At 36.5% G+C, this 144,179-nt stretch overlaps 2 protein-coding genes and 2 pseudogenes across 2 annotated transcripts; 1 reads left to right on the top strand and 3 right to left on the bottom strand.

Moving 5' to 3' along the window:
* Nucleotides 1-48,039: 48,039 nt before the first annotated feature.
* Nucleotides 48,040-48,809, bottom strand: LOC149226967 (vacuolar protein sorting-associated protein 55 homolog). The gene is made up of 4 exons (XM_089375393.1): nucleotides 48,693-48,809; nucleotides 48,540-48,579; nucleotides 48,330-48,414; nucleotides 48,040-48,232 (listed from the first exon to the last, which is right to left on the bottom strand). The coding sequence occupies exons 1-4, from the start codon at nucleotides 48,789-48,791 to the stop codon at nucleotides 48,040-48,042; spliced, it is 417 nt and encodes a 138-aa protein (XP_089231519.1). The 5' UTR covers nucleotides 48,792-48,809.
* A 17,251-nt stretch (nucleotides 48,810-66,060) lies between these two features.
* Nucleotides 66,061-67,211, bottom strand: LOC149226966 (putative pre-mRNA-splicing factor ATP-dependent RNA helicase DEAH5 pseudogene; annotated as a pseudogene).
* A 511-nt stretch (nucleotides 67,212-67,722) lies between these two features.
* On the top strand, nucleotides 67,723-121,145 carry LOC149226965 (serine hydroxymethyltransferase 3, chloroplastic-like; annotated as a pseudogene).
* An 8,400-nt stretch (nucleotides 121,146-129,545) lies between these two features.
* Nucleotides 129,546-136,144, bottom strand: LOC149226964 (putative inositol transporter 2). The gene is made up of 8 exons (XM_089377647.1): nucleotides 135,990-136,144; nucleotides 135,757-135,889; nucleotides 134,863-134,933; nucleotides 134,436-134,771; nucleotides 133,738-133,845; nucleotides 133,455-133,649; nucleotides 131,776-132,174; nucleotides 129,546-130,569 (listed from the first exon to the last, which is right to left on the bottom strand). Exons 2-8 carry the CDS (start codon nucleotides 135,887-135,889, stop codon nucleotides 130,039-130,041), a joined length of 1,773 nt encoding a protein of 590 aa, XP_089233773.1. The 5' UTR covers nucleotides 135,990-136,144; the 3' UTR covers nucleotides 129,546-130,038.
* Nucleotides 136,145-144,179: the final 8,035 nt, after the last annotated feature.

The raw sequence follows: 144,179 nt of genomic DNA, 5'->3' as shown, positions 1-144,179 counted from the left end.
CAAACACCTTAAACGATGATTCGATAAGGCTTCGCCTCTTTCAGAGGACGTTAACGGGTCCAACGGAAAAATGGTATATTGAATTACCTAGAGCCTCATTCGACAATTTCAGCTCCCTAGCCACGACTTTCTTAACCCATTTTCAATTACCGATAAGGTATGAAACGGGAACGGAAATCTTAACCAACTTCAAGCAGACAACGGCCACTCATATATCTGATCATATACATGAGTGGCGTCGTCGTCACAGGATGGTGAAAACGTACGTTCCCGATCAGCTGTTAGCTGAATGGTTTATAAAGTCGTTACTTCCTGCTATAACAGAAGATGTGGCCAAGGGGGGAGTCGTAACAGAGGAGCAAGTTATTGCTCGTGCACAATATCTAGACTTAGTCTATACTCGGTCTGGCAAGCTCTACGACAAAATACCTGACGCCCCTAGACCAGAATTCTCAATTCCTCCTCCTCCTAAATCAAATAGTGACTCTCATGTCGGCGATGGCGTGATTGGCACAGAAAACGCGAAATCAACAAAGGCTTCGTCTAAGAAAGCCCATAAGAATTCGGATCAAAATGCAAAAGAGGAAATTCTTGCTTCGGAAGTAAATGTCGTATCAGCAGATAAGGGCAAAGAAACCAATCAAAGAGGAAGCAAGAAGAAGCAAAACAAAGGGAAGAAGAAGAAACAGGGTGAGTCATCCCCTAAAAAAACTTCTTCAAACCCTCCTAGGAAAGGGAAACCAAAAAGTCCATGTCAAATATGTGATGAGGATCATTGGACAAGCAATTGTCCATACAAAGCTGAGCTAAAAAGGTTCTTCAAAAGTTCGCAAACCTCAGCTGTGTTAACTGATCCGTTTCCCAATCCAGGTCAAAATCTAGTTGATAGTGGAAATGCTTCCCCGTCGCAAGTGCTCATGTTGTCGGTTTCAAAACAGCAGAATGATGCTTTGATTTCGACAAGGAACAAAGATTACGGGAATCCGCAACTGTCGAACGAAAAAGGTAAAGATCAACCAAGTAGTTCGACAACAACTTCGACAGAAGTTGTACCGCCCATCATTCCTGAATTAACAATAAAACCGCCAAAGGGAGTAGTACACAAGTCGACATTTAATCCTCGCGCCAGAGCGGCGCAGCATTATAACATAGTGGAAGATTTGGCCCAATCGCCATCCGCTATGTTGACTCTTGAAGTACTACAAAATTGCCCATCCCAAAGGCAGGCTTTGTTATCGGCTATTGGTGGGGTTGATCCTAAGGATTCCAATCTTGTATCCTTCGACCACAAAGGATACGATCCTCAGTTACCAGCTCAACTAGCTTTCCTTATTCAAGTGAAAGCCCTCAACAAAATTGTTCACCGAACAATCATTTATGAGGGGGCATCTACATGTATTATGTCGATGAGTTGCTGGAAAACTTTAGGGTCTCCGACCTTGTCGCGATCTTCGACGACATTGAAAGCATTCGACGGAAGGACCTATACCCCGTGCGGTATCCTAAATAACTTGAAGGTTGAACTGGGGGGAAAAACAGTAGAAATAGATGTTGAAGTCATCGATGGGAATCTTGACTACAACATCCTACTAGGAAGACCGTGGATCTATGCCATGGCAGCTGTTGTGTCGACTTATTTTAGGAAGATCGCATTCCCTTTTCAAGGAGGGATTACGATCATCGACCAACAAGACTTCCTCCCTAATGGTTCACAAGTTACAGGAAGCATTCCCATGATCCATGGAAGCAACCATTCGCTTCAAGATATCGGAGTAGGCCTACTGAAAGACCCCACATTAATGGGATTTCGCACTTCCACCTCCAATCTATATAGGAGAAGTAGCATTGATAGGAGCCTGCAACATGATATCTTCCACGAAGATCTCAGAAGACGATATCGACATGGATCATGCAATGGTTTTGCCCCCAAGCCCAATAGAAATATTGTAGCAATCAATGTTTCAGACATGGGAGGCGAACCCAAATCAACACTCATCAAGCGTTTGGGTAGATAGGTCTAGACAATATGGTACCCCATTAGATCCTTGGTCGAAAGTACATGGGACTGACGAAGGAATCCTACAATCAATGTTGATTGAGGGGGCACCATGGAATGATTGCCACCATCGTTCCCTTCTTCCAGAATATGAAGAAGATACTCAACCTGACCTTTATCACCCTTCAGTTTTTGAATTCCTATCAAATACTATAAATACGGTGGATTCCGAGCGAAACCTATCCAATATTGAAGAGACTATAGCCATAAATATCTCGACTAAAACAAATGTTGTAGAGAATATTTATGTCGGAAAAGGATGTTCTCCTTCAGAACTGGAAATATATAACGCTCTTTTTTGCGAATTCAAAGATGTCTTTGCTTGGTCATATGATGAAATGCCAGGCATTAACTCGAGTATCGTTGAACATGAAATTAAGATGTATCCTGATGTCAAACCAGTAAGACAACAGCTTCGACAGGTGCACCCCAAGAAAGCCGCTGCCATAAAAGCAGAAGTTGGAAAGCTTCTCCATGCTGGTTTCATCTACCTGGTTCCTCTAACCGATTGGGTATCGAATATTGTCCCTGTTATGAAGAAACAAGGGACAATCAGAGTGTGTGTCGATTATAGGGATGTAAACCAAGCTTGTCCGAAAGACAACTACCCTACACCCTTCATCGACCAGATAATTGATGAATGCGCCGGATGTGAAATCTTTTCATTTATGGATGGATTTTCCGGGTATAATCAAATAAAAATCCGCCCACAGGACCAGTCAAAGACTGCATTCATTTGTCCGTGGGGCACATTCGCTTATCGAAAATTACCCTTTGTTTTAAAGAATGCAGGGGCGACGTTTCAAAGGGCAATGAATTATGCCTTCCATGACATCAAGAACATCGTTCAACCATATCTCGACGACCTTCCGGCTCATTCGCGAAAGCGGACTGATCATCCGCATCATTTAAGAGCGATATTTCTACGTTGCTGACACTACAAGATAAGACTCAATCCACACAAATGTGTGTTTTGCGTCGGTTTTGGTCGTTTACTTGGCTTTGTAGTCTCTAAGGATGGGATTCGTCTCGACCCTTGCAAGGTCCAGGCAATCATTAATTTGCCTCCACCTTCAAATTTGCTTCAGATTCAGAAACTCCAAGGGAAAGCAAACTTTCTGAGGAGGTTCATTCCAAATTACGCAGAACTTGCTAAAGGTTATACTCGTCTTTTGAAAAAGGATGTACCTTTTGTCTGGGATCAGATAGCGCAAGCTTCTTTTGATGCTCTGAAAGACTCTCTAGTAAAAGCATCATTAATGTATGACCCGGACTATCAAAGAGATTTTAACCTGTATCTGGCTACAGCAGATATGACCATTGCGATGGTTTTAGTTCAAGAAGTCGATGGAATTGAACATCCTATATATTATTTAAGGAAAAACTTAAATGATACAGAAAGCAAATATTCTTACGTTGAAAAGCTAGCACTCGCTGTTGTTCAAGCGATACAAAGATTTCGACATTATGTCCTCTTTCGGAAAACTACCATTCTATCAGATTGCAACCCCATGACTTATATATTGTCGCGACAGTTGCTGTGGGGCAAATATTCAAAATGGATAGCGATCCTTCAAGAGTTTGATCTAGAATTTGTAAAATCCAAATCAAAGAAAGCTTTAGTCTTCGCAGAATTATTGTGCGATCTCCCATCATTGTCCAACGATGAAACATCCGAAGAATCAATCGTGGACAAAATTTTGTTTCTGATATCTACAAGCAATCAGTGGTATGGAGATATAATCATTTATCTCCAAACCCAAAAGTTCAGGCCTGACACCTCTCACTCAGAACAGAAACGTATACGATACTAAGAAAAAGACTACATGATCGTCGATGATACGCTTTACCGTCGTGGTATCGATACAGTTCTGAGGAGGTGCCTCACCCATGAAGAGGCCGAAAAAGCCCTGAATGAGTGTCATTCAGGCGCGTGTGGGGGGCATCAATCTGGATATGATACAGCACAGAAAATCTTACGAGCAGGATACTTATGGCCAACCATGTTCAAAGATTGCATAACCGCAGTCAGAAGTTGCCATGCTTGTCAAATTTTTGATAGCAAAACCAGAAGACCACCCGCACCTTTACAGCCAATAGTTGTTGTTGGGCCTTTCGCCAAATGGGGCATCGATTTCATGACATGTAACCCCACCTCGACCGGGGGGCATGGGTATATTATAGTCGTCGTTGACTATTTTACCAAATGGGCCGAGGCGATGCCTACATTAGATAACACTGGTGAAACAGCTGCCCTTTTCCTTTTCAATCATGTAGTCGCCAGGTTCGGCGTACCACAGGCTATAGTTACAAATCATGGGTCGCATTTTCGCAATCACATGATGGTTGAATTAGCTGCCAAGCTAGGGCTATCTCACGACAGCTCTACCCCGTATTATCCGCAAGCCAACGGACAAGTTGAAGCAATTAACAAAGTCCTGAAGTGTATGTTGCAAAGGATGATCGGAGTTCACAAAAGAAGGTAGCACCTAATCCTGTACGCAGCCTTGTGGGCTTACCGAACATCAATAAGGAATGCGACCGGGTTCACACCTTTGCAACTGGTGTATGGCCTGGAAGCAGTCTTGCCAATTCAGTGTGAAATCTCATCTCTTAAACTCGCAATTGATCTCCTCCCCGGAACTTCAGAAGAAGAGGCCCGTTTCTTGGAATTAATCCAATTGGATGAAACCTGTCATGACGCCACTTTGGCTAACGAAGCCCATAAGAAACGAGTCAAGGCGCAGTTCGACAAAAATGTCAAATCCCGTGTCTTCTCAGAAGGTGACTTGGTCTTGCTTTATGACCAAGAATCCGATAAATTGGGAGCAGGTAAATTTAATTCTTTATGGATGGGCCCCTATATTGTTAAACGAGTGTTAGCAAAAGGAGCCTACGAGTTAATGGATTATGACGGAATTCCACTGGCACAACCCCATAATGGGTTGTACCTCAAGCGTTACTATGCTTAAATAGTAACCTGTATGCTTTTGTTGTATTTTGTTTTCGCTAAAGTGTTTGTTTTGGTCGAGTAATCCACCTTTTTACATTTATTTCAGATGTCAAACCTTCTGGAGACATGTGTTGGATATGCCGACGGAGTGAGTCGTAGTTCGCAGAACCTGTCCTCCGCAACCTGGGCCATTTTTGATCCAAGCGGCGAGTTAGTAAGTTTCAGAGGTGTATGTATCGGGCATTCAACGAATAATATCGCTGAGTATAGCGCATTGATAGAACTACTCTCTGATGCCATCACCCATGGTATACGCCGACTAATCGTCAGGCTAGACTCACAACTCGTAATACTACAACTTAATGGTATATATTCCGTCCGCAACCCAGCTATTTATCGCATGTTCCTAAGGGTTAAGATTTTGGAAAGACAATTTGATTTAATTCAATACCAACATATTTCCAGAAACTTAAACACATTAACCGACTCATTAGCAAACTATGTGTTAGATAGACATTTCCGACATTTATAAAAAGAGACACATCATCAATGTTGTACATATGGATCATATAACTCAACCAAAATAAACCCCGAAAATCAAAATATATATATATATATATATAAGTTGTTTATCGTTTATACATAATGTTCTGTAACCAAGACAAAAATCGGTCGCATGACCCAAAAACTCAAAATGCTAGGGGGCACCCTAATCTAGTAATGCTCATGATAGCACGTCACGGCCTGTGCAATCATGCATAGGAGACGAGTCCATCGTCTAGGCACACCAGTAGTATGCCGCTGCAACTGCAAAGGTAACTCGTCAATCCTCACATCGGGAATGCCAAGAGTAAGGCTCTCAACCTGCTCCTGCACAGCTGTAAGGGTCTCGGCCACATCAAGGTCGCGGAGAATAACCCTCCCAGCAGTCTCCCCTGCTGGGGCAGCAACTGGCGCTCTTGGGCGAACTACTGGACGAACAGGACCAACATCTGCATGCACACATGAGTTCGAGTAAAGTCTTGATAGAATAAAGCACAGGGAAATTATAAATAAAAACAGTAAACAGTGATATGGTCGAATATTTTACCAATAGCGCCCCACTGTTCGCCATCCGGCAATACCAAGTCCGGATCACCTCGGAAATCCATACCAACATATGGATACTTGGAATAGACCATATCCTGACGCTCGAACCACCTGAAGAAGGTATCAGTGAAAGAAATCTGAGATTGACCAGCATGCCTAGACATGTGATCAACCCATCTCTGCATGTGTGGCTCGGTAGGAGAAGGCAAGTCGAGTGCGATATACTGAGGCTGCATCAGTGGTATTTTCTCCAGGGCAAAGGCAGTCAAAATAGAACCAAATCCAAAGTTCTTTAGCTTCCCGTCCTTTACCTTGTTCAACTGACTTTTCATCTGAATAAGTACTGCATCACACCAATTGAATATTTTCGGTTGGAGGCACTCCAAGGCGTGCTGCACATAGGACCTGTTGGAAACATGAAGAGATGCGCTACCGGCCATCCTACCAATATTATATGGAATGGACCTGAGAGATCTGTCAGCAATCTCATGGATAACGACCTTGCCATCTCTGCTCGGCTGAGATCCTTCCCTGCAGTACTGGCAGACATAATCTCTCACAGAGTCATTCCCTCGGGCCGAACCTGACAAAGAAATGGGAGCACCCCGCCTCGACAAGCCAGTCAAGAAGTAAATGTCTACTACGGTCAGGGGGATAGATTTGCCCCTAATCTGAAATACTTGGTTGATAGGATCCCAAGCATCAAGCATATACTACAGTAAGGAGATCTGTGCTCTCATACTAGAGATACGGAAGAACTTCAGCAGGCCACAGTTCCGCAACGCGTTCACCGTGACAGGGTCATGGAGGGCAATCATGTCCTCTTCTTCATGTTCTCGTTCTCGCCATGTAAGGGTCATTTTGCTAAAAAGTCCCTGCAAAACAAACAAGAGAAAGAGTAAGATCCTGGATTTCATGAGAAACTGGCAAAATTTTCATCAAAAACTGTGCAACAAAACTGTTTTTCTATGCCCAACGCAACTGGCTAGTGTTCCACCTGCGTTGAAGGTCAAACTGCCTTCATGCAGCTTGACATTCAACGCAGGTTTCGAGTGAACTGCCTGCGCTGATGGCAAAGCGCCCTAACAATACCCCAGGGGCTCAAGGGAACAGGAAAATAGGCACAGAATGGAAAAAAGAAACCATGAAGAGAAAGAGCTAGGGTTTAGCTCCTACCTGGTCCAGACAGCGCCAAAAATCGTCTGCAGAATCTCCCGGAATCAGCTGATGAAAATCAAGGGAGAAGAGGCACCTCCAAAGCTCCAACAAACCAAGTTCAAACAAAATGGTAAAATGAGAGGTAAAAACACTTTTTAATTGTTTTTTTCATAGTTCAAAGAAAAATATTAGGGTTTCAATCTCATTTTCAACTAGTTTGATGCAGCAATTGAGGATACAGTAAAGGGCAAAGCTAGTCATGGTAAAAAATCAAAAATTTGACCATATAAGATCGAGCAATTTTAGCACAAAGTTCATGCTCGTTAAAAAATAAACGCAAGATCCGAGCAGTTTTAACGCGGACTTCATGCTCGTTAAAAAATAAACATAAGCAATGAGCAAGTGTTTCCACCAGCATTTAAGCTCATTTTAAAATAAAAAATGAACCAACCCGGTAAATAACCACTGTGAATGTAACCTTATCAGCCATTAAAGCCTTGGTCGTGTTTGCACCGTCACCTCCACTTTTCATTTGGCCGATCGTTCACCTCCATATGATTGTTTACCCATTTTGAGGAACAGCTGCGAGAGTGATTTCACTAGCCATCCTTGTGACACTGCCGTGATTGGAAAATTACAACCTGTACCTGGAATCAGCTGCTAACCCTGTTTATCACTCGTTCCTCAAAAGACGAGTCTTCTTTAAGCTCTTTTCAACTGACTCGTAAAATATGAAAAGATTGCCGAGTCCTTGGCCTTCCAGCTCGTTAAAGGGACAGGAAGTGCTATCCCTCCTCTAGATTTTAATCTTTTTGGACCTGAGGGATTATTGCACAAAAAGATCGAGTGCTTGTTTTATTCGGCTCGTTAAAACTATCGAAAACTCATCCCTTCTGTATTGTTTTATACTTTTTCGGACCTAAGGGATTAGATGACGAAAAAGGACTTTTGGAGTTAACTTTATGTACCTTTTCAGACTCTCTAAAAATGAAAAGGACCGAGTTATCCTTGTCGTTAGACTCGTTAAAATCATTAAATAGCGACAAAATTGTCTTTAGATGAGAACGAGTTTCACTATCGCTAGGCTCGTTAAAACATAGCGATAGGCTTGCCCGAAGGGCAGGTTATAGAACAAGCATATGTTATCCTCCTCAAGCTTGAAAAAAATAAAGAGGTACTGGTCAGCAATGACTGGGGAAAATTGGGAGAAACTCAAGAAAACTTTGATGGTAGCAAGTCGCTCCTGAACATGACACTTTTCCTCTGTAACATAATCAGGTTGGGTTGTTTCATTCACCGGTCACATCACCATGGTCTCGCCATACCATCCATATTTGGGGTAATGCCACCGATCCATCGCATCAGTGTCGCCATATGTTCAAGAGAAGTCGTTCAGAAAAGTCAACCGTGTCCCATCCACTGCCATACATTATCCTTCATCCTTTCATGACCGCCACCCTGAATCATATGTCACAGATTGTTTTCACCTCCATCAAAATCATTAGCTCCGTTCCGTGTCATTGATGTGGGATTCATTAAGGCCCTCCTCTGACGGATCGCTTCTTGTCGACATCAGCTCATTATCCAAGAAGTTGGTCCAGGAACAACCCCTTCAGTACTTTGAAGCTTGCATGCCTCAATGGCAAGTTTCTCACATCCGGCGACAGGTATACATCAATGACCTTCGACTGAAAGATTTTGCGTGGTGTTCGACGCCAAGTCCTTTATTCACACCACGTGAATTGTACTGCGGTACCTTGAGGGTCATTGTCATTATTGGTGATTCCTCTCGCGCTTGTTAACGGTTTACATCATTGACCGGTAATCAAGCGATGTCTTTCCATGTTCGACTTCAGAACATTTCTCACATGGATCGACTTGTACTTAGAGTGAAGATCGAACGAGTTTGAAGACCCCAGATCTAGTTTCATCCATCCGGGCTGTGATATATATTCAGGAAAGATAAAGACATTGACATGTACATCATTGCAGCAGATAATCATCCTACTCAAAGGATGATAATTTCATCAAAATTATCAGTCTACCATCAGACGATTGTCTGTTCTATGTACAGAAAAATGAATTTATAAAGCTGAGCATGGGAATGCCCACCTCAGCTAGATCATGAAAGCAGTGTGAAAAATAATGTATTTTATTGTATCTTATTACAGGTCTCCTCCCAGCATTGGATGAACTTCGGATCCCCCTGATAAAGCATTTCACCCGATAAAGAGCCTCATACTTTAGGGGGCAACTGTTATAGACATTTTTGTGCCTTACAACATTGAGCATGAAATGTCCATAATCTAAGGGATCCAAAGTCCCTAAAAATGTTTTTCCTACCCCTAGAGGAACAAGGCTAACAAACCACAGCAATTCACAGAAGTTCTCCACCAGAAACTGCTCAAAAATAAGTCAATTCAGGATCATTTCAGTGGCTCCACTAGCTGTTTGCACTGAATGTCAAAGCCAACACTGGCTACCTGCGTTGAATGTCAAAGGCAACACTGGCTACCTGTGCTGAGCAAGATTGGACATGTGGCAAATTCATTTCTCGAGGTGTCAAAACCCAGGAAGATTCCAAAATGACACTTGCCTCAAGGAATTCGACTGGTGATGAGTAAGAGGTTCGAAATCTCCAAGTGGAAGCAAGAACCTCCAAGTGGAATCAAGAACTAACAGAGGGAGAGGACACTAGTCAGATCTCAAGCTGACTCATCCTCTCTCCAAACATCTATATATGGATCTCTCCTCCATGAGATCTAGAGGCTGAATTTTGTTATTGCAAAGAATTTTTGTTGGTTTGAGATTGGAATCATTTGTTGCTTAATGCTTTGAAGGGGGTGAAGATAGGAATTCCATTTGCTGGGAAGGAGATGTTGGATTGGAGCCCTCTGGGTTGTATCTCTTCCTGAACCATGTTATTCATCAATAAAGCTATCTTGGTTTCTCCTATATACTGATGTATTTTTGATGTATGATTGCATTAGGATGTTTAGTTTATTTCTAATCCTGAACTAGTTATGAATATGAATCCATGTCTTGTGTAGTGTTCTCTTCTTGTGATCTTGCAGAAAGCTCTTGAAGTTGGGCGAGCGAGAAGGCAAGTAGCTGGGAACTCTCCAAGAGAAGAGAAGCCTGATCGAGGGACAAACGGAAGACACCGATTAGTCCATCCATCTCTCCCTTCATTCTTAATTCATAAAGGAAGAATACTAGAATAGTTGTCTCTGTTTGTTGCTAAGGCACTGTCACACCTTAGGTGGATAGGATCGTCCTGCATAGGCATTTTTCCCCACAACAAAGAGGATCATGCAGAGGATGAGAATAAGGTGGATGGGACTCAATCTCAATCCACCCTTGCTGCTAGGCTTACAAGAAGGAAGAGATGAAGTAGGAGAGTAGAGGGAGTGGACAAAGATAGAGAGGAATACAGGTTTTTACCCCCAAGAGTGCACACCATCTAAGGAGCCTTGGGATGTTAGGGAGGCCACCAGGTCCATGAAAGAGTTTCACATGGATGACTGAGTTTCTCAGAGGATTAGAAACACCTTCAACATGGGGGGTGATGATGAGTTCCATCAATAGGTACATTTTGAAGATCAATATGCCATCCTCTAACCTTAAAACTATCCTTCTCTTACATTAATTCATATTTTTTGTTATATTATTCTTAGTAAGAGGAGTAAAGGTGTTTTTCAAAGTATGTGGCATAATGTGGTTTAATTGGAGGAAAATGAAGCATTTTTTAGGATATTACTATGCAGGGGCTTAATGGAGAGAACTATGAGAAAATTTAGGGGGTTTGTTCACCTCTTTAACTCCCTAAAATGGGCTTGGGATCACCATATCCTCTCTCCATTTCGAGTTCATTGGCAGTTGAGTGACTCCTAATCCAAGTGAAGATCAAGAGGAATAAGATCCACCATTTTAGATATCAAGGAGGGAACTACTCCTTCTTTCAACGAAGTTTCTCTATAAGCCCTATTGTATAAATAAACCAGAAGAAGATCTTATTAGGATTTGAAGTTTTTCTTCATCTAGGTGTAGGTATTGAGCTTCAAGCTTTACATTGTTATTTTCAACTTTTATGTGATGTATTAGACCTACACTTTTTGATAATGAAAAGTTGGATTTTAAGCTGCATCTAATTTAGTTTCAGAGGGTTGACACCCTTTGGTTTTTGACCAACCTAGAGGCTTTGGTCCCTCTTCTTGTACTTATGTTTCTTCTTTATTCCAAGAAATTCATAGTTTCTTGCATTGTAGTAGAGATTAATCTATAAAATCATGTGGTTACAACCTCTACATCACCTTTCTTATGGGAGAATGAGTGGATGGATTCATAAACCATAGCCCAAAAAGATTGTGTTTATGATTTCTTGTAAATATATTAGTTTTAGTTTTCGTGTTTTACATTTTTCTTTTCATATCTTAGAAGTGAGTTTAGTGATTAGATCAGTGGTATTGCATGAATAATTTGTTATATAATTCAACTCATCTTTTCCATTATAATTTATTTTCTTTTGTTAATGATAAATGGATGTATGCATGTGATTGATTGTAGGGATGGTTGATCTGTAGGGAAGGGAACCTTCACCACTTCCATCCTAAGCTCCTTCATCTTCTCCTTCCACTTCCAAACTCTGTCCCAAAACCCTATTTTATAAGTCATTCTGCCTAGTACACTGAGAGCACTCATCCTAGTGCAAGACAGGCCTCCAAGAGGTCTTGAGCTTGGCTAGGGGCTCAAACCAACCTCCTTCCATTTTCTTCAACTTCCATCCACCTCTCCATACCCTCAAGAAAATGTTTTCACCTTCAAAAACCACTCATATTCCCTCTTATAGCATTATAGGTCTGCATGTACCATTACAGGCTACATGTAGAAATCCTCAGTAGAAAACATGTAGCAACATTTTCCTTCATCAATTTTGATCCCCACTGCAACTTTGACTTAGCATAGATTCATAATGACCCCCAACTATGATTTTATGATCAGGGAAATATCCTAGGCCACTCCAACCCTTCCTTTTCTTCACTACAAAAATAGAGTAGAGTTAGTTTCTTTATCATGCAAGTAGGTTATTGATTTATGAGCAAATGTGAATTAGGTAGATGGTACATGAAATTCTGATTTGTAGTTTGATGAATTATGCAAGATAAATTAGCTCCCTTTCTGCATATAGATGAGGTAATTGATGAATTATACATGATAACATAGCTTTATTCTACAAGTAGATTAGCCTTTGTTGTTTCATGAATTGATTAGTTAGAATTTACAAGCTGAGTCAATGAAATTTCTATTTTCATAGCTAGAAGCAATTTCCAATTGTACCTTTATCAACAAGCTTTCATTCCAATTTAGTAGGAGGAAGGGTCTCTAATTACTTTTTTATCTAATGTCATAACTGAAGGTGGCATCAGTGGAATCCTATCTATTTGGCATATAGCACTATCACCCCAAAGTTTGTACGTACCCCAGGTTCATAATTTGAGTTGAGGAGCCTTTGCGAGTTGCAACATTCTTGGTGCAATACCAAGGATCACCACCCAGTGCAAGGGGCATGGAGTAGTGATTGACTTGATAAATAATTAGAAGATCAAATTTTCCTACCATACCATGGCAGGTAAACTTATGCATCATTACACTAAAGGAGAATGCTCATTGGATGCAATTTCTATTGCACAAGCTTGCAACAAGTGTGAACAGCTAAATTGGTCTAGTTTCCTGTTGAATGAGCTCTTCTATGTGTACGAATATGTTTACAATCTAACTACATATTTTATTTTTGTCTACATGGTTATCATATTAGCAATGATGAAATGGTGTGCTCCAGATGGTAGAGACTTCGCTGAAGTAGAAATTGGTGAACCCTTAACTTATGCCTTAACTCCCTGGGAAACTATTGTAGATTCATATAATAAGGAATTTAATGAACATGCATTTGACAAATGGTATAATAGGATGGTCCAGGTTACATGTGATGTTTCTAGTATGTCAATCCCTCTTCTAGAAAAATATTCTCTCAATATGTGCTTTGGTATCAGCTAAAACAACTCATATGTCCATCCCCATATTGTGAATCTGACAACCTTTTCTATGAGAAATTTTCCTTTTTAACTAAATGAAACTGCATTCCAAACATAATTAATTTCATGGCTAGGGGTTCAATCCATGCAGAAGTATGGTGAATACATATTTTCTTTTGATGAAAAATAGTCACGTGGTTTTGGGGATCACACTCCATCATCCACCAAGAAATGCTCAACAGATTTTGAACAAGAGCTTCACCATTGATGAAGAATTTTTAGGGGTGCAACTCTTCTGTATACAATATTATGTCAAATTTAGGTTCCATATTTCATTCTGCTGCCTCTGTTATTGTTATTTCCCCTATTTTTGTTGCTCTGCCCACCATTGTCGAAACCATCCCTATTTTCACTAACACATCTGGACTTCTTTATGGAATACACTATCAAAATCCTAAACTTCGGTATTCTATTATAATCGATATTACTAGAAAACGTGCTATTGTTACTCATGAAACTATCCAAATCATTTAAGAACAAAAACTCCCATCTCCCCCTCATTCTCATCAGTCTTCACCCAAAACTTCTTTAGAATAGACTATTTCTGACCACCTTAGTCCTGGTACCACTTTGGGAGATACTGTTGACATGGAGATTGAGTTTGTTTTGGTGAATCCTATAATTTTTCTTGAAACCTCCACACTAATATAGACTCAAGTGGCACTGGTTATAATGCCACTGACTTCTTCCTTCGTCATCCCTCCACTAGAACCTACTTCATTGTTCTCTACAGACCAAGTTGCTACATTTGCTAAGGATCCTGAAACATGTTGTGAAGTTCTCTCTTTAGTTTCCCAGCAACATCATATAATTCCCTTACTACCTGTTTTGGTTCTTACCAAGCTTCATATGGATATTCAGAAGGAACAAATCCAAGATAGGGAGTCCTCATCCCAAGGCCATTCAGAGAGGTCAGTTGCTAGTGGAAAAACTTTGTAAGATCACTTTTCTCCATCATATATTTTTCTTGTTGATGATCTTGAGAACTGGTCATCATCAGCATCTTTTCAATTCATCAGAGCTTCTTCCACTCCATTAGAATATCACCTCTCCATTTCCAACTCTAGATATCATGAAACCACAGCTACCTGTGATCATGTTAAAATTGGAAACTAGGGCCAAATTCCTCTTTGGACAACTCATTTGATGGAGATGATTATTTCATTGAATTCCTCTTTTCGAGAGGACCAAAATCGACCTAAATATCATTAAATTTGGATAAGAATAAATGTGTTTTTGAATTTATGCCTACACATGTGCAAATTGTCAAGGTCAGCCACATCATCATCTAGGCTCAAGAAGCCCAAGAGACATGTCACTTCATTCTCAACGGCTTGTATAAATATGAGATATGTCAAACCTCATTTGGAATTATCTCATCACACACATTCTTTTCTCTCCTCATCTAATTATTTCATAAATCTTATTGGGAATATCTTTTCCTCACACGTGTAGTAAAGAAGGACAAATTATAGGGTTGAATTACAGGACTATTATAGGGTTTGACTAGCATTGACTTGGTCCATATTGACCTCCTTTGACTGTGATTTTCATGCAATAATTTTGATTTTGGAGGCCCTCATTGATTAAGACAGGAACCAAGGATTTCTGAGCTATATGACGAGGGCTGATCGTAGAGTTGATCGCAGGCTTCAAGTGAAGAAGTTGACCAAGTTTGATTATTGTTTTCAGGACTGCTTTGGGATGAATTTGACCACCTTAGAAGGCCAAATTTGATTGGGTATGACGAAGCCGCATAGAGAATGATTTTATGTTGCATTAACCTATGTTGACTTTCTGGTTAGGGAAGCATTTGATTGCATATTTGATAGGGATATAGCATGTAAATTTTGACTTTTGTACTCCCTCTCTCTTGAGCATTTTATATAATAATAAGAAGAAATTATCAAAGGGTTTTCCCCATCTTGGGTTTTTTCCCTGGCATTTTCCAAATCTGGTGTCCCATGTATTTTCACGTGCCTAAATAGAAATGGAATAAGTTGGAATATTTTGGGAAGAAAGGAATACTCATCGGCTACAGTGAAAATTCAAAGGCATAGAGAATCTAGGTGCTTGGTCAATGAGATGTGGATCTATTATTTATCTTGTTGCCAATCAAGGATGGAGCCTACATCAAATGAATGTCAAGACTACTTTCTTTCATGGCTCACTTAAGGAGGAAGTCTACTTGGAACAACCTTAGGGGTTCGAAATACAAGATCAAAGGACACATGTATATAGTTTGAAAAAATCCTCCTATGGGTTGAAATAATCCCTTAGGGGTTGGTATGAGATAATTAAAAGTTATCTTATGAAGCTAGGATTTATGAGGATCTATGTTTATCCAAACCTATACTTCAAGGTTGAAAAGGACATGCCTCTCATTTTGGTCCTTTATGTTGATGATCTCTTTCTGACTCGTGAAGACCCTCTCATTTATCAATGCAAGAGGTTGTTAACTTATGAGTTCGAGATGAAGGACCTAGGACTGATGCACTACTTCCTAGGCTTGGAGGTCTGACACAATCCAAGCGAGATTTTTCTTTCTCAAGGAAGATGCATTGTGAAGCTACTAGAGAGATGTTATATGGTTGATTACAATTCTGTGTCTACTTTGATGGAACTCAACTTCAAGAAGCTATGTGGAAGTGTTATTGGGCCCAAATTTTTAAACCCATTCGAGTATCGACAACTTGTGGGGGCCCTAATGTTCTTGGTAAACTCTAGACTAGATATATGCTTTGCTATGAATACTATGAGTCATTTTATGGTTGAGCATCATCATATACACTGGATTACTGCTAAGAATCTCTTGAGATATCTTTGTGGCACAATCAACTATGAGATGAGATACACTACCAAGAATTTGAGGCTACATGGATATTTTGATGTTTACTAAGCTAGCAATGTGATAGATAGAAAGAGCACGATAATATGTTGCTTCTCATTTGTGTCTACTTTGATTTCATGGATGAGCAGGAAGAAGAAGTTGGTTTCTTTAACCATAGTCAAGGCTAAATATATTGTTGCTAGTATGGACTATTGTGAAGCTATCTAGTTGAGGAAGCTATTCACTGAGCTATTTAAGCACATACTAGATACCATTGTGATTTATTTCGATAACCAGAGTGGGATTTTCGTTCTAGAGAATCCTGTGTTCCATGACCACTCTAAGCACATTGATATCAGGGACCACTTTTATATCCGGGATATAGTACAATGGGGAGTAATAAGGCTCCAACAACTTAGGATTGATGAGAAGATTGCTAAAATTATCAGGAAGCACTTGGGGAAGGTAAAATTATTAGCCTTCTAAGAGAGAATTGGAGTTGTGGAAGGACCCTCTCATGAGGGTCCCTCTTGAGTTGGACACTGATATTTGGGAGCTCCTTGGGGCTCGAGGTACTTCTTGGAGCTATGAGAAACCATAGGGTGAGTGGTTCTATTGGCTTGAGGGAGCTTGGACCCAGGTTCAGAGTTAGTTGCACTAACCAGCAAAACCCAACACTATCAGCCCTTTTGGCAACAATCTTCTTAACGCAGACTGCAATCTCACCTGAGGAAATATTGGGGGATTCTAGAACTATGTTTCTATGTCCAGTAGGCTATGTGATGTAGTAGTGAGGAGTTTCTTTAATCTAGGGCCCGATCCTACCTTCGAAAAACCTTATCTTCATAATCATAGATTTAAAGTGATTTCTACTTAAATAGATCTATGAGCTTTGCCTAAGTGTTCTAACATGCACAAGTTAAGTTACAAAATTAGATCTGAGCCTTTGTGATGCACTTAATACAATATTACAGTGGGTCGAATCATAACTGAGCATAAAACACAGAAAGATATAAATATATAGAGAACATAGATTTTCTTCAAATATGCTTTATTACTTCAAATATTCACCAAATACAATTGTTCTGACCCTGCGCACATAGTTGTAGGGGCCCGCGTACTTGGCTATGGACTTACCAAGGTCTCCACACACTCAAGTGCAAGAGCCTTCTTCTTCACCAGAATACATAATTACATACTCAAAATCTCATTCATGCACTTTCTAAAAAGTTGCCTAATGACTCCTAGATGACTTCCTTTTATATATTTTACATTACCTTACCATGGTCCATGAACGATGAGAAGAAATCAAAAAATCCCATCCCTTTACAAAATAAGGAGCTTTTACCTTCCTAAAAGCCCCTTTGACTCTTAAAGTTTTCACACTCCTCTCCTCAATTGCGGAGACTTTAAAATCTTACATCAAAATTGACTCAAAACTTAGATAAAAATTAGACCTAAGGGTCCCCATCCCAATAGGCCCCCAACAGAAAGACGTGACTCATCCCAAGTCACTCCATCGGTATGTCCTCAAAGCACACTTTAAGGCTTCTAAACTTTTCCTTCAATGCTTGAAGCTCTATTGTGCACTGCGTTGCGGCCTGCCGAAACTCCTTGACCAACTTCTCAGTAGTTGGACCTGTTGTCCTCTAAGATAATTCTAGGTTAATTAATTATGCCAAAGAATCTAAAATGTTTTGTTCTTTTAAGGTTTTTTGGATGACCAATGTTATGAATAGTTAAAGACAGGTGCTTAAACCTTAACAATGTTGAATATAATGAAAGGTGTGATTCTTTGTCTCTAAATAGTAAATTGATTTATAATTTCATGGATAGAAGAGTTGTTATAACTCGCTAAATATTCAAACTGGGTATTTAGTTAATTATAATACAGAATGTAGGTAAACGATGGTTACAGCTCAAACAAAATGCATTTAATTCTATGAAGATGGTTGTGACAATTTATAAAACTAGAGGAGTTTATAATAATAGAGAGTCTTATAAACTAATCTCTAATATTAATTATAACTTCACAGGGGATTTAAGATAGACTGATATTCAGTTTAATCTTACCCATAGTTCTTCATTAAAACTTAAATACATGAAGAATAACATAATGAAACGAAAACATGAGAAAGACTCACAAGGAAACAAACTATTTAAGGCAAATCGAGAATCCTTTCATTAATTCGAAGTAAATCTCCAGTTTGATTACAACTCTGATTTGAAAATCTCACCCAAGGGTTCAACCCTTAGTAACTCGAATGAGGAGTTATTTATACAAAAACACTTGATTTTCTATAAACATATTTAACAAATTACAAAAATAGTACTAAAATATAGGATTCCAAAAATTGTTGAGTTGTTGGCACTGTCTTCAAGGAAGTTGTTGATGATCTAGCCCTACAATGTGTTGCCTCATTGTCTGTCAGTTGGAGGTGAAATTTACTCAATCATTTCACACAAGTTATCCCATCTATCCTCACTTGGTATAGAAATATTAATTAATTTTCCATAAACTTCATCCACCTCAGTATACTTTTCAAAAGTATGCTTATTGACAAAGATATGTTTAATTTCATGCTTGATCTGTAAATCAAAGTTTAAAGCCTCTACGAAAGCCTTCCCTATAAGATGACCTTTGATATCTACAAATTTGGCTTTATCAGTTCCAATTATATAAATATTTTTGCAATATTCCTCCACACTGATCAATTGGTCATTTGGTTCTTCTAGTCCTGGCAATCCTCTTTCATTAATCAAGTTGAACTTAAAATGAAATCTCTGGACAATAGTTCTCAAATTCTGGCACTTTGTCTCCAACTGAAGAATAATATTCTTCTTCTGCAAAACTTTCTTAATCTCTAAAATGGTTTATGTTCTATCTGCAATATGATTCTCTTTTAATTCAGCTCTTGTTTTTGAATTCAACACTTTAACCATATATGTGGCCTCATCTGGTTTTTGTTTAAGTGTTGCTCTGACTTCTTCAATAGTTGTATGGAATTTAGTAATAAGCTCTTCCTGTTAAAAAATAATTTGTATGGAGGGTAAAACTTTAGTTGTACCTTGACTTATATCTTCCCAAATGTTTTCCTTGGCTTGGGCCAAGGTCTGAGCCATTAGTGACTCATTTTGCAACTCTTCAATCTTCTTGGGTAGTCTATGGGTCTTCTGCATCTCTTCTACAGAAATAGTGTCATTCTTTATTTTCCGTGCCTCCAGATTTTTGAATTTATGCTGAATTTTTTCATTTTCCTGTCTCTAGAGAGACAATTCCTTTGTGACTTTATTTAGATCACCTATTGTTGATGTAGACTTTTTTGTTGCTGATGTTGATTCACTTGTTGTCCCTACAACTGTGATGGGTATATCTATGATTGGAGCTATGGCCACTTGTGTAGACTCTTCCTTTTCCTTGAGAAAACTTTATATCTGCTCCTCCATCTTATTTATTTGTATATTCTACTCAATGATTAGTTTGAGCATTTCTTCTTTATGTTGCTCACTTTCTTCTATCTCCTTGGTTTGAGGATCCTCTATAGAAGGTAATTTGAGCTTCTTCCTAAGTGTTGTAATGTCTACATTCTTTTTCTTGATGATGTCCTCTACAACTTTAACATTAGTGGGATCATACCCAATCTTTATCACTAAATATTCTAATGATTTGACCCTATTATCCTTTGCCAAGGAGGATATCTTCTCTATTTCAACTATGACTGCACATTTCAAAGAGTTGTTCTTAACTTTGATAGTGCCATGGCAGTGTTAGTCATGGTGGAGAAAAGCATCTCTCCAGACTGTCTATGCATGTCCATTTGGTTGATAGGATGTATTTTTTTTTCATCAAAAGAAAATATGGTTTTATTATAGTCTGAAGAAGTCTTTGGAAGAGGCACTTGGACTTGTAAGAATAACATTTGCATCCTTCCCTTCTCACTGTCAAATGTTGTCAACAATTTATGCTGTGAAGTATATGTCTACTTCCAGAATTGAGCATAGGCACTGGCCTTAAGAGTTTCATTCTTTTTCTTAATTTTCATAAAATTAGTGAAAATATTAGGTTCATCTTGTTCACTTACTCATGTTGATTGTGTAATCCCCAATATATTCATTGAATCTGAAGAGGAGGATGGAGTATTAAGGAAATTTTCCTCTGATCTTGTAGAAACCTATGAATCATCCAAATTAATAATGATTGGCTCTTTATGACCCTGAACATTGGTATCTTTAGGATCAGTCTTTTTTTTCTTGTGATAGATGATAAACTCTTTTTCACTCTTTGATGAAGATGATGATTCTTCTCTCAGCCTCTTTTCTTGTTTCTTTGAGAAATGGGAGTCCAGAGGGTAGAATCAGGTATAATTTTCTCTTATGCTTCCTGAAGTGTGTTCTCCTCCCACTGTTCTTGATTCATGTATTTCTCAATCTCTAGTCTGGGAGTGTGATTATAAGGTGTCATTTTGAGTTCCAACCTTAAATTAGAGATTATGTTGAATGGGTCATATGGCCAAGTAAAGCTTGGTTGGAATCCCATCTGCTTGCGAATTGAATCTTCTTCAATTCCTACTACTCTAGTATTACATATAAAAGGTCCCACTTGTGACTTGATCTTAAACTGAGACTTCCTGTTACCTGAAACAAAATGAATCTCATCCATGTTTATCATTTTCCCTATATATTCTAGAGAGAAAATTCTCATTCGAACATATTTATGCAGCTTATAAGGAGCTAGTTCCTAGACATATATCCTTATCTCTGTATAATTATGGTAAAGATACCAGTCTCCAGATTTGGCTTGGTCACTCAGGTGTAGGGCCCTTTTTATCTCCGAACTGATTCTAGGTTCAATCTGGCTATTAAGAAGCGTTGTAACTAGATGAATGAAACAATCAATAAAATATGTAAATTTAAACTTCGTTGAGTTTATTTTAACCAATTTGGTCCACTGTGATTGGTTGATTTTTTTATCATCCTGCTTATGCAAATTTATTGACAACATGTCTCCTTGTTGAAAAAGGAACATATGAACTAGTATAGAAGAGTATTTGAACACACCCCCAGTAGTCATCTTCATCATCTGTTCATGCATATTTTCAGCCAGAAATTGACTGTAAGTATACATGAATACTCGCTTGTGCTCTTTGGAGAAGATGTATATATAACCTAGAATAGGTTCATCTACCCATTGGTCCCTATGGTAACCTAACATGAAAGAAACTAGGGAGATGATTTTTTTGGCTCTCTTTGGGAACATAGAGGCTAGATAGGAGGATTCTTTTTGGGAAGCTCAGCAACTTCTGGAAGAAATTTTCTGAAAATTTGCGCTCTTTGGGGGAAAGTGAGTTTTTGATAAAAATCCATGAGGACAGTAGCAAAGAAATGGCTAAGGGAGTCATTCTCGGGAATTAACAACATTCTTTTTATGGTTTCAGGTGTACTAGAGATTACAATGTCTCCATTCTAAGCCACAACAGTTCTTTGGAGGGGATTATACCTAGCCTGACACCACATGACCAATCAGGGAATAAGTAGGTTTGAGGGAACATAGACATGGGCAACAAGGATTCCCACGTATTAATCTCATCCTCTAAATCCTGGTAAGTTTTTTTTAGCTAGTGGTGTAATTTGAGAAAATCAAATTCACACTCTATATCAGTGATTTTGAAGAACTGATATGCTAAGAGGATATGGTCAAGGTCTAGGGTATTGGAAGTCTTAGGATTTTCCTAAGTTAGGGTTTTGCTGCCAGAGGGTTGGCCTTTTCCCTTTGGTGCCATATTCTGATAAAATAGAGAGGAAGAGTAATAGGATATTGATAGGATAGATACTTAAACAAAAAGCAATCTTTGTAGACACTAGTGAACCCGGTATCTACTTGAAAAAGTAAGTGCATTCAATAACAAAGTTTAACTAGAGCCAAGCTTTAAAATCTATAATTTCAAATAGTGGTGATGAAGTTAGGGGAATCATGTGAAAGGAATGGAGGTTTTATTTATAACAGCAAATGAATTACTGTTAGGATTAAACTGCTACCAAACGAGATTTTGGAGCACTAATATAAAACGAGAGCCCGATAACGGGCAAGAATGTAACGGGGATGTAGCAATGGGTATGGGCAAGTGGGAGAATATGATTAGCGGAGGGAATGCATGGGAAGTGGTGTGATAACCGTTGGTGGGATGACGTGTTGATGTGAGCAGGATGAGTGGATTTCGCAGGGGGGGGTAGTGGTAAGTGGTATTGAGTGGGGGGGTGCAAAGTTGTGAGGGGATGACACGTTGCAAGGGGCACGCTAAAAGGATACCACTTTTTGGACCCCCTCCGCCCTTGTCGTTAACGTGAAACAGGGGAAGGGGGTGCAAAATGACTTCCCCACCATTGATCTGAGCGGGGAAAAGGATCACCGTTGAAAACAAGCCACTCAATAGTGCTTGGCGAAAATAAAATTTTGTTGTTTTGTGACTTTGGAATAAAAAACATTTTATAACTTTATTACATATAATTAATCACCCTTCAAAACGTGATTAAATCCTAATTAAAGCAGAATTATTTTATGAATAGGTGCATTTGATCTAGTGGCCATTTTATTTTTCCTAATTCTATTCTAAACTTACTCTAGTATATTTTACATTTGGCCAAGATTTGAGTATATTTGGTCAACTTTTCTTCCTATCCTATCCTATCTAATTCATGTTCAACCAAGATTAAACAATTTGGTGAACCTATTATTTAATCTAGAGACAAAAAATTAAATGATTTGATCATGGTTAAACTGTATGATGCAAATATCATCCTTCTCTAGTGGCATTTAAATTTTCTCACTTATACAATTGTTTTTTTCTTTTCATGGGGTTTCTTTTCATCATTTTTTATTGCATTTTCATTCTTTTGCTCTATTGTTTTTACCCTCTTTTTGTAAAAAGGACTAACTTATGAAAACCAAATATGTTACAACATCAACTCCAACTAGGGACTGCTTACTCTTGCGGGATGCAGAGATCTTGCAGATCCATGTGCTTTCTCCTTGGTCTAATGGGGTCTTTGTTGAAAATAATTACACACTACATGTAAAATAAAACAATCTGTTGATGTACAAATGATAAATGTATGAAGGAATCTCAATATTGGATATAATTCTTCAAATATTTCCCATTGACACGCAATGAGGAATATTTTCCTTCCAAGTTTTGCAATATAAAAGTATTATTTCCTTTAACATCTGTAATGTTAAAAGGTCCAAACTAGAGATTATCAAACTTTCCATGTTTTCCTTTATCTCCCCTTCTGGCATCCCATCTTAATACTAAATCTCCTTCTTTAAAATCTCTTTCTCTATTCTTTCTATCAAACAAAATTTTCATTTTCTTCTGATATTTATGAAGATTATAATGAACTTCACCGTTTTTTTCATTAAGTTCTATAATCTGATTTATTCTTCTAGAAAAATCATCATGTTCTTCATTTACTTCTTGTTAAAACCTCATGACAGGAAAAGCTAGATGTGTAGGAAATATGGCTTCCTTACCATAAAAAAGTTGAAAAGGAGATTTACCTGTTGACCTCTTTGGAGAGATCATGTTTTCCCAAACTGCATATATGAGATGGCTATCTCAACTCTTTTTGTGGTCCTCTAGTTTTTTCTTAATGACTTTAACTAGACTCTTTTTTGAGGACTCTGCCAGTCCATTTTCTTGTGGATAGTAAGGAGTAGAGTGATGCAACAAAATTTGGTATTTCTAACAAAATTCAATCATCTTGACATTGTTGCATTCTATGTAACTATCTATTTGGGGCATCCAAACCTAAACAGTATATTCTCTTCAATAAATTTAATAACTATAGTGTCAGTTGCATTTCTAACTGGAATTTCCTCTACCCATTTGGTAAAGTAATCTGTGGTAGTCAATATCCATCTATGCTGGCTACTTGATGGTGGATGAATTTCCCCAATGAAATCCAATCCCCATTGTAGGAAAGGTGCTTGAACTAGTACTAGAACTAGAGGAAGTGTTTCTAATCTCTGCTTTCCAGCAAACATTTGGCATTGGGTATAGCTTCTAACCTTTTCTCCTACTTGTGAAAACAATGTGGGCCAATAAAATCTTGCTCTTAAAATCTTATATGTTGTATCCCTCCAAGCATAGTGTCCTCCACAAATACCTGCATGAAATTGATCAATGATTCCTTTTGTCTCACTTTTTGTCAAGCAAAGTAAAAGGATTTTGAGTGATTCCTTCCAATATAGATTTGCGTTGATAATATAGTATTTTATGGCCTTCAACTTCAATGTTTTACATTGATTCTTTTTAAATTCAGATGGACACTCAAAATCTCTAAGAAAATACACAATATTAGTGTACCATTCAGATAACAAAAATTTCTCATCAATATGAATCAAAGTTGATTGGATTGAAGATGAAGGTTCTTGTGGATTCTTCTCTGCTGAAATATGAGAAGGTTCTTGTGGATTCTTCTCTGCTGGAATATAAGAAGGTTCTTATGGATTCTTCTCTGCTAGAATTTCAAAAATAGAATTAATTCCCAATACTTTACAATTCGACTCAGCTAAGAGTTTAACCAAGCCTTGACCTTTTACTAAATTTGTGGTTTTGATAATAAGATCAAATTCCAAGATCTTGGCAATCCATCTCCCTCTTCTTCCATTAGTATCAGGTTGTGTTAACACAATTTTAAGAGCACTATTGGGGACATAGGCAATGATGGAAGAGTGAAGGACATAGACTCTAAAATCTTTCAGTGCTTCAACTAAGGAATAGGCATGTTTTTCAATGATATCATATTTAAGTTCAACATCCCTCATGAATTTACTGAAAAAGGTAATAGGTTGGTCATCCCCATCCCCATTCTTTTGCAAAAGAAAAATAGCTAAGGTAGTTTTAGAGACAAAGGAAAAGATGCTAAATGGTTCATAATAGTTTGGACTAACCAGTATGGGGGCTTCTGAAATGGCTTTTTTAATCTAGTCAAAAGAATATCTTGCTGGAATTTTCCATTTAACTTCATGATATTTCCTCAGCATATCAGTGATATCCTTAACTATTTCAGCATAATTAGATATAAATCTTCTTAAAATTTTGATTTTACCAAGAAAAGCCTGAATTTCCCTCTTATTCCTTGGTAATGAAAGTGCTTGGATAGCTTAAACTCTTTTAGATCAATGATTCCTCCTTCCTTAGAAATAATATGGCCAAGCAATTTTCCTTCTTTGAGTGCAAACATGAACCTTTTGGGATTAAGAGAAATCCCAAACTTTCTACACCTATCAAAAGCTTTCCTCAAGTGCTTTAAATGTTTTTTATCAAAATAAGAAAAACAGTCAAATCATCAAGATAAATGAAAACAAATTTGTTTGTCTTCCCACAAATGCTAAATCCATAGCTCTTTAAAAGGTAGCTCCAACATTGTTTAATCCGAAAGGCATACTTGCATACATAAATGTACCCCAAGAAATTGTGAATGTTGTCTTTTCTCTATCTTCTAGGCTCACCATGATCTAATTGTATCCATAAAAACCATCTAACATAGAATTTCTATTAGAACCTGAAACTTTTTGAAGCAATTTTGGCCATCTTGGGTAATGGATAATTATCATTCAAAGATGATTTGTTCAAGTTCCTGAAATCTACACATGGTTTAATTTCACCATTTTTCTTTCTTACTAGAACTAGTTTAGCTGCCCGATCAGAATATCTGAATGGAACTATGATCTTGTCATCAAGTATCTTTTTAAGCTCTTTTTCAATGGTAGGAAGAAGGACAGGATTAATTCTCCTTAAATATTGCTTAAAAGGTTTAGCTTCTGGTTTTAAAGGGATTTTACGCTCAATGAGAGTTGTATCATATGTCTTTAAGTCACTATAAGACCAAGAAAAAGTATCTTTATAATCTCTAAGAGATCTAAATATTTATCTTTTACTTCCATTGGCAAGGATGCAAATATTTTCATATTTCTGATTTCTTCTAAAGTTTCAATATTACATTCTTCTATATCTTCCTCAGGTGAATTTGATAATGGATTTTTAGGAACATCGTTATGATCAAACACCTTTTCAAGAGGAACCAAGCCCTTAGGAATAAAATCGTTAGATAAATGAATGGTAGTATGATCAACAATTCTAGAGTTAAATTGTGAATTTTGATTTTCCTTATTGGACTCATTATAATCTAGTTGTTCTTCTTCAATTTGCAAGGATGAAAATTCATCAATTACTTGCAAAAAAGATTTTAACTGTTCATCATCATCAAATATTTGCCAATGTTTAATATTTTCATAAATTGATGGCCTATACTTAACTTCAATTTGATATTGTACAAGCATTTGATCATGAATTTTAAAAATAACTAGCTGAAACAGCTAAAGAATCTGCATGAATATTTTCATCCCTAGGAATAGCAGTAATGTTAAATGCTTGAAAGAAATTATCCACTAAATCACATACCTCATTTCTATAAAATATAAGTCTAGGATGCTTGGTTTGACAAAGATTCCTTACTTGTTTGACAATGAGTTTTTAGTCACTGAATACACTTAGATTTTGTACTTTAAGGCTTTTGGCTAATTCCAATCCTATAAGGAAGGCTTCATACTCTGCTACATTGTTTGTCACATCGAATTCAAGATTACAAGATTGAGTTATATTTTCCTTGTTTGGTGAAACTAGTACAATACCAGCTCCAACTCCTTCCTTTGAGCAAGGACCATAAAAATATAACTTCCAAATATCAGTCTTAATGGTCTTTGGTTTTTCTACAATGCTTTCAATACTAAGATGAGTATTTTGTAAGCTATTTGATGATAATTTAAAACATCCAAATTCTTGATCTACTACATAAATGGGATGGTTTCTTGCTTGATCTGATTTGCAAACAATATTCATGAATCTTACTTCTCTATATAATCTCATATGTGCACGCCCATATGCAAGAATAGTAGCATAAGACATGTCCATTTCAAGAATTCCTCCTAATTTTGCACAACAGGATCTTGATAATAAAATGCCAAATATAGGAGGGATATATGTGACTACAATGTCTAAAACCACACTCTTAATAGGGATTTGAGCTAAAGTGACCATTAGATCCTTTATAAGTCCAAGACAAGGTACTTTCTTGGAGTCAAAAGTGTATAGATCATGATAAGTTCTGGTAACCTCTAATTGAAGCTGGTCCATGATTACCTTTGGCATCAAATTATGGGAGGCTCCAGAATCTAACATGCAGTTATATAATAAGAAATCATGAACCTTTAGAGTCATATAGAAAGGTAGTACATTTTCATCAATCATATCTAAGTTGGGACCAAATAATACTAAAGGTTTTACATCATGTAAACTTATTACATATCCTTATGCATCAACACTGGATGACTAGATCCATTTAGAAACTTGATTTTTATATCCTGGATTCTTTGAAAGTTCAGATAAAGGAATGGGTATTTTGACTCTTTCTAATTCCTTTTCAACATTGAAAGTGGTTAAAGCAATTTTATCAATTGAAATTGTTTCATTTGACTAATTCAATGGTTGAATTATTGTTGTTTGAGATTCGGTAGATTTGATTTGTGGTTCATTTACAATGGGATTTTTGGGAGGTCTATTAGGCCCTCACCTAGGTCTTAATTCATATCTCCTATTCAGTTATGCAATCAGAAATTCATAAAGGATTTGATACTTCAAAAATTGTGAGTCTTCTTGATCTTGTTGAGAAGATTGATTTACAGGAACAGAGATAATAGCATTTTGTACAGATGATTGATCAAGATTATTTATATCCTCGGTAATCAAAGGGCTAGTGTCTTCAGGTTGTTGATCATCAATCATCAATGGAGGCTGAATTTGTTGATCATTATTTGGTCTTTATAAATTTGGGTTTGAGGAGTTCTCTTGAATTGAGTTTGAAGTCTAGCGGCAGTTTGTTGAATTGTTCTAGGTTGAGTTTCTATTTTTGAAATTCTATTTGAAAGGTTTCTAAGTAATGAAGTGATTTCATCTATCTTTTGATCTTACTTTTTAGTTTTTGAGGAAGAACCTTCTTCCTTGGCTTTCATTTTTCTCTCATTTTTTTCTGCCTTAGCTTTAAGTTTAGTTGACGTTGACCTATTGGCTTCAACTTCTATAGAATTTGTTTGCATGTCTTCTAGCGTATGGGATGTCTGTCCCTAAGCATAACTGCAAAATCATCTTCAAATTATTTATAAAATCTAACTTTGGCTGCCATTACTAGTGGTTTACAGTCAGGTGGCATCTTATGATAAAGTTCATTGAATCTTTTTATGAAGTCTACCACTAGCTCACCATGGTTTCTTTTCAGTTCTTCAAATTTTGTCAGATAGTGAACAAGATCCTTCTTAACCCCCCACTGATTCTTAAATATGGTAGGTAATTCATTCCAAGATCGAATAGAATCAACTCTTTTTTATCTAAACCAAATCCTAACATTCCTTTCTAGTGATTGAATAAACAGTCTCATATACATCTTCATGTTCTATGTTCATGTTATCAGCAAAATCGAAGAAGGCAGCTAAATGATCTTCAGCAGACAAACCAGTTTCTCCATTAAACCTTGGTATGTGTTTTAAATAGCCATCAGGAAAATTATTGAGTATATTAGGAAGTTGTAAAGAAGCATACCTAGCTTGAAAAATAGGTTGAAAAGAAGCCATATTTGAATATGAAGAAGAATTGGTAGAAGATGTGGTAGATGATGAGGTAGAGGATGATGAAACTGTAGGTGAAAATGCAGGCATAAAAGTAGGAGAAGCAGGAAAAGAGGGTGGAGGATATTTTAAAATTTTTAAAAGGTGTTTTGATAACTAACTTATGAACCTCTGTTTCAACTTCTTCTTTATTTCCAAACAAAAGATTTGAATATACAGAAAATCTTTCCTCTGGTTGATCAGAAGTAGATGGAAATGTATAATGAGTGGGGAGATAAAATTAGTAGGTTTTAACAAAGGTAATTGTACATCCAGTTCTTCTTCTGACTTGGGTGAATCTGAAGCTATTTCAGTAATTTTATATGATTCCAATGAATGTACTAAAATAGATGACTACAGATTAAATCTTTTGGATAGTAGTTCTAAAACCCTAGGTGTTAAGTCAGCCAAATCTAATGGAGATGGTACAGATCTAAAGGGATCAGAGGCTGAAATATCTTCAAGTTGTAAGGATACAGAAGAAGAGGTAAAAGCCTCAAGTATCCTTCTTAGAGAGGCTTCTCTTACCAGTCTCTCTAGATCCAATAATGGAGAAAAAATTTCAAAGTTAGAATGAGACCTGGTATGTCTTGAAGGAGCCAGTTTGGGTTTGTGAAGTCGCCAGGTGAAATAATTTAACCTACTATTCCCTTATTCACCTTAAAGGAAATTTTTTATCATTGTCCAAGGGAAAAATACTTCAATTTCCATTCATCGACAACGACGCCAATCTGATGTTGTCCTTTGAGATAATTCTAGGTTAATTAATTATGCTAGAGCATCTAAAATGTTTTGTTTTTTTAAGGTTTTCTGGATGACCAATGTTATAAAAAGCTAAAGATAGGTGCTTAAACCTTAACAATGTTGAATATAATGAAAGGGTTGATTCATTGTCTCTAATTAGTAAATTGATTTATAATTTCATGAATATCATAATTGAAAATTTTATAACTCACTAAATATTCAAACTAAGTATTTAGCTAATTATAAGACCAAATGCAGGTAAACGATGTTTACAGCTACAACAAAATTCATTTAATTCTATGAAGATGGGTGTGACAATTTATAAATGTAGAGGATTTTATAATAACATATAGTCTTATAAACTAATCTCTAATATTAATTATAACTTCACAGGGGATTTAAGATAGACTAATATTCAATTTAATCTTACCCATTGTTCTTCATTAAAACTTAAATACATGAAGAATAACATAATGAAATGAAAACATGAGAAAGATTCACAAGGAAACAAACTATTTGAGGCAAATCCAGAATCCTTTCATTAATTTGAAGAAAATCTCTAGTTTGACTACAATTCTTCTTTGAAAAGCGCATCCAAGGGTTCAGCCCTTAATACCTCGAATGAAGAGTTATTTATAAAAAAAAAAAAAAACTTGATTTTCTAGAAACATCTTTAACCAATTACAAAAATAGTACAAAAATATGGGAATCCAAAAAATGTTGAGATGTTGGCATTGTCTTCAAGGAAGTTGTTGATGATCCAGCCTCAGAATGTGCTGCCTCATTGTTCGTCAATTGGAGGTGAAAGTTACTCAATGATTTCACACAAGTGATACCATTTGTCTTCACTTCGTATAGAAATATTAATTAATTTTATATAAACTTCATCCACCTCGGTATACTTTTCAAAATTAGGCTTATTGAAAAAGATATGTTGAATTTCATGCTTGATCATTAAATCAAAGTTTAAAGCCTCTAAGAAATCCTTCTCTGTAATATGACCTTTGATACTTGCAAATTTGGCTTTATCGGTTGCAATCGTATAAATATTTTTTCAATATTCCTCCAAACTTATCAATCTGTCATTTGGTCCTACTAGTCCTGGCAATCCTCTTTGATTAAGCAAGTTGAACTTAAAATGAAATCTCTGGACAACAGTTCTCAAAGTTTGGCACTATGTATCCAACTTACGCATAATATTCTTCTTCTGCAAAACTTTCTTAATCTATAAAATGTTTTTTGTTTTATCTGTAATATGAATCTCTTCTAATTCGGATCTGGTTTTTAAATTCAACACTTTAATCATATATGTGGCCTCATCTAGTTTTTGTTTAACTGTTGCTCTGAGTTCTTCAAGAGTTGTCTACCATTTAGTAATAAGCTCTTCTTGTTCAAAAATAATTTGTATGGAGGGACAAACTTCTATTATAGCTCAACTTATATCTTCCCAAATGTTTTCCTTGGCTTGGACCAAGGTCTGAGCCATTAGTGACCCATTTTCCAACTCTTCAATCTTCCTGGTCAGTCTGTGGTTCTTCTACATCTCTTCTACATAAAGAGTGTCATTCTTTATTTTCTGTGCCTCCAGATGTTTGCATTTCTGCTGAAGTTTTTCATTTTTGTATCTTTGGAGAGATAATTACTATATGACTTTATTTATATCACCCATTGTTGATGTAGAATCTATTGTTGTTGATGTTGATTCACTTGTTTTCCCTACAACTATGATGGGTATAGTTGTGATTGGAGATATGGCCACTTGTGTGTACTCCTCCTTTTACTTGAGAAAACTTTCTATCTACTCCTCCATCTTCTTTATTTGTATATTCTGTTCAATGATTAGTTTGAGCATTTATTCTTTAGGTTGCTCGCTCTTCCATATCCTTGGTTTGAGGATCCTCTATAGAAGGTAATTTGAGTTGTTTCCTAAGTGTTGTAATGTCTGCATTATTTTTCTTGATGATGTCCTCTACAGCTTTAACATCAGCGGGATCATAACCAATCTTGATCACTAAATCTTCTAATGATTTGATCCTATTATCCTTTGCCAAGGACAATATATTCTCTATTTTCAACTGTGACTGCACATTTCAAAGTGTTGTTCTTAACTTTGACAGTGTCACGGTAGTGTTAGTCATGGTGGAGAAAAGTATCTCTCGAGATTGTATATGCATGTCTATTTGGTCAATAGGATGTATTTGTTTTGCATCAAAAGAAAACATGGTTTTCTTATATTCTGAAGAAGTATTTGGAAAAGGAACTTCGGCCTGTAAGAATGCCATTTGCATCCTTCCCTTTTCACTATCAAATGTTGTGAACAATCTATGGTGTGAAGTAGATGTATGCTTCCATAATTGAGCATACACAATGGCCTTAAGAGTTTCATTCTTTTGCTTAATTTCCAAAAAATTGGTGAAAATATTGGGTTCATATTTTTAACGTCCTCATGTTGACTGTGTAATCTCCAATAGATCCTTTGAACCTGAAGAGGGGGATGGAGTATTAAGAAAATTTTCCTCTAATCCTGTAGAAACCTGTGAATCATCCAAATTAATAATTATTGGCTCTTTCTAACCCTGAACAATGGTATCTTTAGGATCAGTCTTCTGTTTCTTCTGATAGATGATAAACTCTTTTGCACTCTTTGTTGAAGATGATGATTCTTCTCTCGACCTCTTTTCCTGTTTGCTTTGAGAAATGGGAGTCTGGAGGGTAGAAGTAGGTAGAATTTTATCTTCTGCTTCCTGAAGTGTGTTATCATCCCACTGTTCTTGATTCTTTTATTTCTTAATCTCTAGTCTGGGAGTGTGATTATAAGGTGTATAAGGTGTTGTTTTGAGTTCCAAACTTAAATTAGAGATTATGTTGAATGGGCCATATGTCCAAATAAAGCTTGGTTGGAATCCCATCTACTTGAGAATCGAATCTTCTTCAATTCCTACTGCTCTAGTATTACATATAAAAGGTCCCACTTGGGACTAGATCTTAAACTGAGACTTCCTGTTACCTGAAACAAAATGAATCTCATCTATGTTTATCATTTTCCTTATATATTCCAGAGAGAAAACTCTCATTCGAACATATTTAGGCAGCTTATAAGGAGCTAGCTCCTAGCCATATATCCTTATCTCCATACAATTATGGTAAATATACCAGTCTCCATATTTGGCTTGGTCACTAAGGTGCAAGACCCTTTTTATCTCCAAACTGATTCTAGGTCCACTCTAGCTATTAAGAAGAGGTGTAATTGGATGAATGAAATAGTCAATAAAATCTGTAAATTTAAACTTAGTTGAGTTTATTTTGACCAATGAGTTCCACTGTATAAATGATTGATTGATTTGTTGATCATCCTTCTTATGTAAATTCATTGGCAGCATCTCTCCTTGTTGAAAAAGGAACGTATGAACAAATGTTCTTTGGAGGGGATTATATCTAGCCTAACACCACATGACCAAATCAGGGAATAAGTGGGTTTAAGGGAACATAACATGGGCAATAGAGATTCCCACAGATTAATCTCATTCTCTGAATCCTGGTAAGTTTGTTTTAGCTAGTAGTGTAATTCGAGCAAATCGAATTCACACTCTATATTATAAATTTTGAAGAACTGACCTGCTAAGGGGATATGGTCAAGATCTAGGGTATCAGAAGTTTTAGGATTTTCCTAAGTCAGGGTTTGGCTGCCAAAGGTCTATTCTTTTCCCCTTGGTGCCATATTTTGATAAAATAGAGAGGAAGAGTAATAGGATATTGATAGGATAGATACCTAAACAAAGAGAAGTCTTTGTAGACACTGGTGAGCATAGTATATGCTTCAAATAGTAAGCGCAGTCGATAATAGAGTTTAACTAGAGCCGAGATTTAAAACCTGTAATTTCAAATAGTGGCTATGAAGTCAGGGGAATTGTGCAAATGGAATGGAGGGTTTATTTATAATAGAAAATGAATTACCATTATTATTAAACCATTATCAAATAAGATTTGTGAGAATTAATGTACAACAGGAGCCTAGTAACAAGCAGGAATGTAATGAGCATGTAGAACTCGGTATGGACAAGTGGGATAATATGAGTAGCAGAGGGAATGTGCGGGAAGTGGTGTGATAATCGTTGGCAGGATGACGCATTGACATGCACAGGATGAGAGGATTTTAAAGGGCAGGGGGTAGTGGTAAGCGGTATTGAGCAAGGGGGATGGTGGTAAGCGGTATTGAGCAGGGGCGTGTGAAGCTACAAGGGGATGGCATGTCTCAAGGGGCCCACCGAAAGGATACCACTTTTTGAAACCCACCCCCTCCCCCTTTCTGTTAACTCAAAATGGGGGAAGGGGGTGCAAAATGGCTTCCCCGTCATTGATTTGGGCGAGGAAAAGGATCACCATTGAAAACAAGACGCTCAATAGTGCTTGGTGAAAATAAAAGTTTATCGTTTTGTGACTTTGGAATAAAACAATTTTATAACTTTATTACATATAATTAATCACCCCACAAAACGTGATTAACTCCTAATTAAATCAGATTTATTTTATGAATAGGCGCATTTGATCTAGTGGCCATTATATTTTTCCTAATTCTATTCTAACGCTACTCTATTATATTTTACATTTGGCCAAGTTTTGAGTATGTTTGGTCAATTTTTCTTCCTCTCCTATCCTATCTAATTCATGTTCAATCAAGATTAAACAATTTGGTGAACTTATTCTTTAATCTAGGGACAAAAATTTAAATGATTTGATCATGGTTAAATTGTATGATTCAAACTAGAATATTAGGTTGTAGCATTTAAACAAGTTACATACAAAAACCCTAATTTATTTTCTAATGCAAATATTATCCTTTTCTAGTGGCATTTAAATTTTCTCACTTATACAATTGTTTTCTTCTTTCCATGGGGTTTTTGTTCATCATTTTTTATTACATTTTCATTCCTTTATTCTTTTCTTTACCCTCTTTTTTTATTGCTACAAGCTTGACCAGTTAGAGATTACAGAAAAAATATCATGCTTTGTGACCAAATAGGGCAACTCATACCATATGCCCTCTGCATCTTTCTTCGCATGTATGTATACATTGTGGAAATCTTCTTTGAAGTTCACAACTACGTGATATTGGGTAAATAGCACACCAACAATCGTCGTGGTTTCTGGCTAACTATAGTGCACAGATCCATCTCAAACAACACCCACCATTACTTATTCTCGACCACCCAACTTGGATCTTTCGACACCCACAGCGAAGCGTACCTTAGAGCTTTGCACAAGTCTAGGTCAACATTAGGGAACTGCGACTATTTGGTGGTTCTCCAAGCTATCAAAGAAATCAATGGCAACAACCATGCATAATGGAAGGGTTTCCCATATTCCTGGGCCTCGCGACAATCATCCAGAAACTCTTCCCAGAGGTATCATGCCCAATTAAACTACACCTCTTGGCTGCACTACACAACCAACTGAATTACTGGGGTTGGCACCTTACCTGTCCTCCACTTCCTTATAATCTTACCGGCCATAATGGGTGTGGCAAAGGCAACAGCCTTATCAGAAATCGAGCTAATAACATAGCCTCTTGACTTCTTGACGACATTAAAATCTTTCTTCTCCTAGTCTGTGATCTTCGTTTCTTGAGACTTGCCAACATAAGCACTAGCAGGGTATGGTCCTACACATGGCAGTGTAGTGATCCTCCTGATCAGCATAGCGTCAATTGGGATCCTCTCCCAAAGCCATAAGGCTCCTTCGTGCACCAAACTCAGTAACTAGCGTACACATATTATATTGATGTTGTTGCGCCCAAAGTGAGGCACAATAAACATATTTAGTAACCTGACACACTGAATCCCAGCTTCCCACATCACTGGTTCAACTCTCGTCACACTAAACTCCTCATAGTCTACCACCTTTAGGTATTTACTCATCTCAAGATGATGGAATTTCACCCTATCCACTAAATCCTAATCCTCCATGCACAGTTACGGTACCTATGCCAGCAACGCTCCTTCAAAGGGCACATCTTCAGGCAGCAAAGGTGTACAAACGGAAAATTTTACTGCATGAGGGTCCTTGGTCACATTAGCAATTGGATTTCTTGGTGGCATATATGGAGGTAACTGCAAAATTGGTTTTGCCTCGTCAACACTTAAGTCCTCAACTCCTGTGTTAATTTCTTCCTCCTTTAAGTCAACCAGCTCCATTGGTTTCTTATTTTTCTCTTTTTCCATATTTTCCTTGCTTCATTTCTCAGTAGTTGCCTTCCTAGGTGACTGCCTTATCCATGGCTTTTGTATTTTCTTCTGCTTCTTCATTGCTACTGCTTCTGCTGGTTCTACAATTGTTGTTGCCACTCCTGCAGTTGTGGGATTTGGTCTTGGCGATCTAGGAATTGTGGTGTGTGTAGGATGGGTATCAGTCATGATTTTTGTTAAATCTTATTCCATAAATTCCCAATAGACATCCTGCCAATCCTCACCATACATGCAACACTTCTCTCAACTCAAACTTAGGTGCAAAAGCTCACCAGATTCCTACAAGACGCAAAGTGTCCAAATGTAGAGCGGGATGCCATATTTATAGACAAATTCAAATTCAAATTCCTTGAATGCCTTTAGATCCTCCTCATAAATGAAAATTTGGCAACATATTTTCATAAATATGCTCCTTAAATGCACTTCCCTCTCTTCCTTCAACAAAAAAATCACGGTCAAATCAACTGTAGTTTTTCCAATGGTCACATTTTGGGTAGGTTGTGCTAGATCCTCCCTTAGTGCATAGCTACACTGTCATAGCTTTCTCCACCTGCGCCATCTCCCTAAACATTATGCACCTCTCCTTCTTTGATAGAACCATTTCTCGGCGAAGTAGTTTATAGTCCTGCACTTCCTTTCAGCTGCCCGAAGCATTAAGAATTTCCTATTATCATATAGTCATTGAATCCTTCTAGGGATGGGATCATCCCTATATATATTTAATCTTCTTAAATTAATCCTTCCAGGAAACAACTCCATATTCATCTTTGTGAGCTGAACTATGCCACCATCTAAAATATCCTAGATCACATAAGGTCCTAGCCAATGCATCTGAAACTTCCCTAGAAAATTTGTGAACTTGTTGTCATACATCATGACAAAATATCCATTCTTAAAAGTATGTTTCTTAATGTGGCGATCATGCCATGCCTTTTCCCTAGATTTCTACACCTGCTAATGAAAACTAGCCAAAAAGCGATCCTCCTTGATCGCAAGTAGCTATGCTAAACGTTCCTCCATGCAGTTGCGATCTGCCATCTCAATTACTACTGCGATCCTTAAGCTGGCCACTAGATACTCCATTGGTATCACTGCTTCTTATCCATATACCAATTTAAATGGTGTTTTCCCTGTCAATTTCTTAAAATTTGTCCTATATGCCCATAGAACCGATGGTATGTACACATCCCAGTCATTCTTATTAACATTGCAAATCTTTGTTAAAGAATTCTCCAATATTTTTTTTAAATCTTCGACAGTTCCATTCGCTTGGAGATGATATGGTGTACTCGTCTAATGGTACATTTGGAATTCTTCTATCAACACCTTAATTGTTTCGTTCAAGAAGTGCGAACCTCAATCACTCATCAGGATCTTCAGGCATCCAAACTGTGACAAAATATACTCAAATATAAACTTCGTAGTAGTTTCTGCATTGCAATCCTTCACGGGCTATGCCTTGGCCCATCTAGTCAAGTAATCTGTCATAGTGATAATATAACATGCACCTGTCTTCTTCCCTAGTGGATTAATTGGTCCAACAAAGTCAATTGCCCATTTATCAAATGCTTGCAGTGTGACTTGTGGATTTAAGGGAAATTCATCCCTTTGTGATGGTCTTCCAATCCTCTGACATACATCACACGCACTACAGTATTCCTTAGAATCTTTATGTACCATAGGCCACCATAATCCTGCTCGCAGAATCTTCTGTGTAGTTTCCTTACCTGCATAGTGTCCTCCTGTGACACCACCATGCGCTTAAGCCAGAATACTGTTTCATTCATACTCAGGTACATATTGGTGTAGAAATTCATATGATCAAATCTTATATAAGTGTCCCGCAATCACTAAAAAATTTGTAGCCTTGAGTACTAGTTCCATCTTTTGCTGCATTGAGTATCCTTCGGGAGCTATTCCAATAGACAGAAAATAAATAATGTCCACAAAATGTCCATCATCAACTATGACAACGAAGAGTTGCACATCAAGTAACCATTCATCAATATTAGTGGGTTCTTCGCCATTCTCGATCTTAGAGAGGTTATCAAGTCCAACATTCAACCTCCTCGACTTAACTATCACTTCAAAATCATACTCCTGGAAGAGAAGAAAGCATCTAGAGATCTTCCCCCCCAACACAGCCTTATTGACCAAGTATTTCAATGCAGAATAATCTGTGTACATTTTAAAGTGTGCACCTAGCAGATAATGCCTAAATTTTTGTAGTGCATATACCATGGCCAATCCTTCTCATTCTATGGTTGAATAATTTCTCTTTGCCTTATATAGTTTCCTACTTGCAAAGGAATCAAATGATCAATATCTCCTTCAACTGTTGAAATTCAACATGCACATGAAATTATTTCTTCTAATCTAGGAATACTAGGATTGGTGCAGTAATCATCTTCTCCTTAAGGACATCCAACCTCTTCTAACAGTCATCATCCCAACAAAACGTAGCGTCCTTCTTCAACAACCTCTCCATTGGCGCAGTGATTTGCGCATATGCCTTTATAAACTTCTTGTAATACCCTATATGACCCAAAGTTGCACGTAGCTATTTTACATTCCTGGGTGGATCCAAATTGATAATTACAGTGATCTTGGTAGGGTTGACCATCAATCCCTACTTGCATATGACATGTCCCAATAGTATTCCATAAGGTACATAGAAAATACATTTCTTCAAATTCAAGGAAATCTGATACTTCCCGCATGTATCCAACATTAGTCACAGACTAGAAACATGTTTCTTAACTAACCCTAATACTATTCAATCATCAAAGTAAACCTTCAAAAACTTGTGAATAAATTCTTTAAATGTTGTGAATACCACCCTTGAAAATATTGCCGGAGCATTTTTCAGTCTGAAAGGCATAATTGTATAGTGGAATGAATCCCACTCTGTAGTGAAGGTAGTCTTTGTCCCATCCTCCACGCAAACTTAATTTGGTCATATCCCAAAAATCCATCTTTGAAGGAATAAGCCTCATGTCTACCAATGTTTTCTAGAACTTCATCTGTAAAACGCGTAGGAAAGGGGTCATGTACGCATGCATCATTTAACTTCCAAATATCTACGCAGATCCTTATTCACCCTTTGTTTTCTTTTCCTTGAACACCATTGGACTGACCCATTCTGATTCTTCTACTGGCTCAATTATACCTACTACGAGCATCTTATCCAGCTCGTCTCCTCCCTTTTCCTTCTACTTGGGGTTCAATCGATATGGGAATTTCTTAACAACTTCACATCTAGCTTTAAATTTATCTTCATCACACCCAAATAACCTACTATACCCTTCAATTCAGAGAAATTTGTTGGAAATAAGTCCGGATATTCATGCAATAATTCAGCAACCTTGCCTACCATTTCTTCATCCCAATAGTCACAAATATGCGCGAACTCTAGTTCTGCTTCTGAGCCAATATTTAGTTGTTTTGTCTTTACTAGCTGTGATATATGAGGGATTTCTACATCAAGTCCTGCAACATCACGTAGTCCCTCTAACTCAGGAATATTAATATTTCATGGATCCTCATTGCCTTCTTCCGTAGTAACATTGTAGCATTCCAAAGCATGTTGTAGTTGCGCACTCCAGTCATGATGCATCTAAGTTATAGGTTCTATTAGCATTTAGAAGATCGTTGACTTAATCGCCTGAAGCAACCCATCAATTCATTTGAACCTGTCTTCAAAGGTGAATGTCAGCAAGAAACTCTCCTTCATTTCATCCCAATCAGCAGTTCTGTGTCGCAGCTCAATCTCCAAATGCTAGTTCATCAGTATAACGTCTAAGGTATGAATAAAGATATGTACCCACTCCGGTTAAGGTACCTCACTCTAAGCCTTAGTCCATCAAGCTAGATGTTTGCACAAATCATTCTTACCTGTTTACTTTGCACTGAGTCATTTTGTTGCAGAGCCAAATCTTAATCTCATTAATCTACGATATTCCTTCCAATCAGCAATATTATCCTTGAGGGTTCCCCACAATCTTGCATGCGTAGCTCTTAAAGCCAAATATAGATCCTAGAACCTATGTCCCTCTGGTACGTCTCTTTCAAAATGGTCAATAAAAATATTAACACCATCTAGCCCATTGTAATAAGGCAGTTTACAGACTTCAGTTGATATACAGCGCATAGACTTTGTAAGTCTATTGCATCGTAATGTAGAGACCTCATGTAATCGATTATGCCAATTTTATAATTCTTCATCTGAGTCTAATTGGCATGAACTATCCTTCTCCCAAATGATCCATCCATCCCTAGTGCGATTAATATAGTCTTCATCTCATGCAGTGAGCTTATATATGTGATCAATTTCTTTGTCATCATAGTCATCGCGGGCTATCTCTGTGTATCACGCACCTTCAGTTGAATCCAATGGAACAACCACTCTAAGGCCATTCTTTTCAAAAACCATGCTTCGCTTCTTCACATTAATAATAGCATTCATGTCAAAAGCCAAATCAATCCTAAGCAATGCTAGGTATGGATTAATGTCATTTACTATTTCAATAACCTCAAAATCTGCGAGCACGCAAGATCGTTCAATATCTATAGCCACTCCATGTAGGCAACTCAACGGAATTATCTTTTGTTGGTTTTCCATGCGCAGCTAGATTGGCGACCACTACAACTTAGGTTTCCCCATACGTTCCCAAGTCTATTTTGGTAGTACATTAGCATCAAATCCTAAGTCTAGAATTATCTGGTCCATGTCAAAATCACCAATTTGTGCTATCAACTGCATCTCCCTACCAATCCTTTTCTTGCTTCGGTTCACCTTATTTACTATGTGTTGTTCTAGTAACAACTTGTCCTTGCTAACACAGTTATCTATCAGTTCTTGTAGTCCTTCAACTACCTTCTAATCCCTCAGCAACTTCATGCATGTCTTCAGAAATGACTTCAGCACTGTGGGATCAGAATCCTCCATCGTAGTACTTTCTTCAGATTTCTCTTTTTGTGGGACTATTGGTATCTAAGTTTTAGAAATAGAAACACCTAGATCCATAAAACATTTTCTTGCCTCCAGAAACATCTCATTTTTTCTTTGTAAGTCAAATCCAACATTCTTCTTGCCAACCTTGTGAACCCATGTATCCAATACCGGCTCCTTGTCTTCTACCTTGTCTTCACCAGTGGCTATACCACTTTGCATGGCTATATTGACACTAGGATTTTCTTCGCACAGCTCGGATCTCATTATCCGAATGTTTTGTTTTGCTTGTTGGTTCTTCTTTTCCTGCATCTTTGCTATTAATACAGGAAAATCTTCTATAACATGATCAAATTTCTTACAGTATTGACAAGAAGGATGAGTTGGATTTTGAAAGTCACATGCAAAATGGCCTGGTTCTCCATAGTTGTAGCAGATTATCAATGCCCAACCTCTTCCAGTGCCTCCTCCTCCTCGTCTTCCCTATCCTTGGAATCCTCTACGAGTCGCAAGTGAGACGGTCATTCTACACGCAGTTTTTAGCATGCATCCTATGCATTGGGGTTCTTTATATCATTAAGTCATAGCTTTGGTAATCTCTTTCATCGTGGCCAACCGATTTACAAAACTTGCAAAATATTTGCTTTGGTGATTTTACAAACTTTTGCAACAGATAACAATTGTGTGTCGTATGCATTCTTGACACTTGGCAGATACTATACCAGACACTTGAACAAGCACTTGATGTAGCAGGAGATTTTGCTTTGACCAAGTTAGGACCTCCCACAGCTATATAGTCCTAGTACACATGGCACTGATCCTTATAGTGGCCTATAGCCTTGCACATCGTGCACCAAACTTTAGGGCGTAGTCCTGACTGGACCTCCTTTCCATTCTTCAGATCCCGCAATTCCATGTGAAGACTTGCTAACTGCGAATGGATCTATTGGACTTCTCTATTTGTATCTTGGATCAGTGAAGCTTGTAGCTTCATCGTGATCTATAATGCTTTGGCCTGATATCCAATATTTTGTTGAGACAATGGCAGTCTTAGGTGTGGAAATAGTGAAGCGATGTACCATTCCTTATGTTGTTCATCTAAAATTTAAAGATTAGATTGTCTCAATAAGCACTTCAACCTCTGATCTATATTCCATATAGACTCATTAGCTATCTACTTGATCTCCTTTATTTCAGTAACACATTGGGCTTCTGATTTCAGCTTTCTAAAGTTTGCGTTCAGTGTAATCTTTGTCTCAGCTAACGTAGCATTCAGATTGGTTGTACTATATTTGATATACCATGTAAGTGCTTTATCCTGGAGCACTATAACCAGTTGATATTTCTTCATGTGACTATCATTGATATGCTTCTCCTTCCACATAGCTTCTACTACAAACCAAAACTAATCAGGATCCTCTGATCCCTAACCCTTGAATACAAGCATTTTCATTGTATTCTCTATACTGAAGAATGAAGGTGGAGGTGGAGGTGGGGGTGTAGTTGTATGAGGTGGTGATGAAGGTGGAGATGGGGTGGATGGATGCTTAATCCCAGAAGTTCACTGACCTTCTATCTAGGGCACACCTCCAGGTGTGTTATGGCTGGTCCTTTCTCCTTTACTGTCTAATTCTCCCAATAATGGATTGTATGTGCCCTCAATATATTTGTCCCAATCGGATCTAAATATTTTTTTGCTTCACATAGATCCAGTCTGACCTCTTTTAAACATCAATTCAAATGCGTAACACCATTTACACACAACAACATTTTAATCTATGTTTTTAGCGAGATTAGGTACTTTCCTCTCAGACCCTTAAAGAATTGGTGTTCAGCTTTGCGATAAGATATTGATGTATCAATTTCAAATTCAGTTATGTAACCACCCAAAATACTATCGATCCAATAGTTGAAAGCCTTTGCAACCTTATTGGATCGATACTTACTAAAAATGACTAAAATTTTCATATAAATTACCATTTGTTAGTCAATGACCAATAGTGGCTAATTTACAGTATCTTATAATGCGACCAACTTTTAGTCGTATTTAGCTTAGTCATTAATTAGTTTTCTCAATTTTATCATCTAGTAGTATATTTAGTCGTAAATTTGGTCATTAATTCAGTCATCAATTTAGTCATTAATTTCCACAATTAATGACCAAATACAGAATAAAATATACTACTACATGATCACCCAAGAAAACCAATTAATGACCAAAGAAATATGACCAAAATGTTGGTCGCGTCATAAGATACTATAAATTAGTGACTAATAGTCATATATATGCAAATTTTAGTCATCGTTTGAAACTAATTAATGACCAAATAAATATTACTAAATTGTGGTCGTGTTATAAGATACTGTAAATTAGCTACTAATAGTCATATATATCAAAAATTTAGTTGACATTTGTAATCACAAATTCATCATCTACGGTAGTCATTTATCTTTTTTTGGTAGTTTCATATTCATTATATAAATGATTGATTTAGCAGTTTATATTCATTTCATTTACTTTCATTAATAACCATTAAAAACAACTAATTTAGTTGTTGTATACTCATTTTATTTGCATTCATCATTAATCAATATAAACTACTAATTTAGTAGTTTTAGTTTTAGACTGGTTTTATGTGTTCATTATTAATGAACATAAATTAATTAGTATGATTTTGCAACTAAATCAAAAAAATGTCATAAAATGTGCATTTTCACCTAATATGAAAATGCAAAGTTACATATGTTAATTACAATACTAAATAATATCAAGTACAACTATAAATAACTACAACCACATAAATTATATTATATGAAATAACAAGTATTAGAATATGAGTTTCCAACTTAATATTCGTTGGGCTACAACTTACAACTGAAATATTGTTTCATCACTCCAAACCATTATCATTGTGTTGTCAAGGCATTACAGGTGAATTCACCAACTCTAAAGACTTCACTATCAGTATGCACAATATCGATTTTAAAGGCATCACTAGACCAGTTCTCTTCTCTCTCTTTCTGCATTTGTTGCTCCAGTGTTATTGTTCTCCTCTTTCTTCAATTCCTGCTTCTTACCATCAATACTGAGTTTCTCTTCTAAAAATGAAAGAAGATACAATGTAAAGTATAAGACATGAGAAACGATGAACACTAGAATATAAACTGAATTAGTCTATAAAATATTTATATGACATATACCTCAACATCAACAATGTCAATGTCATTTTTCCCCAAAAAAGAAAGAAACTCAAACAATTTTTCTTCAGTTGGGCAATAGTGGCCACTATGTGGCTAGATGACCTGTATAAACAAAGAAAATAAAATGTTGCCATAGAAAAGAATACATTACAAACATAGTATTCAACCTTCAGGAAAATCTTAGGCACAATCATGCCAACTAAGTTACATGCTAAAAAGCTCAAATTGTAGATAGCTTGTGAAGAACTTGAGTGTTTTGTAGTTGACTTAGTGATACAATCTTTGAAATTTATTTTGATTGGCTTTCCAGTTTTTTCAATGTAGTATTTTTCACAAAATTTATATACTTAAATATTTCGCAAGGTTTGAAATTTTTTTTAATATCCCTATTATAAATATGATAATGAGTATACCATGGATATACAAAAGGGAAATTAGTGCTAGGAGTGGGATAGTGGAAGTAAATGTTCTTTATTTCAAATAGAGCGATAAGTGAAAGTCTTTGTCAATTTGAGGGATGGATTAACTATTGGTTATGAAGGAGTTAGCGAGATGAATTTTTTTCTCTTTTAAAGCTCTAAATGACTTGAGTAATAAAGACTTTAGAATAGATTTTAGTTGGGTAGTATATATATATATATATATATATATATATATATATATATATATATTACCAAAATAATTATAGACAAAAAACACTAAAAAAAAAACCAAAACATTTTCATTATTTTGATTTATATTTTAATAGTAATAAAATATCAATAAGTTAAGTTCCCATTGTAGCTCAATTAAAAAGTACCAGACCAAATTAATTGCCTATTTCCCTAAATACAAATATATATGTAGATACAAACTTAACATTTAAAAACTACTTAACTTAATTTTAAAAAAAAATGAATTACAATTATTAAAAATTTTATATTTATAAACTGAGCATTCAATTTTTATGAATATAGAAAATACAAAAAAAAAAGAGTTTTTTTAGTGAAAATACATGCATTTATATTAGGTCACGCAACCAACAAAAATGAAAATGAATGTTGCACATGATGAAGGTAACTTCGTTAAAAATAATTGAGGAGAAACCCTCATAAGGTGGGCCCTTCAATTTGTATGTCATTCGATTTTTATGAATATAAAAAATACAAAAAATAGTTTTTTTATGAAAATACATGCATTTATATTAGGTCACGCAACCAACAAAAATGAAAATGAATGTTTCACATGATGAAGGTAACTTTGTTAAAAATAATTGAGGAGAAACCCTCATAAGGTGGGCACTTCAATTTGTATGTAAAATTCTTCGCCAATGTAGTGGAGGTGATTGTCAGCCAAGGATCGACCTCATTAAACATTTGGTCAGAATGTGTGGAGTAGACACAATTTCTCTCAAATTTATGTTTACGGTATCAATCGTGTGGTCTGCACCGTGTGCACCGATTTCATCAACTAGTTTCAAAAGTGAAATGAATCCTCACACAAATGAATTAAAAGCAAGTAAAAAGGGAGTAAAGGACAGTTACCATTAGACCACAAACTGGGAGTATATAATCAGAGGCAAGGCTGCCCTATTTTCACAGCTCATTCCAACCCCCCAAAGAGAGTCTTTATTTTTTAATTCTTTCAAAATCACTTATTTCACAGCATAAGTAACTCTTGCGGTATTTAAAACAGGCTACCTTATCTTCCTTACTTGCCATAAAACAGAACTCCATTACAGGCCTCAAGAATATATCAAACTGCACTCCCAGAGGCTCTCCATCCACTCTAAATTCGCTGAAGAACCCTTCACAAAAGAAGTTAGTTTGGTCTAAAAGACTAGGCTACAATAACCCTTCCCTTCGCTTGTCTTTCCTTGAGACTTAGGGCTACTAAGATACCATAAGTGACCTTCAATTGAGTTCATTTCTCTCTTTCCTCCAAGATCGAACCAAAGATAGCCCCAGCGCAGAAACCCTAACTTCGACCAGCACATGGGAGAGAGAGAAGTAGCCCAAGCTCTTCGAATTTCTTCAACGTGTTCCTCGTCCTTCTTCTTCGACCACTCTTAGCCCGCTTATTCGCATAGAATGAGATGTGAGTGGGTAAGGCTAATGGAGAACAATTTTTTGTTTATATATAGGCTTCTTCAAGGGTATATGTGGCTCTTCATGTAGGCCAACCTAACAACTTATAGGTCAGCCTGATCTTGGAGGTATTTTGACACTTTAAAGACAAAATATTTTTTTCTTTACAAGATACAATGTTCCCATAGGGTCTTCAATATATGACAATCGCTCTTAAACCTAGGAAAAACCCTAGAAGCACTCAATGGGTGCTTGACCTATAAAATAAAAGAACTTGAGCATGAAACCCATGCTCCAATAATAACAATTTCTCTTCATTTTTAGGCCAATAGGCCTTCTTTTGAATCAGTGCATCTCTGGTTTTCATCTACATTTCTGGTTTCCATTTGACGTTTGTGCACAATGTTTTACACCCACCCTTTCCACTTGAAATCTGTGTGCTTAGAGTTCTAGGAGGGTCTAACAGATTAGAGTGTGCGTAGAAGAAAAAATGGTTGGGCACTTATGCTTCATGTTAATGCCATGATCCTTTCAGCGGCTCAATTGTACTGTTTCCGCCATGCATGCATTCATGTGTGTAATTAGGAGCAGGCTTCTATCCATCGAAAAGGTTTAACTATCATTAAATAATGGAGTGCTCCACTCCCACTTGCATAGCATCAATTAACTTGCACCCTAGAATAACTGGAATTTTGTTTGAAGAAAAATTGCATGTATCAAGCAGAAATTAAATTCACTCCACTCCCACATGCCTAGCATCAATTAACCTGCACTTCGGAATAAATGGAATTATGTTTGAAGAAAACATTTTGGTATCAAGCATAAATTAAATTCATATAAAGCCTGCAACTATTTATTTTAAAAGCTTGCAACTATTTATTTTAAACTTGAACATAAAATTTACATTCCAAACCTCACTCAATAGAATGCAAAATACTATGGGATAACCGTTGTCCTGCGTCAAATTTTGTGATTTAGGAATTTATCTGCACCGTTGTTTGTAGCTAGCTTGTCCAATCTTTCAATATCCGAACAAAAAATAATCTTCATGAAGAATATTGTCTCACCAAGAAAGTGTTTTGATATTGGAACCTCTTATCATTTAGGAATCACCAGATAAGTTTTCATAAATAACTAGAATTATATTTGAAGAGTTTATTTTAGTATTAAGCAAAAAATAAATTCATATAAAGACTCCAACTATTTCTTTTCACTCTGAATAGAAAATTTACATTCCAATCCTTAATCGAATGCAAAATCTGATGGGATAATCATTGTCTTGCATCAAATTTTGCGACTTAGGAATTTATCTGCATGACTTGTCCAATCTCGGAATATCATAACGAAAAATAATCTTCGTGAAGAATATTATCTCGCCTGTTAAGTGTTTTGAGCTTGGTACCTCTTACAATTTAGAAATCACTAGATAAGTTTACCTAGGGCCACCAACAATGCTAGTAAACCCACTTGTCTAGGGTCACCTATAGTGTTGGAAAACGAGATTAATGCGTACTAATAGCTTCATCGCCTCATCTTTGTCAGTTCGGTAAAAATATGCATTTAGAATCCCTTATATTGTGGTGGAGTTCGAACTCAAAGAAGGTCCAGCATAAGTAACAGAAGAAATGCTAAAATCAAACAAAGGATTTCTTATTCAAACCACAAAAGTTAAGGCCCATAGATAACATTCAAGGCTAGGCTTCTAACATCAAAGGTCACTTTTCTGGAAATCTTGATTTCAACTATAACCACCAAATCAACTATGGAAATCTTCACTTCCATTAATACTTGCATAAAAAACAATGAGCAACTCTGAAAACACCACAGATGAATTACAAATAATTGTTGATGAGTGGAGCAATGTTGTTGCTGCTCTCCTTCAGAGCATTAATAATTTAACAAAGATTACACCTCACTCACATAACAAAATTTACAGTCTTCAAAAATAGTTATCGTTGTCTTCAACTCCCATATGAAAATAACAAAATGTTGTACAAACAACCACAAAAAGGGATGCAAACACCAAAAACATCGCTCCCATCCCAATCACATTAGCATGTTTTAGGATAGAAGGTATTGCAATGCTCCCAATTATAGAAGCTCCAGTCACGAATTTTGCTGCATCCACCCATCTGTTATTACAAATGTTGAAAATGATAGAAAATATCAGTTGCACACTACTTCAGAATTTGCAAAAATTCCAAATAGAGTGGATGTTGTAAAACATGCCCTCCACCTTCTGTAGAACTAATAACTGAGGAATCTCTAGGTCCAAAAAATAACAATGGTATTGGCAGCATTACATACATAATGGCTGCAAAAAAAATCCACCTTCCAATATTAGTTTCACACTAGTACAGTTCATATCTTAAATTGTGTCTTCCATGATACCAATAGGAAAAAAAATCTCTGGTCTCAAATAGACATAAGCAATAGTACTTGTTAGCATAGGCCACCAATTCTTGTATAAAGCACAAGCCTGCTTGTCACATGAGAACAAAAATAAATGAGGAAAACTTAAACAAAAAGAAATATTTGAAGAAACCATAGACAGTATGATTCAAATTATAATTCCGGAAAAAGGTTACACACCAGGAATTGCAAAATGATTTTAGCCGAAACCATAATCGCCAAAATAGAAAACCTGCATGAATGTAAGAAATGTTGCACATATGTTGGCAAATCAACCATCTAAGTCTGCCACAACATATAAGAATTTCAATGTCAAACCAATGTCTTTGCACCTACACTGATGCATAGAACATTGCCAATTGTTGTAACCATTTCAATGTCATTGTAGATGCATCACAAGAGAACAATATACATATTAAAATAAATTGTTTACAGGAAATTGATACAATATTGTAATGTTTCAACTTTTAAAGCTAGAATGCTGCAAAGCTCAATAAAAATAGGTAACAAACTTGGGAACCCTGAGAATGGTGCATCTCAGACTTAAGTATGAATCACAAATCAATTATAAAAAGCATAATATTTTAACTGGGTTCAAGACATTGCAGGGCTGAGTTCTTTGCACTTACACTGATGCATATAACATTGCCAATTGTTGTAACCATTTCAGTGTAATTGTAGATGCATCACACGATTTTTTACAGGAAGTTGATATAATATTGTAATGTTTCAACTTCCAATGTTATAAATTTTCAAAGCTCAATAGAAATAGGGAAGAAACTTGGGAACGTTGAGAATGATGTGACTCAAAGTATGAATCACAAATCAATTATAAAAAAAGCATAATATTTTAACTAGGTTCAAGGCATTACTGGGTTGAGTTCCCAATGAGTCCAGATGATAGTAAATTGGGAGCCTATGATTCCTTAATAAACATGAAACTGATTACCATGAATATGCATTAAAAATTTTAAAATTTTCAAACCAAGATAGTCTAAAAAACTCAGATTTGTAGATGGATAATTTTCAGATTTCTGAGTTTGGCTTCCATAAAGCACAACATAATGGGGAGACGTTTGAGTTAGCTATTACATTCTGCCAAGAAAATGTTTGAATTAAAAAGAGTGTTGTCTTTGACTCTTTCTAATATTCTACATGCCATATCCAACTATAATTGTATTCCATGAGGCCACGTTTCTTGCTAACATACTGTTAAAAAAAAAAATGTGCAATATGTATCTTCCCACATTTGGCATACATTTCGATAAGGGAAGTCACAACAACAACATCCAGATCAAATCCATTTCTTAGTATATAATGTAATAAATAGACTTGGTGTAAAGTTGCTAAATGGGCACATGCCGGAAGCACACTCACCAAAGTCACAGAGTCAGGTAACTCATCAGGTTTCATTTGATTCAAGAGTGTGAAGGCTTCGTGGTCATGTCCACTTTTCACATAACCAATAATCATTGTATTCCATGAGACCACATTTGTTGTGGTCATCGTCTCAAATAATTGGCTTGCAGATTCTAAGTTCTCACACTTGGCATACATGGATACAAGGGAATTTTCTACAAATATATTTGTTTCAAAATTACTTTGAATCATGTAATCATGGATCCATTTTCCTTGTTGTAGAACCTCCGGATGGGAACATGCTGAGAGGGCACTCACGATGTTGCTTGAGTTGGGTTTTATAGATTTTAATAGCATTTGATTAAAAACTTAAATTTAATATATCAATTGATTTTTTCTTGATTATCGAAACCACGTACAACTTCTTCAATTTAAAAAAATTATCGATGTCTCCTTGCACCTTTTGGGGCAATTTCTAATATAATTTACAAGAATGCATTTCATACTTATGAAGACTGAACCTAGTTACACATTTTTTCAACATTCCAATAATCAACATTTTGTGTGGCCTTTTAGAAACCAGTGAAACAATTATACATATTGAAGGCATATTTCCCAAGTGGTACTCCTGATATGTCACAAGATACTCTCACCGATGCACCATTGTAGGCAAATGAATTTGTTTGGGTACATTACATTCATCCCTCAAAATGTTGTCTAGATGGCTTGTGCATTGGAGACTTGAGGATTTTTTCTATTGCTTAAGATTTTAAATAACCTGAATTTTCACTTGTGTTCATTTAGTATTAAACTTCCACTTCACCCTCTCCCTGACTTCAATAAAGTGGCCTCTAAGGTCACTTTCAATTTGCGAGAATTGGGACTAGAGGCGATTCTTATTCCCATCCCTCCATATGGACATGCTCACGATATCTTGGCATTTTACAATTGCTTAACTTTCTTGCACTACTTTCTTTTGGAGAAAATGAGTAAATAATATTGATCACCCATAGATATTTAAACTATTTGTGCCTTGGTACATGTTTTAAAGTGCATTAATGGAATAATCATGTTGTTGGATGCTTCCAGATATTTATGATTTACGCAATTGTTACCCCTCAAAACACATGTCTTTCTAAGGCACTTTGCACAATAGTGTGATGGACATTTATAGTAGTTATATTCATCATTCCAAGTAGCTATATTTTATATACCTGTTGAGTTATTTTCCAAGAGAGTTCAATTATTGTAAGAAGGGTGTACACTTAGAGGGGGCTTAATACTCCCATTTTTTCCCTCATCAAAAGATAGAAGTAAATCTAACAGGGATAATGAAGGAGAAGTAAAATCGCTTGCCTTATTTAGATATATTTAAGGAAGGATTAGGTAGCAGTATTCTCAAGACTTTCAAGAGATATACAACCAAATACATCAAACCACAATATAGTGGGAATATAGTCCATTGGGATAAAAATAAATAAATTTCTCATTCTAGGCATAAGGTTGTTATTCTCATTGATAGCTCTCACTTTCTCCATAGTTGTTTTCATGTCTTGATGGGCTGAAAGTGTTAACAAGATCAAGTTTCAGACTTCTTCTCAATAAATACACTTATTTTTTTTCCCTTTTGTTATCGGGAAAAGTGTCTATTTAAAACTACTCTATCCCACTAAGGTGTGACAGCTACCTTAGAAACAAACAGAGAAAACTACTTTTGTATTCTTCTTTATGAACTATAAACAAAGAGGAATAGGATGAACCAACCTGTGTCTTGCGCTAGTCCTTCGATCCAATCTCTCTCCTCTTCGACAGCTTCCAGCTCCTTGCTCCCTTACTTGCCCAGCTTCACCAAGTACCTGTAAGATCACAGAAGAGGGAAACTATACAAAGACATGGATTTATATTCATAAATAACTTAGGATCAGATTTAAGTTAACCATACAAATGTAACAAGAATCAATGATACAAAAGCATGGAGAAGAAACTCAAATAGTTTTTATTGATATACAAGAAGATCCAGGAGGAGTTACAACCGATGATTCGTGACCCAGCATCAACCTCCCAGCAAAGAAGTCCCTTCTTCACCCCCAACAAAGCATAGATCACCCAATTCTTTGATATGTGTCTCAAAACCAACAAAAATTCCTTACAATGTGCAAAATTCCAGCCTCTGGATCTTTGGGATGAAGGATCCATATATAGATGTATGCAAGGAGGATGAGTCAGCTCATGATTTGATTAGTGGCTTCTCTCTGTCAGTTCTTGCTTCCACTTGGAGACTGAAAGCCTCTTACTCATCCTTGGTCGAATTCAGTGAAGCAAGTGTCATTGGAGAAGATTCTGGAAGCTTCCATTGTCTCTCCACCTCGCGAAATGACACTGCCATTTGTCATTTCCCGCTCAACGCACCCTGGTAGTGCATTTAGGTGCGTTGCAATGCACCTAGCTAGTGGACTTAGGTGCTATGCAACGCACTTAGCTAGTGGAGCAGCTGAAATGATCCTGATTTGACTTATTCTGAGCAGTTTCTGGTGGAGAACTTCTGGGAGAAGCTGTAAATTGTTGACCTTGTTCCTTTAGGGGTTGGAACAACACTTTTAGGGACTTAGGAGCCCTTGGTTTATGGACATTTCATGCTTAAAGCTGTAAGGCACAAAAATGTCTATAACAGTTGCCCCTTAAAGTATGAGGTCGTTTATCGGGTGAAATTCTTTATTAGGAGGATCTGAAGTTCTTTCAATGCTGGGAGGAGACCTGTAATAAGATACAATACAATACATTATCTTCACACTGTTTTCATGATCTAGCTGAGGCGGACATTCCCATGCTCAGCTTTATAAATTCATTTTCATGTACATAGGACAGACAATCGTCTGATGGTAGACTGATGATTCTGATAGAGCCATCATCCTTTTGGTAGGATGATTATCTGTGCTGCAATGTTGTACATTTCAATGTCTTTATTTTCCTGAACATATATCGCAGCCCAGATGGATGAAACTAGATCCGGGGTCTTCAATCTCGTCCGATCTTCACTCGAAGTACAAGTCGATCCATGTGAAAAATGTTTTGAAGTCGAACATGGAAAGACATCGCTTGATTACCAGTCAATGATGTAAACTGTTAACAAGCGCGAGAGGAATCACCGATAATGATAATGATCCTCAAGGTACTGCAGTACAATTCACGTGGTGTGAATAAAGGACTTGGTGTCGAACACCACACAAAATATTTCGGTCGAAGGTCATTGATGTATACCTGTCGCCGGAAGTGAGAAACTTTCCATTGAGGCATGCAAGCTTCAAAGTACTGAATGGGGTGTTTCTAGATCACCTTCTTGGATAATGAGCTGATGTCGACAAGAAGTGATCCGTCATAGGAGGGCCTTAATGAATACCACATCAATGACACGGAACGGAGCAAATGATTTTGATGGAGGTGAAAACGATCTGATGATATATGGTTCAGGGTGGCGGTCATGAAAGAATGGAGTATAATGTATGGTAGTGGGCGGGACACAGGTGGCCTTTCTGGATGACTTCTCTTGAACATGTCGGCGACACTTATGTGATGGATTGGTAGCATTAACCCCAAATGTGGATGGTATTCCGAGACCATGGCGATGTGACCGGTGAATGAAACAACCCAACCCGACTCGGGCACGGAGTGGAAGTGTCATGTTCAAGAGCGACTTGCTACCAATAAAGATTCTTTGAGTTTTCTTCCCAATTTTTCCCCAGTCATTGCTGACCAGTACCTCTTTATTTTTGTCAAGATTGAGGAGGATAACATATTCTTGTTCTATAATTTTCCCTTCGGGCAAACCCATCGCTATGTTTTAATGAGTCTAGCGATAGTGAAACTCGTTCTCGTCTAAAGACAAGTTTGTCGCTATTAATCTTTTTAACGAGTTTAACGACAAAGACAACTCAGTCCTTTTCATTTTTAAAGAGTCTAAAAAGGTACGTAAAGGTAACTCCAAAATTCCTTTTTCGTCATCTAATCCCTTAAGTCTGAAAAAGTATAAAAAAATACAGAAGGGATGAATTTTCGATTAGCTTTAACGAGCCAAACAAAACAAGCGCTCGATCTTTTTGTGCAATAATCCCTCAGGTCCAAAAAGATAAAAATCTAGAGGAGGGATATCACTTCCTATCGCTTTAACGAGCTGGAAGGCCAGAACTTGGAAATCTTTTCATATTTTACGAGTCAGTTGAAAAGAGCTTAAATAAGACTCGTCATTTGAGGAACGAGTGATAAAACGGGTAGCAGCTGATTCCAGGTAAGGTTTGGAATTTTCCAATCACGGCAGTGTCACAAGGATGGCTAGTGAAATCACTCTTCGCAGCTGTTCCTCAAAATGGGTATACAATCAAATGGAGGTGAATGATCAGCCAATGAAAAAGTGGAGGTGACGGTGCAAACACGACCAAGGCTTTAATGGCTGAAGTGCTACATTCACGGTGGTTATTTACGAGGGAATAGTTCATTTTTTAACGAGCTTAAACACGGGTGGAAACATTTGCTCGATGCGGGTTTATTTTTTAACGAGCTTGAACCTTGTGGTAACACTGCTCGATTAGATGGTCTTGTTTTGATTTTTTACCATAAATAGCTTTGTCCTTCCAAAGATCGTACTGTATTTTCAACTGCTTCATCAAACTAGTCAGAAATGAACAATATTTGTTTAAAAACGAGATTAAAATGCTAATATTTTACTTTGAAATACGTGAAAGTAATTAAAAAGTGTTTTTTACCTCTCATTTTACCATTTCATTTGAACTCAGTTTGTTGGAGATTTGGAGGTGCTTTTCCCCCTCAATTTTCATCAGTTGATTTCGGGAGATTCTGTGGACGATTCTCGGCGCCGTCTAGACTAGGTAGGAGCTAAACCTGAGCTCTTTCATTTCATGGTTTCCACTTTGCATTTTGAGCTTGATTCCTAGCTTTTGTGAGCCCCTAGGGTTTGAGGAACTCGTTCTGCCATCAACGCACCCCCAGTGTATCGAAACCTGCGTTGAATGCTGACCTGTGTGAAGGATATCTGGCTTTCAACGCACCTAGAACACTACTGCAGGTGCGTTGGGCGCAAAAAGGGAATTTGAAGCACAATTTTTAATGGAATTTTTGCCTGTTTCTTGCCAAAATCAGGATCTAACTCCTCTCTTGTTTGTTTTTCAGAGATCTTGGAGTAAGATGACCCTTACATGGCGAGAACATGAGCATGAAGAAGAGGACATGATTGCCCTACATGATCCAGTTACAGTGAACGCGCTGCGGAATTATGGCTTGCTGGAGTTCTTCCGCATTTCTAGCATGAGACAGCAGATCAACTTACTGCAGTATTTGCTCGATGCTTGCGATCCTACTAATCAGGTTTTCCAGATTAGGGGCAAATCTATCCCCTTGACTGCAGTAGACATCTATTTCTTGACTGGCTTGTCGAGGCGGGGTGCCCCCATCTCTTTGTCAAGTTCGGCCCGAGGAGGCGATTCTGTGAGAGATTATATCCGCCGGTATTGCAGAGAAGGATCTCAGCCGAGTAAAGACGGCAAGATCATCATCCGTGATGTCACTGACAGGTCCCTTAGGACTATTCTGTTTACTTTTGGTAGGATGGCCGGTAGTGCGTCTCTTCATGTAGCCAATCGATCCTATATGCAACATGCCTTGGAATGCCTCCAACCGAAGGTGTTCAACTGGTGCGACACAGTACTTCTTGTGATGAAAGAATAGTTGACCAAGATAAAGAACGGGAGGTTGAAGAACTTTGGGTATGGTTCTATTTTGACCGCCTTTGCCTTGGAGAAGATACCACTGATGCAGCCGCAGTACATTGCACTCGATTTACCTTCTCCTACTGAACCACGTATGTAGAGATGGGTTGACCATATGTCTAAGCATTCTGGCCAATCTCAGATTTCATTTTCTGATACCTTCTTCAGGTGGTTTGATCGTCAAGAGATGGTTTATTCCGAGTATCCATATGCTGGCATGGACTTCCGGGGTGATCCAGATTTAGTACTGTCGGATGGCGAGCAGTGGGGCGCTATTGGTAAAATCTCTAACCATATTGTTGTTTACTGTTTTTGTTTATAATGTCCTTGTGCTTTATTCTATCAAGACTCTGATCAAACTCATGTGTACATGCAGATGTTGGTCCTGTTCATCTAGTAGTTCGCCTGAGAGTACCAACTGTTGCCCCAACAGGAGAGGCCACCGGAAGGGCTATTCTTCGCGACCTCGATGTGGCCGAGACTCTCACAGCTTTGCAGGAGAAGGTTGAGGGCCTCACTCTCGGTATACCAGATGTGAGGACTGACGAGCTACCTTTGTGGTTACAGCGGCATACTACTGGTGTGCCCAAACGATGGACTCGTCTCCTACGCATGATCGCACAGGCTGTGACTTGCTATCACGAGCATCATTAGACTAGGGTGCCCCCTATCATTTTGAGCTTTTGGGTCGCTTGACCGATTTTGTCTTGGTTACAGAACATTATGTGTAAACCATAAACTGCTATATATATTTTTGATTTTCGGGGTTTAATTTTGGTTGAGCTACATGATCCACATGCAAAACATTGATGATGTGTTTCTTTTTATAAATGTTGCAAATGTCTATCTAACACATAGTTTGCTAATGAGTCGGTTAATGTGTTTAAGTTTCTGGAAATATGTTGGTATTGAATAAGATCAAATTGTCTTTCCAAAATCTTAACCCTTAGGAACATGCGATAAATAGTTGGGTTTCGGACAGAATATATACCATTGAGTTGCAGTATTACGAGCTGTGAGTCTATCCTGACAATTAGTCGGTGTATACCATGAGTGATGGCATCAGAGAGAAGTTATATCAACGCGCTATACTCAGCGATGTTATTCGTTGATCGACCAATACATACACCTCTGAAACTTACTAACTCGTCACTTGGATAAAAAATGGCCCAGGCTACGGAGGACAGGTTCCGTGAACTACGACTCGCTCTGTCGACATATCCAACACATGGCTCCAATGGGTTTGACATCTGCAATAAATGTAAAAAGTGGATTATTCGACCAAAACAAACACTTTAGCGAAAACAAAAATATAACAAAAGCATATTGGTTACTATTACGCATAGTAACGCTTGAGGTACAACCCATTACGAGGTTTCGCCAGTGGAATTCCGTCATAATCCATTAACTCGTAGGCTCCCTTTGCTAACACCCACTTAAAAATATAGGGGCCCATCCATAAAGACTTAAATTTACCAGCTCCCAATTTATCGGATTCTTGGTCGTAAAGCAAGACCAAGTCACCTTCTAAGAAGACACGGGGTTTGAAATTTTTGTCGAACTGCACCTTGACTCGTTTCTTATGGGCTTCGTTAGCCAAAGTGGTGTCACGACAGGTTTCATCTAATTGGATTAATTCCAAGAAACGAGCATCTTCTTCTGAAGTTCCGGGGAGGAGATCAATTGCGAGTTTGAGAGACGAGATTTCACACTGGACTGGTAAGACTGCTTCCAGGCCATATACCAGTTGGAAGGGTGTGAACCCGATTGCATTCCTTACCAATGTTCGGTAAGCCCACAAAGCTGAGTACAAGATTAGGTGCCATCTCCTTTTGTGAACTCCGATCATCCTTTGCAGCATGCGTTTCAGGACTTTGTTGATCGCTTCAACTTGTCTGTTGGCTTGCGGATAATATGGAGTAGAGCTGTCGTGAGACAACCCTAGTTTGGCAGCTAATTCAACCATCATGTGATTGTGGAAATGCGATCCATGATCTGTGACTATAGCCTGTGGTATGCCGAATCTGGTGACTACATGATTGAAAAAGAAGAGGGCAGTTGTTTCACCATTATTATCTAATGTAGGCATCGCCTCGGCCCATTTGGTAAAATAGTCAACCGCAACTATGATATACCCATGCCCCCCAGTCAAGGTGGGGTTACATGTCATGAAATCGATGCCCCATTTGGCGAATGGCCCAACAGCGACTATTGGCTGTAGAGGTGCAGGTGGTCTTCTGGTTTTGCTATCAAAAATTTGACAAGCATGGCAACTTCTGACTGCGGTTATGCAATCTTTAAACATTGTTGGCCAGAAGTATCCTGCTCGTAAAATTTTTTGTGTTGTAGCATATCCAAATTGATGCCCCCCACACGCGCCTGAATGACACTCATTCAGGACTTTTTCGGCCTCCTCATGGGTGAGGCACATTCTCAGAACTGTATCAATACCACGACGGTAAAGTGTATCACCGACGATCATGTAGTCTTTTGCTTGGTATCGTATACGTTTTTGTTCAGAGTGGGAGGTGTTTGGCCTAAATTTTTGGGTTTGGAGATAAATGATTATATTCCCATACCCCTCATTGCTTGTAGATATCAGAAACAAAGTTTCATCCACGATTGTTTCTTCGGATGTTTCATCGTTGGACGACGATGGGAGATCGCATAATAATTCTGCGAAAACTAGAGCTTTCTTTGACTTGGATTTTACAAATTCTAGATCAAACTCTTGAAGGATTGCTATCCATTTTGAATATTTTCCCCCCAGCAACTGTCGCGACAATATATAAGTCATGGGGTTGCAATCTGACAGAATGGTAGTTTTCCGAAAGAGGACATAGTGTCGAAATCTTTATATCGCTTGAATAGCTACAAGCGCTAGGTTTTCAACATAAGAATATTTGCTTTCTGTATCATTTAAGTTTTTACTTAAATAATATATAGGATGTTCAATTCCATCGACTTCTTGAACTAAAACCATTGCGATGGTCGTATCTGCTGCAGCCAGATACAGGTTAAAATCTCTTTGATAATCAGGGGCGTACATTAATGATGCTTTCATTAGGGAATCTTTTAAAGCATCAAAGGAAGCTTGCGCAACCTGATCCCAGGCAAAGGGTACCTCCTTTTTCAAGAGACGTGTATAACCTTTAGCAAGTTCAGCGAAATTTGGAATGAACCTCCTCTGAAAGTTTTCTTTCCCTTGGAGTTTCTGAATCTGAAGCAAATTTGAAGGTTGAGGCAAATTTATGATTGCCTGGACCTTACACGGGTCGAGACGAATCCCATCCTTGGAGACTACAAAGCCAAGTAAACGACCAGAATAGATGCAAAGTACACATTTGTGAGGATTGAGTCGTATTTTGTAGTGTCGGCAACATAGAAATATCGCTCTTAAATGCTGCGGATGATCAGTCCGCTTTCGTGAATGAGCCGGAAGGTTGTCGAGGTACGGTTGAACGATGTTTTTGATGTCATGGAAGGCATAATTCATTGCCCTCTGAAACGTCGCCCCTGCGTTCTTTAAACCAAAGGGTAATTTTCGATATGCGAATGTGCCCCACGGACAGATAAATGTAGTCTTTGACTGATCCTGTGGGCGTATATTTATTTGATTATACCCGGAGAATCCATCCATGAATGAAAAGATTTCACATCCGGCGCATTCATCAATTATCTGGTCAATGAAGGGTGTAGGGTAGTTGTCTTTTGGACAAGCTTGATTTACATCCCTATAATCGACGCACACTCTAATTGTCCCTTGTTTTTTCATAACAGGGACAATATTCGATACCCAATCGGTTAGAGGAACTGGGTAGATGAAACCAGCATGGAGAAGCTTTTCAACTTCTGCCTTAATGGCAGTGGCTTTCTTGGGGTGCACCTGCCTTAGCCGTTGTCGTACTGGTTTGACATCTGGATACATCTTAATTTCGTGTTCAACGATACTCGAGTCGATGCCTGGAATTTCACTGGTATACAGACGCGTATATGGAGTTTTGAAGAAAATCAGCAGGGACAGATGTTGGTTGCAGAAAGTCTGATATGGGTCTAACAGAGATCATCTAGCACAGGTTCAGGGGGAGCAGATAATCTTCCAATGATGCATTGTTGGCATTATCTTAAAGTTTTTGGTTCTGGTTCGCTTTTGTTGTTGGTTTCAGATGGAACAAAGGCGAAAGGAGAACAGAAGGATCTCTTGGTTGTTGATCTGAATGGTGATTATCAGATGCTGCTGATGACTTTCATAAGTCTTGGTCTAGTTCTTACGTCTCTATGTCATATATCTCTTTTGTGGTATCTCTTTCATGGTGTCAAGGTCATGTAACGGCCTATTTTGGTTTCCCCACTATGCCTGGGATGATTGATGCAATGTGTTTGGTTGTCAGATGTAAATTTTTGATGTATCCCCACTTGGTTGGGTGGATGAGTCATTTTCTTGTTTATCCTCACTTAGTTGAGAGATGGATGTATGTATGAGTCCTAAGTGATAGGAAGGTCTTTTATGATAGAGTCATGTTCTTCTTGAAGAACATCTTTTGTAGACCTTGCTTACAGTCAGGGAGAGCATGATCAGCACACTTCAGCAAGAACAGAGATTCAGCATGTACTCAGAGGGAGCATGGACAGATTGGTACACCTTGGCATATACAAAGGGGGAGACTATTCAGAGATTTCAGCAGGTACTCAGGGGGAGTATGGACAGTGGAATGATTCAGCAAAGGATGAGAATATCTTGGTCCACCCTTTGCCCTTGATGTCAAAGGGGGAGAGTGATTTGGTGTTGTTTCCATCAAGTCCAAAGGGGGAGATTGTTGGCATTATGATGCATGTGTTGTACTTGATGGCAACCCTCTCATAAAAGAATATCTCACTTATGTATAACTGGATGAATCTTCAGAAGAGATATCAGATGTGACTGATGGAGGACAGCTCAAAGGAATCAGATGATAGTTCTAAGTGTGACAAGTTAGCTTTGCCATCAAGTCCAAAGGGGGAGATTGTTGGCATTATGAGATAAGTGTTGTCCTTGATGGCAAACCACACTGTTGAGAAATCATAGTGCAGAAGGACAGCAGCAAAGAATTGATGATCAGACTATAAGAAGAAGAGAAAGTTCATACACGCAGGTTCGTTAAGCCCAAGTCGCGTGTACACGCAGGTTGGCTTCATTAAAAGCGCGTGTATGTGGAAAACTCATTTTGGTCCATGGCGGTTAGTCCTTGGAAGTTGTGCCTATGGTTTTGGACCTTGGTGTCTCGACGGACGTGTTGATCCCTAGTTTTAAAGTTGATGGTATTGGATTTCTATGGTTGTGGCCCTTGGTATTGAACAAGGCCTAAGGCTATATAAGGAGAAGGAAATCATTAGGCAATGTGTATCTGAAATGTCTTGAATATCTGATGAAGCATTAGATCCAGTATGCAGGGTTATGGGTTGATGATGCATTGCTTGATCTGAGCTAAGGAGAGATCTCACCTGTTGATGGAGAACTAGATCTAAGGAGAGATCGGGATCAAATGGTTTGAAATGAACTATCTTTATGATGCTTATTCTAGATCTACATACTGACGCATGTATTGTTCTATAAGTATTATGAGTATGATTGATGTCTGGTACAGCTGCAAGTTATGAGAAATTATTTTTAGATCTGTACGTGGGTTGGCTTTGATAAAAGCGCGTATACACGCGGGTTTGATTCATCGAAGTAGCGTATACATTGTAAATCTTAATATTTGAAGTTGCAGATGGATCTGATGGTTATTACAGAGTTCTGTGTTCTGGTGACTGTTGTTAACAGGGTTTCAGTGATTCAGAGTTTGATGATTGTTTTGAGCTTCAATGATAGTTATGGGTCCAGTATGAAAATTGGATGAAAAGTGGCCTTACAGATTATGTGTTGTGCTTCAGTGTATCCAGTCTGAAAATTGATGAAACGTGGTACCTGGAGGTGAGAAGATTGTAGGCAAGCACCTACGTACTAGTATCTAAGCTAGTACAAAAGCTAAAGGAGATCTTTGGAGCATTGTAGCAGGTAGCAGCCTGCGTACTAGTAAATGGATCGGCTAGTACAAGAGCAAAGGGGGTTGTAGCTCTCGTACTGGTATAAGACTGCACCAGTACAAATATTGTAAAAGGATTTTCTTATTAAGAAGAAGATTGAGATGACTTGCAGCAGGTGGTTTTCACCCACATTGGGTTTCCACCTTATATCTTTGTGTTCATGTGTGTGGCTCTTGTGTGATGTTCTGTTCTGTTATTCTGCACCTGTTTACTGTTAATATGCTTAATAATGATCTGATGCATTTACTGAAGATTAAGCTAACTGAATTATAAGATCTCTGGATATACGCGAGTTTCATTAGACACAGTAGCGTGTACACGCGGGTTCACTTAATTGAAGTAGCGTATATGTTTCTGAGTATGAAATTGAAAAGTTTGATTGATCTGATAATACTGATTCACCCCCCCCTCTCAGTATTATTTCCAACAGTTTGAAGAGTAAGACTCTCTGAACTGGTTGTAGATAGAACTGGTTTGGTAACACAAGTGTCTATTCTCAAACTAGGATCAGTACCACTGTCCTTCTGTGGCTGTTGAACTTCTTCTGTAGAGGTAGGGATTCCAGAAATGTTTGGAGTAACCGGAGTCTCTGATGTCGTTGGAAAACTTGTTCTAACTTTGATAGGAGATTTGGAACCGGTTAAACGAGTTCGCTTTGTCCATACTGGTTTCGATTCCGGAGACAAAGACGGTTGACTCGCAAGCCTCCGCGAATGACGGGGTTTCAATTGACTTTCTTCCATGATTGCGGATTAATCGATCAACTAAAATAAAGAGAAGGAATGTTTCCAAATTAAATGAATTTTAGACGCTTTTGACACAACTTGTTTTTTCAATTTTTAAGAGTCAAGAAAAAACAAAAGATGACTCTAGTCTCCTTCGATTTTTAATGAGCCTAAAGTGATAAGTGCTCAGATGGACCTTTTCTGTTAAGGAGTCTGAAAAGGAATGAAAGGGACTGCTCTGGAGGTCTAGGTAGAGGGAGTACCAAACCAATCGCAAAACTGCAGAATACTTTTTACGGTATGGCAGTCAATCTTCCCGAATGCTATGTTTGGTGCATTGCGATCAGTAGGGCGGCTGACACGGCTTCCTATGGATAAAGGATTTAATCCTATAGGGATCTCCCAATATATACTCGACGATACGTGAGAGCACAAGTCTGTACTGGCACTTATCGTCTCAAAGTGGAGGAATCACCCAACCATCAGTGAGGACAACAGTTACCACGCTTTACGACGCCGGAATACGTCTCTAGCCTAGACCTCTAAATGTTGTGCGTTAAGTTCCAAAGCGTTGTTAGGTTCATTGAATTTATTTTAAGTTGATCTTTCTTATGAAGTTTTCCTTTTGGGTTCACCATGAGATGTAGATGTAATTCCTAAAATGAAATCTAAAGATGATAAACAAACATATATCTCTTTTCAGCAATGAAAATCCTAGCTACTAGGGGAAAAGAAAGACACAATCTTTTCGCAAAGAGCAAAGAGCACACTGTAAATGCACTTTCCTAAATCAAGCCAAACAGACTGTCAATATGAAAATGCACATGCATGTATTTGTTTTTCACTTTCTTAGTATTGATGCCTAAAAAGAAAGTTGATGTACAAATCTGAATTTGCTTTCAAGTGACAAACACAAACAAGCTTCTTTTCGAAATCAAAAGGTAGAGATGATTACGACACTTTATGATTTTGAAACAAATACTCGTTTTGACACTAGAAAGTCATAAATTCAAACCAAAGGCAAAAGTAAAAGCATAATCGACCATCAACAACAAATAATCTTTCTCCTATGATTGAAATCGACACTTGTGACAGATCTAAATCAAAGGACGACAGTACGACTATTATACTTTTGCAATGGAAAACTGTAAACGACTCAACAAACACATAAAGACATCTACAGTTCTTTTGTACAACTGAGGCGGAATATTAGTAAGGAAAAGGGGTCTGAAACATTCATATACTGATCACAGGTTGTAAAAATCAGAGATAAAACTGGAAGAATGAAGCAAAGAACCTCAGCTGCACAGGGCTAGGCTGATCAGCGTACCTGTTACACAGAGAAATTGCATTGCAGCGCAGGTAGCCCTCTCGGGAAGTGCGTTGAAATGCAGAACCTCTTCACAGAGCCTGCGCTGGGGCAGAAACGAGAATTCTATCAGGGTTCTGGGTCACGGTTTGCAATTTAATCTTTGGTTTTTGGCCGAGTAAAAGCAATCAGTAATGCACAATCAGAGGTAGATCTAAGGGGGGTTTAAGAGCTATCACAAGGGCAATCAGTTAGTCTATGAATCAGTTGTTCAAATCATAAACAGATCCAGTGAATGGATTGAAGCAGCAGATGTCTACTTTGCATTTGTTAATGGCAAATGCAGTTCGATTGCTACTTATAAGTTTATGAAATAAACAACAAGAGAAACACAAACAAACTAATTAGACACGATCCGCAGTGGAGTCGCCATTTTGTTATCGGGAAAAGTGTCTATTTAGAACTATTCTATCCCACTAAGGTGTGACAGCTACCTTAGAAACAAACAGAGAAAACTATTTTTGTATTCTTCTTTATGAACTATAAACAAAGAGGAATAGGATGAACCAACCTGTGTCTTGCGCTAGTCCTTCGATCCAATCTCTCTCCTCTTCGACAGCTTCCAGCTCCTTGCTCCCTTACTTGCCCAGCTTCACCAAGTACCTGTAAGATCACAGAAGAGGGAAACTATACAAAGACATGGATTTATATTCATAAATAACTTAGGATCAGATTTAAGTTAACCATACAAATGTAACAAGCATCAATGATACAAAAGCATGGAGAAGAAACTCAAATAGTTTTTATTGATATACAAGAAGATCCAGGAGGAGTTACAACCGATGATTCCTGACCCAGCATCAACCTCCCAGCAAAGAAGTCCCTTCTTCACCCCCAACAAAGCATAGATCACCCAATTCTCTGATATGTGTCTCAAAACCAACAGCAATTCCTTACAATGTGCAAAATTCCAGCCTCTGGATCTCTGGGATGAGGGATCCATATATAGATGTATGCAAGGAGGATGAGTCAGCTCATGATTTGATTAGTGGCTTCTCTCTGTCAGTTCTTGCTTCCACTTGGAGACTGAAAGCCTCTTACTCATCCTTGGTCGAATTCAGTGAGGCAAGTGTCATTGGAGAAGATTCCGGAACCTTCCATTGTCTCTCCACCTCGCGAAATGACACTGTCATTTGTCATTTCCTGCTCCACGCACCCTGGTAGTGCATTTAGGTGCGTTGCAACATACCTAGCTAGTGGACTTAGGTGCTATGCAACGCACTTAGCTAGTGGAGCAGCTGAAATGATCCTGATTTGACTTATTCTGAGCAGTTTCTGGTGGAGAACTTCTGGGAGAAGCTGTAATTTGTTGACCTTGTTCCTTTATGGGTTGGAACAACACTTTTAGGGACTTAGGAGCCCTTGGTTTATGGACATTTCATGCTTAGAGCTGTAAGGCACAAAAATGTCTATAACACCTTTAGCACTTTGAGAAGATGTTTCCAGTATAATGATGTCTTTATGCCAATTGCTTGAGGACAACTTGTGTCTTTGAAGCCTAGGACTGACTTGTGTATTTTAATGATGAACAAGTATTTGTATACCTGTTTAGGGGCACCTTTTGGTTTTTTATTCGGTGGCTGGTTCAAAAAAAGAATATTTATTGGTTGATTTTGTTTCATTTTATTATCTCATATAGATTTATCAAAATGGCACCATGGATTAAATCTTTGGAGACAGAAAATTCTGATACATGCACATAGCCAGGAATCTTGCTTGGGGGCTAAATTGAAGGTGTTTACAAGGAACGAAAACTTCAAGGAATATGTGGAGATGAACATTAGGGAAAATCCAGTGATAACTTGCATGGAAAGGCACACCCAAGGTGTCACTAAAATAAATATCTCAAAACACAATCGAATCTTGGCATAAGTAAGCAGCTCAGATTTGTATGCAGGGAGGTACCCTTCCAGCATATTGTGGGAAGAAATGTGTGGATATTTTGCAAGAGTCGAAATAAAAAAAACCTAAGGAACGTATCAAAATTTCAATAGGCAATGAATAAAAGAGAACACCAAGAAGCTTGTAAACACACCTGTCCATAATGGAAGCAATTGCTTTCTGACATCCTGGGCTCTCCTTCAAGAGCGAAATTACACAAAATTTTCAAAACACCAAGTACCTGAGAAGTTTTTTTCCTTCCAAACCTCATACACGGCTAATAATGTTAAGTGGTCCCCTTCTGGTTGGAAAATTTTTTCCCTTTTTTGGTCAGCCTAAGCTTGCTTCTCTCGAGGCCTATAGAAAATGTTCTATGTCTGAAGCATTTCTATTATGGTCAAGATATCATCACTACAGCCAAGGTCAACACTGGAAAGGAGCATCTTTGACAAAGGAGGTTCCAATGGAAATTCAACCATTTTTCTCCCCAATTTGGTTAGAAGACCCTCCTCATCCAAAGCTCCTAAACTGTACAATTGTTCCATTGCAGATATGAGTGCTTGAGGAGGATGGGGATCCATAAAATCAAAGGAGAGGATGTCATTGAGTCCCACCCCTATCAAATCATGTGCAAGATACCTCTCACCCATCTCTGGCATTGGATCCTCCCGTGGTCGATTCAAATCCTTAGGAATGGAATCCATCATGGTCCTTTGTTGTTGTTCTCGAATCTCCCTTCGCTCCTTTGCAATGCGATGACTGCGTCATTGCTGCTTTCTATAGTGAACCATCGGGATTATTCACAATATTCACAAGTGAAACATCGATCGAGTAACTATTCTGCCCCTACAAGAAATCAGGATCATCCTCATTCAAATTGGTCTTGAGCTCCTCCTTAGTAGTACCCTCATCTTGGTAAATCATGCCATCACCATCTTTGTCATACATAGGAAATTCCATCACATCCAAGTCCCCGGATGCAACCAGCTGCTTTTCATCCCACTTCTCAGGAGAGCTCATTCTCTTTAGGGGCCTTCAAGAAGGCATGTTTCTCTCCCCATCCAAAATGGTGATACCTGAAAGTCCAGTCCTCTTTGTGAGAGGCTGATTGGAACTACTAGGATTGGCCCTTAGAGCATCATAATCAGTGCTTTTCTTCATTGGCAACAAGTCCTCACCAATTTTTTTATCAACATCCCTCAAGGAAAGGCTCATTTTATGTCTTGATATAGAAATAACCTTGACCCAAACCTCTTGATCTCTCTTAATGACTTCCTTTTCATTAACCACCCTCCTACTTACAATCTGTGAAATATGGACCAAAACCTCTTTCCCTCGAAAATCATTCAACTGGACATAGCACCCCATATCCATGACCCTGGAAACCCTAACCCGATAAACCCCAAATAACTTGGGCTCCTTATTGTAGTTGTTCTGCTCCTTATTGTAGTTTGGTCTAACAAAGGGCTAGCTTGAGAACCTTGGCAAAGGGAAGGTTGCGAAGGAAGCGATGTCTCCCCATGTTGAAAAAAATAAAATTTTCACCATGTTGAAGAAGGTCTTGGACCTTAAAGTTGATAAAAAGAGTCAAGAAGAAAGCATATTTGGAGATCCTGCATTGTTAACTAACATTGAACCAACACAAAGATGAGGCTTCAGCTGTGAACAAATGGCTTGAAGAGCTGGAGGCTCTTCTCAATCAAGCATAAAAAATTGTGCATCAGTGTACGGTACCAATGTGGGATGTTGTTTCTCGATATCAAACCAGCAAGAAGGTCACCGATTTGGTTACAGATATCGACAAACAGCTAACACTGTCTCCTCTGGCTCACATGGTCCAAACTCAAAAGCAAATTCGGAATATTATGGAGGGACAAACGCAGATTAATAAGAATATAGAAGCTTTGGCTGCGTCTTCAAGCAGATTTGCAACCATTTCCCAAACGACTCATGCTCCAATGGGGTTAAGGGCTAAGTTGATTGACGAACGCCTTATTGTGAGATAAGAGAAAGCTTTTACAAATCTGGAGAAAATGGTAATAGATGTTGTAGTTACTAACATTGGCCTGTTGGGCAAGGGTGGATTAGGAAAAACTATGCTTCTCAAGCAACTCTTCAATAGTGAAAAGGTGTGTAATCACTTTAGCGACGGTTTATTACTTTGGCTCACTGTTTCGCAAAATCCAACTATTAAAAGTCTGAGGAATGAGCTCTGCACACAAATAACCTTGCAAAAAAATGTGGATTTGGGTAAAAATATGGACGAAGATGATGTAAAAATATGGTTAGAAGACCAAATTATTCATGCCAAGTATGTGATTCCATTGTTGGTAGAAGAAGGGTTGCTGGCAAGGAAGGATCACGGTCAGCATAGCTACGACAAATTCACGATGGGAAAGGTTTTTGTTAAAGATAACTATTAATAAAAATGGTTGAGAAATATTTGATTAAGGTGAATGGAGGTGTGATAATTTAAAAAAGGCTTTACCAAAACTATAAAATATTTGATTGAAAACCTAAATTTAGTTGGTTGAGAACTTCCAAATTTCAAAACCAAACTAATAAATTCTTTCCTGAACACATATAGAAGGTAAAAAGTGGAGAAGACAATTGAAAATAGAGATTATGATAGTTATATCATGTAAAAAAAAATTGACAAAGAACGTGTATAAATATATTTTGATTGAAAACCTAATGTAGTTGGTTGAGAACCTCCAAATTTCAAAACCAAACTAATAATTTCTTTCTTCAACACATAAAGAAGGTAAAAAGTGGAGAATAAATTTGAAAATAGAGACTATGATAGTTACAAAATGTAAAAAAAATGCATGTTCCAATATTGTCTGTGGGATAGACGTGGGTCTTCATTGTTCAGGTCACAAAATATTTATTGAGACAGGGGAATGATTACATTGTGCGCTAATAAAATAAGTTTTTCTTATATTCTTATTTATTAGTAAATATTGAGGACTCTTTACATCCTTCTAATTGTGATCATTATTTTTAGTATTTGTGGTCCCATTTTGTTACACAATAATTGGTTTTGCAAAGCACACACAAAACATCCTCTATGCCATTTTCCAATAACTATCACAAAAACCCCAATCCCTTGAATTTTGGGTAAGTTAAATAGGTTTGTAATCTTTAATTTTGGGTAAGTTAAATAGCTTTTTAATCTTTAAAGTTTGAATAAATATGGAAGGTCAAGAAGAAATCATTTTTTGTCCTCCATTTGAAAGTGATGAAGAAGAAATTGAAGAAAATTTTCCAAATTCAATGCAAGGTCAAATTCTGGTTCTAGGCATAGATCTTGAAATATTCTTGGGAAAGGTAGATGTTGCACAACCTATGTCCATGTCCAGCCCCAATATAGTCCCTCTTTTGTTCGAGTAGACCCAAGCTTCAATTTTCATAAAGGAATTGAGTAATTTTGGTAAAGCTTTGAGAATTTATGATAACATTTTGTCACATGATGGTTTTGGTACATATTTGGGAATTTCAAATAAGAATTTGTCACATGATGGTTTTTTCCCCTCTGAAAATCAGTTTTGGTCCAAAAATTGTAAAGAATGTAAGGTGAAGCCTCCATGAGTAGACTTGAGACTTTTCAAGATTCATTATACATTAGCACAACAAACAAGTCATCCTTAGTCATGTATATTGAAACAGACTGATTATTTTAATATTTTTTAAGTGGGGGTAAAAGTTGATACATGCCATAAGGTGGAAAAAAAAAAAAAAAAAATTCCAAAATTTTGCAAATCATGTTATCAACAATTTCTCACACATGCATTATCCCATGCCTTCTTCTTCAATGATATGTCAGTCTTTGAAATTGAGTGTGATAGTGAACAATACATTAATTTCATTACAATCATGTTCCAGGGTACCAGTGAAATATAGACGAAAAATTTGTGGTAGATATTCACCTTGAGAACGAAATGGGTCTCTTTGAGGAAATCGATGAATATGTTGGCTTGGTGAATGAAGAAGAGAATGGTGATGAATAAAAATTATGTTTGATGACATTTATTGACAAGGAACAAGAAAAAGAATGCTTCCCTAATGGCATACATTTTGAAGACATGATCTACCCTATGTGTCCCTACACTTGGTCCACATAAGAGAGAGAGGATGACCTCTAGCAAAGATGAGGGAATCTAGTGTGAAGGCCCTCGAGAAGATATTAACCAAGATGATGGTGTCAAAATTGGATCTGGAAGGGCATATAAATCAAATGCATATGGACCCACAAGCCAACCCAACAACCATACTCTTTCACTTGGTGACAATTGAATGAGATCTTTGGGATATGGAAGATGGAGAGATCGATCATGTAACAACCTCAATCAATAGGCATATTGAAACAGAGGTATCCTCTTGTTTCACCAATGACACTTTCCATCTTTCAAACCTAAAAATTCCATGCCCTTGATCTATGACTTCTAATCTCTATGATCTGGGTGATAACATTATGACTAATTTGATGCATATGAAAGGATCTAATTCCATGATGAATCACTACCCTGAGAAACAAATGGCCCTTTGTTTTAGAGAAATCAAAGTGGATGATATTTTCATTAGTTTTCCTAGCCACATGTGTCTAGATGTAGAAAAAACAAAGATGAGAGAAAGGGCTTGCTCTTTTATTTTCACCGAGGGGCATATATTGGATCATTTCATCATGCATTATCACATTAATAAATAAACATCGATCAATTGGTGGCATAAGCATCCAATGGAAAATGTTGTGGAGGAATGTTGTTGACAGAGATATTTGGGATACAAAATATGGAGAGATCAATTAGGTAACAACCTCAATCAGTAGGCATATTGAAACAGATGTCTCCTCTTGTTTCACCAATGACACTTTCCAACTTTCAAACCTAGAAAATCCTTGACATTGATCTATGAATTCTAATCTATGTGATTAGGGTGATAAAATTATGACTAATTTGATGCATATGAAATAATCTAATTCCATGATGAATCACTGCCCTGTGAAACCAATGGCCCATGTTTTTAGAAAAATTAGAGTGGATGATGTTTTCTTTAGTTTTCCTTACCACGTGTGCCTAGATGCAGAAAAGAAAAGAAAAAAATTGATGAGAGAAAGGTATTTCTCTTGTATTCTTACCTAGGTGCATATATTTTATTAGGTCATCATGTAGTATCACATTAATAAAGAAACATTGATTGGCTAGTGGCATAAGCATCTAATGGAAAATGTTGTGGAGGTAAACACAACCACCCATTCTAGTGGCCCTCATGTTTATGATTAGTCACATAGAGGTGAAAATGAGGTGTTAGCTATATCTAAATCAAATACAAGTGGCTTTATACACCAAGCCCAAAATGATGTTGACAATTTAGATATTGGACAGAAACACTCATTCAAACCTGTAATTGATGACATTGTTTCTACAGACCAATCTTTCCCTAGGGAAATAGTTCAAATATGTGAAGAAAGATTTATATGGAATACAGTTCATATAAATTTGAAAAAGAATGTTGAGATAATAAATGGTCTCCTCTTTTCCAGATCTTCATGAAAACCTATGAAAAAACTTGAGGATACCTAGGGCACTATGGTATATCCTTGGTTTCAATTTTAGTCTTCAACACACTTCTTTTCTGAGTTTGGCACAACATTATATATACTTATATGACAAAATAGTTACATATCTACTTGGGTTAAATTATTAGTTTACTAGATCAATCCTCAATATAGAGTTGGAAGAAAAGCAGGGAAACCAGCTCAAGAAAAGATAGAAAAGATAGATCAACGCCTTAGAATTCAGCCTCTTCGAGGGGGAAACCTCCTTTACATTACATAAATGAACAATTCTTGGATGATTCAAATGAAAAAACCTCCTTTCTATATATAGGAGTCTAAGGAGTCACAATATAATCCAGCCGACCTAACAATAATAATATAAAGCCACAAAAATAATAATAGAGGGATTCTATGGGGCATAGTAGTAACAATATGGGGGCAATAGGGGCACAAAAATGTTAATAAGGGGTATAACTACAATAGTAATGGGGTAATCACTAGTATTATAGGGACCCAACATGCCCCTCTACTTCAAAAAAGTGTTGTCCTCAATGCTTGAGTAGTTCTGGATACTTCTGCATAAAATTCTCATCCTCCCATGTGGAATCTTCAGCAGATAAGTTCTTCCACTTGATAAGATACTCTGAAATTGAACGATTTCGTAGCTGTCGAGTTCTTTTTTCTGTGACTGCTTCTGGTTCCAATATAATTTTTCCTTCCTCATCAAGTTCTGGCAATATTGTTTGAACTGGGAGCTTGTCTCCTATAACCTTCTTTAAACATGAAACATGGAAAACTGGGTGCAATCGAGAAGCTGCAGGAAGCTCCAATTTGTATGCCATAGTACCAATCTTTTGCAACACCTTGTACGGACCATAATACTTTGGTGATAATTTATTATCCTTCTTAGCTTGCTTGAGGGACATTTGCTTATATGGTTGTAGCCGTAGGAATACCCAATCACCTACATCAAAACTTCTTTCACTGCGATGTTGATCTGCCTGTTGTTTCATTCTATTCTGTGCCAACACGAGGTTATCCTTTAAGAGTTGGAGGACTTGTTGTTGATGTTCGATGTGATGTTCCACTGCCTGAACCTTAGAATTTTCTCTTAAATATGATGTGATGGATGGTGGTTGATACCCATAAAGTGCCATAAATGGGGTCATTTTTGTTGCTGTATGGAAGGAAGTGTTATACCACCATTCAGCCAGAGGCAACCATTTGACCCATTGTGTCTGTTTATCAGATACAAAGCAACGAAGATATCCTTCCAAACATTTGTTTACTATCTCAGTTTTCCCATCAGATTGAGGATGATAAGATGAGCTATGAGCTAACTGAGTACCAAGACAAGAAAATAATTCTGTCCAAAAATTTCCAGTGAAAATGGGATCTCTGTCACTTACAATAATCTTTGGGTTTCCATGTAGCTTTTGAATTGTTTCCATAAATGCAGTAGAAACTGTACTGGCTTTAAATGGATGTGATAATGCACAAAAGTGTGCATACTTGGTAAGTCTGTCAACTACCACCATGATGACACTTTTTCCCTCAGACTTGGGTAAACCTGTGATAAAATCCATTGAAACCTCCTCCCAACGTTGGCTTGGAATGGATAAAGGTTGTAATAGACCCGGTGTCTTAATTGTTTCAACTTTATTTTGTTGGCAAACCAAACATTCCGCCACAAACTTTTGAATATCTGATTTAAGGCCATCCCAAAAAAATTCCTTCTTAAACCTGTGGTAAGTTTTTAAAAATCCTGAGTGCCCTCCTAAGGGAGAAGTGTGCAATTCCATAAGAATCTTTTGTTTTAGCTGGAAATTCTTACAGAGGTATAAGCGATCTTTGTACCATAACGAATCATTTTGCCAGCTAAATGTATCAGACGTACTGGAATCTTGTTGTAGCTTTCGAATAAGTGCCCACACTTCTTCGTCATTCTTCCATTCCTCCCTTGCTTCGTTTATCCAATCTGGTTGGATAATAGAAATGGCACACAACAATGCTTCCACATCCTCATCCTTTCTTGAGAGTGCATCTGCCACCACATTTTGCTTCCCTTTTTTGTAGATGATTTCAAAGTCATAACCCAACATCTTTGTGACCCACTTTTGTTGCTCTTCAGAGGATAATCTTTGTTCTAAAAAGTATTTAAGGCTATCATGATCCGTTTTTACCTTGAAGTGTCTTCCCATTAGGTAGGGTCGCCATTTCTTAAGTGCATGGAGTATTGCCAACATTTCCTTCTCATAAATAGCTTTGCTTAAAAACTTTCCCTTGATTGGACGACTTTCAAAAGCAATGGGTCTTTCATCTTGCATTAGAACAGCACCAATTCCATTTCCTGAAGCATCACATTCCACAATAAAGGTTTTTGTGAAGTCCGGTGTAGCTAAGACCGGTGCTTGGCACATTGCCTCTTTAAGATGTTCAAAGGCCTTTGTTGCTTCCGGAGTCCATGAAAATGCATCTTTCTTCAATAATGTTGTTAGAGGTGCTGCTATTCTCCCATAATTCTTAACAAACTTGCGATAATACCCTGTCAACCCAAGAAATCCTCGCAGATGCTTTATGGATGTGGGGATTTTCCATTCCTTAATGGCTTTAATTTTGCTAGGGTCTACCTTAACTCCTTCATGAGATACAATATGACCCAAATATTCCACCTCCTGGACTCCAAAGAAACATTTGGATCTTTTTGCATATAATTGTTTCTCCTCCAATAGTTGTAGCACCCTGTCAACATGTTCAACATGATCCTTCCAAGACTTGTTGTAGATTAGTATATCATCAAAAAATACTAACACAAATTTTCTAAGGAATGGTTTGAAAATTGAATTCATCAAACCTTGAAATGTTGAAGGTGCATTGGTAAGGCCAAAAGGCATGACCAAAAATTCATAATGACCCTCATGAGTTCTAAATGTTGTTTTCGGAATGTCTTCAATCTTCATTCTGATTTGATGATATCCTGAACGAAGATCCAACTTGGTGAAGTAAATTGATCCATGCAATTCATCCAGTAATTCATCAATGACAGGAATGGGGAACTTATCTTTAATAGTGAGCTTGTTGAGCTCCCTATAATCTGGACACATGCGCCATGATCCATCCTTCTTGTGCACCAATACTACTGGAGCAGAGAAAGAACTTTGACTCGGTTGAATTATACCAGCCTCTAGCATTTCTGCAACCATACGTTCAATTTCACTCTTTTGGACATAGGGATATCTGTACGGCCTGATGTTTGGAGGAACACTTCCTGGAATCAGATGAATAGCATGATCATGATCACGCATAGGTGGGAGACCTTTGGGGGTCTCAAATACCTTGGAATGATTGTCCAGGACTTTTTGGAGATCTGGAGAAATAGATGATTCCGATGTGGAAACATCTAGCGAACATAATTGTGCAATTACACCTCTTTGCTCCTTTTTTAGAAGCTTTGTCATACCATTAGAGCTGATTATCTTTCCTGGTTTCCCTGCAATACCCCTCAATTCAACTTCCTTTCCTTCCGCGGAAAATTTGATGAAAAGTTCTTGAAAATTAAAAGCTATTGTACCCAAGGATTGTAGCCATTGGACTCCTAGTACAACATCAGCACCTCCCATTGGAATGGAAAGCATTGGGCTAGTCAATACATATTCTCCCATGGATAGCTTGATATTATGGCACTTTCCAGAGCAATTTATTGTTCCTCCATTTGCAATCATCACTTGACACTCTGGTGCTGGATATAGGAAGCAATTCAATTCTTTTGCTACCCTACAATGAATAAAATTGTGGGTGCTTCCTGAATCAATCAACACTATTACCTTTTTCTTCTTGATTTGTCCTTCTATCTTGATGGTTTGAGGAGTGGTAATTCCCGCCAATGCATTACAAGATATGGTCGGATTTATTTGTTCTTCATCTAGGCTTTGTTCCTGGAGTATATCCTCTTCTTTTGACCTTTCTTGCTCCTTTTCTTCTTCCTCTTCACAATCTATGTAGAATAATTTCTTCTCAGCACACTTATGACCTTTAGTGTATTTGCTATCACAACTGTAACAAAGCCCTTTTGCTCTTTTTTCTTCCAATTGTTGTGGTGTCAACCTTATAGGTTGTGGAAGACTAGGGGCAACAACACTTCCGTCTTTATAGTTGTGAGTGGTATGCTTCCTGGTTGCCATAATTTTGCTTTCCATTTTTCTTGCTAACCTGAATGCCTTCTCTAATGAATCAGGTTCCCAAAGGCGAACATCATGTTGGATATTATCCTTTAAAGACCCTATGAACACATCAATCCTATGCTCCTCTGGAATATCTTTTACCCTTATGTTCAATTTTTGGAACTCCTCAATGTGCTCCATTATTGAACCCTTTTGTTTGAGACTTATCAATTGGCTAAAAAAAGTGTTGCTTTTTGTATCCTCATAATGTGCTATCAATTCTTCCGTAAAAATTGCCCAAGTGATAAATTGTTTACGAGAGCAAAGCCATTGATACCATACAAACTGATTTGGTTCCAAATATAAAGTTTCCATACGTACCTTTTGTGTGTTTTGCACATTATTGAGATCGAAGAATTGCTCCATCTGTAATATCCATGTGGCAGGATCCTTGCCATCAAACTTCCTCATATCGATTTTTGGAATATGGTGAGTCTTCGATCCAACATTAGCATCTATGGAATCATGATTAACATTTCTTTTGTTCTCATCATGAGTTTCCTTTAGTACCCTTTCACCATTAGGGACCATTTCTTGTAGCAACTTATTCATATTTATCTTCAATTCGTCCATGTCTGTCTTCAAATCTATCTTCAAATCATCCATCTTAGCTTCCACGTCAATCATCTTAGCTTCTATGCCTTTCTTTAAACAGTCCATCTTAGCTTCTACACCTTTCTTTAAACCATCCATCTTAGCTTCTACATCTTTCTTTAAACCATCCATCTTAGATTTTGTTCCTTTTTGTGCAAGGGACAATTGTTGCACTTGGTCATGTAATTTTGATATATCATGTTGCATTTCTTCCTCTTCTTCATGAGTCATGCTAGAGCTTTCAGGTTCCTTACTAGGTGTTTGCATTTTCTTTCCTCGGGGCATCAGTTACCGATAATAATGCTCTACTATGCCCTTTGAATTCCTTCAAAATAAATTTTCAAACCAAGCTTAAGCAAAAATTTAAGAAAATCTACACATCTTTTTTCACTTTGTAGGAGCTCGATATTGCCTCTGATGTATCTCTGTACTTTCCAATCATCTAGTTCTGAATTTGTGAGATGTAGTAGCCCTCTGTGTCCTCTTTCCAATGCCACAAGTCTGACCCAAATTGGATTCTCCAAGGAAGAGTTATTTGAAATCTCCCACAGTGACTTGCTTATAGACTAGTTCAGTAGAGCGAACTTGTACGACGTTCCACGTGTCACTTTTTCAACCTTTGGACCTGAAACATGCATACAAGAAACTGCATTCCGTCCTCTTTCTATACCTTCTTACAAAATTTCAATCCGATCCCCAGAGAGAAAGTTATGGCGATTTTCCCCAGGTCACCTGTTTTGAATGTAATTCAGGAGTCTGCAAAAAGACCAACTTTGACAGATCATATCTCCGCAAATATCGTGCAAAACGCTCTGACATTCGGACCCAAGGTTCAGCGTGGTTTCTTCTCAAATGGGTTTTTTTTGCAACTTCTGAAACGTCACAGAAAAAAATTTATAGCGAAAATGCCACGATGACCTTTTTGGAGCAGCGAAACCCTAGAATCCAAAGCTCTAATACCAAATGTTATGAAACCAGCTCAAGAAAAGATAGAAAAGATAGATCAACGCCGTAGAATTCAGCCTCTTTGAGGGGGCAACCTCCTTTACATTACGTAAATGAACAATTCTTGGATGATTCAAATGACAAAACCTCCTTTCTATATATAGGAGTCTAAGGAGTCACAATATAATCCAGCCGACCTAACAATAACAATATAAAGCCACAAAAATAATAATAGAGGGATTCTATGGGGCACAGTAGTAACAATATGGGGGTAATAGGGGCACAAGAATGTTAATAAGGGGTATAACTACAATAGTATTGGGGTAATCACTAGTATTATAGGGACCCAACACTTTCCCTAGGGAAATAGTTCAAATATGTGAAGAAAGATTTATATGGAATACAGTTCATATAACTTTGAAAAAGAATGTTGAGATAATAAATGGTCTCCTATTTTCCAGATCTTCATGAAAACCTATGAAAAAACTTGAGGATACCTAGGGCACTATGGTATATCCTTAGTTTCAATTTCGTCTTCAACACACTTCTTTTATGAGTTTGGCACAACATTATATATACTTATATGACAAAATAGTTACATATCTACTTGGGTTAAATTATTAGTTTACTAGATCAATCCTCAAAATAGAGTTGGAAGCAAAGCAGGGAAATATTTTGTGGTTTGATTAACATAGCCCAATGCAAGGGTGGATCAAAAAATCCTATATCATTTCATGTCAACGTTTGACATAATAGAAGATGTTTTAGATTGGCAGATACACATGATTATTCACAAAAAAGTACTGACAAAAATTCCAACTTGCAACCATCCATATTTTGACTTCTCACTGTTTCACTTCCTACTGAAGCACATACAAAAGGGATAGTGGATTGATGAAGTATTGAAGTGGATACAAAGGCTATCTGACTTCACCTAGCAGCTTAATAGAGCACCAATAGTGGTTTTCGCAATATATTGGTGCTCTCTTATGAGTTTGGCAGAACAAAAGCTAGGAATTAGATGGATTTCCACATATATCCAAGAGGATAAACCTTTTACACGGTAATATGAACATTTAATAAAATATATAGAGAAATATACTCCTATTCCTATTTAACCTAAGCTCATAAAGTTCTTATTTAACCTATTCTAACCCTCCAATTGAGTCAAAGATTACATCAATATCATCTATATTTATAACAAAACAAGCTATCAAAACATGTAAGAGAAAGGAATCAGAATCCAAAAAACATAGTGCACAATTAAAATGACTAACATAAATGACTAATTTTCAGTATTGTAGTACTTTTTAAGTAGTTGTATTTTTGTTCCTAAACTAAATTAGTCATTCACATTAGTCATTTTTAGTTGCGTTACTTATTATCTAGTTGTATATTTTAACCCGATACTAAATTAGTCATTTTTAGTTGGGTCACTGAAGATTGCTCATTTCTGGTAGTATTTAACTTGGAAAATTTGTGGGGAATAACTTTTTTAGCCACCTAGTCAATACTTTCATCATTTTCTACTAGTGGTTTTTGTATGCTCTAGAATTCAATCTCAAATATGTGACCTTGGGAAAAACAACATAACTTTCTCTCTTAGAATCACATTTGAATTTCATAAAAAGTGGCTGAAAGTGCACAGAATTTTGTTTGATTTGTATCATTTTCAAGGCCTAAGGTTGAAAAATTGACACGTGACACTTTGTACAAGTTCACTCTACTGAACCAGTCGATAATCAGGTCATCATGGGAGATTGGGCATAACTCTTTCTTGAAGAATCCAATCTTGTTCTGACTTGGGGTGTTGGAAAGAAGACTCAAAGGGATAACAAAGGATGAAATTTCAGACTTTGGAGATCCAAAATCATAGAGATACAATAGTTTATTATATTGATCTCTTAAAAACAAGAAGTGTGTGTGATTGTTTTAAATTTTACATAACTTTTGTTTGAAAAATCAATTTGAAGTGAATATCATTATTTGATTCTAAAATTCCTTGAAACAAAAAAATAGATACACCTAGTAAGCAACCAGAAATCTATTCTATGATGCATGAAGAAGAGGAAGAAATGCAACATGATATATCAAAATTACGAGACCAAGTGAAACAAATTTCACTCTCACAAAGAGTAACCAAAAATGAATTGGAAGTGATGATGAATGTTAAGATGGATGGTTTAAAAGGAAACATGGATGGTTTAGAATAAAAAATAAAATGGACATGGAAGGCTTGAAGGATGGTTTAGAAACAAAAATGGAAGGTTTGAAAGATGGTTTAAAAGCATAAATGGAAGGTTTGAAGGAAGGTTTGACAAAGTTGCTACAATAAATGCTTCCTAATGGCAACAAGGTATTCCATGAAACTCATGATGAGAACAAAAATAATATTAATCATGATTTTAGAGACTCTAACTTTGGGTTGAATACCTACCACATTCCAAAGATCAATATGAGGAAGTTTGATGGCAAGGATATTCTGGTAACATGGATACTACAAATGGAGAAATATTTTGATCTACATGATGTGAAACCTTCACAAAAGGTATGTATTACATATTTATATTTAGAAAACAATCAGTTTGTATGGTATAGATGGATTTGTTCTCATAAACCACTTGTCACCTGGTCAATTTTTACAGAGGAAATGATATCACATTATGAAGATACAAAGAGAAACACCTTCTTTAGCCAATTGATAAATCTCAAACAAAAGGGTTCAATGGCGGAGCACATTGTATACTTCCAAAAATTGAATATTAGGGAAACTGATATTCCATAGTAGCATAGGATTGACGTCTTCATAGTGACTTTAAAGGATAACATCCAACATTAGGTTCATCTTTGGGAACCTATTTAATTGGAGAAGGCATTCAGGGTGGAAAGAAAAGTTGAAAGAAAAATTATGGAAACAAGGAAGTCTACCACTCACAACTATAATGATGGAAGTGTTGTTGCTCCTAGTCTTACACAACCTACAAGGTTGACACCAAAACAATTGGAGGAAAAAAGAGCAAAAGGGCTTTGTTTCAATTATGATAGCAACTACACTAAAGGTCCTAAGTGCGCAGAGAAGAAAATATTCTACATAGATTGTGAAGAGGAGGAAGAAAAGGAACAAGAAACATCAAAAGAGGAGGATATACACAAGAAACCAACCCCAAAGAAAAAAGAAATGAATCCGACCATATATTATAATGCATTGGCAGGAATTACCACTCCTAAAACTCTCAAGATAGAAGGATATATCAAGAAGAAAAAGGTAATAGTTCTGATTGATTCGGGTAGTACCCATAATTTTATTCATTGTAAGATAGCTAAGGAATTGAATTAGTTCCTATATCTAGCACTAGAGTGTCAAGTGATCCTTGCAAATGGAGGAACTATAAATTACTCTCGAAAGTGCCATAATATCAAGCTAATCATGGGGGAATATTTATTGAATAGTCCAATGTTTTCCATTCCAATGGGTGGTGTTGATGTTGTACTAGGAGTCCAATGGTTACAATCTTCAGGGACGATAGCTTTTAATTTTCAACAACTTTTCTTGAATTTTTTTGGGAAGGAAAGGTAGATGAATTAAGGGGTATCACAGGGAAACCGGGAAATATAACAGCTCTAATGTCATGAAAAATATTCTAAAGAAATAACAATGGGGTGTAATTGCACAATTATGCTCACTAGAGGTTCAAACATCAAAATCATATATTTCTCTAGATCTCCAAAAAGTCTTGGACAATCATTCCAAGGTATTTGAGACTCTCAAAGGCCTCCCACCTATTCATGATCAAGATCATGTAATTCATTTGATTCCAGGAAGTGTTCCTCTAAACATCAGATCTTAGAGATATCCCTATACCCAAAATAGTGAAATTAAGCATATGGTTACACAAATACTAGAGGCTGGCATAATTCAACCTAGTCAAAGCTCTTTCTCAACTCTAGTAGTATTGGTCCACAAGAATGACCGATCATGGCGTATGTGTCCAGATAATAGGGAGTTTAACAAGATCACTATTAAAGATAAATTCCCCACTCTTGTCATTTATGAAGTGTTGGATGAATTACATGGAGAAATTTTCTTCACCAAGTTGGATCTTCGTTCATTATATCATCACATTATAATGAATACTCAAGACATTCTAAAAACAACATTCAGAACTCATGAGCGTCATTATGAATTTTTTGTCATGCCCTTTGGCCTTACTGATGCACCTTCCACATTTCAAGGTTTGATGAATTCCATTTTCAAACCCTTCCTTAGAAAATTTTTGTTATTATATTTTGATGATATACAAATATACAAGAAGTCTTGGAAGGATCATGTTTGATGTGTTGAAAGGGTGTTTAAACTATTGGAGGAGAAACAATTATATGAATCCTCCAAATATTTCTTTGGAAAACAAGAGGTGGAATATTTCTTGGGTGTGTATTATATTCTTTCCACGAGTAGTCGAACACGTGGGAGGGGGAAGCTCCCCTTATTCATTGCATCAGGTGCTGCAGGGGGGCCACAGGGGGTGCGGGGGGTGCAGCACCCCCTGTCAGGGGGTTTTAGGGGGATGGTATCCCCCCTACATGGGGTCCGAGGTAGCACCACAGGAAAAAATTAAAGGACCCTATATTAGGTGGGAAAACCTACCTATGGTTTTGGGCATGATGGTTTTCTACCCATGGTATTTTATAGATCCAGTCAAGGGAACTACGGATATGTTCTAATCGAGGGTTAATGGATTGGGGTTTATGAATGCTTCAACATGTATATATATGTATTGTAACATCGAAAGGAACATAACGAAAAAATAAATTTAGTAGTCCCGGTTTTGAGATATAGGGGAAAATCTTTGTGTATATTTGTTTTATGTTTTATGTTCTTGCGATTGTTTATTTTCTATTTTTAGAATTCGTATGCAGGTGATTTCTATACAGGGTTAAAAGCTACAATACTTAGGTCATATTGTATCTCATGGGGGTGTTAAGGTAGACCCTAACAAAATTAAATCCATTAAGAAATGGAAAATCCCCACAACCATAAAGCATCTTCGAGGATTTTTTAGGTTGACAGGGTATTATCACAAGTTTACTAAGAATTATGGTAGAATAACAACACCTCTAACAACATTAATGAAGAAAGATTCATTTTGTTTGACTCTAGAACCAAGTAAGGCCTTTTAACATCTTAAAGAGGCAATGTTCCAAGCACCAGCCTTAGCTACGCCAAACTTCAAAAAAACATTTATTGTGGAATGTGATACCTCAGGAAATGGAATTTTTGTTTTTTCAATGCAAGAAGGAAGACCCATTTCTTTTGAAAGTCTTCCAATCAAAGGAAAGTATTTACACAAACCTATTTATAAGAAGGAAATTTTGGAAATACTACATGCGCTAGAGCAATGACGACCTTACCTAATGGGAAGACACTTCAAGGTAAAACCAAATCTTGATAGTCTTAAATACGTTTTGGAACAAAGATTATCTTCAGAAGAGAAGGAAAAATGGGTCACAAAGATGTTGGGTTATGACTTTGAAATCATCTACAAAAAGGGAAGCAAAATGTTGTTACAGATGCACTCTCAAGAAAGGATGAGGATGTAGAAGCATTTCTTTGTGCCATTTCTATTATCCAACCTAATTCGATAACCAAAGCAAGGGATGAATTGAAGAATGATGAAGAGGTGTGGACAGGCATTCAAAATTTGCAGCAAGATCCCAATACATTAGATACATTTAGCTGGAAAAATGATTTATTATGGTACAAAGATTACTTATATCTTTGTAAGAATTCTCAACTCAAGTGAAAGATTCTATTGGAATTGCACACCTCCCCCTTAGGAGCACACTTAGGATTTTTAAAAACTTACCTCGGGGTTAAGAAGGAATTTTTTTTAGATGGCCTTAAATCTGATATTCAAAAATTTTGTGGTAGAATGTTTGGTTTTCCAACAAATTAAAGTTGATACAATTAAGACCATGGGTCTGTTACAACCTTTAGCCCTTCCAAATTAGCATTGGGAGGAGGTCTCAATGGATTTTATCACAGATTTACCCAAGTCTTAAGGAAAGAGTGTCATCATGGTGGTAGTTGATAGACTTACCAAGTATGCACACTTTTGCAAATTATCTCATCCTTTTAAAGCCAGTATAGTTGCTACTGCATTTATGGAAATAATTCAAAATCTACATGGAAACCCAAAGATTATTGTAAGTGACAAAGATCCCATTTTCACTAGAAATTTTTGGACAAAATTATTTTCTTGTCTTGGTACTCAATTAGCTTATATCTCATCTTCTATTTCTCAATATGATGGGAAAATCTTGATTGCTTTGTATCTGATAAACAAACTGAATGGGTCAAATGGTTACCTCTATCTAAATGATGGTATAACACTTCCTTCCATACTACAGCTAAAACTACCCCATTTATGGCACTTTATGGATATCATCCACCATCCACCACATCATCTTTAAGAGAAAATTCTAAGGTTCAAGCAGTGGAAGATCACATCGAACATCAATAATAATTTCTCTAACTCTTAAAGGATAACCTCACTCTGGCACATAATCGAATGAAACAACAGGCATATCATCATCATAGTGAAAGAAGTTTTGATGTAGTCTACTTGGTGTTTTTACGGATACAACCATACAAATAAATGTCCCTCAAGCAAGCTAAGAAGGATAATAAATTATCACCCAAGTACTATGGTCCTTATTAGGCATTGCAAAATATTGGTATTATGGCATACAAATTGGCGCTGCCTACATCTTCCTGAGTACACCTAGTTTTCCATGTTTCATGTTTAAAGAAGGTTATTAGTGACAAGCTCCCAGTTCAAACAATGTTTCTAGAACTTGACGAAGAAGGAAAAAAAATATTTGAGCCAAACAGTCACAAAATAATAACCCAACTATTATGCAACCAGCTCACAAAAAGAAAAATCAATGAATTAAAAATTATCGTCTTCGAGGTGGAAACCTCCTTTACATTAAATAAATGAAAAAAAAATCGATGATACAAATGACAATACCTCCTTTCTATATATAGGAGTCTAAGGGGTCACAATATAATCAGATCCTACATAACAATAATAATTTAAGGGCACAACAATAACAATAATGGGCTTCTATGGGGCACAATAATAACAATATGGGGACTACATGGACACAACAATAAAATTAAGAGGGCTACACTAGAAATAACAATAAGGGGTTACAATACTAGTATATGGACCTAACATTCCCCTCTCCTTCAAAAAATTGTTGTCCTCAATGCTTGAGTAGTTTTGGGTGCTTCTGTATAAAATTCTCATCCTCCATGTGGAATCTTCAGTAGGTAAGTTCTTCCACTTCATGAGATACTCTGAATTGATCGATTTCATCGCTGTCGGTTTCTTGTTTCTGTGACTGATTTAGGTTCCAATGTGATTTTTCCTTCCTCGTCAAGTTCTGGAAATATTGTTTGAACTAGGAGCTTGTCACCTATAACCTTCTTTAAGCATGAAACATGGAAAAATGGGTGCACTCGGGAAGATGCAGGAAGCTCCAATTTGTATGCCATAGTACCAATCTTTTGCAACACCTTGTAAGGACCATAGTACTTTGGTGACAATTTATTATCCTTCTTAGCTTTCTTGAGGGAAATTTGTTTGTATGGTTGTAGCCGTAAAAATAACCAATCACCTACATCAAAAATTATTTTTCTACAATGTTGATATTCCTATTGTTTCATTCGATTTTGTGCCAAAGTGAGGTTATCCTTTAAGAGTTGGAGAACTTGTTGTTGATGCTTGACATGATCTTCCACTGCTTGAACCTTAGAAATATTTCTTAAATATGATGTGATGTATGATGGATGATATCCATAAAGTTTCATAAATGGGGTCATTTTTGCTGCAATATGGAAGGATATGTTATACCACCATTCAGCCAGAGGTAACCAGTTGACCCATTGTATTTTTTATTAGATACAAAGCAACAAAGATATCCTTCGAAACATTTGTTCACTATCTCATTTTTCCTATTAGATTGAGGATCATAAGATGAGCTATGAGCTAATTAAGGACCCAAACAAGAAAATAATTTTGTCCAAAAATTTCCAGTAAACATGGGATCTCTGTCACTTACAATAATATTTACGTTTACATGTAGCTTTTAAATTGTTTCCATAAATGTAGTAGAAACTATATTGGCTTTAAATAGATGAGATAATGCACAAAAATGTGCATACTTGGTAAGTCTATCAACTACCACTGTGATGACACTCTTTCCTTCCAACTTGGGTAAATCTATGATAAAATCCATTGAAACCTCCTCCGAACATTGGTTTGGAATGGCTAAAGGTTGTAACAGACCCAGGTTCTTAATTGTCTCAACTTTATTTTGTTGGCAAACCAAACATCCCGCCACAAACTTTTGAATATCAGATTTAAGTCCCTCCCAAAAAAACTCCTTCTTGGCCCAGTGGTAAGTTTCTAAAAATTTTGAGTGCCCTCCTAAGGGAGAGGTGTGCAATTCCAAAAGAATCTTTTGTTTGAGTTGAGAATTCTTACAAATATATAAGTGATATTTGTACCATAATGAATCATTTTTCCAGCTAAATGTATCATATATACTAGGATATTGCTGCAACTTTTGAATGAGCATCCACACTTCTTTTTCATTCTTCCATTCATTACTTGCTTTGGTTATCCAATCTAGTTGGATAATAGAAATGGCACAAAGAAATCCTTCCACATCCCCATCCTTTCTTGAGAGTGCATCTGTAACAACATTTTTCTTCTCGTTTTTGTAGATGATTTCAATGTCATAACTCAACATATTTGTGACCCATTTTTTATTCTCTTATGAAGATAATCTTTGTTCCAATAAGTATTTAAGACTATCATGATCTGCTTTTACCTTTTAGTGTCTTCCCGTTAGGTAAGGTCAACATTGCTTTAGTGCATGTAATATTGCCAACAGTTCCTTCTCATAAATTGGTTTGTGTAAATACTTTCCTTTGATTGGACAAATTTCAAAATCAATAGGTCTTCCTTCTTACATTAAAAAAGCACCAAATCCATTTTTTGAGGCATCACATTCCACAATAAATGTTTTTGTGAAGTCTGACATAGCTAAGACCAGTGCTTGGCACGTTGCCTCTTTAAGATGATCAAAGTCTTTAGTTGCTTCCAGAGTCCAACAAAATGCATCATTCTTCAGTAATATTGTTAGAGGTGTTGTGATTCTCCTATAATTCTTAACAAACTTGCGATAATACCCTGTCAACCTGATAAATCCTTGAAGATTCTTTATGGTTGTGGGGATTTTCCATTCCTTAATGGCTTTAATTTTGTTAGGGTCTACCTTAACACCCTCATGAGATACAATAAGACCCAGATATTCCTCTTCATGTATTCTAAAGAAACATTTGGAGGGTTTTGCATATAATTGTTTCTCATCCAATAGTTTTAGCACCCTGTCAACATCTTGAACATGATCCTTCCAAGAATTGTTTTTGATTAGTATATCATCATAAAATACTACCACAAAATTTCTAAGGAAGGGTTTGAAAATGGAATTCATTAAACCTTGAAATGTAGAAGGTGCATTAGTAAGGCCAAAAGGCATGACCAAACATTCATAATCACCTTCATGAGTTCTAAACGTTGTTTCAGAATTTCTTCAGTCTTCATTCTAATTTTATGATATCCTAGACAAAGATCCAACTTGGTGAAGTAAATTGCTCCATGTAATTCATCCAACAATTAATCAATGACAGGAATGGGAAATTTATCTTTAATAGTGAGATTTTTTAGCTCTCTATAATCCGGACACATGCATAATGATCCATCGTTCTTATGCACCAATACTACTAGAGCAAAGAAAGAAATTTGACTAGATTGAATTATACCAACCTCTAGCATTTCTGCAACCATACGTTAAATTTCACTCTTTTAGGCATAAGGATATATGTAAGGCATGATGTATGCAAGAACACTTCCTAGAATCAAATGAATAGCATTATCATGATGACAAATAGGTGGGAGGCCTTTGGGACTCTCAAATACCTTGGAATGATTTTCCAAGGCTTTTTGGAGATTTGGATAAAAAGATGATTTCAATATTTGAATCTCTAGTGGGCATAATTGTGCAATTACACCCCATAGTTATTTCTTTAGAATATTTGCCATGCCATTAGAGTTGATTATCTTTCATGTTCTCCCTATGATACCCCTTAATTAAACTTCCTTTCCTTCCCAAACAAATTTCAAGAAAATTTCTTGAAAATTAAAAGTTATTGTACCAAAAGATTGTAACCAATTGACTCCTAGTACAACATCAACACCACCCATTGTATTGGAAAGCATTGGAATATTCAATACAAATTCCCCCATGGTTAGCTTGATATTATAGCACTTTACAGAAAAATCTATAGTTCCTCCATTTGCAACCAACACTTGACACTCTAATGCTGGATATAGCAAGAAATTCAATTCCTTGGCTATCTTACAATGAATAAAATTATGGGTACTACCTGAATCAATCAACACTAATACCTTTTTCTTCTTGATATGTCCCTCTATCTTGAGAGTTTGAGGAGTGGTAACTCCTACCAATGCATTACAAGATATGGTTAGATTCATTTCTTATTTCTCTAGGGTTGGTTCCTGGTGTATATCCTCTTTTTTTTACATTTCTTTTTCATTTTCTTCCTCCTCTTCACAATCTGTGTAAAATAATTTCTTCTCAACACACTTATGACCTTTAATGTATTTGATATCACAACTGTAAAAAAGCCCTTTTTTCTCTTTTTTCTTCCAATTATTATGGTGTAAGCCTTGTAGATTTTGGAAGGCTACTAGCAACAACACTTCCATCTTTAGTTGTGAGTGGTAGACTTCCTTGTTGCCATAATTTTGTTTTCAACTTTTCTTGCCACCCTAATTGCCATCTCCAATGAATCGGGTTCCCAAAGGTAAACCTCATAGTGGATGTTATCCTTTAAATTCCATATGAAGATATCAATCCTATGTTCCTTTGGAATATCATTTACCCTTATATTCAATTTTTGGAAGTCCTCAATGTGCTCCGCCATTGAGCCTTTTTTTTTAGATTTATAAATTGAATAAAGAAGGTGTTTCTCTTTGTATCCTCATAATGTGATATCATTTACCGTGTAAAATTGACCAAGTGAAAAATGGTTTACAAAAAAAAGGCATCGATACCATACAAATTGATTGGGTTCTAAATATAAAGTTGCAATGCGTACCTTTTGCGTGTGTTGCACATTATGGAGATCAAAATATTGCTCCATCTGTAATATCCATGTTATTGGATCCTTGCCATCAAACTTCCTCATATCTATATTTGGAATATGATGAGTCTTCAATCCAAAATTATAGTCTATGAAATCATGATTAACATTTCTTTTGTTCTCATCATGATTTTCAACTAATACCTTTTTGCCATTAGGAAGCATTTCTTGTAGCAATTTCGTCAAACCTGCTCTCAAACCTTCCATGCCCTCTTTTAAACCTTACATGTCTAATTTTAGACCATTATTCAAACCATCCATCTTAGATTCTGTTTCATTTTTCGTTACCCTTTACGAGAGCGAAATTTGTTGCATTTGGTTTCGTAATTTTGATATATCATGTTGCATTTCTTCCTCTTCTTCATGTGTCATAGTATAGCTTTCTGGTTTCTTACTTGGTGCTTCCATTTTCTTACTTAGAGTCGTTTTGGAATACAAAAATGATATTTATGCTTCACTATGTCCCTCAAATCACTTAAAACTGATTTTTCAAACAAAACTTATGCAAATTTTAAAAAAATACACACATTTTTCTTTCTTTGTAGGAGCTCGGTATTGAATGTATTATATCTCTATAAATTTGAATCGAGAAGGTAAGAAATTTTGTCCTTTTGTATCCCTCTAAGTCTTCTTTCCAATTTGACAAGTAAGACCAAATTTGAAATCTTCAAGATAAATTTATGCCCAATCTCCCACGATGACCTGATTATGGACTAGTTCAGTAGAGAAAAATTGTATGGAGTGCCACGTGTCACTTTTTTTACCTTCGGCCCTGAAAATGATAAAAAAGATACTACAGCATGTTCCCTTTCAGCCATTTTTTACTAAATTCAAATATGATGCTCATAGAGGAAGATATGATGATTTTCCCAAGGTCACCCATTTGATACGAAACTCGGGAGCATGCAAAACCCTAACGTCTTTGGATCATATCTCCGAAAAAGCGAACCAAGATCTTAAATTTTTACATGAATTTCATCAGGATTTCAGCTCCTCGTGGTAAAAATTTCAACTTCGAAGCCTTCGTAGAAAAAGCGTTATAGCGAAAATGTCACGATGATCTATTTGTAGCGGCAAAACTCTAGAATCCAAAGCTTTGAAACCAAATGTTATGCAACTAGCTCACAAAAAGATAGATCAACAATAGAAAAATTATCCTCTTCGAGGGGGAAACCTCCTTTACATTACATAAATAAACAATCCTTGGATGATACAAATGACAATACCTCCTTTCTATATATAGGAGTTTAAGGGGTCACAATATAATCAAAGCCTACATAACAATAATAATGTAAGGGCACAACAATAACAATAGTGGGATTCTATGGTGCACAATAATAAAAATATGGGGACTACATGGGAACAATAATAACAATAAAGGGGATACACTAACAATAACAATAAGGGGCTACACTAGTAGTATAGGGACCTAACATCGATAGCTACCGAATCGATTAATTTCAAAGTATCTCATTAAGTGGAAGAGATTACCCACTGAAGGATCCACATGGGAGGATGCGAATTTTATATAGAAGCATCCAAAACTACCCAAGTGTTGAGGAAAACACTTTTTTGAAGTAGAGGGGCATGTTAGGTCCCTATAATACTAATGTATTCCCCTTATGTTTTATCGTTAGTGCAGTCCCCTATTGTTATTTGTGTGCCCCATAGAAGCCCACTATTATTATTGTTGTGCCCTTACATTATGAAAATTATTAAAGAGAACTCTTTTTCATACATGCGACTTGAGAACTTCTAAGGAGATGAATTTCCATACCTAGAAATAGGAAAACCAAAATGGGAAAAAAAAAAAAAAACCATGATCTAAAAAAAAAATTGTAAGATTTATTGTACCATTGGTAATATAAGGACAAAAAAAAAACCACTAAGAAAAAAGAAAACCATGATCTAAAAAAAAAATTGTAAGATTTATTGTACCATTGGTAATATAAGGACAAAAACAAAAAAAACCACTAAGATAAAAGAAAACCATGATCTAAAAAAAAATTGTAAGATTTATTGTACCATTGGTAATATAAGGACAAAATATAATTTAAACACATGATGAAGTGTAAAAGAAAATAAGGCACATGCAACTAGTATGTGTATTGAATACTCTCAATACAATGTATTAAGTAATAGCAAATGTTTGTGTACAAATTATTGAGCGAGTAGTGGTAGCTAACTCACAAGCTGTAAAGATATAGAAGCTCATAAGATAATCTAAACCAAAATATTTAAAAAATGTTCAGGAATTCTCCTGAATACTCATAAATAAAATACATAAATCTTGGACCAGGGAATCTGAATATGCTAGACAGAAATACTCAATCTAAACCAAAATATTCAATGCATCCAACCTATAAGAAAAGAGGATCCAAGTAAGAGTCAAGGGTCTCTTACTTGTGAGGAGAGAATTCGTGTAGGGATGTCAAGAAGCCAAGTAATGGTTTATGACATACTTATGAAAAACTAATACAGGCTATGTCAGTAAAAGTAAGAGGATAATTCCAAGTAAATGTTGTACACAAAGATATATTTAGCCAAAACAAATAGGCTATGAAGGAAGGTGAATTACTTGCACAAGTTTATTTTCCAAGGGAAAATACTGGTACCATATGAGGGAATAGAAATATCAATATAAATTTCTATCGCTCAACAATAAAACCCAGAGAATAAAAGAAATTAAACACTGTGAATTAAATTGTAATTATTATACAAAGTATAACCTTAAGTTAGGCAGAGTATAAACCTAAGAGAAATATAACAAAGTATAAACCCTAAGGGAGGCAAACAAACCTTTACTGTTGGCTGAAAGAAGCATCTTACAACTAATACTATAGGCTTGATCCTCAAGGCGAATACCAATGTAATGTCACCTTTCAGTAGGATTCAAGGAATATTCCAATAGTGAATGATTCCCACAGACCCCTGCTCAATGCATTACACATGAGTTAGAGACCAAAATAAAATGAGAGAAAACAAGGGTTGAAACTCAATAAACAAATGACAAGGGAGGAAAATAGAAATTACTAGTAGGGTATAATAACCCTATTCGAAGAAGGGTTTAACTAAGAGGTTTCCCAAATATTCCCCACTCTCTAATATACACACAAAAAAGAAATGAGTATCAAAAACAAAGGAATAAAAAATAGCCATTTAGTGAAATGAAAAGGAAGTGTTAGGAGAAGTAAATATACCCTTTTGGGTTATTTTATATGCACCTATAGGAACCCTTTATGACTAAATTTAACATAATTCACCATGAGTGAAAGGGTTTTGGAGGAACAGAGACTAGAGATATGTCTTGGGCACCAATCTAGTAGCCCAAAAATATTCAACCTACAAATGCTAACCAACAAAAGAGGATTAATAGAACAGTTACTTCATTTGTTGCTAAATTAGAAAAAGAGAACAAGAACATAGGAAAACCCTTAGTCCAATTGTAAAATTCTTATCGTCCACCATCTCATTCAGAACCCAATCCATCGGCTAGATGAGATAACTAGTGGGTAGGAAATAGGGTAAATGCTTGAGTAGTAGAAAAAATAGAGAGGATGAATTTGAATTTTTTCCCTATAGAGGAAGAGTTTCTAGCAATTAAAGACAACAAAACAAATGATTTGTGGGGAAGGTAATCTACCCTAGAAAATTTTCAAGAGTTGATCGATCCACCATCAAATTATCGCTAAGGTTCCCCATCGCTTAAACCCTAACAATCATGTGAACAAAGAAATGTGGATTAAGTTTATAAAAATACTCATCGATTGTTACTGGTACACCCCTACTTATAAGAATAGGTATGTTGGGCATCCAAGATTGCAAGCATTTTTTGATAAATCAATTGAGTAGTAACACATGCTATAACTAGTGAATTCTATTCCATGATTGTTTGTATATTGAGGAGACAAAGAAGCTAATAACCTATGGAATTAAGGAAAACACCACATAGCCAAGCCAAAAAATACATAAATGTGTAAGTTAAAAAAAAAAATTAGAGTTACCTATATTACTCTGTTAAAGAGTTGGTAACAGTGGATGGATATGTTCAAGACATAAGTTGGGATGTTTACACAAGAAATTATTCCTAAAAAAGTCTAAAATTATATGTATGATGGTTATCTATTAGCGTTACAGAATGTTGTATATTTTGATGAAGATGTGGATGTTGTGTATGATGTGAATTTAATATGCAAGGATAACCCTATGTTATAATGATAATGTTTGTAATATTGTTTGTTACTTGCACAAAACTAATTTGGGTATATAACTTACAAGCATTGTTATGCATAGATGTCTTATATTAGATATCTACTACAATTTGTCTAGAAGGGAGGTAGGAAAAACTTAAGAGGGTAATCTTGGTATTAAAATGTGAAATACCCAATTGTTACACTAAATACTCTTGGAGAGTAGTTATATAACTTTATGGGTACAAACTCTACGACTACCTCTTCACACGAAACTTGCTTAGAAAGGGGCTCCTAAGAGCTGGTTTTTCACCGAATGGTTTAGAGAGAAGGAAGAACTTAGGAAATAAAATGATGATGGAAATTTTTATGGTCAAAATAAAATTTTAGTAATTCCAAATGAGGAGTAAACATGTATGTTCATGACTAAATAGAAATAAGAAGTAAGCCATGAAGGGACATAGCTTACAACAACGTTATGAAACATAAAGAGTTTCTAAAATCAAACATAGGTAATATAATAGTTAGCAAAATTAGGTGAAAGATTTTTGAGAACAATTGTGGAGCTAGCACGATTTACAAGATTACATGCTTATATAGCCAAGAGTTCAATCAAAATAGAAATCACACCATATATACCAAAAAGGTTTGAAAACCTTCTATATAAATAACCTAGTCTGAGAATTATGATTGAATTGAAGAAAAACATAGAGTATATACACAAAAGAAAGTGTATACAAGAAATTGTTAAGGTATGTATATACCCATAGAAAACTTGCTTAGAAGAAGGGTTGAGAACCCTATATTATATAAAATAAAATATAGCACAAAACATGATGTACCCAAAAAGAGTTTGTCTAGCCATACTCAAGGCTAACATTTGTTACAACTTGTTTAGATATGTAGAACATCTATATCAAGGAAAAAACATATACTAATAACATAACTCAAGTATGAGTATGTCAAATGATATAACATATGGCTATAAATAAACATCCATGGTTGTCATGAGTAGGTTTTGGTCTTCATGACTGATAATACTTGTGAAAGAATTAATATTATTAAAGAAATATTATTAACTAAAAAACTAGTATACACTTCTAGAAATTCCAAGAGAAATATTTCTTGTCCTCCTTGATTAAGGAGTCACAAATATTGTGTTTCTTGTAGCTTACATTTCTTAAGTTTCAGAGTATGTGATTGTGTGATGGGGATTTCCTGGTACAACCACACCTGAATAAGCTAAGAATGTTGGCATAAAGCATGGCTAGTGATATTTTCAAGAAAAAGAAACATGAGAAATCAAGTAATTGTGTGATATAGAAGAATTACTAGTGTAAAATCCTTGTTTCAAAAACACAAGTGCTGGTAATTTGGCATAGAATATCATAATATTTCATGAGTGAGAGAAAATCAGTCTTGAAAAAAAAAGAATAAAGCATCTTGATACTCTCAAATTAAAAATGGCAGTGACGATGACATATTGGTTACTCTAAGACAACAAAAAAACATGATCAACACTTAAGAATAATGCTGCAAACACTCATAAAACATCAACTTTACACAAAATTACATGTGTAAATTTAATCAAGACCAAAGTCGATATTGAGAACATGTAATTTCAAACGAAGGAATTACAATAGTCCCCAAAAGGGTTAAGGAAATCCTTGATGGGTATATGCCTGAAATATGTAGTGGACATCAAATATTTATGGGGTTACAGAACATTATCGTAAATTCATCTAATGTTTCTCTAATTGACCTATTTTATAACAACTTCACAAAAGAAAAGAGTTAAGTTTTTTTTGAACCAAAAGTGACAAAACAATTTTGGTTGGTTGAAATGGTTGTCACTATAACCCCTATACTTAAAGATTGATTTGAGTTGACGTAGCAAGATAAACATGAAATATTTCAATTAGATTCCATGGAGTAGCCTAGTGGAATTTCAAAAGTTTATGGATGAGTGATGTAGCCATAACTATGAGGAGAAATCTCTTAACTAGCTCTTTCTAGTTTGATGTATTGTTTTTAAAAGTTTTGAGGAGATACCATAAGTTGATGAATGATAACATAGGAATAAAAAAATAAAATGAAAAAGATGTAATATTTTAGAGATTAATGATCACTAAATAGATATCAAATGATAATATGTTAGGTGCATACAATAATGGATGTGCATGCATGAAGACTTTGTGGAGTCTGTTGTCCTAACATGATTCATGTGACTAATAGCACTTAATGATAAACATGTAACCCAAACCAAGTTGACAGTCAATTGGGAGACCAAGGAAATTGTTGCATGCAACCTTGAAGATTCAAGGCTATGGAAAATAAGATGATGATGAGATAACGGCACAAGTTACACTTATTCATGTTGATATATGTGTTTTGATTGCAATAATAAGATGTTGATACCAGTCAATGGTACTCTCCAAATAAGTTCTCTATTTTTTTTTATTGATTATGGACTTTAACTATAGCCACATTTAAAACATAGTTGAAGGCTTGATTAAGTGCATGATATGAGTATGTGGTTAGGAGGTTACATGAAAGAATGATCATGTTTAAGACAATTGTACTAACATAATGTGGGTTGAGACAACTAATATGCAAATGAGTGCAAGGGGAAAGGACCCATGGCTATTGCACCAACCTAGATCCATCTTAACTTCGGATCTATCAAACACTGAGAGGGATCAAATATATCGAGGTTTAAACCTTTCCTCAAGTTTGGCACTAAAAAATTAGGTTTTCACCTCAAGATATTTGATCCCTCTCGACACTTGATAGATTCGAGGTTAAGATGGATCTAGGATAGTTTATATTATATCTCTCCCTTATTTATATTTATATTATATTATATGTCTCTGTATTATTGTAATATATTTAAGAAAGTATCTAAAAACAAAAGAAAATAAAAAACATAATTGGTTGTAAAATATTAAACTTATATTTTGGATCAATCATGTCAAAGAAAATACAATATTAAAAAACTTAAAATAATCATGCACTATCTTTTGGATCAATCATGCCAAAGAAAATACAATAATAAAAAACTTAAAAGAATCATGCACTATCTTTCCTCTATCATTGTTAGTCACTTTTCTATCTCTTCACTTAGATCCTTGGTTAAGATGCATCTATCCGTATTTTTTATAGTATTATTTATATCATGCACTATCTTTCCTCTCTCATTGTTAGTCACTTTTCTTTGTCTCTTCACTTGGATCCTTGGTTAAGATGCTTCTATCCCGATTTTTATAATATTATTTATATTATATAAATTTTACATATGTATATATAAAAGTATTCTAATTTTGTATTTTATTAAAACCTCCTTATAATCTCGATGTGAATATTTTTAGTAGACATGAGTATGGAACCATGGAGGGTTTAGATATATCTCAAAAGTAATTATAACTTTTTTTGTTTTTAAATTTAATTAAAATATGTCACAAAATTAAATTAAAATAAAATATTTATAAAATATTTTGATTGTGAAATAAGTTATGGTTTTGGGCATGTGGTATTGACAAGCCATGGTATTGGCCCATGGTATTGTAACATAATAATTAAAATCTTAGATCCATAATACAATAAGCAAAAGTCTAGATGGCTCATGGTATTGATAACTATGGCATTGGCCCATGGTATTATGATTTTCTTTTATCTAAATAATTGTTCTTAATTTTATTAAGAAAAACAAAATTAAAATATAACAAATTAAATCTTATTATTTGTATTACTTGGCTCAAATCATTTATTGCACTAAAAGAACATGGAATATTGTGTTGCTATTATTATTATTATTATTATTATTATTATTATATAGCAGACATTAAAAATGTTAACATACAATCTTTCTTACATTACATCAAATGCCTACACATCTACAATATATTGGATTGTAGAGATGAAAATGTAACCTCCAAACACATAAATCAACAACCTCCAATGCAAGAAGAAATGGGAACTCGAGGGAGTCCCTCGAGTTGTGGGAAATTAATGGATGAGATGTAGGGAGAATGTTTGCATGTAAGTGTTGTTACAAATTTTTTCTTGTCTTTTATTATGGACCTTGAGCATGATCATTATGTTTTTTTATTTGCTCGGTGTTGCTATCGTGGTTTTCTTTGTTTTTGTTCTTTCTTCTTTCCTTTTGGTGTGGTCATGATTGTTTGTTGGGTGTGATAAAGGATACAAAGGAAGCTCTCAAAGGAGAGTTAATTAAGACACCAACCAAAAGTGTAAGACCTTAGTAAAACCCTGTTCCAATTATAAATGGCACTAAGGTGAATAGAAGAAGTGACAGAACAACTAATATGGACGTGGTTAAGTCGAATTGGATAGAATAGACATTGATATAACTGTAGAAATTCCCATTGTAGATCAACAGATTATGCAATATACTAAAGAAAAATACAAGATCTACTTCTACAACAAACTTTGTGGAAGCTTAATCAAATATGAGCAAGATCAAATAGAACACATAGAACTGAAAATGAGAAATAAATCACACATGAACACAGAAGAATAACCCGGGGAAAGCCTCATCCTAAAACCCCAATCTTTGTATTATCATACAAGTGGAAATATGTTCAAGTTACAAAAAGAATCAACTCACAAGCTATCCTGCTCTCTCTGCAATCAAACAATACAGTTCACAGACTGAATAGACACTAGATATGCCTTCCCTCAACCCTTAAAGCCTCATATTTTCTTGCGCATTTTTTCTTGGGGTCCAATGATGCCACCTGTGTGAATTGGCCTCATCACACTCACTAAACTGAAGAAGTAACTGCGCAATATCCAAGGAATGAATTCCTTATACATGCAAGAGATATGCACAATGGAATATTCCTGCAACTGATAGTACACTGTCCCTCCATCTGATCTCAACTGGGTCTCTGTCTGAACTGACATGCATGAGTTATTTATGAGAGAATATTTAGTTATCTAAAGTGCAGCAGTTACATGCATGCATGCATTAACTAACTGAGCTCACAATTAATTCAACAAACCGTTTGAATTAATCTAACTAGACTTGACTCAGTTAACTGAGCCAACTAATTACAACTCAATATTACAACTCATCCTTATCTCTTTAGCTGATGGATAAATTCTTCAATCAATGGAGAAACTATTGCATGGACCCACATAGACTTCATGTTTGATTTTCTACAACTAATTAACTCAAGATGAATTAATTAATTATTTTACAAACAGCTGCTAAGATCAAATTCGAATTTTACTTCTCTATTTTAGTTCAGGGACTAACTAAAATAGGAAGGTATCCTAAAATGCTATTTATAGCAGTGCTAAATTTAGCACTTCTATATTTAGCATTTCTTGTTGCTATTTTAAACACTCCCTCTCAACAAGAAAGGGATTATTAGTAACCCCAATCCTGTCTCTGTGGAACTCAAACTTGCATTTTGACAATGCCTTTGTCAAAATATTTGCATCTTGTTCCTCAGTCGAAACATACAATAACAACATGATCCTCTTGACCACACAGTCTCGAAGATGGTGATACTGGATATCAATGTGCTTGGACCTATCAAGAAAAACTAGATTCTTAGAGAGTTTGATACAACTCTGATTATCGCAGTATATCATGATTGGATCCATCCTCTGACCAAACAATCCCACTAGAATCTTCCGCATCCAAATGACCTCACATGCAGCCTAACTAGTAGCCATGTGTTTAGCCTCTACTGAGCTAAGTGCAACTGATCTCTATTTTGTTAGGATATTCCGACACATAGGAAATAGTTAAGTATAACTTGGTCTAGTATAGAGTTAGGTAAAGTGTGTTTCTTTACTATGTACATTTTGTAACTTACAATCCGACGGTCACGATATGTAGTGATCCGACGGTTCATTCTCTCCTCGATATTACCGACACTTGATCTGTGGCTTAGCACCCGATTGGTCCATGATCTCTATTTAAAGAGCATGGAGGGTAATTTGTAGGTTAACCCGTCTATGACAGAAGCTTATGTAAATTTTCATTCTTTTAGTAATAAATTGCCTGAAGTGGCCGCGTTGGCTCAGGTCGTGGACTGTTTCCCTCTTTGAGGGTTTTAACCACGTCAAAAGTACTGGTGTATTGATCTGCGATCTATTTGTGAGCGGTTTCCTTTGGTGTTCTGTCTGAGGAACTTACCCTGTAAATTCCTACATGGTATCAGAGCTATTTGAGGGCCGCGTCCGTTGGTGATCCAAATCTGAAGCCAGTAGAACTGCATCCGACTACCGTTTCCTAGATCTACTATTTCTCACTGCTTTCAGGCAGAGAGGACTGCTCTGTTGTGTTGGGAGCATCTATTCCAGTGAGTAACCCCTTTCGTTTCACATGAAAAGGTTTCTGGTAGCCCTAGCTGCGTCATTTTTAAGATCTGGAGGTATACAATGTTTATTTGCAGTTTACAGTTATTTTCTCTCTGTTTATTTCGGTTTCAGTTTATTTAGCTTTTTTTTATTACCGGATCTATACCTTTCATTTCTGTGTATGCTCTTTGCCCCGCGACTCTATGCGATCTGGGCAAATCAAAAACAGAAAGGAAGGATTTTTCTCATGCGTATGCTCTTTTCTGCTGTGCCTTAGTGTGATCTCGGAAAATCAGAAACATTGAGGAAAATATTTAGTTTCTGGCTAAAGCTAACTTCGAGCCGTAAGGTTCGTTTTTTTTTGTATGCCCGTGTTGGGTTTTGTTTTTTTTGTTTTGTATGGAAAAAGAGCTTTCTCAAAGCAAGCACGCAACCCAAAGCTTCAAGGCCCCCCCTCTCTCTCTCTCTCTCAAACTTTTTGTATAGCTCACTTGGTCCAAAGCTAATTTATGAGAGTAGAGGTCTTGAGTTCAAGTCTCCTTTTTGTGGGGGCGGATTTTTCATTTCCGCACATTCCCACACTTCGTCGGCATCTTCATCAAATTTTCTTCAAAAAGCCATAACTTCTTCATCCAGAAGCCGTTTTCAGAACCGTTTTTTTTTAAACAGCCTAATTTTTAGAGATCTTTCCATTGGAACACTTAGTTTCAGCATCTATAGCTTCAGTTTCTGTTAAAATATAAATTCCATGCCAAGTTATTCTTGACAGTACCAACTACTTCCAATGGTGGTCCTACATTGTGGATTTACTTAGAAGTAAAGGTCTCTACAGAATAGCCACAGGCCAAGAAACCAAACTGAAAGATGAAGATAAGGTAGCTAAATGGGAAAATAGGCAAGATCAAGCATGTGGGTTGATAGGGATGTCTATTTCTCCAGATCTTAGATTCCATATTTCAGAACTTGATACTCCTGATGAAGCATTGAAACAGATTACTAAAGTTTTTGGAATAAAAAATGAACTTAGAGCCCATCAACTTGAAAATGAGTTGCTTACATTGGACCCCAATAATTTTTCTTGCATTGAAGATTTTTTGTCCAAGTTCAAGGCCCTTAGACTTCTCTTGGAAGGTGTTAAGGTTAAGAAAGAAGACAGTAACCTTATCTATTCCATTCTTACTAAGTTGGGACCAACCTACTCTGTGTTTGTTTCCACCTTCCATTCTACAAGAGAAGCCTTCATTTCTCAAGGACAATACTACAAGTCCCCTTCCATTGATTCTTTTTGTGATTCTTTAATAAGAGAACGAGAAAAACTCTTACACCTTGGTCTTCTTAATCTTGGAAACTCTTCTAAGAAAGCATTAGCCGCCCAGCAGCAACCAAATCCAAAGAATCCTAAGAAGTTGTATCCTAAAAGGAATGGTCCTAAACCAAACAAGGGTCCTAAGCAATTTCAGCCTCCAAATGGAAAATCATTTCAACAAAATGATAAGACAAATAAAAACAAAGGGAAGAAGACTGATAGACATTGCAACTTTTGTAATCAAAATGGCCACTTAGAATCCAAATGCTTTCAGAAGATGGAAGCCTTGGAAGCAGTAATGAAGAAGCATAACATCCATTTGGAGCACTCTTCAACTTCAACTTCATCTTCAGGAATGGCACTTTCTGCATGTGGTTCTCAAGCATCTTGGTCTGGCTATGCACTAAATGTATCTTCTTCTTCTCATTCTCATGAGTGGCTCATTGATTCTGGAGCTTCTTATAACATGGCCAAAAACAAAGCCATGTTTTCTTCTTTAAATGATTGTAACACCAAAAATATATATGTTGGTGATGATAGATCTCTTAGTGTTGTAGGGACTGGAACTGTTCATCTAGACAATGGTCAGTTTAATGATGTATTATGTGTTCCAACCTTATCCTGCAACCTTCTATCTGTATATCAGATAACTCATTCAGGTGAAGGTAAAATCGTTGAATTTTCACCTCACGATGTTGTAATTAAGGACCTAAGAGATCCTAGACAGATTTTAGCTACTGGCATTGTTGATAATTCTACAAGGTTGTATAAGTTTCACAACTTTGGGTCATCAAATCTTCCCTCAGTATTTGTTGCTCATAATGATGAAGTGAGCAAACTTTGGCATGAGCGATTTGGTCACTTAAACTATCGCTCTCTTCAGAATCTATGTAGCGAAAATATGGTGACAGGTCTTCCAATGGTATCTTGCAGAGATGGTGTTTGTTCCGGATGTGTACTCGAAAAACATCATCGGGACAGTTTTGAAAAACGTGCCTCTTGGCACGCCTCAGCCCTTTTACAACTCATGCATAGTGATTTATGTGGTCCACTTCCAGTTGTTTCATTCTCTGGCTACAAGTATTTCTTAACTTTCATTGATGATTTCTCGAGACGCACTTGGGTGTACTTCTTAAAACTCAAGAGTGAAGTATTTAACATGTTCTTGGCCTTTAAGGCCTTTGTTGAAAAACAATCTGGACATCAAATTCTTAAGCTAAGATCTGATAATGGCGGAGAATATGTTAACAACAAATTCATCAACTTTTGCACTGAGAATGGAATTCAAATGCAACATACTGTTCCATATACTCCACAACAAAATGGTGTAGCTGAAAGGAAGAATCGCACCTTAAAGGAAATGGCTAATTGTATGCTTCAATCTAAAGGACTTAGTCTTAATTATTGGGAAGAAGCAATTAACTGTGCAAATTACATAATAAATCGGACTCCTACTAAGGTTTTAAATAATATCACTCTAGAAGAAGCATAGAGCTCAATCAAACCAGATGTAAGTCACTTTCTTGTTTTTGGAAGCGAAGCATGGGCCCATATTCCAGATGAGAAACATAAAGCTTTAGAACCTAAGGGTGAAAAATGTATTTTTGTTGGATATTCTAAAGATGTCAAAGGATATAGACTTATTCCACTTAAGTCAAAAAATGTTATCATTAGAAGAGATGTAAAGTTTGCTGAAAATATATCGGCCTACGAGCCTATTTCGGCGGATGTGCCACCTCTCCCTATCTCTTCTACTTTTGAAAATATTTCTTCTTCAGATGATGAAAGTGAGGATGAAAATCCTCCCCCACCTTCTCAGGATCCTCCTTCAGCTCCTCAGCTTCCAAAATGGGTCCATGCTACTCGGGATGCAGTAGGTGATCTTACCGGTGATCCTACAGATCAACGACGTACACGTTCTCATTTGATAGAGCCTCTTCTTTACTGGCTCAAGCTTCAGTGAATTATGATCCTGACACCTTTGCAGAAGCTTCAGGCCATCCAGATTGGGAAGCAGCTATGAATTAATAATATCATTCATTATTGGCAAATGATACATGGGATCTTGTTCCTCTACCAAAGGGACGAAAACTTGTTAGATGCAAATGGGTTTATAGAACCAAGTATGGACCAGATGGGAAAGTTGATAAACATAAAGCTCGTCTTGTTGCTAAGGGTTTTTCACAAGTTGAAGGCATTGACTACACTAAAACCTTCTCCCCTATTGCCAAAATGAACTCTATCCGCCTTGTTCTTTCCCTTGCTGCCTCTTTCAAATGGGAAGTCCATCAGATGGATGTTAAATCCACCTTTTTGCATGGGGACTTGCATGAAGAAATCTATATGGAACAACCTATTGGATTTATACAAACAGACTCCAGCCTTGTATGTCAGCTTAAGAAATCCCTTTATGGTCTCAAGCAAGCTCCTCGAGCTTGGTATGCCAAAATGGATAACTTTCTTTTAGAAAATGGCTTTTCTAGGTGTCATTCTGACAATACTGTCTACACCAAGAAAGTGGGCAAGTCTCTTATCATTCTTGTTCTTTATGTTGATGATCTTATCCTGACTGGTAGTGATGGCAACCTTATAAACCATGTGAAGACTAGCCTTAAAAGGAAGTTTGAAATGACAGACTTAGGACACTTACATTATTTTCTTGGTCTTCAAGTCTTGCAATCCAAGGAAGGTATTTCCCTTTCCCAGTCCAAGTATTCATGTGATATTCTACGCCATTTTCACATGGAAGACTATAAGCCAGCCCCTTCTCCCTTTCAGTCTGGAGTCAAACTTTCAGTCACTTGTACTTCTCCTGAAGTTGATGCTACCTTATACAGTTAACTTGTAGGAAAACTTTTGTATCTAACCCATACTCATCCTGACCTTTCCTTTGTTGTTGGCCTTGTTGCTCAGTTTATGCAAAACCCTTGTGAAAGTCATTGGAAAGTAGCTAAAAGAATACTTCGTTATGTTCGAGGAACAGTTCAGTTTGGGATTCATTACAGTGCCGAAGCATCTCCTCTATTGGTTGGTTTCACTGATTCTGATTAGGCTGGTGACCCTGATGATCGGAAGTCTACTACAGGTTATGTGTTCACTCTTGGTTCAGGACCTATTACATGGGCTTGCAAGAAACAAGGTGCCATTTCTCTTTCTTCAACAGAAGCAGAGTATCGTGGTGCCGTAGAAGCTAGTAAGGAAGCCTTGTGGCTTCGTCAGACCCTGTCTGAGTTTGGCTTTCAGTAGCAACATCCGACTACACTTTGGTGTGATAATCAAAGTGCCATTCAACTATGCAAAGATCCAGTCCAACATCAGCGCAGCAAACACATTGAACTGCACATGCACTTCATCAAAAAGCTCATTCACGATCATGTTCTTGAAGTGCAATATTGTTCAACAGATGATCAAGTTGCAGACATCTTTACAAAGGCTCTCATAGAGGCGAAGTTCACTAAACTTCAATTTATGGTTGGAGTTCAGGAAGTTGTCACTAAGGGGGGATAGGCTCTAGTGCCTCCTTCCTTCTCCTATTGTGTCATATTTGTAAATCCTTCAATCTTATCCCAAGTTGTTCTTAAGGGGGGATGTTAGGATATTCCGACACATAGGAAATAGTTAAGTATAACTTGGTCTAGTATAGAGTTAGGTAAAGTGTGTTTCTTTACTATGTACATTTTGTAACTTACAATCCGACGGTCACGATATGTAGTGATCTGATGGTTCATTCTCTCCTCGGTTTTACCGACACTTGATCTATGGCTTAACACCCGATTGGTCCATGATCTCTATTTAAAGAGCATGTAGGGTCATTTGTAGGTTAACCCGTCTATGAGAGAAGCTTATGTAAATTTTCATTCTTTTATTAATAAATTGCCTGAAGTGTTCGCGTTGGCTCAGGCCGTGTACTGTTTCCCTCTTTGAGGGTTTTAACCACGTCAAAAGTACTGGTGTATTGATCTGTGATCTGTTTGTGAGCGGTGTCCTTTGGTGTTCTATCTAGGGAACTTACCCTGTAAATTCCTACATATTTCCTGCTGTACCAGGAAACTACAGCTGAACCAAGGTTGAAGATTCCTCTAGAAGTGCTCTTCCAGTCTAATGGACTCCCTACCCAATCCGTATCTATGAAGCCCTAAAGCTTCAATCCCTCTGTCTGTCTGTACCACAATCTGAACTTAGATGTGCCTCTGAGGTATCTCAGCACATGCTTCGCTGCCTTCCAAAACAGTTTGGTAGGTTGAACCATAGCTTGACTCAGTTGGTTCACCGCAAAGCATAAGTTGGTCGTGTGTTCACCAGATACATAAGTGAACCCACCAGCTGCCGATAAACAGTAGCAGCTACTACCTCACCTGAAGTAGCATCCTCCTTCCTCCTGTTCCCAGCTAGATGAGTCTGCATGGGCTTGCACTTCTCCATGTGAAAGTGTGTGAGTATCTCATTGGCATACTTTCCTTGAGACACAAATACTTCACCATCTTTCTGCCACACCTCCATGCCTAGAAAGTAGTGTATAAGACCCATGTATTTCATTTCGAACTCTCTTGCAAGGTCCTCCTTGCAAGACTGTATCAGTTGATCACCACCTATCAAAATCAGATCATCGACATAAAGAACAATGATCAATGGTTTACCTTCTACCATGATGTGGTAAAGGTTCAAATCTGCTTCACTCTTGGTGAATCCCAACCCGGTGAAATAGCTATTGATCCTATTGTACCAAGCACGAGGTGCTTGCTTCATCCCATACAAATCCCTCTTGAGTCGGCACACATGCGACTCACGCTCGAAGGTCTTGAAATCCTCTGGCTACTCAATGTACACCTCCCCCTTAATATTCCCATTGAGGAATGTTGTCTTCACATCCATCTGATGGATCTTCCAACCCATTTGAGCTAATAGTGCCAACATCGATCTGATAGATGAGTACCTTGCTATAGGAGCAAAGGTCTCATCGTAGTCGATCCCCTTGACCTGTGAGAAACCACGGGCAACAAACCTTGCCTTATGTTTCTCAACACTGCCATTAGTTGCTTGCTTTACCTTATAAAGCCATCTTGAACTCACCACTAACTTGCCTTGAGGTCTTGGGACAACATCCCGCACACTATTCTGAATTATAGAGTCATACTCCTCTACCATTGCATCAACCTAGACTGGTTGCTACACTACCTCCTCGAATGAAGAAGGTTCGATATCTACACACTCCCCAACCAGGGCCATGTACCCATTGTATCGCTCGGGCAACCTCCTTTGTCTGTGTTGAGAAGATGGTTGTCCCACATTCTCCCGCACATCCAGCATCAACCTGTCAGCTTCCCTTGAGCATTTCCGCCCATCTTTGGAATTCTCAGCATGAGTGGATGCCTCCACTCCTGGATCCTTTGCATGCGGCTGCTCCACATCAATCTGAGGCTCCTCCTTCTTAGGAACTGAAAGCTCCTCCTCTACATGCAACTTGAGCTCCCTCTCAAGTGATAATCGCATGGCTTTCTGCTCGTCGAAATTCAGATCCCTGCATACCACTGTCCTCTGACTAGTAGGCAAGTACACCCGATAGTTGTGGGGTGTATCCATGTACCCCACAAGTATTCCCAACTCAGCTGTTGGATCCAGCTTCTTCCGGGCATCTTTGGTCACATGACAGTAAACCGATGATCCAAATATTTGGAAGTGACTCACATCTGGTTGCTTCCCGGAAATTTCCTCCATAGGTGTCTTCATTCCTAGTATATAGTGTGGGCTTCTGTTCTGTAAGTATACTGATGTATTGCATGCCTCAGCCCACAAATGCAGTGGTAGGCTTTGGTCATACAACATTGCTCGAGTTGCTCCCACAATCGATATGTTCTTCCTTTCGGCCACCCCATTCTGCTGTGGGTTATGGGGTGCCGTCAATTCCCGTTTAATTCCTTCTACAGCACAGAAATATTTAAACTATTGGGAGACATACTCTCCACCATTGTCGCTACGCAAGGCTTTTATTTTCTTTCCAGATTCTTTCTCTACCAAGGCTTTAAACTCACAAAACCTCAAGAAGGTCTGATCCTTCTTTTGCATAAAGTAGATCCAGCATCTATGAGAAAAATCATCAATAAAAATAACATAGTACCTTTGTTTAGTGGTGGAGGCTGTAGAGAAGGGTCCACAAACATCTGAGTGAACTCGCTCCAGGATTGCTCCAGCTCTATTGTCTCGATCCAGAAAGGAAGATTTCGCATACTTACCTAAGGTACAACCTTTTCATTTATTCGTCTGCTCCATTTTTTCCTTGGGTAGTCCGGTAAAAATCTGTTCCATGATCTTCAGGACTCCATGTTGCAAGTGACCCAATCTTCTATGCCATAGCTCACCAACATCTTGGCTCTGCACCATCTTAGCTTTGGAACTCAATGCATAACAGTCATCTACCTCCAGCTTTTAGAGATTCTTTACTTGAATCCCAATTCGCTTGGTCTATCCAGTACCGATATGCCTCAGGAATACCTTTCCTTTACTAAAGACTACATCATAGCCTTTATCTTCTAGCATAGTGACAGACACAAGATTCTTCTTCAGACCTGGTACATACTTTACATCAGTTAGGGTGAGGGGAGCTCCATTCTCCCTCTGAAACACAACCGTACCTTCACCTGAAACACGGTACTTTCCATCATCGCCCATCTCGATCCGCATCTGGAGATCCTTCTCCTCCAAGGTACTAAAAAGATTCTTGTCACCTAACATGTGGAATGAAGCTCCACTGTCCAGGTACCACACACATCCCACCATGGATGAAACCATGCATGCGATAAGCGAGAAATCCAACTCAAACTATGAGGCCAGTGCCTCACCATCAGATCCCTTCGAGGAACCCTTCTTGGATTTCTTCTGTGGACAATTCATAGCATAATGGCCCACTTCATGACAATGAAAGAATCGCACTTTCGATTTGTCAAACTTCTTCCCACCATGGGAAGAACCGGATTTGGGATGGGATGCCTTCCCTTTCCCTTTCCTCACCTTACTCACTAAGGCTAGATTTTCCTCATCATCTTGCTTCGATGAGGATCCATCTCTGGTGCTTCTTCTTATCTCCTCCTGCATCAAATCCGACCAAAGTCATTCCCAATCTAGAAGTTTTTCTCTTCCATTAACTGAGTCTTAGTAACTATGCCAGCTCTTAGGAAGATTGAGGAATGAAAGAGTCACCATGTCATCATCAGCAGTCATGATCCCTACACTTCCAAGCTCATCCCTGCAGGTGGTGAGCTTGTTCAGATATGTAGAGATTGTGTCGCCCTTTTCACACTTGATTTTCCGAAGCTTGTCTTTCAGCGCCAGCTTCCTCTGATTGTTGTTGTTCTAATATAGATCTTTCAATGTTTTCCACATTGAAAACAGTGTCTCCTTCCCATGGAGACTCGAGACTATGTGGTCTCGAACTCCCTCCAGAAGGATTCTCCTTGCTCTAGCCACACATTTCTTCCATTCCGCCAATTCTATAGCATCAGTCGGCTTGGGGACTTCTTGATCAATGAAGTCCTTTAGACCGTTATCCTCTAATACTGCTTCCATGCGATCCTTCCAGGCTATATAATTCGAGCTACCATCAAGGGCATACTCGAGTCTTAAACCGTTGAATGCCATTGGTGAAATTGAGATGTGATAAGAACTCGATTTCTATATTCAGGAACTTCAAACTTCGAACTTCTCCCTTCTTGTATACTATTCTTTGCTTTGATCACCTTTGCTCTGATACCATGTAGAAATTCCCACTGTAGATCAACAAATTATGCAATATACTAAAGCAAAATACAAGATCTACTTCTACAACAAACTTTGCAGAAGCTTAATCGAATATGAGCAAGATCAAATAGAACACATATAACTGAGAATGAGAAATCAATCACACATGAACACAGAAGAATAACCTGGGGAAAGCCTCAGCCTAAAACCCCAATCTCTATATTATCATACAAGTGGAAATATGTTCAAGTTACAAAAAGAATCAGCTCACAAGCTATCTTTCTCTCTCTGCAATCAAAAAATACAGCTCACAGACTGAATAGACACTAGATATGCCTTCCCTCAACCCTCAAAGCCTCATATTTTCTTGTGCAGCTTTTCTTGGGGTCCAATGATGCCACCTGTGTGAATTGGCCTCATCACACTCACTAAACTGAAGAAGTAACTGTGCAATCTCCAAGGAATGAATTCCTTCTACATGCAAGAGATATGCACAATGGAATATTCCTGCAACTGATATTACACTGTCCCTCCATCTGATGTCAACTGGGTCTTTGTCTGAACTGACATGCATGAGTTATTTATGAGAGAATATTCAGTTATCTGAAGTGCAACAGTTACATGCATGCATGCATTAACTAACTGAGCTCATAATTAATTCAACAAGCCGTTTGAATTAATCTAACTAGACTTGACTCAGTTAACTGAGCCAACTAATTACAACTCATCCTTATCTCTTTAGCTGATGGATAAATTCCTCAATCAATGGAGAAACTATTGCATGTCCCCACATAGACTTCATGTTTGATTTTCTACAACTAATTAACTCAAGATGAATTAATTAATTATTATACAAATAGCTGCTAAGATCAAATTCGAATTTTACTTCTCTATTTTAGTTCAAGGACTAACTAAAATAGGAAGGTATCCCGAAATTCTATTTATAGCAGTGCTAAATTTAACACTTCTATATTTAGCATTTCTTGTTGCTATTTTCAACAATAACAACCATGAAGATAGCATGAAAGGAAGTTTTCCTAAACTTTAATCATGCATGGATGATGAATATTTGATATTTTAAAATCAATATAAAAGCATAATGATGTTGTATGGTGTGACATATCATTAGTTGAGAGCCATCATAAGTGGCAAGGTAAGTAATGAGTCCTTAAAAATAATATGATAGTTGTGTAAATGGTATAAAAATGGAATTGATATTTTCCACGTTTTGAGTTACGTAGTGAAGTCAATTAATAGATTCCATGCCACAAGGAATATCCATTAGGTAAGTGTATAAGGGACCTATTACTATTATTGATGTGGTAAATACCATTATTGATGCGTTTACATTGATTTTGCTAACCCTTGTTAGGTGTATGAATGAAAATTGACAACATCTACATAGCATAAATGACGATATGCTGAAATTTAATGAGAATTTTAGACATGTGAAATTTTCTCCAAAATAGATCTATTGCTCAAATTAAAGTGAAATGGAAGCACTTCATCCCTGAGGATGCCCCCTTAGAGGTGAAGGAAAAAATGTGGGAGGCATTTCCTTCACTTCGCAAAAGTGATAAAGGTAGAGGAAACATTGAGGACGATGTTTAATTCAAGGGAGGAAAGATGTAGTACCCCTAGTGAAATTTCTTTTGCAAACATTTAATTTTATAATTACTTGTAAATATTGAAGTGGAAATAATGGTTATGGAGGCCAAGACTAAGTAGATTTACTTATGTAAATAATTCTACATTAGTAAATAGATGTGTCTTTTCTCTTGGAAATGATATGTGTTGCAAACATTTTATTTTATAATTACTTGTAAATATTGAAGTGGAAATAGTGGTTATGGAGGCCAAGATTAAGTAGATTTACTTATGTAAATAATTCTACATTAGTAAATAAATGTCTTTTCTCTTGGAAATGATATGGGAAATAGCACATGAGTAATTTGGGCTTCCTTATTGTCCATGTAACTATGGGGCTTCCTTATTTTTGGGCTTCCTTATTTTCCATGTAACTATTGGGCTTCCTTATTTTTGGGCTTCCTGATTTTCCATGTAACTATGAAGTGGTTAAGTCTAAGGGTGGACAGGAAAGAGGAAAGTGACAAAGATCACAACTGTAAACTTCTCAAATTCTCCCAAAATTCTTGGGAGAAATATTGGCACTAGGAAACAATATAACTAGAGAAAATTGGTATATTGAGTGGAAATATAAGCATAGCTAGAGAGAAATGTTATGCTGAGTGAAAACATAACAATAAGAATAGCTGGAGAGAAATGTTTATTTATGAAGGAAAAAAGTCTCTTTTTTCCTAAATTGAAAAATCCCAAGTAAATAAAAAAGGTGGGCAGACAAGTAGGATGTTGCTAGAAAATCTCTTGTGAAGGAAAATAATAAATACCACTAAGTAAAAACAATTTGGACATTATTTAGAGAACAAAGAGAAAGAGCAATAAACCTGAGCTCCGGGGGAGTTGTGGGGTGTGCAACTCATTGGTTGGGATGAAGACGTGATTTCTTGTAGCTTTCCTAAGGGAATTATTGCTCGTCATACAAGTCGTTAATTGTGTTTAAGAGCATATACTCTCTTGTGTAGTACATAATTGTTTCAATTTCAATGAGATATTGTCTATCTAGGGAACTAGACATTGTTAAATTAGTGGGATTTAATTGTTAATGAATGATATTGACTTATGGAAAAAGCTATAGTGAATGTGGTCAAATATTATTCATACATATTAAATAAGGGAGTTAATGTTATCTAGATAAGTATAATGACTGTGTTATAACATGATTTGATGCTCTTATGAATGTTTTTATTCATGAAGTAATCACTTATTTGTGAAAATGTGTATATACTAACCAGTGGGTTTCCCTTACTAGTTCCAAAATAATGTAGACTTCTATCGTATGAACCAGGAAATGGATTCTAACCAATGTATGGCATGTAGGTTATTGTGAGACAGAATGAAAAATGCTTCTATGAATACAAATAGCGATGATGTTGTTATGGTATAGTAAGGAAGGTAAAATTATGAATACAAATAGGGATGATGCTGCTATGGTATAGTAAAGAAGATAAACTTAAGCCTTAGACAGTAAAGTTGCTTGAGTTTAACGCATAAAATGCTAATTGAACATAGCTTGCCAATAGTTTGAGTATTTGTTATATGAATATGAGAAAGAGGTAGTGTAATTATCTGATAAATGAATATAATACACAAGTAGTATAAGAACTAAAGGAAACATGTAATAGAAATTCAGCAAGAGAAGCTAGTGTCATATATCTATTATTACATATTTAGGGACAAGCTTATCCAGGCATTCAAGCCATTAGTAGGGACAAGAATGTTAAGATTCTCTATAAGTAAAGGTCATAAAACTATGTTACCTAGGTAAGTTATGGTTACAAAAGGGTCTAACTTTAGATCTATGTAGTAAATAACAAAAAACATAGATTCATTTTATTCTCAAGATCGAGGTGTTACAAAAAAGAAAAAAGGAGCTTTTATAGTCTAAAGGCCCTCTTATGCATACTAAAATTATAAGGCCATAACTTCACCAGGGAAGGGAACAAATCCTTGTGGCTTATTAACTATCAAGGAAATAAACATACAGTGAAATTTCAATTAGGAGTAAATTCCATGTAGACACACATACCCAGTTTCAATTGTAACTAAGGGTAGATCCTATGAGTAAAATATTTAAGATTTGTTTCCAGTGGAAATACAGAAATTGAGACAAAAAGTGTATGCAGGATCGACAATAAATAATTATATCCTAATTCACTAAATGGAGATTAACTAATCATGATCCAATAACTTCAAGTAGCATATAATAATACTTGAATTTACAGTGTGGGAGATGAGCTTAGCCCAAAAGCAGAGGCCTGAAGTAACTTTGATATATATATATATATATATATATATATATATATATATATATATATATATATATATATATATATATATATATATATATATATATATATATATATATATATATATATATATAGATATATATATATATATATTTGAAAACAAATAGAACTCTTTTTCATACATTTGAATTGAGAACGTATAAGGAGACAAATTTCCATACATGGTAATAGGAAACCCAAAGTGGGATAATAGACCACAAAACAAACAAGAGTTGATCTAAAAGAAAAACATGATCTAAAATAGAACCGTAAGAGTTATTGTACTCTTGGTAATACAAGGACAAAATGTACCACATGAGAGTGTGTATAAGCAAATAAGGCACATGTAACGGGTATGTATAAATTCATTATATTAAGTAATAGTAAATGTTTGAATACAAGTGCTTGAGAGAGTAGTGGTAGCTAACTCACAAGCTATCAAAGATGTATATCCTCATAAAAGAACCTGAACCTAAACATTGAATCAATGTTTAGGTGTTTCCCTGAATATTCATAAATAAAATACATAAACCCTAGACCAGGGAATTTGAAGATGTTAAACAAAAATATTGAGTCTCAACCAAAATACTCAATTCATACGACGTATAAGAAAAGAGGATGCAACTAGGATTCAAGGGTATCTTACTTGCATGGAGAGAATTCATGTAGGGACATCGAGTAAAGGTTTACAACATACCTATGACAAATTAATACAGACTGTCAATAAAAGTAAGAGGAAGACTCCAGGTAAATGATGTACACTATGATATCTTTACCCAAAACAAATAGGGTATGAAGGAAAGTGAATTACCTGCACGAGTTTCTTTTCCAAGGGAAAATACTAGTACCACCTGAGGGAACAAAAAATATTAGTACAAATTGTTATCACTCAACAATAAAACCCAAAGAAGAAAAGAAAGTAGACACTATGAATTAAACCTTAATTATTATACAAAGTATAACCTTAAGGGAGGTATAATAGAGTATAAACTTGTGGGAAATATAACAGACTATAAACCCTAAGCGAGGTAAATGAACCTTGTACTTCTAGCTAGAAGAAGCAACTCATGGCTAAGCCTATAGGCTTAAGTCACAAGGAAATAAAAAATGCCACCCTTCAGCAAGCTGCAAGCAAAATCCCAATAGTGAACGATTCCCATAGACCCCTGCTCAATGCACTACACAGGAGTCAGAGACCAAAATAAAATGAGGGAAAAGAAAGGTTGAAACTCAATAAACAAGTGACAAGGGAGGAAACAAGAAATTATTTGTAGTGTATAATAACCCTATTCGATGAAGGGTTTAACTAGGAGTTTGTCGAAAGATTACCCATGTTCCAATACGCGCACAAAAATTAAATGTATTAAAAACATAAGAATAGCACATAACTATTCAGTGAAACGAAAAGGAAGTGTTAGGAGAAGTAAATATTCATATGATTTATTTGATACTCACTTGTAGAAACCCTCTATGGCTAAAGTTAACATAAAGTCACCATGAGAAAAAGGGTGTTGAAGGAACAGAGACTTTAGAAATGTCTCAAACACCAATCTAGTAGCCCAAAAATATTCAACTTGCAAAAGCTACCCAACAAAAGAGATTTTAGAAATGTCTCAAACACCAATCTAGCAGCCCAAAAATATTCAACTTGCAAAAGCTACCCAACAAAAGAGGATTAGATGAACAATTAATTCATATATTGCTAAATATAAAAAAGAGAACAATAACACGGATAAACGCCTGGTCCAAACTTAAAATACTTACCATCCACTAGCTCATTTGAAACCCAAGCCATCTGTCAGATGACATAATTGGTGGGTAGGAAACAGGGTAAATGCCTGAGTAGCAAAGAAACCAGAGGCAGAGTCGTTGACAACTAAAGACAACAAAACAAATGAGTTGTGGGAGGGTAGTCTACCCTAGAAAAACTCGATGAGTTGATTCATCGTTGGATTGTCGCTAAAGATCCCCACCATTCAAACCTTGACCATCATGTGAACAAAGAAAGTGGGACATGGCTAAGGACACCATGTGGCCAGGTTCATGTGGGTGCTAAAGGGGGAAAACCACGTATATAAAGAATTGAGAACCCAAATGAAAGAGTAAGATCTAAACCATAAAAGAGAATAAGTCTCAAAGTTAACTGTTTGAGCATAATGATAAGGCTCTCATGCATATTTCAATGTGGTGTTGTTTTAGGTTAGTTTATAACATTTATATATATGATCATAATGGATCCACAGGTTATCACCTAGGATAATTAAAAGGATGACCATGTGGAAACAACTTCTCCTAGTGCCCATTGATACACATAACTAGAGAAAAATCATTTTACAATAAGAACAAACTGATATCTATATATATATATATATATATATATATATATATATATATATATATATATATATATATATATAGATATATATATATATATATATGCATTAGGAATGCCAAATATTATGTAAAATGCTTTTTTCATATAGTAATGGAGAGAACCATGGTAAATTTTAGGGGCGAATTTTAGCCCAAGGGCAAAATTTAAGGGGTTTTTCATTTTAGAGGGGCAAAATTTTTATAAAACACCCATTTCATATATTTAGCCCAACTTTTATTTAAAAAATAATTATTTTTTTCATTTTAGCCCAAAACAAAAGGGGCGGATAAACTATGAAAAGACTCATTTGACCCGATTCGCCTAGTTTGGGAGGTTATATTCCATTACAATCGCCCGATTTTCTGCTTTGCAATGTTAAATTTGTTTGCAATTGCCCATTTTCTAGTTTGGGAGGTGGTTTTGGAGGTTGTATTTGGTCCCAATCGCCCTGATTTCTTCTGTGAACAGCTCCCTATTTTCAAATGTGGTTTTCATTGATGGAAAGGGTGTAAATAAATAAAAATATAAATAAAGTGGAGGTATGGTAAATAAATAAAACCTCCTTTTATACTTACTCCAAAGGAATGGTAAATAAATAAAAATATAAATAAACTAGAGGTATGGTAAATAAGTAAAACCTTTTTTTTATGTTTAGTCCATAACCCTTTTTCTATTTAAGAAGGATCAAAAAAGAGGTTTTATTTAAGTGAATACTATGGGTCAAATACCATATTTATAAAAGAGGTATGGTAAATTAATAAAAATATAAATAAACGAGAGGTATGGTAAATAAATAACACATTTTTTTATATTTACTCCATAAGTAGCCTATGGGCCAAATACCGTGGACCAAATTATTATTAATACCATGCAAAAAAACATTATTAACCCTAATATTAGTATTAATAAAAATAAATATGGCACATGGTATTGACCCATGGTATTCACATGGAATGTAGCCTATTTAAAGGGGGGAATTAAACCAGCATAGATCCATCTTTACTCTGGATCTACTAAGCACCAAAAAGGATCAAATATCGTGATATGTAAACTAGCATAGAGTGAAAAAATATTTGATCTCTCTGGGGGCTAGGTAGATCAAGAGTAAAAATGGATCTTGTAATTTAATGTCACTTAAACATTTTAACTCGGTTAAAAAAAATCAATTATTAATTTTATTATTTTTTATAAATTACTAATAGTATTTTTTAAGCTCCAGGTTTATGATAACCCATGGTATCGACCCATGGTAATACCATGGTATTCATGTGAGCATAGACTATTTAAAGGGGAAATTCTATCAGCTTAGATCCATCTTAATTCTAGGTCTACAAGTGTTGAGAGAGATAAATAGATTTCATCCCTGTAAGAGTTTGGTAGATGTGGAGTTAAGATGGATATAGGTTTGCTTTTATGATAATGAAGATATTAAATAGACTTAGGAAATTATATTGCAAAAAACATCTTAAGGTGAATGGTTAAAGATACATTTAGTCACTTCACAAAAGCTAGTAATAAATACCAATATCTCCATTAATATTGGTTTTTCTGATTTAACAAAAAAAAAACAAAACAGTGAAATCTTATCACTCTTTCCGCATCACCCTCGTAAAAGAGAGATAGTCGCTGCCCAGATTTCCCACCATTTTTTAAACATTCTCAATATGATATCTTCATGAAAAGGTTAAGGTACTGATGTTGGATTAATTGTTTGAAAAATATGTTGGTTTATGCAACCTTTCATCTTCTCTGTTATTCTTAGTTTGTCGTAATGATCTGTAGGGGTTGGACTACTACACCATATTGTCCTAAAAGGCGAAGATTGTGCACCAAAAAGGAAATTAATCCACATGTTACAAGGCTACTAAAAAATGTAAGACGTATGAAGGTAGTGAATTATGCTAATAAGTAATTTAGATTAGGAGAGACGTAATTAAATTTTATTATTTAATTGAAGATTTCCAATTAAAAATAATAAATCTACATTTATATATTTATATATTGATTGGGGACAACCAACACTTCTTTCCATTAGATCCTCTTCAGGCCTTTGGGATACCTACTACTTTATTATATTATATAGTTGGGGCTTGCTACTTGTTGGCGTGTTGGGGTAAACAAACTTGATGTGTTTTTTTATCTCGCACTTGGATTCTATGGAATAAGGAAGAAATTTGATTTGCAGTTTCTCATCCTGATAGATAAATTATTGTAGATGAAGATTTTGATCTTAGCAACTCTATCACAAGGACATTCTGTATATTTTATTGTTTCTCAGTACAAAATAAAGCAATTTTTTTAAAAAAAACTCAACATTGGTTGCATTTAGGAGCAAAAAGTTGTCTCCATGTCTTCTTCACGCAAGAAAGTTGTATGGTCCAATGATCCTACCATATGACTGTTGACAGCTAGCTTGCAGTACAAGGCTATCTTTGATGATGAAGTAGTAGTAGTAGCTTGGTGGTGGGGAAGATTTGGAAAGTTAAATCTTCAATGAAATCCATGATTTTTATGTGGTTGGCCCTAACGAATAATGTTTTGATGTGAGAGGTTCTACAAAATAGGGCAAGGTAGGGTCCTGGAATTTGTACTCTATGCAAATGTGAAGGGGAAACAATAGACCACGTGCTGGTGTTCATTTGTATTTTTAGTCAGGAGGTATGGGGTGTTATTCTCCCCTTATTTGAGGATAGGGTACTTGGTAGGAGGCTTCCTTGTTGGAATATTTGATGATAGAGCACTCAAATAACATATATCATTGCCCCTGATTGTCTCTGGATCCATTTGGACAGGAAAGAAGGAATAACAATTTTGTAGACAAGGAGATCCCTCCTTTTCAGGTACATCATCAAATAAAATACCTATATGAAGGCATAAAAATGACTCCAAAGGTTAAAGTTCCAAGGTGGGTTGCAATCTGGAGGTTGATAAAACTTATCCATGGCCTTTCTTTGTCGGTGCTTACCAAGGTGATATTATTGTTATATATAATATCCACAAATATGTGTGATATTATTGTTCTATATATTATCTGTGATTCGAACCCAAGTCAGTTGCTCCTGCATGTGTGATATTCTTGTTCTGTATATTATCTATGATTTGAACCCAAGTCAGCAACGTGCAGGAGGCAAATTCAAACTGGTGCTGCTTTTGGTGTCTTTCATGTCTACCTCTGCCAGAGAATTATCCACAATACATCAAGTTTTGGATTCACATGTCTCCCGATATTTGATTATTTTTCACATTTTGAAGTGGGCACAAAGGATAGCTCTTGTTTTAGGTGCAAACATATTCATTGCAAGTCATAATGGGCAGTGGAGCAGTAGGGATGGGCTTGTTGGGTCAATATAATTTGAACCCAACTGCAAATTTGATGCCCAAAACTTCACAACTAGTTTTGGGGGTTCCCTGGCAACAAAAAAGAAGAAAATTAGGAGGTTTGAAACTTTGAGGTCGTGCCCATCATATAAACCCTTTGTATCACAACAAGCTTGACAATGGGAAATCCTTTAGCGTTCATGCTGGCGCAACCCTGCAACTTCCCAAGTGTGCATGTTGTTCACAATTCACGCTATGATTTATTTATTTATGTATTTGTTTTTGGTTGAAATTGCTACATGTATAGATAGCCTGTGTGACATCCTTGATAATATTGCCATTTGAAGACCAAGTGAAGAAAGCATAGATCATAGTTGAATATAGTTTAACTTGGAGGTGTTTAGAAAATTCAATTGTGAATTGAGTTGCTGCAAATAAGTTTCTTATCTTCATTTAATGAACTATGTCAAATACCTCGGTTTTATTTATAGTTTTGTTGAGTTAATGGTTAGTGAATGGCTTGATAAAGAATTTGTTCTTGATCTGGATTCCCCTCGGATGCCAGCAAACAGAAATTTTAGACCTCAATAATATAATTAATGCTCCTGCCAAACCGTGCCTCAGTTACCGAGGGTACTAAATTTATTGTGATTTATTTATCTAGTTTGCAAATTACTCCATGCAGAAGGAAAGCAGAGCTTTGAGATCCTCCTCTGAGTGAGCTCGATCCTGAAATGAATGTGATAATTGAGAAAGAAAAGCAATCGCAATTCAATGGCTTGGAACTTATCTCTTCAGACAATTTTACATCCTGGGTGGTTATGGAAGTTGTTGGATCATGTATAACAAACAAGTATTCAAAAGGACTCCCTGGTAAGAGGTAAGTGCCTAAAGATATAACTTGGAATGTGAAGAATGGCACCATCATGATTGTGATTGTGTATGAGCTACTTGGCAGTTTCTTCTATCCACTTGGTATTTTTTTCTTGTTAAACTCAATTTCTCTTAGCTTTTGGACCTGTACTTTTTAGTTTGAATGTTTGACATGTGTGTAATGGTTTCTGGGTTCAGTGTTATAGTGTAGAGACCTGCATTTGTTGCATGAGTATCTGTTATCATAATGATGGATACAGTTGTTGGACACTTTTCTATATTAATTCACTATTGTGTTGGGTTGGCATTTATGCCACGCATATAATATGTTGGCAATGAATTCATTCACCAAAGTGAGAGGCTTTGCTAGCAGAGGGCCCTAGAAGCATTCCATCTTGACAATAGTACATGGGGTGTTAATTTTCAACCATTATCTCGATCCCCAACTAATTTTGTTGTTTATACAACTCTCCTCCAACCACATCATCGCATTATGGTGTGTATGGTTCTAAACTACGAACCTCCTTTGATAAGATTATCATTCCTATTTGGGCATGTAACATGTGAAAATTTTCTTTGCAACATTTAGGGTTTAGACTTACCACATGGAGGGAATCTGTCTCATGGATTCATGATAGCAAAAAAGTGAGTATCTGCTACATCAATTTACTTTGAATCAATGCCATATCATCTAGATGAGTCCACAGGTGAGCTCACATTTCCAGTCTAATAATAATTAGGAGGGAAACAGTTCCATCATTGACAAATATTGAACCAATCTTTTGGGGAAGTGTTCAAAGTGTTAATGGTCGGGTTTGTTTTCTTGGGTTATAGGATTCATTGACTATGAGATGCTTGAGAATAATGCCACCCTTTTTAGGATCAAGCTTATCATTGCTGGTGCTAGTGCATATCCCCGATATATTGATTACCCTCGCATGAGGTAGGTATTGAAGCTAGGTATTTCTACAGAGCTTATAATGCAGTCCTTTCAAAAAAAATTCTTTCCAGCAATGTTTATTCTAGCATATTTTATTAATATGTTCTTATAGTATGTAATGTTGGATTTTTTTATGATTTTTAGTACTAAAAAGTTTGTGGTTTGGGAAGATTGCCAATACAGTTGGGGCATACTTAATGATGGACATGGCACACATAAATGGTCTCATCGTTGCTTCTATAATGACCAATCCATTTGATTTTTGTGATGTAGTAACAACTACAACGCACAAGGTGAGTTGATGTTATTAATTTTCTCTACACTTCACCCTTTCGATTAAAAATATGACTATATTAGATGGATATTTTTTTGGATCTATCTTAATGCTATATATCTGTGCCATTCCCCCCTTGTAGAAGAAAAATAATCCCATTAATGTTCAAGAAACGGCGAAGAACTAAAACAAATATGCCATTCCCATCATAGGAGGAGTGATTATAGAGTTAAGAGGTGTAGATTTTCCTTTTGACTCTCTTACATGTGCTTTGATTCAGTTTCCTGTTTTCATTTTTTTTATGTTCTCTCTGTTTCTTATCACTACTAGATCAAAGCTTTGATGAAATTCATTATGTTTCTTTAATTGTTTTTCAATTGTTTCACTTTTTTCCTTTCATTTTTATCTTTCTGATATTTTTCATTCTGAAATACTTTCGGATTGGAGGGTTGTGATTTTTAGTCTTTACGAGGTTCTTGGGGAGGCATGATATTCTTTAGGAAGGAACCAGTATTAGGGATCAACCTAGAGACAACCATAAAAAATGTAGGTTTTCCAGGGTTACACGTCAATCTGAGTTCTCCTTCCTTTCCTCCATCATCCATATTGTTCTCCTGCTCACTAATATCATAATATTGGATATATATTTTTTGTATCATTTCGTTTCTAAAAGATACATGAAATAATTTGTGGCTTTCTAGGGAGGACCACATAACCATACCATAGGAGGGTTGGTTGTTTGTTTAAAACATGATGTAACTGCAGAGTTCAAGGCTTATCAAGTACAAGTGTAGCACTCTCACATGTCTAAGCTTCCATAAAATTCATGCATGTGAATTATTTTTTGAATGGATTTTGTTTCTTATTAAAGGTAAAATAGTTTTAGTAAGTTGTAGAAAATTGTTGAGCCCTTGCAAAGAGTCTAATGGATTTGGGTTACAATTTGGTGTCTGGTGGTAGTGAAAATCACCTAGTTCTAGTTGATTTGAGGCCCTTGGTAAGGATCCTCTATTCATATGCTGGAGTACACAACCTACTTGTATATTGATTTCTATTGGATTTAGTTGGTTGAATGTAACATGGTATATATTAATGGGCTTGGACAAGGCATTGATGGTGTAAGAGTAGAGGATGTTTTGGACGTTTCTTCTATCACACTAAACAAGAATTGTGTACTAGGTTACATGAATTTTTTCTTTGTATATTTAGATGTAAGGGATTCATTGATTTTCCTTTCTCCATGGGATGATATAGCTTACTTTAATACCTTACATTTTCAGGTGATAAAAGTGTTATGGTTCCTGGTGGTATATGCATAGGGACTCCTGCATTAACCACTCGTGGGATTCTTGAGGATGACTTTATTAAGGTTGCAGATTTTATCCATGAGGGGGTGCAGATAGCCATTAAGGCTAAGGGCTTTATGAAAAGTACAAAATTAAAATATTTTATAGAATTTATTAATTCAAACAATTTCCAGCTACAAAATAGCATTGTTGATCTCAAAAAGCAGGTTGAATCATTTGCTAGCCAATTTCCATTGTTTGGTGTTGGCACTGAAAATCTTAGTTAGATATATGACGTGCTCACAAGATCAGAAGTGTCCTTTATTAACTTTTAGGTTGGGCTTCAATGACGATAACCAGGTTGGTAAGATTTGGTTTCATGTGTATATTATAGTGATGAATATTGTTTTAAGCTGAATTTTCTCTGAATTTATGTGCTTTCCCAGCATTGGCATTAACAGATTCTATTCCGATGTGTTGGATGTTGAGTTTGCCATTTTATTTATTGGAAATTATGTACGACTCTCTTTTTGTTCATCACAAGAATTTTGGGTTGAAAAATATTGATAGATTGTATGGAATCTATTATATCACTTATTTATGTTGTGTGACGATGGATATTTATATAGCTTGGAAAGCAATATTCCATACTTCTCAAGGGCCCAAGTATTGGGCAAATTACGTAATTTCATAAATTGTGTTCACTAAGATACATATACACATGCACAGATTCCATGTATACATGACACATTTGCAATCAATTGTGCTTCTAAGATTTTATTGTTACATTCATCATCTCACATAGGCTGGCAAGAATTGGTCCCATTTGTAGATTATAGCAATGAAACATGTTGAGATTTGTATTTTCTTGAATTTATGTGCTTTCCCAATATAAGCATACAGATTTTGTTTTGGTGTGATGGATGTTGAGTTTTCTATTTTATTTATTCGCAAAAAAAGTCTACATAATTTGTATGGTACACCCTTTCAATCCTTCATTTTCTTGAGTAGTTATTTAGACTCTCTTCTATTGGTTAGGACTAAGAAATAGGAATAGTAGGCATAAAGACTTAGGTAGGAATAAATAGAAAGAAAGTGATATTGTTACATTTATTGTACACACCCTTTATAGAATGAATTTACCACCCTATCCATGGTTTATAGATAGAATTGATGTAGCTTGAGTAGGTATTTACACAGGGTTTGATTACTGAATTTACCACTTTACACACCCTTTTTGTGTTTCATTTGACTGGTTGACTACTCTTATTGTTTTGAATTATATTAGTATTAGTCAGTATATTAGATCGATTGGGACTTACACTATTAGGAAGCTACATCCTGAGTTTATTGAGTCTATAGAATCAAGCTCTCATTTAGTCTATAGGACAGAGGAATGCAAAGTATATAGAGACAAATTTGAGAGCCAAAAACACAAAAAATAAGTGGAGTATTTGATCCAATTACTATTGGATTCACTTATTCCAAACAAGTGTATATATAATTTGTTATGGAGTTTTATGGGGTGAAGAAAAAAGTGCAAGGATTGTTGGATTAAGGCTGTGAGACGTGATGTGATGTGCTTGAGGAATGTAAAATATACCATAACTAGGTGGTATCTATTTTGCCAAAATTTCATATGACTTGTAACTAGTCCCATACACAATAAGAAGTCCCTTGTGGAGGTATTCCAGTCCACGAGAGGTGAACATGTCACTTGGGGGAGTTGAACCCCAATGGGCATGATAACAACACCCCTCTTTCACTCACTAGGTAAGACCGTGTTGACAACATTTTTTAGCTTTTGATTTAATAGTCTTCTAATCTTAATTGTCTTAACAAGAGAGGGTATTATTCAATGGAATCATAGTATCTAAATGATGAACATGGGTTAAGTTTTTCTTCATGATATTTGACTCTTGAATGCTCAAATTTTTGTGTGACCACCAAATGCAAGGCCTTTCAACCAACTGATGTTCAAAGTAGCACAAATTATAGTGAGTGCAGTCTCACATTGCTAGAGATTGTTTTCAGTTGGAAGTGCTAAAAAGAATAATGGCAGTTTGCTAAACTGGGATTGTGAGACATATGAGTAATTGCTTCTATACCTTGGTGAACTTTCATTTTCATATAAATATATTCCAACTAATCTCTCCTTGAATTAGCAGGATGTAAAAGATTTTGTGAATGGTGGGCATGGTGTATTGGGATGTTTCCATTAACTTAGGTTCTGAACATCATGATTGAGTGTCAGGTTACAAGTAAAAACTTGGCATGTTTTGAATTAATAATAATTTCTTTCTCACTGAAAAATTTTCGTCTGCATATACATCCTAGTCAAGCTCTCTCGAAAATGGCAGAATATAAAACTTGTGTTGTTGTGTCATGGATGGCATAAAGTAATATGATTTAATTAGCTCAGGTTTTCATTAGGTCAGGTGTCGAAGATCAGGATTGAAAGTCGTCTACAACCATGGTGGTTTATCAAATAGTAATGGTGTTTTAATGAGAAACCTTCATCTGCATGTACATTCCAACTCGACTCTTTCAGAAATGGTAGAATGTACTTTTGTGTTTTGAGTATTATTGGTTAAATAAGGTAACATTATTTAGGCAACTCAGTTACTGCGTAACATCCATGATTTTCCTGTGTCTAGTCATCATCTCAAATTCTTAAGCTTGTTTTTTTTGGTGTAAACTACAAAATTGAGAGTTTTTTGCTTTTGATCAGCTACTCTGATTTTTCAATGGGAATTTATGTCTGATAATGTGGTGATTGTGCATGATTTGTTTTAATTCCTACACAGCTGTTGTGATATGTCATTCATCAAAAGATAACATTTTTTTTCAGTCTGGATTATTTTTCATTACTCCGCTGCCAAAACACAGAAGTCCCTACTGGGTTATGCATGTATTTGATTCTTGGGATTTTATGTTGGCAGTTCCTCTATTGTTCGTTGTAATACATTTGAAATTAAACATGAGGTGTTGTTTGTGGTGTAATAATACATTTGAAATTAAACATGAGGTGTTGTTTGTGGGGTAATACATTATTCTTAAGCAGCACCTCTTGCTGATCAATGCTTTGAATCTTTTTATATTTGATGTCATGATCCCCAGTCATTCCTGTTGTAGTGAAGATTGTTCTCGCAAGCATTATTGCATGCTTAATGTATTGTTCTGATACAGTGACCTGATTATGTTTTTTTATTGTTGCAACTCCATTGATATTATTGTCAAGTTCTCATTGGTTGTATTTAATTGGAATCAATGCCTCATGAGTTTGTGATAAACTAGGAGAGGGAAGCCAGTAGTGGAATGGGGACCAATAGTGGAGATAGAACTTGATCTCTGAATCTATAACAAATCAGAAAACAGCACACCGATAACACATTATAAAAGTGGTATTAAAATAATGAAGAATGCTCACAAGTTTAAAAATAGTCCATAAACTCACTAGGCATACAATTGTCTAGAAAGTGACTCTTATTTCACTACCATACAAAACATCATGTCCAAACACATCTTTAAATTCTTTAACGTAAAGACACTTCAAATCCTTAGACATTAAGAACCATCAAATGTTTAGTCCAACAAGGTTCAGTTTTGATGTATAGATTACCTATCACATCTGACAGAGAGGTTGATTGCTAGAGAATGTCTACAGTAAATGATGTTACAATATGTATAACCTCAAGCCCATATAGAGCCCAATTCTTCTTTCCCCGTGTGCATTTGATTAGACATGAATAGGTAATGCTTATCATTCAATGTTTTCCATGACCCACCCCTAAGTTTGCAATCTATAACGCAAATGAGTAACTTATTAAACTATGTTCACAATGACCATTAATCAAATCAATCTTCCAAGGCCATTAAACATTTTAGAAGCACCAGCATTGACTAGGAGAAACTAAGAGGCCCTAGATCATAATCAAATCAATCCTAGACACAAATATCATCATTATGCATATGCAATCCATGTCGATGACCATTCACCACTCAACTTTCCAATGGAATGTTATACATTTAATCTATAATTCATGGAAGCACCATTGTGGCAACTCAGTTTACAATACTGTTCTCTAGATCACTGTCAGAATTTCATACAATGTATCTTTATTCTTGGGACTCATCAATCAAGATTTCCAATGGAGCATTATAAATCTAAACCATCATTAATGGAAGCACCATTTCTTCAACTCAGTTTACAATACTACTCTATAGGTCATTGCAAACATTTCTCTCACCATGAATCTTTAGTTAGGGATCAACACTATTTCATAAACTCTCTCCTTTTAAAGTTTTGTTTCTTGTCACCTATGTTTACCTTAAATTTTTTCGTTTCCTTGTTAATGATTATCCTCTATTATTCTACAATATTTGTTTGTTTAATGTTTTTATGTCATGCACGAGGAAATAGTGTTGCTCTTGTGAGGGTAAGAATGCAAGTGACAAGGGTTGATCATCTACAAAACTCTTCCTCAAATGAGGAGTTAAATCCGGTAGGTTTTGAAGAGCATAATGATATAAAAGTTGAAGAGCATATGATGTAGATGTTGAAGGTGGTGCTTCTGCATGAATTATAGTGCAAGGTGCAAGTTTAACCAAGAATATTAGTGTTAACAGAGGCTGAACTAAAGAGGATATGCTGAAGGAAATTGATGATGTTGACTTCAATGGATGCTTAATAAGAGTTGCAGTGAGAAAATATGGAACTCACCAGCATCAATACATTATTGGCTAAATACCTCATGCAAGGAAGAAGAAGAAAGGGGTTATTATAGTGTTAATTGAACAAAAGGAGGAAATAGTTGATTGGTGTAAGGAGATACTTGAAATTGGCCATGACCTAGAGTTGATACAACTTAAGGCTAACGTTGCTCCACTTTGAGTCCATCCAAATATGGATTTTGGGGAAATCAAGGTGTGCAGGAGTTAAGAAAATATATCAAAAGCTAGTATTATGAACAATTGAAATCCTAAATAGAGACAAAGCTATGGATTTACACCCTACAATTCTGACCAAGTTCTATTACACTCTATCCAAGGCATACAAAGATCATTCATACAGTTTACAAAATATATATGCAATTGTGACGAGTTTCCTTTCCAAGTTGGAAGGAATTGTGGCATGTGGATAAATGCCAAGAGAATGAGTGAAAATGTGCCAAAGTGTTTCCTAACAACAACATGGATAACTATATTTTGTTGTGCAATTACAATTGGTTTATCAATGTCTAGGCTATATTTGTTTTAGGGAAATAAAAATATGAAGAACCATGTCAAGAATTGTGAGCAAGGAATATTCGTGGTTGCACATCCTAATGCATGGATGACTAAATAATTGTTTATGATTTGGCTATACCATTTTGTCACTTTTTACCTGGAGGCGTCTATCTTACAAACATATACTTGTTAATTTTTTATGGCCATCACAACAACATAGTTTTACAAACCACAGAGGCAAACACGATAGGCATACATAGTGTTGGCACTACTTAGACATTACTCATAAGTTGCAACCCCTAGAAGTGTGTTTGGGCCTTTTAAGAATTATTTAAGGTTTGAGAGAATAAATTGGATGGCAAAGAACCCATGGAGAGAGGTAAAAAGGTTTGAAACAATTGAAATTGCTAGCATATCTATTGAAAGGACCTTGACACCCTCTAATATTAATGTGAAATATAGGTGCAATGGAATTTGGCTAGTCAATTATGATGCTCTTACCAATGATGAGGCTTGTAGCCAAGTTTTTGAAATACCTGGTGATAAAGATGCAAAAGTTGTTATAAACATGTTGAGTCTACCTCAAGGATGTTATCATCTATTAGGTGATGATGATGAACATGGCAATGCTACTTAAGAATATGATGGAGCAATTCAAGAAAATATAGTAGTTTTTTATGACAAAAACCACATATAAATTTTACAAATGCTAATCAAAATTAAATTGTTGACATGAATATGATTGAAGGTGGTCGAGTGATGGGAAGCATTAATGAGCTGTAGAATTTTCTCTACAAATCAGCTAGCTCACTGATATCATGTAGAAATTTCACCTGCAGATCAAACTGATATATGCAATGTACTAGAGCATAATACTAGATCTACATCTACCATAAACTTTGTGGAAGCTTAATCAAACATGAGCAACATCAAGCATGAACACATATAACTGATAAGAAGGAATCAATCACATAACATAGAATATATCATTGGGGAAAGCACCAGCATAAAACCCCAACTCTATATTATCAATCAAGTGGAAATCCTCAACAACATACAAAAAGAACCAACTCAAAAGCTATCCTTCTCTCTCTGTACTCTGATGCTCTGTATCATGAACCAATCTAGTCCTGTATATAAAGGCTGCTCCTCTGGTCCAATCCCCTATTTCCTTGCGCAGTTTTGATTGGAATTCAATTACAAAAGCACATGTAATTGTCCTGATCATACCTACTGTCAACCATAGGTCCAACTATGCAATCCTTGAGGACACTAGTTCCACTTGCATGCAAGGAATATTCCAAAGAAAGATCCAAGCATCTGATAGTACACTGTCCCACATCTGATATCAACTGGGTCTCTGACAGAACTAACATGCAACAGTTATCCATGAGTGAATCCTCAGTTATCTAAAATAATAGTTGTCACATGCATGCAAGCATTAACAAACTATATTTTATTATTTTAACAACTTGTTAAAATAATCTAACTGGACTTGACTAGTTAGAACTAAGTCAATTGATTCTCTCATTATAGAACTCATACTTATTCCCTCAATCAATGGGACAACTCATGTGCATGCTCACAAAGACTTCAAATTTGAGTTTCCTTAACTAATTAACTCAACTGAATTAATTAATTAATATTTCCAATTGCTGTTAAGACCAAAATTAATTTTACTTCCTATAGATAGACTAGGGACTGCTATAAATAGGAAGGGACCCAAAAATGCTATTTTTAGAACTTTCTATTTTTAGCAGTTTCACCTCTCACCCAAGGTGGCCAATGACCTCACTAGCCAAACTGCTATTTTTAGACATGCTATTTTTAGGACTTCTATTTATAGCACATTCTAAATTTAACATTTCTTGTTGCACATTTTTCAACATGAGCAATTTGCATTGCCAAGCCAAGTGACCCTACATGAGTGGTTGGCAGAAGCCATGATGAATATGAATTGAAATGATCTTTACGAAGACTAATGAAGAAATCCTTAACATGCCTTCATTGTGCTGGGCCATAAGGTGTTTAGGTGGTGGGGACCAAAGTTACATAAATCCTTTATTGTTGGTCTATTAAACTCCATCATTCAAGGTAGGAACCATTTGTTGGTTGGGTAAGATACAACTATTCAAGTAAGAGAAAGGAAGGTCAGTAAGTAAGGTGGGCATGTTTCATTTTCCTACTTGCATAAAGCCTGCTTGAAGGGGAGGGACTTTTAACACAATGACTCAAAACAAAAGATTACATCGTAAGACCACAGGTAAGGTTCATGGGTATGTGATTCCCTCGCTTCAACACTTCATGACATGGTAGAATGACTTTCATAACTTATATATTTCTTGAAGAACGGAGTGTAATGACCAAATATCATATGGAAGGATGAACTATCTGAAGGTCGATGGCTTAACCCGGAGAGCGAATGAATGTGTTTATAAATTGCCCCAACTTCTCCTTACAATGAGGTTGCAAATTTGTAGAAGCAAGAAAGTCCTTTGTCACAGTTAGGCTGGCATTTGAGAAATTGGTTTGATATGGAATCAACAAGGTAGTGATGAAAACACTCAAGGAAACAAAATTTGGGAGAAAAGTAAAACAAAATTTGTACAAACATTAATCTCTCATAGCTTAACAAAAGTGGTAGAGAAAAAATTAATTTCTCCTACCTTGACAGAAATGGTGGTCAAGATCAACTCATACAAGAACTTTGTTGTGGAATATTATCAAAACTAATAGAAGGATATGAAAGAGTGTACAGTGAGAACAAAACTAATAGAAGGATATGAAAGAGTGTACAATAAGAACCTTGACAAACACGGCCACTGAAACTTGCAACATTATTTGTAGGAAGAGAAAATTATGTTTTTTTTTCCAAAACATGTATGTTAGTATATTACAGTTTAATAAATATGTTTTTCTATTATCATATATGGTTTCATACTTTAACAAAACATTCTCCAAAACTTTACAATGTTTTATTATTTAGTGAAAGATTTGTCAAGATCTTACAAGATTTTATAATTTAGTGAAAGATTCGCCATGACTTTACAAGATAATATAATCTGGTGAGATATTCGCCAAAAAAATATATATACATATTATATTATTGATAAAATTGCCTCCCATTTTTCCTATGTATCATGGGTATTTTCCCATTTATTATACATATAAATTTTAGGTGATTCTTAAAATTTTAGGATGGAGAGAACCTTAAAAAAACTCATATAGTTGATTCATATTCAACAATCATTACATATAGCTACAAAGCTTAAAAAGAAAAATAATTGATAAAAATTGTAAACAATGAGAAAAATAGTTAAATTTTTTATCATATACACAGAAAAAAACTGTCTTAAACCCCAAAAAAAAAATATTAAATTATAATTTGCATGCCAACTACCATATATTCAGCTTTGCTAGCCACTGAATAATTATGGGTGGACCAATGAGCCACACAGTTAGAAAAAAACACCTAAGAAATCACCAGCTGATGATCTTTTATTTCTGGATAATTTTAGATATTCAAGTTCTACAATCACAACTTGATAAAAATCTCAAGTGGGGGAGTTGCAGTAATCAGTGGCCTGGACCGCTAAAGTAGGTATCTCGTGCATACAAAGATGTAATTGCGGTGACTTCTGTGTTGGAATGACTGGCACATTCGTGTTTTTCTTGACCACTTGCAAAACCAACCATCACATTAAAGACTCAGGACACGAGAAAACAATTTTAATTCACACAAACCAACTTAATACTTCTATTATGAGATAGAAAAACGGGATTCAGGTCAGATTCAGAGGTTCTTCATGGCGACACTGACATGCCAGACAATGCAAAGATTGCTCGTACCAAACTCTGATATCCCGACACTTCATCTCGTAGTATACAAAATGCCAAACGACCTTTAGAACAATCACATAACAATATATAGAGAGACCCTGTATAAATATTTCAATTATTTGATCCCTTGACCTTTGTGGCCTTTGTGGCCTCCACCATGTCCAAGGATTTATCCCTGGAATGGTCCTTTTTCCAGAACTTGAAGCTGAACAGTCTCACCCTCTCCTGTAACATCACCTCCACTTGCTCGAAGGACAGGCCCTTGGTTTCAGGCATGAAGACCAGGGTGAAAAAGAGGCCAGCCACCGCTATGCAGCCGAACAGTAAAAATGTATCAGAGGTTCCAATGGCCACTGTCAGAGTGAGAAATGTCTGTGCCACAATCAAGTTGGAGATCCAACATGCAGTTGCAGCAATTCCTCCACACAGGCCCCTGAACTTGAGAGGGTATATCTCAGAATTGACCACCCATGGGACTGTGCCCATTCCAGGGGAGAAGAATGCGATGTAGAGAGCCAGTCCAATAATGGCCAGGAACCCCATTTTACTTGGGCATCCTCGAGTGAACCATGGACGATTGCCGATTTTGCTGCAAATATCTTTGGTGGTGGAGTTTGCAATCAAGCATGCTCCAGGCAGAAGCTGCAAAAGAAACACGAAACACAGATTATATCAGCACATGGAAATTGATGGTTTGACAGAGGCATTTAAATCAAATTTTGATTTTTGTTATTTAAAATGAGTTTTTGATTATATATATGGATTCAGTACTCTGGAAAATTTTCAAGTTACATAATTTATCATTCAAATTTGTAACTCCAACAAATAATTACAAAAATTCTGAGTAAATTAAACAAAAATATACTTAAAAAAAACCCCAAATATATAACAAATAAACCCAATAAACCCAGACTAAAAAAACCTATATATTCTTTTTTCAAAAAACAGATACAGGGAAAAATATTAATATAGATTAAAATTCCAGAATCCCCAACATTTCCACATGTCAATGGAAAGATAAAGATAAAAACATGGAGATTTAACAGTCCAGAATATTAAATTTCACTGAACCCAATACCCACACATGTTCATGTAACAAAATAACAAAATAGCTTACAGCATCACATATAAAAGTCTTATAATAGTGTAAGACCTGACACCCACATCACAGTCAACTTGCAGTGATAGGACTACTACCTAGAAGGATCACAGGGATAACAAAACCCAACATCCAACATTTAGACATCTTACCGTAGTAAAATAACTTGTAATGTCACATGATAGACAGCTTCTACAATACTTAATAAGGCATCACAACCAAACCCCGCCGAGATTGCAGACATGTCAGTAATACCAGCCAGGAAATAAGATAACGATGGTACTATAAATTGAATATAGTGATATGACTGATTTTTATTTTGATTGGTAGATTTCAGGAATATTTGAGAAAAAACGTCTGTTTAGCTGCTGTCATTGAATTTCAAGATATTTTCTGAACTTGCAATTGGAATAAGTTCAACCAATAATATGTCATTATTGATATGTCACACTATTATTTTAAGATATTTTCACTGCAATTGAAATAAATTATACCAGTAATATGCTACTATTGATATGTCATTATATTGTTTAAGAAACCAATTACTAAATCTCAGACAAATTACCAAATCCTTTGTTTTTATATTGCAGATTTTAGAATATTTTGAAAATAATTTACACAGAGGGAAATGACAACTATTTGAATTCACTTGTTTTATCAAATTTCCCAAATATTTCTGAATCTGCAATTTCAACCTACAAACCACCCAATAAAAAAGCAGAACAAATAAAGAGAGAATTTGAAAATACCTGATTTCCTGAGGCAGCACAGAAGCCACAGTCCGGATTGGCCTTCAGGCATCTCGTACAGTCCCAGATCCCTGGGGCTTTTGCATAAGCTGGGCAAGTATAGTTGGCGTAATGCTGGGTTGCGACACTGCTCACCAGAGGCGAGTGGTGCGCGGTCTGATAGAAAACACCGGCCAACATTCCCAGAGCTAAAATACATCCGCACAGACTGAATATCACGAGTTTTTTCCTTCCCGCTTTGTCGATCAGATAAATGCTCGCAATGGAACCGGAAGCGTTGAGGCCCGATGTGATGAGCGAAAGCAGGAGAGCGGTCTGGTTGGAAGCGAATCCAGCCAATTGCACAATGGTCGGACTGTAATACATAACGGTGTTGATTCCCACAAATTGTTGAAATACCTGCAGAGGATCACAATAGCCCCAAATCATGAGCAGAGCTTACCATATTTTTCCACTGGTTTATACTTATCTTGCTGCAACCCCAATACTATAGTTGTTGGTAGATACTGGTGTATAATTATGTGCTTTGTTGTCAGATTAATTGGGTTTAGATTAATTGGGTTTATTTTAGGTGGTTAAGAAGAATTATTTTGTTTTTCGCATTTAGATCTAATTCTCAAATCCAGAAATTGTTTTTATTTTGGGTAGTTAAAAAGAATTACTTTCTTCTTTCCACTTAGATTCAATTCTCAAATCCAGTAATTATTAGTTCTTTTCTGTGTTAATTAAAATTATTTTAAGTTATTAATGAAATTTATTTTATCTTTCATATTTAAATTCAATTTCTATAATTAATAAATTAAATTAATATCTAGTATATTGTTATAATGGTTTTTGAGTCTAATTATTGAAAATATGTGAATATCTTTAAATCCCTGAAAAATATCTTACTTTTTTGAAAATTATTTTATCTTTACTTATGTTGTGTATTGCATGAAATATTATATATTTGTTTATAAAACTAAATGAATTTATCTTTTCCCCACAAATTTTTTTCCTTCACACAAATTGAACTTTAAATTTTAAATTATAATGTAACATTAAATAACTATTTTTTACAACAAAAAAGACATCTTTATCTTATCTTGATTGATTGCAGATTCTGGAAATATCCCAAAATGAGATAAACAATCAGACAAAATAAAGGTGTCAATTGTTTAAAGACATCTTTATCTTATCTTGATTGATTGCAGATTCTGGAAATATCCCAAAATGAGATAAACAATCAGACAAAATAAAGGTGTCAATTGTTTTACGTCGTTACTGTCCATAAGATTGTAGATTCTGATTGCAGATCCTGGAAATATCCCAAAATGAAATAAACAATCACAAAAAATAAAAGTATCAATTGTTTGACCTCGCTACTATCCATAAAATTGTAAATTTTCTTCTAATTACTTGAATTTTAAATTTTAAACAACTAATTTTTCCAGAAAAAAACATTCTTATTCTGATTATAAATTTTGGAAATATCCCAAAATCTAGCAAAATCAGACAACACTCAATTGACATATCCCAAAATCTGGCAAAATCAGACAACATTCAGGTCAATTGTTTGACCTGTACGTGAGATTCTATTCTGTGATATTCTTCCCAAAATCTACAATTGGGATAAGTTCAGCACTGTTAGTTACTTACTATTTCTTAACAATGTTGCCTTATTTCAATTTTATTTTTACCTGAAGGCCCACACCCACGAACAGCGCATATCGTATTTCTTTGGTAGACCAAAGCTCCGAATACCGAACGTTGCCCGAGGATCCCAGCTGCTGTTTTTCCAGCTCCAAAGTTTCCTTGAGGGATTGGATCTCTTCTTCAACCTCATCGGGCGAGTATATCCGTTTCAGAACTGCCACAGCCTCGGCTTCTCCTTTCTGCAAATCATTTCAGCCGATCAAATACGAGGAAATCCAGGTCAATCAATCAAACTACCGGAATTTCAAGACACGGTTGACTAACTACCTTTCTGTACAACCAACGAGGAGATTCCGGCAGGGTGAGCATCAGAATGAATTGCAAAAGTGCTGGCATCCCTGCAACGCCCAGCATCCAGCGCCAGGTTCCCGGTGCCTGTTGATCAATCAAAAATTTTCAAACGATCAAATTGATATAATTTTGCTAAAGAATTTTAGAATGGTTTCTAAGTGTGAAGTGTTCACTCAAAATATAAAGTTTTTCTTATATATACATACACCATCTTCAATATTATGTATATACACCATCATAATATACACCATCATTGTATTTTAATTTTTAATAAATTGATAAAGTCGGAACAAGATTCTGTAAACTTTTATTTTATATACACAATTATTACTTTGTTTTGGTTTTTTAAATAACTAAAATCTGAACAAAATTCAAGATCAAACCTCACGAGGAGTGATAAAAAATAACTAGAAAACAAAACTCAAGATCAAACCTCAACCTCAACCTCAGTGATAAAAAACAACTAGAAAACAAAACTCAAGATCAAACCTCAACCTCACTACGAGTGATAAAAAACAACTAGAAAACAACTAGCCTAATGACCAGCTTAAAGACTGGCACATAGCCTTAATTAAAAGGGTATTTCCTCTGCAATCTGTTTTTATGACTGGTTGTTAAGGAAAAGATTTTCTGGTTGTTAATGAAAAGATTTTTCTGGTTTTATGACTGCATACCTTGGTGAAACCGAGATTAATCAGATAAGATAAGAACTGACCGCCAGTGATCAGGAACCCATTAGTACTAACTAACGCTCCTCTCACTCTGGCAGGCGATGACTCTGAGATATACAGCGGAGCAGTCATGGAGGCCATCCCCACGCCCAATCCCACAAACACTCGCCCAGATACCAACACGCTCGGGTTCGGCGCGGCAGCCATGAGAATAGCTCCGAGGAAAAACAGAGCATCCGCCAGCAACAGCGCGAATCGTCGCCCGAACCTATCGTTAACCCAACCCCCAAAAGCCGCCCCGACTATCGCGCCAGCAACGGCCATGCTAACTATAATTTCCTGCAACCAACAAACCCAACCAATCAACCCAAACATCCAACTAAAAACAAAAAACAAAAAAAACCATTCAGATTCATTAAATTCTCATTACCTGTAGCGTGGTACTGTGATCCACTTGTTTAAAATCATCTCGAATGTACAAGAGAGCTCCGGAAATGACTCCTGCAAAATCAGCCACCATTATTAGACATCTCCCCAAAAAAAACTGCCCTGCATGAATCAAATTCCTCTCCATGCAAATTTAAAACTGCCCAGCATGAATCAAATTCCTCTCCATGCAAATTTAAAAAAATTATTCTGGTTAAAGATCTCAACCAAAACGACCAAACATTAATTTTATCTTCAGATCTAGAAAGCATCAAGAGCGTAAAAAATTTCATTCCCTCTCAGAAAAAACATGGTTAGTGGTTCTTCAAAGAAAAAATCCTCTTTATGCAAATCCTCTGCAATTTTCTTTAACTTTCCTTCCCTCTCAAAAACCCATGGCTAGTAATCCTTCAAAGAAACAAAATCCTTTTCATGCCAAGCTTTTGCAAATTTCCAAAGAAACAAAATCCTTTTCATGCCAAGCTTTTGCAAATTTCTTTACATTGTTGAGTTTCCACAATCAAATTTTTTTAAGAATTGTTTTCCAGATCTATCACATAAAAAACTTTAGAATTTTAGTGTGGTGCATCTCATAAGTGTGATTTATCTTAAAAAAACACACTTATTAACATGCACCACACTTATTACATCTTCACTTTTTTTTTTCAAAAGAAATACTTGATGGGATGGGCCATGCTGTGTGGTTCAAGTGAAAAATTTGTGATAAATTTCTATGTGATGAATCTGAAAGATGAATTTCAAGTGAAAAATTTGTGATAAATTTCTATGTGATGAATCTGAAAGATGAATTTCAAATCAATTCTAATCGCATAAGTTTCAATTCAATCTTTTTTAACCAAAAAATTTGACCATCTTTTGAAAAACACTCCTTATTCACCTGTGTCATAGCCAAAGAGCAAGCCTCCCAGGCCGGCTGACAATGCAAGCCTCAAAACGAACGGGTTTTGTCTGATCAGTGACAGACAGTTTGTGAATTCCTCTTTATCGGGCTTTGTCGGACCACCCTCCATCTGCTTCACCAAAGAAAACAGCAATGGCGTTTCAGAAATTCAATCAAAGAAAAAAAACCAGCAACAACAAGCACAGAGACTCAAGGCATGCTAAAATTGCCTTAGCATTCCCTGGCAACAGCAACAGCAGCAACAGGAACAGTAACAGCAATAGTTCAACAGTATTAGGAAGCAACTTCTTTTTTTCGTCTGCACTTCCCACCTTTGCCTCTCAAACTATTCTCCCCCTTTGGAGTCTGCGGCCCCTCCTTTTATAAAAGCAAAAGTCCGGTGGCCTGCCCGCCGTAACTATTCTTTCACCCCCCGAGTAAATCGTGGGACGGGGAGTTATTAACCCTAAGTCATGGCATGCTGGAATCCATACATGCCGTCTTGTAGTTCGTTGCTGAATCTGCTACGTGTCGCTCTACCGTAGGAGGCAGAGAATCACTTGAATTTAGTTAAGCCTAGAATATGGATAAACCTCAGAGAGAGTTTGAGTCTAACCTGGACTTCTCCGACTCCCCCGTTCTCGTACATCCTTAACGTCCCCATGACATGGGCATGGGGAATTTAAGGGGCAAATTTCTATTAGTAATCTCAAAAAAATTACGCATTTTAGTTGCATGTCTTGTCCAAATATTGTGTTTGGTCACGATATTTTTAACAAAACTATTATTAATCTTTTTCCTAGTTAATATTTTTTAATATGGTTGTTTGAAATTTTTAGCAAAACTATTTTAATCTTTTTTTGGTTAATATTTTTTAATCTTGTTGTTTGAAATTTTTAGCAAAACTATTTTTAATTTTTTTCCTCGTTAATATTTTTTAATCATGTTGTTTGAATTTTTAGCAAAATTATTTATTTTTTAATCATGTTGTTTGAATTTTTAGCAAAATTATTTTTAATCTTTTTCTTTGTTAATATTTTTTAATCTTGTTGTTTGAAATTTAGCTAAAAACTTTATGGCATTGGCTATCAGAGAACCCAAAGAGCGGGTCCCAGGTGTCCATCTTCCTTATGTACAGGGGGCCACAGATAAGATTGCTAGGATTCTTAATAGGCATAATGTCCCCTCGACCTTTAGACCCCTCAACACCATCCGTAAATCCCTCAGATCTGTGAAGGATCCTATCAACCCTAAAGACATGAAAGGGGTTTATATTATTCCTTGTTCCTATGGGGCACCCTATATTGGTGACACTGGTCGCTCCATTAGTCAAAGGATTAGTGAGCATGCAGCGGACCTCAGGCATAGGAGAACCAGGCTAGGGTTTCGCAATTCCATCACCGAAAATTTAGTGAAGCCCTCTCTTCCTAATTGAAGGATTATGATTTTTATTAATTAACTTATTTAACTTTGATAATCTTTTCTTGTTACTTATTATTATTATTATTATTGATTGATTTATTTATTTTTATTTTTATTTTATTTATTTATTTATTTATCTATTTATTTATTTTTATTTTATTATTCTTTATTTATTTATTTTTATTTTTTTATATATTTTTATTATTTTAATTTTTTTTATGGTTATTTGTTACGTTCTAATTAATTAACTAATTTATTTTTATTTTATTTATTTTTTATTTATTTATTTTAGTACATTTTATAACCAGTTTCTTTAATTTACATACATTAATATTTATTTATGTATTTTTATTTTTATTTTTATTACCTCATTCCAATTATATATATATTTTTAAGTTACCTCGTTCCTATATTTTTATTAATTCTAACTAACTTTTATTAACAACCTATTATTATAATCTTTATAATTTTTAATTATTAAATAAATAAATGAATTAGTTTTTTAACTAACCATTAACCCCAATTCAAATTATTTTATTTTTGAATAATAATTAAATAATAATAATAATAATAATAATAAATAAATAAATAATAGTAATACTAATATTAATAATTTGACCCTGGTCCCAAGGTCAAAATTGGTCGTTGGTCGAATTAGCCGTTGGTCGAATTAGCCGTTGGAGACTTAACATGCTAAGCTGGATCTGTTTCTTCAACTTGTCCTGACGATGAACCACACTAGTTGGTTCGAAACGGGTCGACAAATGATATTCTATGTGATTTACGTTGAAGAATCTCTCATAAATAAGTATATTTTGTCAGCTAATTTTATCTAAATTTTAGTTAAAAATTTAAAAGAATTTAGTTTAACTAGTATAATTTTTTCATCAATTTTATTTAAAATTTGGTTAATTTTGAAAAAGGTTAAGAAATTTGACACTGCTGAAGAGCTTAGCCTAAGATGGAGAACACGGAGCTCTGGTTCTAGGGTTTAACGAATCACTTGATAGAGGGTACCAAGCATCCATGGAGACACAGGGAGGAGGGAGCTCCACTCCCTCCTACAGTTATATGGTAGCAAACAAAGGAAGAGGAGGGAGAAAGCACAAACCTCCGCAGCCCTTGGAGGTCAAGGCAACAAACACAGAAACGCAGCAGGCGAAAGGCAACGAAACCATTGTAGATCAAGGGGCCCATGAAGAAGGTTATCAGGAGGAGAAAGAGGAAGACATAGGTCAAGGATTAGAGACCAGAGCTAAGATGGGGCCTTGTAAACCCAAGACCACAACTAAACCTCGGGTTATTCTGAATGATCCAGCCCTGCAAGCGCACAAGGATCACATGGCTAACAATACCATCATATGTAAATTTATGGGAGTCTGGCCATCAGAGAAAGCGTTGTACACCTGGATAAATACAACTGGAAACCAAAGGGGGAGTTAAATATACATCTTGGATCCGAAGGTTTTTTCACTGTGGTGTTTACGAACATGGAAGACAGAGACAGAATTTTTGAAGGAGGGTCATACTTCTTTGCAGCTGCTGATCTCTATATGCGGCCATGGACGGTGAACTTTGTGCCAGAACGGGAAATCTTCACTTCGGTACCGGTATGGATTTGACTATACTCCTTACCCTTAGATTACTGGATGCCTGAGTCTTTAAAAGCTATAGGCAATAAGTTAGGTCATTTCTTAAAAATTTCAAAGGCAACTCTAAGGGGAAAATATACATCCTATGCTCGTATATGTGTGGAGATGGACCTATCAGGAGCCCTTCCAAATGAGGTCATTCTATAAGTCTATGACGAGGAATGGGTTCAAGCAGTTAACTATGAATATATCCCGTTCAGATGTCACAAATGTCATGAGCATGGGCATCTATCCAAAGATTGTCCTCTCAATAGTAGGGAGGAAAACCTAAACACCAACAAAGGAAAAGACCAAACAGGTTTCACCAAAGTAGAAGGAAAAGGAAAAGGAGGAGGAAGGAAGACACAAAAGAACCCTAGTGTGAATGATAAAACAAAAATTTACAACAGTTTTGAGATCTTAGGAGAAAAAGAAGTTAATGGAGGGAATAAAAAGAGTACAGAGGCAGCCAGGGGGAAATAAAAAGAGACCAACCTGGAGTACACTCAGGAACAGAATGAACACACAGTGGACCCTTTGAGTACCATGGAAGTAGAAAATGACCAAGAAATGACTCAGAGTGAAAGTGGTACAAAGGATGAAGATTTACAGGAGATCCTGGAAAGGGAGAACCTAGAGTTGGAAAAGTTTCTAGAACAGGGAGGCAACCTAGGAATAAACTCCATCCCTCAGGAGGATGTGGACAAAGTCCAACAGATATTCCTTAACAAGGCACATCAATCAGCTGTAGGGGTCAAAAGGGGACATGACAACCAGGAAAACAAAGGGACTTCCTCAATAGGATTAATAACAAGAAAACTAATAAAGAATACAGGCAAGAGGAGGGGAAGAAAAAGACAGAAAGAACTACTACTGGAGTGTGGCAAACTCATGATTGATTCAGGAAGGATGAAAGACCTTTCTAGTTACTCCTTCATAACCCCACCTCAATGAAGATCACAACCTGGAACATTAGAGGACTAGGGAGCAGAAGAAAACAGAGGAATCTCGGTAAAAGGATTAAAGAGGAAAAACCTGATATAGTATTCATATAGGAAACAAAATGCTCTGTGGAGAGGATCCACGAAAAACATAGCAAATGGGTCAATAGATATGAATACCTTGAAGTCAAGGCAAATAAATTTGCTGGTGGTATTCTCACTCTCTGGGATCCACAGAAATTTGTTGTGATTGATGCAGAGGCATCCAGACATCGCCTTTCTCTGATTTTCCAACCGGTTATGTTATATGATCACCAATGTCTATGGTCCGCAACCAATGGAGGACAAACTACGACTTCTCATAACACTGGAGGATGTGAAAAAGAGATACCCAACTCTACCCTGGATTCTTGGAGGTGATTTTAACATAACAAAATCACTCATGGAGAAGAAAGGAGGAACAAGAATACTTGGTAGAGACTCAATTTCCTTCCTGAACTTCATCACCAATATGAAATTGGTTGATATGGAAACAAGCAATGGAATCTTCACCCGGAATAATAAAAGAGGGGACTCTACCCAAGTGACCTCAAAATTGGACAGATTTATGGTTTCAAAGGATATTCTTCTCAAGGGAAGCAGCATTACTGCACTCATACTACCTTTTGAAGGTTCAGATCACTGGCCTGTCCAATTGGAAGCTTCCCTTTTTGGCAAACCAAGGAACACCCCCTTCAAGTTTGAGAATGTGTGGCTCACACATTCAGATTTCCTCACAAACATTGAACAATGGTGGAAGGAAGAGCTTCACCTTCAAGGCACAAAGATGTTCCTTCTTCACTGCAGGCTCAAACACATTAAAGGTAGACTCAAAGAGTGGAATAAAAAGGAATTTGGTAACATCTTCAAAGCTAAAGGAGAGGTGGAAAAGAAACTAAAGGAAATAAACCAGATTCTTATCACAGAAGGCTATACAAATGAAAGGAAAGAGATGGCAGAGTCACTCCAGCAGGAGTGGGACAACAGATGCCTTCAAGAGGAAATACTCTGGAGACAGAAATCCATAGTACAATGGATTAAAGAAGGGGAGAGAAACACCAAGTTCTTTCATAGATCCACCATAGCTCACCGAAACAACAATAGAATTGTGAAACTTACGGATCAACATGGTATAGAGAGAAACACTCATGAAGAGATGGAGAAAGTTCTACTCCAGCATTTTCGGAAAATTGTTGAGGAAACCTCAGAAGACAAAGACCAGTTTACAGAAAAATTCACTCAATACATCCCTAAATTAGTCACCATAGAAGATAATTTCAATCTCAATAGGCCAGTATCAGAGGAAGAAATTGAGGAAGCCATGAAAGAGATGAAAAATGGGAAAGCACCAGGCCCGGATGGATTTAATGTGGATTTTTTCAAAGCTTGTTGGAGGATAGTGAAACAGGACATCCTGGAGGCAGTGGAAGACTCTCGAAGATATAAGAAAGTCTTAAAGGCACTCAATGAATCTTTCATAGCCTTAATTACCAAACAAGAGAAGGCCACCTCTCTAGACAGATTTCGACCGATAGCATTATGCAATGTGATATACAAAATTATATCCAAAGCTATTGCCAACCATCTCAAACCTCTCCTCCCAACCCTAGTGTCAGAGGAACAAACGAGCTATGTGGAAGGAAGACAAATTCTTGATAATATAATTCAAGCACATGAAACAGTTCATTCACTCATAACCAACAAACAGGTAGGAATGATAATGCAGCTAGACATAGCAAAGGCCTATGACAAACTTAGCTGGTCGTACATAAAAGCAATGTTAAAAGCCTATGGCTTTGATCACAATTGGATCAAATGGGTTATGGCGCTAGTTACCACTGCCAGCTGTTCAATTCTTCTCAATGGCACTCCTTCCAAAACCTTCAAGCCTTCTAGAGGTCTCAGGAAAGGAGATTCTCTTTCTCCTTTCCTCTTCATTCTAATGATGGAAGGGTTAGGAAGAGCCATTAGAGCAGCTAGGGAGGAAGGGAGAATTCAGGGTCTAAGACTCACTCAAGGTGGGGACACAGTGACACATCAGCAATTTGTGGATGACACTATGCTTCAAGAACACCCACTGTTAAGGAAGCCAAAGCATTCAAACAGATTCTGAATGAGTTTGCCAGAGCATCAGGCACAGAGGTAAGTCTCACTAAATCAAAGATTTTATTTTTCAATACAGATATTTCAATTCAAAGAAATCTTTCCAGAATTTTGGTCTTTCAAAGGGAGTCATTGCTTGTGAAGCACCTAGGATTTCCTCTCACTGACAAACCGCTTCATAAGGATATCTGGGAGCCTGTTCTTAATAAACTAAAAGATAAGATCAGCAAATGGACAAAGAGAGCTCTAAATCTAGCAGGGAGACTGATTCTCACTAAGGTTGTCCTCCAAAGTATCCATATCTATATGCTATCTGCCATTCCAGCACCAGCCGGTGTAATGACAAATATAAGAAACATTCAAAGAGACTTTCTCTGGGGGAAAGGGGAAGAAAAGAAGAAATGGGCCCTTGTGGCATGGGACAGAGTATGCAAACCTAAGTCCCATGGTGGCTTGGGTCTTCATGACCCAGGAATTCTAAATAGAGTTCTTGGAGCCAAAATCTGGTGGAGATGGCTGAACGAAATACAAGCCCCTTGGGCAAAACTCTGGAAGCACAAATATGCTAGCGAATGGCAGGAGGAAAATCTCATCAGAATGACAGGACAAGTAAAAGGTTCTGCAATTTGGAATAGGGAATGGGGGAACAAGCCCCTAATCCAAAACCATAGTTTTTGGGAGATCAGAAATGGGAACCGGGCTTGGTTCTGGGAGGACAACTGGCAGCAAGAGGACAATCTCCGAAGTGAAAAATTATCAGACATTCACACTGATACCATCAACAAAGGATTAAGGTGGGTAAGTGACTATTGGGACCAAGCAAGGAATGATAAGAAATGGAGAACTTGGAAACTTCCAGATTACAGTGGAATGGGCATGTTGCATACTCAAGCTATAGCCCTTCAAGGTCTTTTAGACAAGAGACAAATCTTGAACTCAAACTTGAACAATCAACTAAGATGGGGGAAGAACAAGACAGGTCTCTTCAACCTCAAGGAAGCCAAAAGAATAGATGTCAGGCTCAACCTTCCAAACATTGATAAGACGTGGAAAGAAATCTGGGAAAATCCTCATTAGATGAAAGTAAAACTGTTTAAATGGCTGGTGCAATAGGGCAAGATTTTGACATGGGATAACCTAAGAAAAAGAGGCTTTGTTGGCCCCTCAAGATGTCATTTATGTGGACAACATGAAGAAACTACAAATCATCTACTGAATAGACGCACCTTCACCACAATACTCTGGAATTGGGTTGGAGAAGTCTTTGGGCAGATAGACATAAATGTTAATGACATCACTACTACTTTGAAGAATTGGAGGAAATTTTTTTCAGGAAATGAGATCATTAACTCCGCTTAGATGCTGACCCCAGGATTCATAATCTGGAATGTCTGGAAGGAGCACAACAACAAGATCTTCAAGGAGAAACCAAGTTCGGTGAGCAGCATCCTTAAGCTGATCCTTAAACAACTTAAAGAGACTGTTCATATCCTGGGAAGTGGTACTACTGGCAAACCCATCAGTCAAACAGAAGCAAGAATTTTGGAGAAGTTAGAGCTCAAGGTTCTTCCCCCTCAGGGTTCTTTACAGATTAACAAGAAGACCTCAATAGACAAGGCTTCTTGGCAACCCCCTTCTTATGGCTTTTTAAAATTCAATATAGACGGGGCTTCAAAAGGGAATTCGAGAGAAGTTGGTTATGGAGGGGTCTTGAGAGATGAGGAAGGAAACATACAAATCATATTCCACAGTTATCTAGGAAAAGCAGCCAACAATATGGTTGAGCTCATGGCGATGGAATCATGGTTGGAAATACTACTCAAGCACAATATTCACAATGTCATTATTGAGGCTGACTCGGAATTAGTCATTAACTCAGTGAAGAGGATAAATGTTGGTGCTACTCCCCAGAAAATCTCAGAACATTGGCGGCTTCTGCAAGTTTACCAAAGAATCTAAGTGCACCTACAAAGGTTGAGAACTCTTAGGTTGGTGCATGTTCGCAGGGAAGCCAACAAAGTGGCGGACTGGCTTGCAAATGAGGGAGTTCGAAACAAGCATACCGACTTGTGCTGCTGGTGGGAGGAGATAACGGATGATAGGTTGAAGGAGGGATGCTCATCCAGGGCCATCAGCGACTGACAGCAGCATCAAGAAAAATCAAGAGTCAGAATTCCTAAAGCAGAACCACATAGACGAGGTCTCGTCGATCCAGATTCATTATGAAATGTTTTGACTTATGTGAGGTCCTTTTTAGAATGCAGGTCTATGTCGATCTTCTTAA

The sequence above is a fragment of the Pinus tabuliformis genome, chromosome J (assembly GCF_031772625.1).
Source record: "Pinus tabuliformis cultivar Carrire ecotype Pingquan chromosome J, CPIR1, whole genome shotgun sequence".
In the NCBI taxonomy this organism is placed as follows: domain Eukaryota; kingdom Viridiplantae; phylum Streptophyta; class Pinopsida; order Pinales; family Pinaceae; genus Pinus; species Pinus tabuliformis.
This window is presented reverse-complemented; position numbering and strand designations above follow the sequence as displayed.

Bases quoted from the DNA above. Each gene is read 5' to 3' on its own strand.
- LOC149226967 (XM_089375393.1), bottom strand. From the start codon at position 48,791: ATGGTTGATTTGCCAACATATGTGCAACATTTCTTACATTCATGCAGG. The intron at 48,415-48,539 runs GTACTATTGCTT...TTTTTTTTGCAG, and splicing joins TTGGTGGCCTATGCTAACAA to CCATTATGTATGTAATGCTG. The intron at 48,233-48,329 runs GCATGTTTTACA...TTGTAATAACAG, and splicing joins AGTTCTACAGAAGGTGGAGG to ATGGGTGGATGCAGCAAAAT.
- LOC149226964 (XM_089377647.1), bottom strand. From the start codon at position 135,889: ATGGAGGGTGGTCCGACAAAGCCCGATAAAGAGGAATTCACAAACTGT. The intron at 133,650-133,737 runs GTAGTTAGTCAA...AATGATTTGCAG, and splicing joins CTCGTTGGTTGTACAGAAAG to AAAGGAGAAGCCGAGGCTGT. The intron at 130,570-131,775 runs GTATTTTCAAAT...TTTCTTTTGCAG, and splicing joins GTGCTGCCTCAGGAAATCAG to CTTCTGCCTGGAGCATGCTT.